General features: G+C 46.5%; 8 protein-coding genes, 1 long non-coding RNA gene and 1 pseudogene across 11 annotated transcripts; 3 read left to right on the forward strand and 7 right to left on the reverse strand.

Annotated features, from left to right (window-relative positions):
- The first annotated feature begins 26,336 nt into the window (after positions 1–26,336).
- LOC127292105 (phosphatidylinositol/phosphatidylcholine transfer protein SFH3) lies at positions 26,337–32,064 on the forward strand. Its single transcript, XM_051321462.1, has 7 exons — positions 26,337–26,597; positions 27,330–27,664; positions 28,912–29,057; positions 29,517–29,621; positions 30,061–30,317; positions 30,694–30,914; positions 31,390–32,064. The coding sequence occupies exons 2-7, from the start codon at positions 27,332–27,334 to the stop codon at positions 31,744–31,746; spliced, it is 1,419 nt and encodes a 472-aa protein (XP_051177422.1). The 5' UTR covers positions 26,337–26,597; positions 27,330–27,331; the 3' UTR covers positions 31,747–32,064.
- Positions 32,065–34,414: 2,350 nt separating this feature from the next.
- On the forward strand, positions 34,415–38,294 carry LOC127292106 (uncharacterized). Its single transcript, XM_051321463.2, has 4 exons — positions 34,415–34,741; positions 35,408–35,670; positions 37,262–37,351; positions 37,524–38,294. Exons 1-4 carry the CDS (start codon positions 34,739–34,741, stop codon positions 38,035–38,037), a joined length of 870 nt encoding a protein of 289 aa, XP_051177423.1. The 5' UTR covers positions 34,415–34,738; the 3' UTR covers positions 38,038–38,294.
- Positions 38,295–39,157: 863 nt separating this feature from the next.
- On the reverse strand, positions 39,158–41,506 carry LOC127292107 (actin-depolymerizing factor 3). The gene is made up of 3 exons (XM_051321464.2): positions 41,142–41,506; positions 39,694–39,956; positions 39,158–39,588 (listed from the first exon to the last, which is right to left on the reverse strand). Exons 1-3 carry the CDS (start codon positions 41,142–41,144, stop codon positions 39,426–39,428), a joined length of 429 nt encoding a protein of 142 aa, XP_051177424.1. The 5' UTR covers positions 41,145–41,506; the 3' UTR covers positions 39,158–39,425.
- A 2,819-nt stretch (positions 41,507–44,325) lies between these two features.
- Positions 44,326–45,533, reverse strand: LOC127292108 (actin-depolymerizing factor 3). The gene is made up of 3 exons (XM_051321465.2): positions 45,242–45,533; positions 44,834–45,120; positions 44,326–44,740 (listed from the first exon to the last, which is right to left on the reverse strand). The coding sequence occupies exons 1-3, from the start codon at positions 45,242–45,244 to the stop codon at positions 44,590–44,592; spliced, it is 441 nt and encodes a 146-aa protein (XP_051177425.1). The 5' UTR covers positions 45,245–45,533; the 3' UTR covers positions 44,326–44,589.
- A 4,661-nt stretch (positions 45,534–50,194) lies between these two features.
- LOC127292109 (actin-depolymerizing factor 3-like) lies at positions 50,195–51,024 on the reverse strand. The gene is made up of 2 exons (XM_051321466.2): positions 50,869–51,024; positions 50,195–50,740 (listed from the first exon to the last, which is right to left on the reverse strand). The coding sequence occupies exons 1-2, from the start codon at positions 50,869–50,871 to the stop codon at positions 50,315–50,317; spliced, it is 429 nt and encodes a 142-aa protein (XP_051177426.1). The 5' UTR covers positions 50,872–51,024; the 3' UTR covers positions 50,195–50,314.
- Positions 51,025–56,010: 4,986 nt separating this feature from the next.
- LOC127292112 (zinc finger protein ZAT7-like) lies at positions 56,011–56,721 on the reverse strand (annotated as a pseudogene).
- Positions 56,722–62,418: 5,697 nt separating this feature from the next.
- Positions 62,419–65,736, reverse strand: LOC127346675 (uncharacterized). The gene is made up of 6 exons (XM_071828909.1): positions 65,731–65,736; positions 65,578–65,647; positions 64,873–64,992; positions 64,087–64,520; positions 62,804–63,800; positions 62,419–62,522 (listed from the first exon to the last, which is right to left on the reverse strand). The coding sequence occupies exons 1-6, from the start codon at positions 65,734–65,736 to the stop codon at positions 62,476–62,478; spliced, it is 1,674 nt and encodes a 557-aa protein (XP_071685010.1). The 3' UTR covers positions 62,419–62,475.
- Positions 65,125–66,784, reverse strand: LOC127292111 (uncharacterized). The gene has a single exon (XM_051321467.2). It carries the CDS (start codon positions 66,697–66,699, stop codon positions 66,271–66,273), a length of 429 nt encoding a protein of 142 aa, XP_051177427.1. The 5' UTR covers positions 66,700–66,784; the 3' UTR covers positions 65,125–66,270.
- A 31,500-nt stretch (positions 66,785–98,284) lies between these two features.
- Positions 98,285–98,863, reverse strand: LOC127292113 (uncharacterized; the record flags this gene model as incomplete). The annotated part of the gene is made up of 2 exons (XM_071828910.1): positions 98,285–98,518; positions 98,564–98,863. Coding segments are annotated over 2 exons (417 nt in total), but the record flags the coding sequence as incomplete, so codon positions are not given.
- A 3,635-nt stretch (positions 98,864–102,498) lies between these two features.
- On the forward strand, positions 102,499–107,150 carry LOC127292114 (uncharacterized). Of its 3 annotated transcripts, XR_011742430.1 has the most exons (7): positions 102,499–103,046; positions 103,952–104,725; positions 105,513–105,608; positions 105,709–105,812; positions 106,196–106,239; positions 106,612–106,815; positions 106,949–107,150. It is a non-coding gene; the product is annotated as an uncharacterized lncRNA (long non-coding RNA). The 3 variants fall into 3 exon arrangements; XR_007844944.2 differs by having other exon boundaries at positions 106,612–107,150; XR_007844945.2 differs by having other exon boundaries at positions 106,199–106,239; positions 106,612–107,150.
- Positions 107,151–144,179: the final 37,029 nt, after the last annotated feature.

The following is a 144,179-nucleotide window of genomic DNA, read 5'->3' on the forward strand; positions in this document are numbered from 1 at the left end:
ATCATCATGTATGTTTTCACTAAGTTAGTTGCCCGTTCAACTCTTGGCCTATGAACGGTATTTTAATCATTCTCTTTTAGAAAAGATTTGCAAGCGCCAAATGATTCAAAAATCAAATGACTCCAAAAATCCATTTGCATGGAGTTCCTTCATGCGTTCCTTTCTAACATGACCTAAATGGTGATTCCACAAATAAGTGGAATTCAAATCATTTGCCTTATGGCATTTTAGCGTCAGTGTTATGTATGTGCGTTTCACCATTAATATTTATAATAACTCATCCATCGTACATGGAGTAATGTCATAATTTGAACAACTCATTGTTTTCATTTGACCAGAGCAAAATAACAATTATTAAGTTCTTTATTATAAATTCTAAGGGCTAGATAAAATGCTAACGACGAACATAATAACACTTTATTTTGTTCCAGACGTGCATCCTTATCATATTCCTTGTCAGTCACTTAGGCCATTGTATTCTTGTATTGCGTTGTTTTGTATGACACTTCATACCAACCAATATAGTACTAATACCCAAGAATTTCATAGTGTGACTTAACTAGGAATACAACCATAACATGTATATCATTTATATACACCTGAGCTAGACTTTCTAGTCTTTTCTTTTCTTTTTGCCAAAATATCTTTTGCAGTTTCTCATTTAGCTTTCCTCATTATTCAGAAAAACACTTCAACATCAATAACTTCTAGGTTTGTTGGTCAAATACCAATAACCTTGAGGTTCTTACTTTAAGTCGATCATCATATGACAAGTGTTTCAGATTTCACTATTAGTAACTTTGTAATATGATGAACAATTTCACTCATAATTTTATCCATCATATCATGACGACTTTCCGAGACCATGTCTGTACATGCTAGGCTCGTAAAGTTTTAACCTCAGTATTCGCATGTGCAAATCTGGCTTGTACCCGTTGTAAGCACACGTAGAATCTATAACACCCGATCATCACGTGATGCTTCGAAACGACGAGTCTTAGCAACGGTGCATACTAAGGACAATCACTTCATGGATATGCGAATATCGTTAGTGCCCCAATAGTTGGAGGATTGGGATGCCTTGCGTCTTCAACCTTCGTACATTCCCATAAAACTTATGAGTTTATGTAGTCTCACCAAAATATATTCTATCATCTTGCAATAAGGTCTTAGATATCACATATATCTCATATCTTGATTATTTCTGAAAACTAAATTTTCAGCTCCTTATTTTTCAAACAGATTTGAACTTCAAGTTTTACGGAGACAAGATAACTTTAGGTACTAATTGAAACCACAATTCTTTGAATCAACAATGTGAGGTTTACTAAAAGTTTGCAATAGGACTTAATCAATTCTTGATTCTTTAACAATACGGTACCAATCCGTAAAGTTTCTTATCAGACTTAACAGTATTTCTATCTCAATTACAAGACTAGCGCATGGTAGAAAACGGATGCCAATACTACAAAATTAATTCAAAATACTACTCAGACTATGTTTATGATAATTAGTTCATGTTTTAATCTAATTACTAATGAACTCCCACTTAATACAACATCCCTCATAGTTGTTAAGTGGTACACGATCCAAATCCACTACACCAAAACCGATCATCACGTGAGATGATGTAGCTTCAATGGTGAACATCAACATGTTGATCATATCATCCATATGACTCGTGTTCAACCTTTCGGTTTTCGTTGTCCCGAGGCCATGTCTGTACATGCTAGGCTCGTCAAGCAAACCCAAGTATTCCGCGTGTGCAACATGGCTTACACCCGTTGTATGTTGAGTTTATCACACCCGATCATCACGAGATGCTTCAAAACTACGAACAATGCAACGGTGCATACGAGGGAAGAACACTTTATTATCTTGATATTAATGTGAGGGATCATCTTATAATGCTACCGTCGCGATCTAAGCAAAATAAGATGCATAAAAGGATTAACATCACATGCAGTTCATATGTGATATGATATGGCCCTTTTGTCTTTGCGCCTTCGATCTTCATCTCCAAAGCACGGACATGATCTCCATCATCAACGGGCATGATCTCCATCATCGTCGGCGCAGCGTCAAGGTTCATGGCGCCGTCTTCATGGTTGTTCACCTCATGTAGCAACTATTACAACTACTTTGAAAAACTACTCAACATGAAAATTAAAGACAACCATAAGGCTCCTGCCGGTTGCCACAATACAATAATGATCATCTCATACATATTCATCATCATATCATGGCCATATCACATCACCAAACCCTGCAAAAACAAGTTAGACGTCTCTAATTTGGTTTGCATATTTTACGTGGTTTAGGGTTTTCGAGTAAGATCTAATCTACCTACGAACATGAACCACAACGGTGATACTAGTGTTGTCAATAGAAGAGTAAGTTGAATCTTCACTATAGTAGGAGAGACAGACACCCGCAAAGCCTCTTATGCAATACAAGTTGCATGTCGAACGAGGAACAAGTCTCATGAACGCGGTCATGTAAAGTTAGTCCGGGCCGCTTCATCCCACTATGCCACAAAGATGCAAAGTACTCAAACTAAAGATAACAAGAGCATCAACGCCCACAAAACCATTGTGTTCTACTCGTGCAACCATCTATGCATAGACACGACTCTGATACCACTGTAGGGATTCGTTGCATAGAAAACAAAAAATTTCCTACCACGAGAACGCAATCCAAGCCAAGATGCAATCTAGAAGATGGGAGCAACGAGGGGATGAACGAGACTAACCCTTGAAGATTTCCAAAGCCTATAAGAGTAGGCTCTTATTGCTGCGGTAGACGATCACTTACCGCTTGCAAAAGCGCGTAGAAGATCTTGATCACGGTGCCACGATCAGGCAGCACCTCCGTACTCGGTCACACGTTCGGTGTTGATGACGACGTCCTTCTCCCCGTTCCAGCGGGCAGCGAAAGTAGTAGATCCTCCTCGGAATCCCGGCAGCACGACGGCGTGGTGGCGGTGTCGATGTAGATCTCCGGCGGAGCTTCGCTAAGCATATGCGGGAGAAGTAGTGGAGGAGGGGTGCTAGGGTTTGGGGAGAGGGGGTGCCATGGGCGCCGGCCTCAAGGGGGCAGGGGTGGTGCGGCCAAGCCATGGGCTTGTGGTGGTCAGCCCCCTCTCCTATGCCCCTCATTATATAGGTGGAAGCCCCAAGTGTTGGACTACAAGCTTCGAATAAGACCCGAGTCAAAAACCTTCCATGTGTAGGGAAACCTACCCAAGGTGGGAATCCCACTTGGGGTGGGATTCCCCCCTTCCATGAGGGGGTTTGGCCGGCCACCCTTGGGGAGTCCACCTTGGACTCCTCCCCTTTAGGGTTGGCTGGCCATGCAAGGTGGAGTCCCTCCGGGACTCTACTTTCCATGGTGATTTCTTCCGGACTTTTCTAGAACCTTCTAGAACCTGCCATAAATACACCGGATCATTTCCATACTTGGAATATGACTTCCTATATATGAATCTTATTCTCCGGACCATTCCGGAACTCCTCGTGATGTCCGGGATCTCATCCGGGACTCCGAACAAATATTCGAACTCCATTCCATATTCAAGTTCTACCATTTCAACATCAAACCTTAAGTGTGTCACCCTACGGTTCGCGAACTATGCGGACATGGTTGAGTACTCACTCCGACCAATAACCAATAGCGGGATCTGGAGATCCATAATGGCTCCCACATATTCAACGATGACTTTAGTGATCGAATGAACCATTCACATACGATACCAATTCCCTTTGTCACGCGATATTTTACTTGTCCGAGGTTTGATCTTCGGTATCATTCTATACCTTTGTTCAACCTTGTCTCTTGACAAGTACTCTTTACTCGTACCGTGGTATGTGGTCTCTTATGAACTTATTCATATGCTTGCAAGACATTAGACGACATTCCACCGAGAGGGCCCAGAGTATATCTATCCGTCATCGGGATGGACAAATCCCACTGTTGATCCATATGCTTCAACTCATACTTTCCGGATACTTAATCCCATCTTTATAACCACCCATTTACGCAGTGGCGTTTGATGTAATCAAATTACCTTTCCGGTATAAGTGATTTACATGATCTCATGGTCATAAGGACTAGGTAACTATGTATCGAAAGCTTATAGCAAATAACTTAATGACGTGATCTTATGCTATGCTTAATTGGGTGTGTCCATTACATCATTCATACAATGATATAACCTTGTTATTAATAACATCCAATGTTCATGATTATGAAACTAATCATCCATTAATCAACAAGCTAGTTAAGAGGCATACTAGGGACTCTTTGTTGTTTATATATCACACATGTATCAATGTTTCGGTTAATACAATTATGGCATGATATATAAACATTTATCATAAACATAAAGATATATAATAACCACTTTTATTATTGCCTCTTGGGCATATCTCCTTCAGTTCCGGCCAATCACCGAGTCGTGCCTCCGATTCAGCAGCTGCGCGCGGTCCTCGAGCTCCTTGACGGCGAGAAGGAGGATGGTGGCCTCCACCTCGTCATCCTGGAGCAGCTCGTCGAGGTCGGAATCGTCCGAGCTCGATGAATTGGACATATTGATGTCGACGGACTCGTCGCCCGAGCTCATCCTCGATTTGGCCGGCGCGGCGACACCCGGAGCTAGGCGAGGAACCATGTGCGGGATGCGGGCCGAAGTGCTCTAGCTCCGGGATGTCGAGCTCGGCCGAATCGGGCGGTGCGGCCGTGGCGGCAACGGAGTGTGGTGGCGGTGCATGTGCTTTTCGTTGTACCGGTGACAATGATATTGATCAGTGAGATTTTTGAGATGTTTAAGATGTTCAACTAAACTATGATGGCGCAACCTCATACTGCTCAACGTTGTTTCTAAATCATGCATAAAGTAGGCAATGGAATATGAAATAAAAATTATTTGAGAAAATCTGATGGCACATTGCACGTGAAAAGAAAATATTTGTGTCGCATAATTGTGCACATCAAAATAATTTTTTAAAACTATTTAGCATTTGTACTACAACCAGGTAAAGAAGATCACAAAGATGTTAGAAGAGGTAATGAAAACCAAGATCATGAATACACATGTATGCCCATCTTCGAGAGTGCAGAAGAAAGCAACTTGTCAATTTTCCACATCAAGTTCTATCATGCAAACAAGAAGTAGTTGAATCGTTGATCTCCGTTCCACCAACGTTTTAATATAATATTTCATCTTTTTGCTAGAAAAAGTGACGAAATTGAAATATATCTGATATAGCATATTATGGGATCAACACCGGATGGTACATAAGATCAAATTTATGACCTCGCAAACAAGAAAAAAAGGGAAAACATTAACATTTTGTCTAGGATAATGGCAAGCAGCTTAAGTTTTTTTTTTGCGTCTAAAGTAATAGCACAAGCAAGTAAATTAGCCTATGAAAATCTTTTTTTTCATTGTACCATAATCTCCAAAAGGAGGGAAACCATAAAATGTTTATTCAAAGTTATAGAGGTTAACCTAGGTTACGAGCAACTATAAAGGAGAGCTTGCATGCGCATCGACAGCTGAATGAAAAACTTGGATTACCTCTCTTTTTACCAATAGCAATTCCACCTACTTATAGACAACCAAGAGATCAATCTCTAGAAATAGCAAACCGAACAATACAATGCTTCGAAAAGTACATACGGTGTAGCAATAACTTGCACCTCTCACAACTTATACTCACACAACAACTGAGTGCAAGGCACACCTAAATCCCTTCGCGAAAAGTGCTTTAACTATATGACTCGTCTAGCGGACGCATAGGCGCCCGCTCGTACGTTCTGGCGCACCCCCGTAAAAGGAAGGACACTGACCCGATTTCCCTCATGGACCCTAGCGAGTAGAGACCACCCCGATTTCCTTGTCTCCCTCCTGCCCCAACCTCCTCCGACTTACCAGCCCAACCATGCTCGCCGCCAGCCTCCCCCACTCTAGCATGCACGCTCTCCGCCGTCGATTTCCCATCCAGAGCACGTGATGGCCGCCTACGAGGTTTGTCGTTTCCCGACGCACAAGCTCGGCGCCGCCTCCTTCTTCCCGCCCCCCCGTCGGCTTTCTCTCGCCTTGCCGCCAGCTTACCCACGCGACCTTGCCTAGCCGAGATCAGCTGTCCCGGGGGCAGTGATGACCCACAAGTATAGGGGATCGCAGCAGTCTTCGCGGGTAGTATAACCCAATTTATTGATTCGACACAAGGGGAGACAAAGAACACTTGGAAGCCTTAACAGCGGAGTTGTCAATTCAGCTGCACCTGGAAACAGACTTGCTCGCAAGAGTTTATCAGTAGTAACAGTTTTATAGCAGTACCAGTAGTGAAATAACAGCAGCAGAGTAACAGAGACAGCAGTAGTGATTATAGTAAACAGCAGGATTAAAATACTGTAGGCCCGGGGACGGATAACGGGCGTTGCATGGATGAGAGAAACTCATGTAACAATCATAGCAGGGCATTTGCAGATAATAATAAAACGGTGTCCAAGTACAAAGCAATCAATAGGCATGTGTTCCATTTATAGTCGTACGTGCTCGCAATGAGAAACTTGCACAACATCTTTTGTCCTACCAGCCGGTGGCAGCCGGGCCTCAAGGGAATCTACTGGATATTAAGGTACTCCTTTTAATAGAGTACCGGAGCAAAGCATTAACACTCCGTGAACACATGTGATCCTCACATCACTACCATCCCCTCCGGTTGTCCCGATTTCTGTCACTTCGGAGCCATCGGTTCCGGACAGCGACATGTGTATACAACTTGCAGGTAAGACCATAAACAATGAATATCATGATGAAACAATAACATGTTCAGATCTGAGATCATGGCACTCGGGCCGTAGTGTCAAGCATTAAGCATAACAAGTTGCATAAATATCATCAAAGTACCAATTACGGACACTAGGCACTATGCCCTAACAATCTTATGCTATTACATGACCAATCTCATCCAATCCCTACCATCCCCTTTGGCCTACAGCGGGGGAATTACTCACACATGGATGGGGGAAACATGGCTGGTTGATGGAGAGGCATCGGTGGTGATGATGGCGATGATCTCCTCCAATTCCCCGTCCCGGCGGAGTGCCAGAACGGAGACTTCTGGCTCCCGAGACGGAGTTTCGCGATGTGGCGGCATTCTGGAGGCTTTCTGGCGACTTCGACTTCTCTCCGTGCGTTTTTAGGTCGAAGGCAATAAGTAGTCCGAAGGAGGGCGTCGGAGGCCAACCGAGGCCGCCACACCATAGGGCCGCGTGGGCCCCTCCTGGGCCGCGCCGGCCTATGGTTTGGGGCCCTCGGGCCTCCACCTGGCTTGCTCTTCTGGCTCCGCCAATATTCTGTGAAAATAGGGCCTTCTGCATAAATTCCGAGGATTTTCCTGAAAGTTGGATTTCTGCACAAAAACGAGACACCAGAGCAGTTCTGCTGAAAACAACGTTAGTCCGTGTTAGTTGCATCCAAAATACACAAATTAGAGGCAAAACAATAGCAAAAGTGTTCGGGAAAGTAGATACGTTTTGGACGTATCAACTCCCCCCAAGCTTAGCTTATTGCTTGTCCTCAAGCAATTCAGTTAACAACTGAGCGATAAAAGAACTTTCACGAACACATTTGCTCATATGATGTAAATATTCTCATGCTATGGCTAACACTTAGGCAGTTCATAATGAGATGCATGCAAATAAGATCATCTAATAGCTATGTCAATCATGGAGAGGTACCAACAATTAATAATAAGCATCATGAATCATGTATATAAGCAGGATTGCAATGTTCGTAAGAGAGTATGATAAAGTGGTATCTCGCTTGCCCGTATTTGATCGGCAAAACATAAATGCCCAGGCACCTCTGAAGTTCATATAAAGACTAGAAGTAGTGATTGTCAAAGATAAAAGCATCAAAGTTATACCACAATCAATCATATTTTGAGACAAGCATATTATACTAAGAATGACAGTTGTGCTCTCAAGATAGTGCTCAAAGAAAGAATGGAGACACAACACAAAAAGTAAAAGATTGACCCTTCGCAGAGGGAAGCAGGGATTAACATGCGCTAGAGCTTTTCATTTTTAAAACAGGAGTAAAATTATTTTGAGAGGTGTTTGTCGTTGTCAACGAATGGTAATCGGTACACCAACTACCTCGCCAACCGGACTTCCAAGAGCGGCTCCCATGAATTATTTTTATGTTTATGTGGCACTCCTTCCAACCTTTCTTTCACAAGCCATGGCTAACCGAATCCTCGGGTGCCTGCCAACAATCTCATACCATGAAGGAGTGCCTTTTTATTTTAGTTTTATTATGATGACACTCCCCCAACCTTTGCTTACACAAGCCATGGCTAACCGAATCCTTCGGGTGCCGTCCAACAATCACATACCATGGAGGAGTGTCTATTTAGGTTAATTAATTTGGGACTGGGAATCCCATTGCCAGCTCTTTTTGCAAAATTATCGGATAAGCGGATGTGCCACTAGTCCATAATGAAAGTCCGTCAAGAGTAAATGACAAGGTTGAAAGTTAAACACCACATACTTCCTCATGAGCTATGAAACATTAACACAAATTGAGAAGCATTTTGAAGGTTTTAAAGGTAGCGCATGAGAATTTACTTGGAATGGTTTGAAATGCCATGCATAGGTATTTATGGTGGACACTTTGGAATAACTTGGTTTTCAGGGGTTTGGAAGCACGAGCAGCGTTCCCGCTCAGTACAAGTGAAGGCTAGCAATAGACTGGGGAGCGACAAATCAAGAGAGCAGTAACTGTCATAATCATGCTCGCGGCAAAATAAATTAACGGAGGCATAAAAGTGATACAAGAACTCTGAAGCAATATAAATCAAGAGAGCAGTTTAGTCATATGCATGCGTGAGCATGTGCCAAGTCGATATAAATGAATTATTCAGAGGAGGATACCACAATGCCATACCTACTTATGAATAAAACAATGCAAGCAAACATCCATGACATGCTACTCATATTAATAAATTGGAGCTAAACATGAGAGATCATGAACTACTAGACTTTCTCAAATGACATATACCTCACATGAACCAACTAAGCATGCTCACATGGATGAGTATATGTACAAAAATGAAAACAAATAGAGTTCATACCAGCCTCTCACCACAATCCAATTGTCGTAGATCGTCATTATTGCCTTTCACTTGTGTAGCTTGGATAATATGAAATGAAAACCATGCTCCAGCCACCGAAGACCATTGAACTCATGATGAACTTTACAAACCAAAGAAGAACAACAAATATTTTTGGTGTTTTCGAATTGGAAACAAGAACAAAAGGAAACAAGCAAACAAAGCAAAATCTTTTTGGGTTTTCTTGTAGCAAACCAACGATAGCAAATAAAACGAAACAAATGCAAGAAACCATAACAAACAAATGATGAAGAGAAACAACAGAAATATTTTTGGTCTTTTTGTGTTTTGGGAAAGAAACAAAGCAAAAACTAGAAATAGCAAACTAGAAGACTCACATAAACACAAAGCAGCAGAAATTCGTCAAACTTGACAGCAGTACAGTACTCGATTTTTAAGAAATTCTTCCACTGCTCAAATCGAAAAGTGTTCAACTAATGAAAGTTAGATAACAACCTGGGGAACATGCACAAAAATTGGCTTCGCAAAATATCTTTTTCTGGCTATTTTTGAGAATTTTTTCGGTAACAGTCCAGAATCTGTTTTCAGGCAGCACTTCCCCAAATATCATCTTCCTCTTATTAGAAAATCACTCAAACAAACTAAACAAGTATATACAAGTATCCAGCAACCATAATATGCAAAGAATGAGTGATGCCGGTATACCTCCCCCAAGCTTAGGCTTTTGGCCTAAGTGGAGTTCAATCCCATCGAGGCCATGAGGTAGCATCTCCGTAGTACGACGAAGATGGATCATATTCCAGGTATGTGCTAGAGGAAGCACCCGGATACGTGACGGTGTAGTCGTAGGAGGGCTCGGCGTCCTCGGAGTCATGCTGCTGGTGGAAGTCTTGTATCTTCATCTTTTCCTCCACCTCCTCCTTAGTGCGCGACCATGGTTGCCTGTCAATACTGAACAAACCTGGCTGGGGAAGAGGAATTTCCTTCTCATCCCCGTCAGCAAACAATATTCTATAGACCATATTATCTAAAGTGGAATCAGCAGTAACAAAATGATGGCTTTTCATAGCAGCAATATCAAGTCTCCTAGGGGTTAATGGCACATCATTAGAATCAAGAGGAAGTCTTAAATGTGTTAAAATGCGCAATGCAATAGTTCCTCCAAAAATAGGCCCCCTGTTAGACAGGCGGCGAGCAATAAGAGAACCAAGATGATATGATGTCTGTCCCGTAAGTGCAGCGTTCAAGAAAGCAAGATGGTAGCTAGAAATATTGGTAGTATTCTCCCTACCAAGAATGCTAGTAGCAATGTAATAGGCAAAATACTTAATGGCGGGGAGTTGGATGTTTCTTATCTTGCCACGCTGAATGGTGCGACAATCATCATCGGTGATCCCTCGATAGAGCTCCAACAGATCCCGGGGGTTGTCATCAATCCTCCTTGCTGTACCTACAGGGGCAATATCCAATGCACGACAAAATTCTTCCAATTCCATAGTAATAGGATTACCATAGATCTTGAATGCAACCGTCGGCCCATATTGCTTGTTGTGGAACTTGAAGCTCTCGACGAAGATTTTGGTGAGCATGTAGTATTGCTCCCTTTCATCTCCCACGTAGGCGGCTAAGCCCGCCCTATTGACGAGGGTGAAGAAATCATCCAATATCCCTGCATTTCTCAGAAAATCATAGCATGGAAAAGACGAAGCATTAGGAGCCCCATTGTCCTCTTCGGGCGTGAAGCTAGGCGCGATGATATCCTCATTGTACGATCGCCTAAGTCGGCTGGCGGTCCTAGAAGGCCTCCCGGTGCTGGTTGTTCCCCTCTTGAACAATTCTCCAAAGTTGAACTTCTTCATCTTCCTTTTCTGAAAATTTTCAACAAGTGATATAAAACTTGATTTGGTGACATATAATCAAGGGGAACTACTATAGGAACTTGCTAGAGTACTAATCATGCATCGAAACTAGTTTATACAACTTAGAACAAGCATGCAAGCTCACCAAACATGTTACCTACAGCAGCAAATATTCAAGATATACTCAACCAAACAAAATTCTACTTGGATAGGCGGAGGAGTCACATACCGGAGAGCAAATGTGCCAAATTTCAGACAGAAATCTGGGCTGAGCAAAGAGATCAAAAAATCCTGAGCTCTTGAGCAAAAACGCGAGTGAGAGAAAGCTGGTGTCGATTTTTTTGGGAGAGAGAAGAGTCTGGGAGGAAGAGATGCTGAAGTGGGGCAAAGGGGGGCCCACACGCCAGGGTGGCGCGCCCCCCTTGCTGGCCGCGCCAGCCTGTGGGGTGCCACCCTGGGGTGCCCCACAGGTCATCCTCTGGTGCTCCCAGGTGCATTTTCGAAAAATAGGACCAACGGTATAGTTTTTGTGAATTTTTGAAAACTTTGAAAAATGCACATTTCTGGGCATTAAGTTTATTATTACTGGCCAGGAAATTTTTTGAAATCTCTAATTAACTAAGGAACTTTGCAAATCAAAAGTGCTACAGCAAATAAGACAAGTGGAGGGAGAAAGAGATGTTGTTTACCTCCTCTATGCATATAAAAGGTATTTGTTAACAAGGTTGATCAAGTCTTGCCACCAAATAAATTTTACATAGCATATGAAGAAATAAACCTCAAATCAATCATGTTACCTTGAATTGTATTGATATGGATCCAATCATAAGATTTTGATAACCTTCTTTAGGCTCATATATAGGACAATCAATAGTTCCAATTTTGATAGTTCTCACATTAGAAATAGTATTGACTCCACATACTTTATCAATCCTCTTGGGGAAATAGACGGTATGCTCCTTATCATCAACATTGAAAGTAACCTTTCCTTTATTGCAATCAATAACAGCCCCTGTGGTGTTAAGAAAAGGTCTCCCAAGAATAATAGACATATGATCATCTTCAGGCATTTCCAACACAACAAAATCAGTTAATATCAAGCAGTTATTAGTAACTTGAACAGGAACATCCTCACATATCCCAACAGGAATAGCAGTAGATTTATCAGCCATTTGCAAAGATATATCAGTAGGTATCAACTTATCTAAATAAAGTCTCTTATAAAGAGAAAAAGGCATAACACTAACACCGGCTCCCAAGTCACATAGAGCAGTTTTAACATAATTATTCTTAATAGAGCAAGGAATAGTAGGTATACCTGGGTCGCCCAACTTCTTTGGCACTTTGCCATTGAAAGAGTAATTAGCAAGCATAGTGGAAATTTCCTCATTGGGGATTTTCCTTTTGTTAGTAACAATATCTTTCATATACTTTGAATAAGGAGGCAATTTAATAGCATCAGTCAAAGGGATTTGCAAGAATAAAGGTTTTATCCAATCACAAAATTTATTATAGTGTTTTTCTTCCTTTGATTTTAGTTTCTTAGCAGGAAAAGGCATTTGCTTTTGCACTCAAGGTTCTCTTTCATTACCATGTTTCTTAGCAATAAAATCTTCTTTAGTATACTTTTTATTTTTATCATGCTTTTCAGATTCATCTTCAACTTCTTCTTTATCAGAAGCTTCATTCTTATCATTATCATTATCATTATCATTATCATGTTCATTTCCACTTTCAGTTTCAGCATCGGAAATAGAAATACTATTAGGATCATTAACAGGTTCAGAGGATTCTACAACATTTTTATGTTTCTTCTTCTTTTTCTTCTTAGAAGGAGCACTAGGTTCAATGCGTTGAGAATCTTGTTCAATTCTTTTGGGATGCCCTTCAGGATAGATAGGATCCTGGGTAGAGACACCACCTCTAGTTGTTACTTCATAAGCATGTTTCTCTTTAGAATTATTTTTTAGCAAGTCACTTTGCACTTTAGTGAGTTGATCAATTTGAGTTTGAACCATTTGAAAATGTTTAACAAGCATCTTAACATCATTGGAGGTTCTCTCCACAATATCATGCAAATTTCTAATAGCTTGAGAATTTTCCATTAGATGATTCTCTACTCTCATATTAAAATTTTCTTGCTTAACAATATAATTATCAAACTCATCTAAGCATTGCGCAGGAGGTTTTGAATACGGAATATCTTCCCTAGTAAAGCGTTGAAGGGAGTTTACCTCAACCATGGGTGAAGGGGGAATTATCTCACATATATCTTCTATGGGAGGTAGATTCTTCACATCTTCGGATTTAATAACTTTTTCCTTGAGAGACTTCTTAGCTTCCCTCATATCTTCATCATTCAATTCAATTAAACCCCTCTTCTTCAATATTGGCGTTGGAGTTGGTTCAGGTGTATTCCAATCATCATGATTCCGGCTTATTCTAGCCAATAATTCTTCAGCTTCATCTGGAGTTCTTTTCCTGAAAACACAACCAGCACAACTATCCAAATATGCTCTAGATTCAATGGTTAGTCCACTATAAAATATATCAAGTAGATCATTCTTTTCTAAATCATGTCCAGGTCGAGCTCTAATAAGAGAACAAAATCTTGCCCATGCCGCAGGCAATTTCTCTTCATCTCCCTGGTCAAACCTATAAATTCTCTGTAAAGCAATATGTTGAGCACTAGCAGGAAAATATTTTCGAAAGAAAACATCACGCAAATCAGTTGGACTTTTAATAGAACCAGGAGGCAAATTATTATACCAAGTTTTAGCATCATCCTTTAATGAGAAAGGAAAATTTTTAATGACAAAGTAAGTACGCATCTTGTCATCATCAGAAAACAAGCTACTCATAGAAGAAAGTTCATTCATGTGTTCTACAGCACTTTCTTTTTCAGTACCACAAAAGGGTGCTTTCTCTACAATAGCTATATGAGATAGATCAAGAGAAAAATCATAATCTTTATCCTTAATGCATATAGGAGATGTGGCAAATTTAGGATCAGGAGATAGCTTATGTCTAACAGTATATTGTGTAAGAAACTTTTTAATTTTACTTGCATCAGCAGTAGCATTGCATCTATTAATAAAATCATCATTAAGCTCCACATAATCTTCATCAGGATCATCACTAGAATAATCAAGTTCAGGTGAACTAACAGGTGTAGTGACATTTTCATTAGGAGTTTCAGCATTTTCAATTTGTCTAGACCCAGCAATTGTAGCATCTAGAAAGGATCCCAATGAACCACTATCATCAAGCACAGCAGAAACATTATCAATATTATGAGAGTTTTCAGATTCAGCAGTAGTACCAGCAAGTGAAGCTTGTGGCGGTGAAACAAGTTGACTTATCACAGATGGTGAATCAAGAGTAGCAGAGGTACTCAGAGTTGTACCTTTTCTTGTAGTGGATGGTAATATGGCGACTTTGGAATCGCGAGGTTTACCCATGATGGAGAATTTGCAGCGAACAATATCAATCCAAGTGAACTTCCAAATAAAGCTATGCTCCCCGGCAATGGCGCCAGAAAACAGTCTTGATGACCCACAAGTATAGGGGATCGCAGCAGTCTTCGCGGGTAGTATAACCCAATTTATTGATTCGACACAAGGGGAGACAAAGAACACTTGGAAGCCTTAACAATGAGTTGTCAATTCAGCTGCACTGAAACAGACTTGCTCGCAAGAGTTTATCGATAGTAACAGCTTTATAGCAAAAGTGAGAGTGAAATAACAGCAGAGTAACAGAGACAGCAGTAGTGATTATAGTAAACAGCAGGATTAAAATACTGTAGGCACGGGGACGGATAACGGGCGTTGCATGGATGAGAGAAACTCATGTAACAATCATAGCAGGGCATTTGCAGATAATAATAAAACGGTGTCCAAGTAGAAAGCAATCAATAGGCATGTGTTCCAATTATGGTCGTACGTGCTCGCAATGAGAAACTTGCACAACATCTTTTGTCCTACCAGCCGGTGGCAGCCGGGCCTCAAGGGAATCTACTGGATATTAAGGTACTCCTTTTAATAGAGTACCGGAGCAAAGCATTAACACTCCGTGAACACATGTGATCCTCACATCACTACCATCCCCTCCGGTTGTCCCGATTTACACACTTCGGGGCCATCGGTTCCGGACAGCGACATGTGTATACAACTTGCAGGTAAGACCATAAACAATGAATATCATGATGAAACAATAACATGTTCAGATCTGAGATCATGGTACTCGGGCCCTAGTGTCAAGCATTAAGCATAACAAGTTGCAACAATATCATCAAAGTACCAATTACGGACACTAGGCACTATGCCCTAACAATCTTATGCTATTACATGACCAATCTCATCCAATCCCTACCATCCCCTTCGGCCTACAGCAGGGGAATTACTCACACATGGATGGGGGAAACATGGCTGGTTGATGGAGAGGCGTCGGTGGTGATGATGGCGATGATCTCCTCCAATTCCCCGTCCCGACGGAGTGCCAGAACGGAGACTTCTGGCTCCCGAGACGGAGTTTCGCGATGTGGCGGCGTTCCAGAGGCTTTCTGGCGACTTCGACTTCTCTCCGTGCGTTTTTAGGTCGAAGGCAATAAGTAGTCCGAAGGAGGGCGTCGGAGGCCAACCGAGGCCGCCACACCATAGGGCCGCGCGGGCTCCTCCTGGGCCGCGCCGGCCTATGGTTTGGGGCCCTCGGGCCTCCACCTGGCTTGCCCTTCTGGCTCCGCCAATATTCTGTGAAAATAGGGCCTTCTGCATAAATTCCGAGGATTTTCCTGAAAGTTGGATTTCTGCACAAAAACGAGACACCAGAGCAGTTCTGCTGAAAATAGCGTTAGTCCGTGTTAGTTGCATCCAAAATACACAAATTAGAGGTAAAACAATAGCAAAAGTGTTCGGGAAAGTAGATACGTTTTGGACGTATCAGGCAGCAATATCACAGGCACGTGGACGGCAAAAGGTTCCTCAGGAACCGCACCGGAGGAAGACTGGAAAACTTACCCATTCGGATGTTGTGCATTTAATCCTTCCACTTCTGTTTATGTACACAATATCTTGTTATACACACAAGAGCCATCTCTTCTTTATTCTCTGCCAATTTGTTGCCTAACACCCTAACCTCATAATGGTTTCATTTCGTAAGAGGCAATGGAAAAAATATTTAGAAATTTAAAAAAAAAATCATAAAAAAACATGTACATCTCCATAATATATGTGTGTTCATCAAATTTCGCGAGGAACCAATATGTTTTCTAGTCTATGTAAAAAAAAGAAAATTTATCTTCTGAAAAGCCTTATTTTTAGCATTGAATTTTGTCTTTCTACACACGCCACACCACAAGTCGTTTTTTCATGAAATGACTTTGTGAATGCGTAGCACGTGAAGATACACGTGCGAATCTTTTGTTTCAATCTTTAAAAAGAATTCAAAATATGCGTAACATGCATTTTAAAATAAAGGAAGCATATGCTCGCATGTGCCAAAACACCACTCTCATTACAAACTACTTCCTTCTGCGGGAGCTAATATGAAAAGGAGGGAGTAACTAATCCAAACAGTCTCTGAAATGTTATTAAAAAAACTCATTGAATGGTTACTCCATGCTGCCATACCCTTCAGTTCCGAACATGGTTCGTGGTGAAATTCCGATTGACACTCAATATTAGGACATGTAACCTGATAAATAGAAAAGGTTATCAGGACGCGAATGAAATAATCATAGGTAATCATGGAAATGATAGGGTACACCATGAAGAGTTATACCGTCCATCTAGGAAGCAAATACTATCTCCATCCCAAGGCAAGCTTATTTTTTTTTTGAAAAGTCAAATTGAGTAAAGTTTGACTAAACTTTTAGAAGAATCTATCAACAAATATGATATTTTGTATTTTACATGTTAACTATTTTTGATAAAAACTTGATCAAGCTTGATATAGTATGACTTTTTGAAAAGTTATAAGCCTTAAATCTTAGGATGGAGGTAGTATCTTCATAGCATCCATTGTAGTAGCCACCACATGAAGACCATTCGCATCTGGTTCCTAATTATCATTAGAAAATAGAAGACTTACTTACACTCTCATAATACCAGAAGTACAATAACTACAAAATAAATTCCAGATCACTCTCACATGGTAAATCAAGTGCCAATACTCATTTATCAAGTATTCAAGTTGGGGATGCCCCATTTCTAAAATAAAAACAAGTATTCAAGTGGCAGAAGTTTTAAAAAAAATCCAAGAGTGAGTGTGATGTCCATCTAGAAAATAAATTAACAATACAGTTCCATCGAACCATATAGCACCAAGTTGCATCTGTTTTTAAATATCTAGCTGATCTAAGAGTTGCAAGAACAACCTATGGAACAACAAAGTAGAAAGATCACAACTGGTTGATTCATACATGACATGATTGGAGCAGGTGCATGTCTCAGCGAGCATAACAAACAGATATACCTGTACACAGCGACTATGTCACATAACATTTGGTTTTCTGCCATCTTCTCCAAACGATCATTGTTTCCGGTATTTGCAAAGATTAAAAAATACATATATTACATTGCTCATCATATTGGAGCATGAATAGTAAAATTAGAGTTGCGAACAAATTCGCCAAAAAAGGGAGTTTTGAAGAAACATGAATAATGAATTACCACAGGCAACCAAACAACTCACACGTCCTTAATTCAGTGCAGCAATAATGTACACGTAGCTAGCAAAATCTTTGCTCTGTATTTTTGTTCATGCTCTAGTTTGCTATGCATTCAATGAAAGGTGGGCCCAATTTTCTTCCTCAGCTCGTCCCTACTGTTGCTGCTAGCTTTGCGATGCTAATGCTCTATTCCTGCACAGTTTTCAGAACAAACCAGCAGGGACCAACTAAAGCAAACGGCCGCAGGGAGGTCACCTCTCACCTGAAGTGACTTTGGAGAGTGGAGACGAAGATGGAGAGGAATTGGCTGGCGGAGATGCCGAGCTGTAGACCCAACCACGGAACGAGGACTCAAATTCTTGTGTTTCTTCTTAGACACCGCTGCACATCCGCAGGTTGCACGGAGCTGACAACCGGTGGCGATGCGATGAAATGGAGGCGCCAAGAGGCAAGCGATGTTGCTCCTAGTGGGTTGCGACTTCGAGTCTTCGACCTGCTCGTTGGTTTCTCCGGCTGCATGCGGATGGATGAGGAATGTGCGGCGCGCCTTGGCACTGACCCGACGTCGCATGGACAGAAGGCGGGCGCGGGCGAGGCCGCAGGTCAGTGGCGCGATTCGGGCGGCCAGGTCGATCTGTGACGGTGGAAGTCAGGCGAGTAGGTGGCGCGGACGATGTCCCGGGCAGGACTGGCGGTGGCAGCCAATGGATGGAAGAGGCGGCCTCCAATGGGAAGGAAATCCTAGCTCAGTCGCGCGATGCGGAAGCGGGAAGGTAGTGCCGCTTATTTTTCTCCCCTTGGCAAACGTAAAGCGGGTTGTTACCGATATTGTTGGATCAGACATCTTCTTCTCTTCCGTACTTATCTAGATTGGACGTGGGGGGTATTATTGTCCATCCTGAAAATGTGACACCAGGCATTCACCAGTTTGCTCTTAATAGTAGAGAAGGATTTTTTTGCTGTGGGGCTTTTTTTGCCTCACAGTTCCCGGTCAAAAAATATATATAATTGCAAAGGTTACATACCACTGTCAGGGCTAGCTGTTGTCGCTACACGTGATAGAAATAATCCTATGTTATCCCAATAATTCGTTTGGAGATGCACAACTCTGAACCACAACTACCAGCATCAATACCTCACTACCACACTAAGGGTGAGCTCCGTTTCGCACTTGTAAAAGAAACATCTGAAGCTCGAAGTAATAACATTCATGAATCTCAACGCATTTAGTTGTTACACTAACTTTAGATAAGATATTTCCATGAGAAACTTACCCATTTGCACAGAAATAAAGCGAATTATACCAACTTCTTGTTTTGTTAGTGTGTTTGCTCGATAAGCAATGATGCTATCACTCCAGAAACAAGTACTATTACACTTCATTATGAAAGTGGTAGAAATTATTACGACAACAGTTTACTTTGATACATCAGACGCAACAACTTTTGAAACTTGAAACTTACACGCCCTTATCTTAAAGTGGGTAAGGCAAATCTCATCTGGTAACGACATATTTACATATCTTGGAGGCGTTAAAACCATGTCAGAATACTACAATCTATTGGAACTCATGGATGCAGTAGCCCCACAAGTTTGTCTCTTTGCTTCTTTATTATGACAATCCTATGATCTTTAACAGCCGTTTGAGAAACCACAAAAGCAGATTATGGACAATATGTGAATGCACATACCTAATATTCTAACTAAGTCGATAAGCCCTAGAATTTTCCTAATTTGTGTTATGGCTAATATCTTGCAAGAAAAGATTGTGTAGTTATCTGACTGGACAAATATTTCCGTGCAACTACTTGTCACGAATTAACCAACAAAGTCTAATCACAAAGCATTCCATTAGCTTGGGGAAAAATGACCACTACCTAACTTAATATGCATTCACGAATCAGCCAACATGTTAACACCCAACAGAAATAGACCTTTCGAGTTCACTGAATATAACTTAGTATTGCAGCAACACAGTCATCCAACATGTTAATACCCACACGACATAGACCTTTAGAGTTCACTAAACATTTTCTTATCGGTACATGTTCTCTCTGATAATATCCTTCCGTGAACAATAGAAGTACCATAGTGACATTGGCGGGCCACCTTGGGGACCATCCTGTGACCTGGCCCGGTCTTTCGAAATTCCAAAAAAGTACTACCCAGTTATATAGGTTGTGAGATTGACTGGTAGAAGTCCGCTTATTTGCTCGGCCCAGTACAAGCTCGATAACTCTAGCCTAGCCTAGAGAGACGACGCTCTTCCCGTCATGTACGCTGATAGACTAAAGTGGTAAATCTCCCAAATTATTTCTCTCTTCGTGCTTCTCTCCCATTACTCAAAATCCCCAATGTTTTGGTTTTCTTTCTCTCTTCCCAGTCCCAGTCCATGAGCTGGCTAGCTTCTCCCAAATCAGCAGCTCCTTCAATCATCAACGTCTAGCAAACAAATGAAGCTGCTGCTCGAAGCTGTCCATGAGTGTTGTGCGGTGGCGGTGGCAAGTTGCAGGCTGGGATAGTCTCGGATTCCAGTAGGCTGGGAGAAGATTTGTTGATTTTATTTCTTCAATCCTACTCATTAGTCTGTTACCATGTGTTGATGTGAATCCCAAAACACACCTTACTTTCAGGATGATTCCAACTACTGAAGGAACATCATAACATTTTATATATGCTACACGCTAATTCATGTGTTTATTTTACAGAATCAACTATTATTTGTAGGGAGTTCAATTTAGGTGACCTTGGTTCAAGACAAAACCATACAGCCATTCTACAAAAGAATAAGAAATGCAACAGTAGCCGAAGCCATTGGTATAATTAGGGAAACAAATTTCAGAAGGAGAAGCGATTAATTACCTTGCGTGGCGCTGGTACAGCTCTGAGGACATGCTTGGTGACATTTGTCAGAGGTGGTTGTATTAGAGCATGACCCAGATCTGCATCTTGAGTCAAATCGTCTGGATTCCCTACCCGCGTCGCTTGTAGCAAAGCAAGATTTTGAAAGGCGGAAACACATTAGGAGGGATCAACGGGGAAGGGCAGATGAGTTAGGGTATGAGAGGCACTTGGGCGAGCCTGGGCGAGACGGGCTGTGCATGAGAGGTGTCGGGGAGGGTTGTGGTGTCGGATGCCGTCCTCGATTATGGCAGGGCGAGTGGCACTGGTCTTGGCCATCGGAGTTGGGCATGGCATCTCGCTTTCTCGAGGCATGGCGGAGGCGCTGGCGTGCAGGGCGGAGTGTGCTGGTGCGGCGTGAAAGGCGGCGGTGTAATCCTGTCGGGTAGGCACCAGCGTAATCGTGTGAAGGATTAGTTGGGCTTTGGCCCATTTGGTGCTTGGGACGGAGGACGGAGGAGGATGTGCGACGAAACTGAGGACGTACCACGGGATGGTTGACGATGGAACGTGTTCCCCTTTTTTAGGTAGTAGAGATATAATTAGGGAAACAAATTTCAGAAGGAGAAGCGATTAATTACCTTGCATGGCGCTGGTACAGCTCTGAGGACATGCTTGGTGACATTTGCCAGAGGTGGTTGTATTAGAGCATGACCCAGATCTGCATCTTGAGTCAAATCGTCTGGATTCCCTACACGCGTCACTTGTAGCAAAGCAAGATTTTGAAAGGCGGAAACACATCAGGAGGGATCAACAGGGAAGGGCAGATGAGTTAGGGTATGAGAGGCACCTGGGCGAGACGGGCTGTGCAGGAGAGGTGTCGGGGAGGGTTGTGGTGTCGGATGCCGTCCTCGATTATGGCAGGGCGAGTGGCACTGGTCTTGGCCATCGGAGTTGGGCATGGCGTCTCGCTTTCTCGAGGCATGGCGGAGGCGCTGGCGTGCAGGGCGGAGTGTGCTGGTGCGGCGTGAAAGGCGGTGGCGTAATCCTGTCGGGTAGGCACCAGCGTAATCGTGTGAATGATTAGTTGGGCTTTGGCCCATTTGGTGCTTGGGACGGAGGACGGAGGAGGACGTGCGACGAAACTGAGGACGTACCACTTGATGGTTGACGACGGAACGTGTTCCCCTTTTTTAGGTAGTAGAGATTGGTCGTCCCATGCGTGCTAACGATCGACCGATCATTCAATGTAACGTAAGCAGGGATGTTACAATGCATGCACAGCGAAAACCTTCGGTTCACAAATTACAAGCGTTTATGCGGGTAGTGTGTTAGTGTTGAACTCTCCGTTTTAGACTCGTGCCTAATAATCGATCCTCAACCGTGGTAAAACTTTATTTTTCTTTCCACCCCCTGTTGCATGATGCAACGTACCATGTTTAACTTCCATGGCCTAGTGCTTAGCTGTAGTGATTACTAGTGAACATTGCACACGGCTCAAACCAGTCCAGATTTCACACAATTTAGGGCGTATTTGAATGCTCACGAGGTGATTCGCATTACTAGGTCAAGTTTGGCATGTTTGGATAACTATGATGGAAAAATTCTCTGCATAGCACATTTCTCAAAATAGCTTATATCCATGTAACAGTTAACCCGCCAGGCAAGTATATTGGTAACTCCGGAGAGTGTCCTATTTGCCAACAAGGAGCAGATGTTATCCTCCATTTGCTCTTTCGCTGCCCTATTGCACAAGATATGTGGAAGTTTTAGGATTACATGCGGTTATCGACGATGCAATTCAAGTTGACATAGCTAGTTTGGCTGTTTTAGAACATCTATCGAGGCATGGAGACAACTCGCTTGTAGGGTTTGATCACATTGGTCTGAAGGAAACTATTTCTGTCACTTGTTGGTACCTATGGTGGATGAGATGACACCGTACACATGATGAAGAGGTGCCACCTCTTAACCACTGCAAGGTGTCCATCCTTTCAATCAGTGCAAATGCTATGAGAGCTGCTGAGAAAATATCGACTAATTCTCCCGCTAGATGGATTAGACCGGAACCTCCCAAGGTAAAAATTAATGTTGATGCTTCTTATCATTCAGATTTACATGCATGTGTTGTGGGGGTGGTTATTCGTGATTACCAAGGGCAATTTATTGCTGCAAGATGTTGTTTCTTACCCCATGCGATATCGGCGACCTTAGCGGAGGCAATGGCAATGAAGGAAGGGTTATCTCTAGCTATCAACCCGTGGATGCAATTCCATCATAGTTGTATCTGATTCCATGGAGACTATAGAAGCCTGTACAGGAGAACAAATATGGTGGAGTGAATCGTCGGCGATATATGCAGACTGTGTGGATATGACGTCCATGTTTGAGAGCCTTTCCTTTAAATATATTCCGAGAGAAGCAAATAAGGTGGCGGATGACTTGGCTAAGTATAGTTTTTTGAATAGTCTTTCTTGTAATTGGGTCGATGAACCCTCTAGTTTTATTTTGAACAATCTTATAGGGGATGCAACTATTGTCTGAACTCGGAGCAACAAGTTTTAGACGCACTCTTTTCCTTACCAGAGTACCTGAGGGGACTGAAAGATTTTTAATGAGACGGCTTGCTTGCTTAATATATTGTGGCTTCAAAAAAAAAAGATTTTGCGGTTTCCACGGCACCTTACTCTAATCTAATTCATCTTAATCTTCCTCTGATCTATATAATGGTGTTTCGATTCGAGATAAGATCTACATGAAAAAGATGTGTTTCGAAGTTGCGAATCCATTCCTGCAATCAGTTCCTAGTTTCGTTTATATTTTGAATGCCTATTTCATGTTCATATTTGGAACATTTTGGTTAAATTTTGTCAAATTTGTTTCACACGGTCGACCGTTTTAAATTACCTTTTACCGGTAGCTTTATCTCACAGTTTCACATAACTTTTATATTTGTAGTTTTCCGTTTGACATTTATAGATGAGTAGATCTACATCTCCCTAATACACCGTACGAAGATGTAGATCTGCACCTCTATGATTGTCGAACCCGTAAACTTTAAACACGAAAGTTGTATGAAACTATGAGGCGAAGCTAGTCTTTGAAGGAAATTTTAAATAATCAACTATGTGCGATGGATTTAACAAAATCTATTAAAAAAAACTCCAAAAAGAACACGAAATAGAGCTTTGATCATTTGACGAAACTAGGGACCAGTCACAGGAATGGAATCGCAATGTCGAGGTGCACTTTTTTCATGTAGACCTTATCTCAAATTAAAATATGGTTGGCAGATTAGAGGGAATTAATATTAAACTAGTTTACTTAAACACAACACATCTCTACGTGCACATGACCAAACAACGGGAAGAATATTCACAAGCGGTGTTGTATGTGACTTTGTTGGTGACCGATCAAAATGCATAAACATGCCCAAATCGCTTCCTGCCTAATCATATGTCCAAGTCTGCTCCAAATCTCCGCTATCAGCTTTATTAATTTAACAACAATAATTACACACGAAGTGTTCAACAAAACTTGGTGCTCATCGTCCCAATTACACGGAACCTTATAAAACACAAGATTTAGCTAGCTCGCGAGAATTAGAAAGCCGTCTAGCACACCTTTCGAAAAATAGAACAGTCTGCAAAGAAGGATACCTTCACACATGACCGCGCCAAGGAAATATCGTGCGTCTAGAAAGATAGGAAACGGTTACCAATGTTAGTTTTTTTCAAACATATATTAGATGTAGATGCTCACAAATAGGCACCCACTTTCGAGATACCGACTCCAAGAAACTGATCCAACGTGTCATGAAATTGACGAAGTCACCACAACCATATCGCTATCGACAAGAGCAATATTGCCCCCCACTGAAAGAATATTCCATGTTTATGAACACAAAAGGGTAGGTTCAAACATTGTGTTTGATCTCCGGTGGGTTGAGGTGGAACTATCCTCCTTAACATCCCACCATAAATTGGTTCTCTTTTACATACAATTAGTTTAACCCATTTGCCAGTTTTATTCAAAACATCGCGCATAGTTCTTCCATTGTGAATTATAAGTTGGGACTGCCTACTAGAAGGAAATTGCAGATTCCATAAACTATTATTGTCGTAGATGCCTAAAGTACACACTTTAAAGTTTTTTACACAAATCATCAACTTTTCACGTAATAGGTCCCATATATGTCCAAATCCTAGATTAATCAAGCTAATTAACAAATAGATATGAGGGTCGGGACCAACAACTCAGTGATGAAGTGATGATGTGTCATTGGCCATCAACGTGTCATCAACTACTAACAATGTACACTAAGTAATTTGGGAACATCTGAACAATTTGGTTCAACAGTTTGAAAATTTGGTTTCTTTTATGAGATTTGTCCAAAAGTTGGTGATATTTTCAAAGATTGAAAACTCTAAAAATCTAGTAATTGGAGCAATATAAACTAACTTGCATGTGGAATTTGAAGCAATTTTGACTTGCCGTTTGAAAGTTTCGTCACTTTTTGTGCGATTTAGCCAAATTTTTGTGATAATTTTGAAAATTTAAAAAATTACGAGACAACTTTAACTGATGTCGCGTGAATACGCAAAGCCACATCATCACTATCTCGTGGGCCCATCTGTCAAATCAGTTGTTAATCAATTTAATCTGAAATTTGAAACTATGCAGTAGTACAACTTATCGCGTGGATTCGACGAGTACGCAAATAGTTGGTGGTAAGTAGTTCATGCAACGAGAACAATAATATTTGATGGTTCTACAATTTCCTCGAATCCGGAATAATCCCACCACGAATTCGTCGACCAAAGTGGGCCACCAGCTACGTCAGAAACGAATTCGATCCAGAGTTCGACACGAGGAAGCTGTAGGACAGAAGAAGAACATGGGAGCTAGTCCAACGTTCGTCGCCCGTTGTGGAATCAATGGGCTAGTCTCCACCGTCCATCCGACTCACCGTTAATGAGTTGTCCTTGGCACCGGATATGCAGGGGACAGTTCGATCTTTTGTTTGGGATGCACTAGCTGTAGCTGGACCAAATTTCCAAGAAGGCAAGGTCACTTGCACCGCACTGAACGGGTCGTTTGGTGATGGCAATGCCCATTCACATCATCACATGGTGCCTCGCTCGTATTCAATGCCTATCTTAACCAATGTCCATATTCTTTCACTATCATAACATGTATTTTTTCAGTACCACTATATATCTTCGACCATGTCAATGTCTTTGTCTACTCTAGTTCACTTTTGAGTAAATTGCATCATGTGTCCCTAAACTATTTTGGTGCTTACGCGTTGTAAAAAGAAGGGTGTGTCTATGTCTTAGTTGACTGAGATTTTCTTAAATCTAAATCAACTCAAAAAAGTGCAACTATAGTTCAAAGAAAAGTACAACTCGATCGAGTTGCATATTTATGGCAGAAAAATGCAATTGCATTTTTAACAGAAAAGTGCAACTCAATCACTTTTTTGCAAGTGACTTAGACTTAAGAAAATATCAGTTGACTAAGACATAACAAAACCGTAAAAAAAACTATTTTCGTGCTTACACGCTAAAAAAGAAACTATGTTGGTGCTCTCATGTAGGCCGTGGAAGTCCAATAAGTGAGCAATTCAGTTGCTCACTGTTTTCGAGTATTTTGGAGTATATTAAATGCCTGTTTAGTTTCGAAAAATAAGCTAAATGCCTGTTTTTATTAAGATAATTTTTTTACAGTTTTTTAGCTGGCTTTTTTACAGTTTAAAGTACTTGTAAATTAAGGACACGGACGATTAAAAAATGTTAAGGGCACGGGGAAACGGGGAAATGTCCTTTCTCCCGGCACCACCGTTCGTTCCTCTAGAAGGACCTGCCTGTCCTGAGCAGGAGATCCCGGCGCACGACACGAGTCCGGCGGCCCCGCCCGCCCGCCGACCAGCCGCTGTCTCCTCACCAGCGCCGGAGAAGGACCGCGTCCAGGTCTCTTCTCTGTCCCCGTAAAATCCGCCGCCTCAAAGGCTTCGGGACTCTCCCCTCCCGTCCTCCCCTCTACTGCGCAGGCGATCCACCCTGGCTGGCGATCTCCTTGCTGGTAAGCTCGCTCGGATCGCTGAGTGCCCTGTGTTTGATCTAATTCCCAGATACCGCATTTCGTCTCGTTGATTTGCGGGGTCTGATTTGGTTGCTGCAATTGCAGCTTGGTTTTCCCCCCAAAAACGGGGGACTGAACTGAACCTGCGCCCCCCTCTCTAGGTCTGCGACTGGGTTTCTAACGATTAGTGGCAGATTTCCGCGGTTATGTTGAATTAGGTAGCGACGTGAATTTGGCTGCATAATAGTAGTATAGCCTGGAAACTTTCGTAATAAGTTGCGCGGAAAATTATAATTGGAGTGTGTACCTACAGCTCTGGGGTGTTTTTCAAGTATAAGTTTTCCAGTCCTTATTTTCTTCAGTCATATTATTGGGATAATTAGCGCAGAAAGGCTTTCTGTTTGTAGTACAAAGATAAATTTAATCAGTCACAAAACGACAGGAGTTACATCCACATCAAATAGTACAAAGTACACTATTTCTCTGCCATCGTAGCTAGGAATATTCAGTGAGGGCTGTCATGTTTTCCGGTTTAGTTCTTCTCTGATTGTTTACATTTCTAATGTCGCGCACTGACACAGTTTCTTGGTCACAACCTTATGCATATTATTTACCCGTCAGGCCCATTTCCTGCTTGTTACCGACACATGGTTTGCAATTCTTGATTGAGCTGGTGGTAGCACTACCCACAAATAGCTGGGCTTGTGATCTGATTCTGCTCATGCATTGCAGGAATGGCTAATTTCGCCAAGAACTTCCAGTCTCCGAGCAAGCAAGACAGTGAAAAGAAATACCAGGGTACATTGATTGCTTCTCCAGCAAAGGCCATTTCACCCAAGACGATAAAACATATCTTGCCAAGACAATTGGTCTTGAGCAGGGAGTCAACAGGCCAGGTGGCAGCCTTTTTGGCAAAGGTCATTGCTCTCGAGGTAGTGAGGAGGATTTCTAAAGCAAGATGTCCCTTTATATGGAATTCTATTCAAGCGTTGCAAGTTCTTGGATACCCTCCATTTAGATGGATTCAACGATGGGCGCCGCTCAAATTTGTTGTGCAAGGCATTCAGGTAATTTTGGTAGTTCTTAGCTCTTCAAAACCTTGGATATCTTGAACTGTACAAGCTGCAATTTTTTTCTGTTACAAAATTATATGTGCTTTTGCAAATTGCGAGCTACCTGAATATTGTGTTAGTTCCTCTGTGTCAATGAAGATAAATAAAAGAATAGTTCTATTGTTATTATTCGTTAGTCTAGAAGACCTCAGTTAAGTCGATTATAGAACTATTATACTCTAGCACTGGAACTATACTTGCAAGCTGCAACAGTGACCTGCTTGATATTTTGTGACAAATTTAACTATGTTTGCCTTCATACTCAGCTTGTTCTCTGGCTTAGTCCACTTAATGGATTTGACACATCTTTTTTTTTTATCTGTATTTTTTTTTTGCGAAACTTTTTTATCTGTAACTAGCTGAATACTCATGTGTAGCTACGGAAAGAAAAAGTCCAATGTGTTGGAAACACCACCAAAGGCCAATGATATCAAAACTGACCTAGGCCAGGCAGCTTGCAAATTGAATAACTTCATAAAAAATCATATGTATTAGTACATATTAAAACTCCCAAAACAAGATGGTAGATATCTTGGAGAGGTGATCGTACTTAAAAGAAAGTTACTCTTGGTGGAGGGGAGGTGAAATAGCACATGTACCATCCAGCTCCCATATTTGTAGGAGTAAAGAGAATATGCCGATTTCTTAGTCCAACATAGAGCTATAACAATGCTAGGTTCAGGCTCATTCAACCTTCAGTGGAGAGTACTGACTACTTGATTTTGAGTTGGTATAGAACTTGTTTAGGCATAGTTATGTCTGGCCCCGTATGCTGCAGACTGAGCTTCTTGAGCTTTCTGCTGGGTTCAGAAAGAGGTGAAACTACAAATAAGCATGTTTGTAGTTCTCCTTTCCTACGTACTTTAGTACTAACCCTTACAATATATATGCTTAAGTATAACTGTAGAGCATCCTGATCAATTCATGTGATGCTGTGCTCATGTATGCTCAGTTGAACCTATTTAAATTCTCTTGAGTTTTTTTTTGGGTGGTTTTAAGCTTTATTGAACTGCCTAATATAATAAATTTGCTCTATCACGTTTCAAATCCTGTTGTATATTTTTTGTGGTTCTTTAGTGCTTTGTTGAGTTGGTTATTATGACACATATGCTTTATGCTGTTTCTAGAATGGTGTTTGTTTTAGTGATAATATATTTTTGTCTGTATTGCTTTTGAGCACTGATGATTTTTCTACAATGCAGAAATTATCCACGCCACTGCTGTTTCTATCTGTGACATCAACACTAGGTGATTTATCGTCTAAGCAAGATGATGAACCTAGCAGCACTACAGGAGCTCCTGACCTGCCTTCTGAATCACATGAAACAGCGTCAACTTCTGATACAAGGTTGGCTAAGACTTCCCAAAGAAACACAAAGTATCTCCTAGTTGCATAATGCTTTGTAGCGTCTTTTCATCAAATCGTACCATTTTAGTTTTGATCATATCTAGCTATGGTATTGAGAAAAAGTTACGGAAAAGAAGTTTTAAATTTTATCTTTATTTTTACTCCCTTATACATTGGAGTTGGTGGTGATGGGCCACCTGCCATGCCAAAATAACATGCTGAGGATTGTGCCCATCTCCCCATGATCTCTGTCATCTTGTTGTGGGCTAAAAGATTGTAATATGAATCTCTTCCCTCTGTATTTGCAAGTTATATATTTTATGTGTAAGTCAACTTCTGTGACTTGGACTCGTATGGAGATTGGTTGCCACAAGATTAGATTTGTTTTTGCTACTTCTGTAGAAATGCACATGCATACAGCTAATGTTTGATGATGTTGTTGGTTTCTGCTTGTTTTAGGGAGGCCGCTGATGGTGATGGCACACAGGATATTGTTGTTTCTGAGAATTGGCTGGTGCTACTTTTCAAGGAACTTGAAAACCAAGGCATCACTTTGCCTGAGAGGTGAACTTCCACTAGCCTATTTGATATTCATAATAAACAGTAATATTTCCCTACACTTTTGAATACGATAACATAGTTAATTGTTAAAGATTGCAACTTGCAAAATATCATTTTTTTTGTTATGTAATATTGGTATTCTCTACATTATCTGTGGTCCAGTCTTAAGGAGTGTGTAAGTTATACAAACCTCTTTTACTGTATGAGCTAATCCTTAGTAGCTTCTTGGTGGGTATTTGGAGGCAAAAGAAACAAAATAGTACTATGTTTTTAACACGGTGTTCAAATCTTTTCTTTCCATTCCATTCTGTTATATTTGGAGCTCTATGAATTTATATCAGAAGACTAGTTACAGGTTCTGGAGCTGGCAAGCATATAAAGGATCTTACTGACATGCAGCGAGATGCCATATAGCTGATTGTTTATATGGTGTGTGTTTCAGGTTCAGTGAGGATGAACTACGCAGATTTCACATGGCAGCAAATGGTGACTTTTCAAGCTTGCTCTCTTCAGTTAAGAAGACAATCCGTTGGAGGGAAACTTTTCACATACTTACATTGCAAGAGCTTGAGAAATGGTCCCATTTGGTCTTTTGGCATGGATTTGACACTACGCTTCGGCCTTGTTTAGTAATCCGCCTTGGACTCGCGTGCTCAAGTATAGCCCCTCGTGATAGGCCCCGTTTTGGGCAAGCAGTAGGTAATTTTTTGAACCTATTTTGTCTGCCCATTTATTCCACAAGTAATTTCCTTATAATAGTCCATCAGTTGGAGCATGAGCAATGGATTTCTTGCTTACACCTTTTCTGCTGGCATGCTGTCTGTTAGTAGCACTGTTTCTTAATCTGAATAAAACATAGTATCTTAGCAATTATTTGTCCAGACCTTCTTACCATTGAGAGGTTAGTTAGTTTTATGGTTTACTTACTACTCCCTCCATTCCATATTAGATGTGTATAGGTACATCCAAATCAGCGACAACTAATATGAAACGGAGGGAGTACTTCAAAAACTTTTTACTTCCTCTTTTGAGCTTGCAGTAGCAGCCACTAATCACTAGCATCTTTTTTTTTCAGTTTCTCAAATTGACCATGGGATTATACATTTGACCAATGAAGAAGATCCGAGAATTACTGTTTTGCTGGATTGCCATGGGATTTCTCCATTCAGATTTCCAATGCAAATGATGAGGTCATTTGTCACGATAGTTCAGGAGAACTATCCAAATCGTCTGGGAGTATTATTTGTTGTTCGTCTTCCTCCAGTTGTCAGAATTATTGCACAGACTTTTATTCAAGTAAGGTTACTATCTTTGCCCTAATTATGCAAATGCACACGATTCATATTTGAAAGTATGTGCAATTAGGATCAGTTAGATATTTGAATCACTGGCACCCTTCATTACTCTCTTGTCTATCAATCATGTAAGGCACTAACATCCGTTATCAGCTATGTCTGGTATATGCACATAATCTTCTTAGTGACTTGTTTTGTTTGTCTAGTTGGACATGATTTGTTGTCATACAAGCTGCCTCGGTATATAGTTTGGTGCTAAAATTTGCCTGTCAAACACTTTTATTGAATTTGTGAACCCTCCCAAATTAGTATTTTATCAAATTTGGGCATCCATTTTTGGATACAAAACAGGCAAGACTGGTTGAAAGCCTGAATTGGCAGTATTACTTATTTTGAGCTGATCTGATAAGCAACGTTTCCTTGCTGGATAGCCGCATCTTCTGGCACTTACTATTTCCTTTTAAAATTTCGTGCAGCTCCTGAACCAATCCACAAAGCAGAAGCTGCGTTTTGAGGGAGAATCATACAAGAAGACATTAGCCGAGTTCTTGCAGATCGTGCCAGCTTTCCTTGGTGGTAAATGCAACTGCTCACGATGCAAGAAGCCCCGTGAAGGTTCACTAATCCAGGCAGGGGAGGGGAGCCAGAGCAAGAGCCACCTCAGCACCGGCTCCGGATCACCAATCACAGACATGGACTTCGATGAGGAACTAGAACTTCCATCCCCTTACACCTGCGAGAACGCGATAAGGGCTGCAATAATCGGCCTGCTGATGGTGTGGATCTTCATCGCGTTCCTCGCCGGGATGAACGACCCTACACCTGTGTCTTAGCCTCCTGAAGCATGTGACGGTTCAAAGAACTGCCTGTAGCGTATGTTTGTTGCTAGATGTTGTTTTTCGCGTCAGTTATTCTTCAGCCGCTCAGCGTTTCTTCTGCAAACCGACGTATAGTGGTGCAGCTTCAGTTTATATAGTGAAGATGAATAAAGCAGTATTATGGTTCACTCCAATGTAATTTTTAGGTTCTCTTTGTACCAGACTGCTACTACTACTACTTACTGTTGTTGTTAGGTGTTGTTTGGACTTCCTCCATTACAAAATGTAATGTGCCCTTTAATTTCGTTGGTCAACAGCATACAACTTTGACTATGATTTAGAGTTACAATATATTTACAAAATTAGCATAATTATATATGAAATAAAATAATTTTGTAAGATGATTGCAATGATATCATTTATAAATCCCAATCTATATAATTTGACATGTATATGTGGTTAAAGTCTTGAAAAAAGGGCCTTTTATTTTTAGATGGAGCCCAGAGGAGATATATTCTTGTACTCTCTTTGTCCAAAAATAAATGACTTAGATTTGTCTAGATTTAAACGTATCTAAACGTAAATGTTGGACAGAGGAAACAGTCCAATAAAATATTTCCGTCTGAAAATAAGTAACTTGGATATGCCTATATTCGTATGTATCTAAACGTCCTTGCACGGAGGAAATAGTCCCGTCCCAGATTCTTGTTGCTGTTCCTTTTTGAAGTTCGTTGATGAGCCAACAAGCACCAAGCCGAGTTCTTGCAGATCTGTAACCAAGCGTCACCTTTTCGTCCTCGTTTACTGCAGCCAACTTGGTGTCGAGACGACGAACGGGAGCTGAAGCGCCAACACGCGCTGCTTGAACCCAAAACGAAGCAATGCATGGTCTCTCCTAGTAGGATTGGGGTTGGTTCAGGACTTCAGGGCTTTATTTTGCTTCAAAAGAATTCAATGAGGATTTTGAAGGATTTTTTCTGTCTAGCTCGTTTGGTCTGTAGGATTACAAATCATAGGATTTTTTTTCCCTTATATGATATGGTTAGATGTATGTATTCAATCTTGGAACTGAATTGGAGTGGGAATACTAAAACCAAGATGGAAAGGAAATGACGTTTAATTCCAGTTCTGTTGTTTGGATATGCATGATATTTGATGTTGAAACCAAAGGATGACACCCAATTTTTCAATTCTCAATTCTTGTTTAGATTTACAAACTGCGAAATTGAATGTTTTGTTGAGTTTGGAAAACATAAAGTTGTTTAAATATGAAAAATAGTATGTGTACATTAGAATGTTTTTTTCACACACAATTATATTTAAAATAATCCAAATAAAGTCACAACAACATGAATAATCATGGATAACACGGATGCAAAGCATGATAGAAAATAGTTTTGCAGAAATCGCCTAATGATTGGCGTGTAAAATTTATTTGCAATTGTAAATAGAAATTTCCTATCGGGTCAACCTAAGATGTTTTGTCTGTTCCATTAAGCAATATCTGTTACATATTTTGGTGTTTTAGGTTTTATGAGATATGTCATGATATTCCGCGAACCAAGGAGAACCGCACATTGCCCCGTGCAAGTAACATCCCCTAGACAATGTCTTAACTAATGAATTGTAAACTCAAAAGTTATTGCAAATTTTGCCACACTCGTGACATGTCTTTTGTTAAGTAGGCATGTTTTTTGCAAGCCAAAATTATATAAATATGGTTATATCAAGATTGGGCATGCATCAAATATGTGGGTAGTCATATTTATATGATTTTTTTAGCCTAGTGTTTACCCCTTTGTTTCAGTTTGAAAGAAGCCTGTCCATATACCATCCAATGTTTAATTAATCATTTCAAATAGAAAATGCAACATAATTCGATTTTTTTAGTTGTGTCATCATACCTCTTCTATACTAAATTAGGGTTTGTGCCATGTCGTGGTGCGCCACTAAGACTAATCCGCGTCCATGCCGGATTGCCAGGATTCACCCTCTGCTATTTTGGATGATTTTGCACTTGACCTTTATGTAGTTTTCTCCTTATAGTTCAATTGATTTAATGTTTACCTACCCACATATTGAAAGGTAATGTTTGGCAAGACCGAGGAAAAGGTATGGAAGTTATTGTTATTGCTCCTAAAACAACTTGGCTCGTTTAGATGCATGTTTAAGGTCTGTCAAAATCTTTATGAGATAACATATCACCCCTCATCTCTATTCTCTCTCACTCGATGCCCTATTACATATCTACCGTGCTACATCTAAGCGGCTATGGAAATATGCATATGGCGGGTAGCATTAAACCATGAATTCCCGTCTTTGGTAAAGGAGGAGTCCAATATAGGAGTAGATGAGAGACTGGCCTTCTGCATCTTCTATAGTTGACCGATGGTGTCACGACGAGAGAGCGGAAGATCTTGGAATGTCGCACTACAACGATCAAGTACCGGAAAGAAAGAAAGTGTGTTGGGTAGGGAAAAGTACTCCCCGTATATAGCACTACAACGAGGATGCCAAAAAGTACATAAGTTAGTCTTTTCTCCTTGCAAAAAAGTTTAGTTTTACTACTACAAGCTTTATGCAACTTGATGTTGGTTGCTTCAGTGTTTTCTTAAATTTGCTATTCTTGGTGATTGGTGATGGGTGGCTGGTTGTTTACTCACTGACCGACGACGAGGGAGGCAGGACACAGTTTCTGCGAGACAGTATCGCCTTCTCCTAACCCTAGTACAGCAGCACAGTACAGTAGTACCGGTCCTCCTCTCCACCTACACAAACCCCTCGATCTCCTCTCCGTCCGACCGCCTCCCCGGACTCCGACGCCGACGCCGACGCCTCGCTCCTCCCCCGCTCGCGTTCCTCTCCCGACCACCCGGGCAACGGCGACCTCCCTTCCCCGACCGCCCCGCTGCCCCTCGCTGCCAGATCGGCCCGTCCTCATCCCGGGCCTCGGCAGATCTGCACGGCCGGCAGCCGACCTCGCCCCGACGGTCCTCCCTAGCCACCCATGGTGAGCCCGCTATCCTCTGGACCATCTCATTCATTTCCTTGTACGCAATCGCCGCCCGATTCAGGCGGCCACCGAGTCAGGCCAATGGACTACCCTTCGGACCTCGCTAGGTTTGTTCGCTTGTACTATACTGGACAAACCGGTTGGTTTTACACCGCGAATCGCCCTTTGGACGCTAGTTTTTTCTCGATCATAGCACTGCTTGCTGCCGACAATCACATTCAATGTACATTTCCCACGTTTCCAGACTATGCTGGTTCGGGGTTGCGAAATCATCTGGGCACTAGGCTGTATGTTATTTTGGAATTTAGGTAGCCGTTTCCCAGGAGGGTGCTCTGTACTTTTCGGGAAAATGGCGAATCCATATACCCGGGCACATACCATGTGGACGCACGCACATATCATGTTATGTTTGGAATTTAGGTAGCCGTTTCCCGGGAGGGCTGTACTTTTTTGGGAAAATGGCGAATCCATGTACCGAACATATTGTGTCGACACGACACGTGTCTTGTGTCCGTGCCCGTGCAGCGTAGGCGTTGTTTGTTTCTGTTGCTAGAGCTTACTGGGAAGGAAGATCTAGTGTACCATTGCAAGATGTACCTTCCTTTTTTCCCTGGATGTTTCGAGTCTGACAGTTTGGTGTTTATTTTGGAACGCATGTGCTAGGATCAAGTTATGGTGAGTCCGTCAACGAGCGGGAACAGCGGCAAGAGTGCAAGGAGTAAGAGCAGGAGCAGGAGCAGGAGCAGAAGCAAGAGTAGCAGTAAGAGCAAAAGCAGGAGCAGGAGCAGGAGTAGAAGTCGCAGCCGGAGCAGAAGCCGAAGCCCTCGGAGAGACCGGCTGCGCAGTGAGCGTGCACCTCGCCGCAGCCGTAGCCCACTTCGTCGTGGCCGCAGCCCTCCTCGTCGCAGTGATCGTCGTGGTCACAGGTGAGCACCTGCTAATCTATTATTTCTCTACAAGGTTGTTTGCAAATGATGTTATAGTGATTTATATTTTTTATTGGCTTCCTCCTACGTTAACCTGAAATGATCCACTGGAATACCGTCAACACAATCGCTTGTGAAAGTGTCCTTATATGTGTGAAAAATAGCTGTTGTGCTTGTACAATTATTTAAGCGGCTTTGTTTGGTCGTCAAGTATTGTTGGAGATATACGTTGGCGTTTTTGTTAATAGGTTTGGGTCTGAGTAAGGTACTACCCCGTCATCACAATCACTTGTGGAAGTGTCCTTATATGTGTGAGAAATAGCAGTTATGCTTGTACAATTATTCAAGCGGCTTTATTTGGTCAACTAGTGTTGGAGATATATGTTGGCGTTCTTGTTAATAGGTTTGGGTCTGAGTAAAGTACTACTACCCCAATTGCTTTGCATTAAATAAACCATGCAGGGAAATGCATATCGTCTGCATGATTTATTATGGCAAAGCCAACACTATTGGGACATGGCATGGATACCCCTAAAGTTATACTTGCCTACCATTGCTACCTTCGTGGGCGCTACTTGGGCTAGCTGGACTAGAAAGACCAGCCAAACAGCAGAAGTTGCCTCAGGGATAAAGCTATCTGGTCAGTAAAATGTTAGGGCAGAATATCATCTGACCTTTACTTGCTGTCGCTGCCACCACTTGTCTCTGCCTCCGTCGCCGCTACCGCTTTACCTTGATAGTATTGCTCCCTCATCTTGGTGTGGCAAGTCGTCTGAACAGCCCATGCTAGTTGATTACTAGTCTCCACTATCAACGTATACTCGGCAAGTCTGCTGACCTGCCAATCTAGTCGAGTCATAGGCTTCTGGTCACCACAATAATTGATTGCTTGGCAACAAGGGGCCTCTCAAATTGGGATGCTTCTTAAAAAGGATGCCTAGATCAATTCAAGTTTCTATCATTAATGCTAGAATTATGGATTAGCTGGAGTCTGGGGAAGTATTAACTGCGTATCATAGTCTCCATCGATGGAGTTAGGAACAAATTTGACATATGTTAGGTTGTGAATAGGCGGAACTACAGGAAGTTGGGTAACTCGTAAGTAAGATATTTTTATTAATGGAAACCTGTAATTTCTACATTATTGCTCTGGTATCAATCTGAGAAACAAGTGGAACTTGGCATCAGGAAGTATGAATTGAATATGATATTGCCATGTTCCTGCATTAGTTTATATTTGTGATAGCTGTCATATGGGCAAAAGTACTTGACTAAACCAGTAAACCTTACTTTTTCTGAAGCATGCATAATGGTGCAGATTCCCCACCAGCTGTAACTCGTAGAGCACTGCATTATAGATTGACCAAAGTGTATGCTACTGTCTCTATGAAAGCACATCGTAGAGCAGAACCCTAAGTATGATCATATACAAACCATGAGGTTCCACTGGAAATGGAAAATTGCTCTTATCATTTATCTTGATATGCCCTTTCTTAGCAAGTTATGGAAATATTTTACTTTTCTGTCATCATTATATATCTTTCAGCCTTTGATGAAAAAGAGCTCATGTTTAACTTAAATGGTTTTCCAGGGATCTTACATGCAACAACTGCAGGAGACCTGGCCACTTTGCTAGGGATTGTCCATCTGCTTCTACCTGCAATAACTGCAATCTTCCAGGGTAAGTGTTTACTTCAGCACTCTCTTAATGTACTTGTACACTTGTCTCTCTTTTTTGTGAGGATCAGCATGCTTGTCCCTTTTGGCTATTTTTTTTGTTCTATATGTGAACTCTGTTGGGAAATAATAGCAACGTTGGACCATAACTCTCCTTTGAATGTAACTTTTGACAGGCACTTCGCAGCAGAATGCACTTCTAAAACTGTTTGCTGGAACTGCAAGAAGTCTGGACACATTGCTACTGAATGCAAGAACGAGGCCTTGTGTCACACTTGCAGCAAGACAGGGCATCTGGCACGCGACTGCCCTGCCTCAGGGTCTAACGCCAAGCTATGCAACAACTGTTTCAAGCCAGGCCACATTGCTGTCGACTGCACCAATGACCGCGCCTGCAACAACTGCCGCCAGCCAGGCCACATAGCCCGGGAGTGCAATAATGACCCCGTCTGCAACCTCTGCAATGTTTCCGGGCATCTCGCCCGCAGCTGTCCAAAGACGTCGACCCTGGCTTCAGAGATCCACGGCGGCCCTTTCCGTGACATCTCGTGTCGCATGTGTGGCCAGCCAGGGCACATCAGCCGCAACTGCATGGCGACTGTCATCTGTGACACCTGTGGCGGGAGGGGCCACATGGCGTACGAGTGCCCATCGGCCAGGGTGTTTGACCGTGGTGTCCGCCGGTATTGATAAGCTGCTGTCCGGGATACATGTCACCATGGATTCAGAAGGTTATGGTGTCTGAATTTTCACTTGTTTGGTTCGTTCATGTTTAGATAGCTTGGTCGACAATGCCGGAAACCTTTTTCGTGTGGTACATACTCTTGTTCCTACATACTCTTGTTCCCTGGATGTTTGTTGTCGAATGGTTCTTGTAGCTATGTACTCTGCTGAACTGGGCCGAGAAAAAGTCGTTTATATCAAACCGCTGTGGTTAGACCAGACTATATGCCAGTGTCACTGTCTTGGGTTTATCTGTGCTCATTCTGCCTGCCTTGTGCTCTGCTGAATTGTTGCGTAGGGTTGTTAGATGCACGTGGTGGGTGAAGGTTTGTTTTGGGGGTGTTGCAGGTATTTGACATTCCTGGCGTTGATTGTTTCCACTGCTGTTTTTTCGTATCATATCATTATATCAACAGCATGAAAGGTTGGCTGCTGCTCCAGTACGATGTCTCCAGACGGGGTAGAGAAGAGAAGTCAGATTAGATGAGTATCGTATAGCTTTGGAAGGGGAAATGAAAATGAAATCTACGTGGTATACACGCTTTTGATTGGACCATTTGGACCTGAAGGGTTGCATTCGCAGGCCCCAAGCACAACACTAAAGTAATCTTTGCGTCGAAATGCTGAATTCTTTGCTTCCCGTACATGTCGGGCATCACTGTAACCATCAGCATAGCTTATTTATATACTTGGTCGTTTCTCGTTTGGCGGTCAGAAAGGGCGCTGTGGTGTTAAGGTTGGTTTGTGGCCACAATGTACCTCCCCAACTTTTTGGTTTATGTGAAAAAAAAATGCACATTACCAAAACTTTGTTCATATCCAAAGAAGTTGGGCACACTAACACCCTTTTGTCTATTCTAAAACAATTTTCTTGCCTATGTTAACCTACTCAGAAGCAAGCAATGCTTGGGCAAACCAAAACCTTGGCCAAAATTTAGGTTTGCCAAAAACACACTCTAAATTATCACATCAGTTTACAGCTTATCAAACAAAACCTCAAAGAGATAGGAGATCCTATATGCTAATGATGTCATCCAACAAATGCAGACATGCTTTCATGCTGAATTGCACACAAAAGCTGTTCACCTTAAGAGGAAACCAAACAGAACATTAATTATTTATAATGGTAACTTGGAACAGTGCAGCAGCATACGGCCCAAACATATAACAGGGCAGAACAGATTACATGATAGAACCAAATCTTCGTGGTCAGATGGTAGGACAGCCACGGAGACATTTCAACCACGGTAACAAACCGACAAATGATCAAGAAAGTTTCGAGAGTCACACCGCCAAATCTATAATGACATAAATCCATATTGCGAGGGTGTCGAGGGGGCGCAGCAGCATGATGCCTAGCACGCGCGGTCCTTGATGCGGTCTTGGATGGCGTCGCGGCTGATCTCGCTAGCATCAGTGGCCTGCATCTCGATCTGGATGCCGTTGAGGCCCGTCTTGAACTTGGAGTTGGAGCTCGCGTAGAGCATCTTGCTCCTCACCTTGGCGCAGTCTGGGGACCTTTTCAACGCAGGCACAAACAACACATCGCGTAAGCAAGCGATCAGCAGCCTTGCTGGAACCCGAAGTAACTAGTAGGGGATGAAAGGAAGAGAGAAGGAATACCAGAAGATGTAGTATATCTTGCTCTTGGGAACCTCCTCAGGGGTCATGTAGTCAAAGTCAAAGACTGCATAGCGGCAGTCGTTCTCAGGTAGAGCGCTGACGAAATCCTCGTACGTCGCTCCGCGCTCCCCGACCTGATCGATGACCACCTCCTTGGAGTCGTGCAGCTTGTAGGTCACGTAGCGGTGCAGCCTCTTGGCCTGGAGCTCGTTGAACTTGGTGATGCACTCGCTATTCACTCCAGCACCCGATGCCGCGTTTGCCTGCATGCATGGAGAAATTCGTCACAGATATCATGGTTAGGCAGGTGGTAATGCAACCTTAATGTTTCGATTCAAAAAATAAAGAACTCAGATGGAATGTACACTTGCTTCAGGCATGCAATTGCCATTGCTCTTGTGTATTTGATTTTAGATAATGGGATACATTATGCACACATCCTACAATTTATCACGATCCCATGTACTCCTAGTAGAAAAGCAAAGATGTGTAATGGAAGAAGACACTAGGCACACATCCAACAATTTACTACAACCCCATGAGCTAAGAAATGCAAAGATGTGTAACGGAAGACATTATGGACACATCCAACAATCTATTCCAATCCCATGAACCGAGAAATGCAAAAGGCCACGAAATCAGGACCTACATATCCTACATGTATGTATGGCAGCCAATTTTCACATGCGTACTGAATCATAGTGTCCATCAACTTATCCACCAGACGCAGAGATCCTACTGGATCTCTATCCCTCTCAACCAAATAATAGTCTCGAACATGTACTATCAGTTCTCGCGGCCCAACGTGGATCTCCTGACATGCACTAGGCTGCGAACTGCACCCCGTGGCTGTGTGGCAGACGCACGCGAGGATGAGCAAGCCAACCGGCAGGTGCAAGCGAGTATCAGCAAGCTAATCAATCGCCATGCTGCACGCGAGGATCTCGTGTAGCCTGCCTGGATCTACCAACTAGAAGCTCATACAGCCACGGATCCAGGGAGGCCCGCCCTTTCGGCCGCGACCATTCAAATCTACACCGTCCGGAATCTCATCTCGCGGGCCTGCTCTGCGGAAGTTGAACCCCGAGAGATTCGCGCAAAAAAAAAAAAAAAAAAAAACCAGACCCGATCTCCCTCTCCCGCGATCTGGCCGCTGGCGGCGCGAGAAAACGAGCAAATCTCCGAACACGGCCGGAAAATCCCCAAGTAGCTCGAAGCTTCGGCCCCGGACCGGAAATCCCGCCGGGGGGAAGCAAGTAGCGGTCACCGACGGCCTCGATTTCCGCCGATCCGAGCGTCCAGCCCTGCGCAGCTTCCTTGCCGCGGCTAGACCGAGGCGCCGACCCTAGAGCAGCGGAAAATTCGACTAGGGAGATGGAGAGCAGGCGCCGATCTGCTGCGAGATCGGGGCGCGGAGGGGGGAGGAGGAAGAAGGCGGGCGTACGTACCATCGCGGAGCTCGGCGGTGAGGGGAGGGAATCCGGCGGGGAGGGAGGGGAAAGGTGGGGAGGGAGGGGAGGGGTGGGGGAAGGTGGATTGCTGGCTGGGGCTGGGGTTGTGTGCTGAGCTAGAGTTGCTGCTGCCTCGCTCGCCTTTTGATGGGGAGTCGTCGGGCGGGGCGTCTGTCCGTCCACTGCTCCTCCCCTCCGATTCTCTCGGTTTGTGGTGCGCTCGTGGTCGGCCAACACCAGCCGAGCCGAGCAGCGACGGGGTCGGGCCTCGCGGTCGCTGCCCACGCACACCTCGCTGGCCGTCCGATTCTGCCACGGACGGACAGGATTGCGCCGCTGCGTTTTCCTTTCTAGGATTTGGCACCGTTGCTTCGGCCGGCGTGGTAGGTTATCGCTTCTTTTGCGTGCGGCGACAAGTCGGCTGACCGTGTGCGTGTGGGTAAAATCTTACTTTGGCAACCAACCAACACGCTAATCTATAACGACAAACAAATGGAGAAGCCAATTTCCTACTACTTCCGCTCAGAAGAAACGTAACAAGTCGTTTGGTATCCATCAATTGTGCCTGAAATCCAAGAATTTATTTTAGAATTCTATAGGTGAGATGTTTGGTTGCCACAGGATTGGACCGAGGAAATTTAGCAAAACGATGCCATGGCTAAACATGATTCCGAGCTGAAATGAAAGGAAAGTCTGGCTTCCTAGCGACTTCTAATAGTTTTTAGCTTTTATTTGGTAATAATGCATGTATTATTTTTTATCGCATAGATTCACCTATTTTCATCTGCATGCAGTCCACTCTAAAATATCTAAAACGTCTTACATTGGTGAACATGAGAGTATTTCTAAGTCGCCCGTACCCTTGAATCTTCTAGATACACAAAGCAATGTTTTCCTTCACAATTTTAGGCCTTGGAGCACGGACTTATCACCCACAAAAAAACCACATTAGTTTCAAAATAATGCCAGATCTAGAAGTGCACATGCTAGTTTTCTCGTGAAAAAACACGACTTACAGCTGTCAAGTGTACGCATAGATGGAAAAAAGGGCAACAAGGCAAGTCGACGAGATTCGGGTGACATATGATCGAGGCAACACGACATTGTCAACAACCATATGGTGTGCACGATGCCAAGGATAACAAATACAGCTCCTCGGAAGGGGTCACCGAATGGGGAAGGTGGTGTTGAGGGTTGCGGGAAAGATAGCACCGTCTTCTATGTGGTGGTCGGAATGTAGTTAACTAGATTGTGACCGTGTGGTGGAACCCTTCTTGTAATCTTCGAACTAACACAGACACAACGTCTACAATGGATCGTGTTCGTGGGATCGTGTAGTTGATGGAGTGCGTCATTCTAACGGTTTCAACAAACTCAGGCACCACGGTAATTAGATTTGGCTTTGTAATTTGCGCGTGAGCTTCTCTTTTACACCCCACCCGCTCTCCAAACCCTTGAAGTTGCATCCTTTGCATATTCCACTTGCTTCGTAACATTAGCATACGATAATTTCTACATTGTACATAGAAACTTACGTATACCCCACTATGGGGCAAATGTGAGTAAAACGTTTCCGAAGCACGAAAGGATCAAGACCGTGCCTCCCAAGCACCGATGGTGATGTTTTTTCTTGAAAAAAGAAAAAAAAAGCTGCCAGGATCCCACATGATTTTGAACATGGCAACTTCTTTAGCCCAGATATTTTTCAGTTATTTTTTTCAAAACTTTTTTTAACAACTAAAAACATATTTTTTACGTACTACTTGTTACAATTATGAAAAACAAGATCAACTTAATACTATTTGCAGTGTAATTTTTTATAACATTTATATCCGAAAATGTATATTTGATCCCATGTGCATATGCTTCTTCCACCGTGAAAAAACATTTTAAAATATCAAAAATAATTTTGAACGAAAATTTGGCTCATACATACCGACATTCTATGTACACATGCCAAGTTTTGTGGATAATCGACTTATTTTATGTCTTGTGTAATTTTTTTTGTCTCACTAAGAACTTTTTCTTAGCACTAAATTTTGTTTTTTTTACATATGACACCAAAGTTTTCAGGTTTCCGTGAAATGACTTTACGATGACATAGAACATCAATATGTACACGAGACATTTTTTACCGTATTTTGTTGACACTTTAAATAGGTTTGAAATGCATTTAAAAAATCAGGAGCATATGCACCTGGGTGCAAAAACGCCATGTCTACTATACCAATGTACCAAAACTATGTTGTTGTCCACACATTGTGCATCAAACTGTAGCAATCCGCCACCGATGGAGACCCTAGGAATGATGAGGACCAGGTTGTGTGGACGTGCACGCTGCGTCTGGTACAAGCTTCCTCTGGTCGTGTTGAAGAATAGATTCGAGGTTAAATATGTCCGTGATATGGCGTCCTAGGGGTAGTGCGCGGCGTAGACCGAATCTTGCCCGGAACGGCGCGAAAACAGAAGCTGTGGCCCCTGCTGAAAAATCTCAGGCCAACCATATTATGATGGAAAGAAAAAAAAGAAGCCGCGACACCGACCGCCAGCTACTGCCCTTATCCCTTTTTTTTAATCAGATTTTTTTTATTCACTCAACGCTGTCGTGTCACGTTCAGGCGAGACATTCAGGCCCCGAAGAGAGATATTTTCTTTCTTTTTTTCTCTCTCTAAAGCAATTCTGATTTCCTTTTGCTACTAATTATTACGATGATCTGTGAGCATTAGTGGTAGCAGTACTGCGGTGGTGGTGATAGAAGAGAAACCCGCCTCCGCGCTCATGGCTAGGCTGTATTTCCACGTCGACGCACGACACTTGCATAATGAAGTCACGTCATGTCACGGCCGCTCAACAGAAAGTCTTAAACCGGACAGATCGATCACCGAAAGATCATTGTTTAATTTCTTTTTGAAGAAAAAGTTTATCAATCATTCAATTATTTGTACTGCCCCCATTCTAATATATATTACTCCTGTGAGAATCAAATTCTGTACAAAATTAATTAATTATATAATAAATATATTAACTTTTACGATAAAAATCAATGATACTTCCTCAGATGTATCTAGATACATCCAAATAATATGAATAGGAGGCATATATTTTCATACTACATGCATTTTATATTATGATATTGATAATTTCTGCCAAACAGTTGGTCAAACTTTATAAAATTTAACCTTAACTAAAAAAAATTATATTCAACATGTTTTTTTAATGGAGGTTATACACGCAACGCATTACAAGGGAAATGATTCTTCAGATCGACACACGATCCAAGCACAAAGAGGGTCAAGATACAGTTTTCTGCATGTACATCGATCGAGCACACGCCGTACATCACAAAACCCAGTACATACCACACACGCATGTCTACAAACAATGTCGTGCCGGTACGTGGTACGCACGTACGTACACGCGCCGTCGTGGGTACGCGCGCGAGGATTAGGTGGCGAGGTCCTTGAGGATGTCGAGGGTGAGCTCGCTGGGCTCCGTGGCCTGCACGTCGATCTGCACGCCGTCCAGCTCCTTCTTGAACCCCTCGTTGGAGCTCGCGTAGATCATCTTGCTCTTCACCTCCGCCGTCGCCGGCGACCTGAATTGTTTACCACACAACCACACACTCAGAAAACCGGCCTTAACGTAGCAGTTCAGAACAGAATCCATGCAACACAGTTAGGCACCGTACCAGGAGATGAAGAAGATCTTGCTGCGCGGCGCCTCGCCGGCCCCGGCGGCCGTGGCGTCGGCGACGGCGAAGTCGAGGTCGTAGACGGCGTAGCGGCAGTCGTCGGCGGGCAGCGCCGCGGCCAGGTCGTCGAAGCCGGCGTCGCGGCCGCCCACCTTCTCCACCACCACCTGCTGCACGGCGTCGTCCATCTTGTACACCACGAACCGGTGCGCGCGGCCCGCGCGTAGCTCCTGGAACACCTTCACGCACTCCTCGCTCACCGCCACGCCCGACACCGCGTTCGCCTGCATGCACACCCAGATTAAAGCTTATCAGCCTCTGTTCACAAATTCAGAACCAACAGCCCAACACAATCTGAACTGATCAAGAAGAAGCAGAGGAAGCATGTGTAAATAATAGCTGTACCATTCTTGATCTGGAAATTCGGAAATCTGTGTGATGATGCTGCAACTACGGATAATGGCACGCAAGAACTGCTTGCTAGCTGGGGTTTTGCAGTGTTCAGTTTGTTAATTTTACCACGGTCTCGCCTGCTGCTTAAATAGGATGGCCGCACCAGTGTCGCGAGATGAACCAGGGAGAGCTAGGAGGTGTACGCGTGTGATCAGTAGGGTGTCGCCGTCGATCGTCCGACTGTTCTGGATGTGCGGATGTGGCAGAAGGAAGCCGAATTGGAGTGACTCACGTCGTGGAATCGAAGCGAGAAAAGTCAGATGAATGAACTGATGGCCAGTTCCGCTCCCGTGGCAGATTGAGGCCGGGTTTATATATTCCTGAAGAAAGAGCCGGCGTGCCTTTTCCAGCAGCGTCATCTTGATTGGTGAAGATCAGCGGTAATAATATTCGATTTTAATCCGCAGTGACGTGCACTGTGCACGAAGGAACGAAGGTTCGAATCGCGTACGCAGGTAAGCGAAATATATAATATCTGATTACATTCGTGGAACATAATTCAGTTAAAGCTCTGAAGACGGAACTTATTTTATGTATTTCAAACACCAATCTAGGCTAAAGATAAACTTCGATAAAGAGTGAATTATTCTGCACAATACACTCTCGGAGAACCGCTTACCCCTGTGGAGAATAGACCCGTGTGGTCCTTCCTTTCTTGAGCCTTCCTCTCCAGATCTCCCCTGCCGACCTCTCTCTCTCCCGTCGCCGGCGGCCATGGTGGCCGGCGCCGTGTGGGAGGGGGGTCTGGCTTCTTGTAGATGTAGGTTTGCTCTTTTCTCTCTTCTTCCTGGCAAATAAATTGGAGGCGGCCGGATCCAGATTTATCTCTGTTTTGTCTTCAATCTTTCTCCATGGTTTGATTGATTGGAGTTTTTTCAGAGTTGAATCCCATGCCGGCACCCCTTGGCCGAGCCCATGGCGAGGTGTTGCTTCGGCTCCCTACGCTCTCACTCCCTTTCTCCCCTTTCTTTTCTCCAATAAATCCTTCATGGCAACCATGGTTATTCCTCCGTTTGGATCTGATTTGGGAGGTGGGTTGCTGTCTACTACTGCTCGTTTTCCCGGAGTTCTTCAGCAGGGGACTTGCGACGGTGGTCGCCGTCTTGCCTCTGCTTCTAATGGCCGTAGGGCGGCTCTCCTCAAGCACGGCCGGATGGGCGGCCGTTCTTCAACCTCCATGGTGGAGGCCCTCTCTGGAACCAAGCGCCGGAGCTCGACATCGCTTCGCCCTCAAGTGGTTCGTCCCCGGGGACGTCGTGGTGGCCGGCGGTTGCGGTTCTGCGTCGGCAACGAGATATTTTCGAGCTTCTTCTTGGACCTCGGCGTGGCCTGCGCCTCGAGGTCGCCGGCGAATGGCGGAGAAGGATTCCAGGCACCCGATTGCTTTTACATTTCTTGTGATAGGGTCCTTTTTGTAAACTTGGAGGCCTTATCTTCAAATTGTAGGTTTTCTACTTCAATAGTAGATGCCAGAGGGCCTCCATGTAATTATGTACCTGCCAGTTTTAATATCAGCTTCTAGGCCTCTCGAGGCCACTACTTGTTCAAAAAAAAAAAAAAAAAGAGTGAATTATTCTGCATGGGTCAATCAAAAGAAGTAGAAGAAGAATATCAAGATTTCTTTGGTTGCGAATTTGGGTATATTTCCTATCCATTTACACAAATTGACAAATGGTGAATGAAAATCGGCTTTGGATCCATTTAAGAGAAAATGAAGTGATCGCCTCATCCTTATTAACATGGTGCCTCTTACAAGCGTGCCTATATTTATGTTATGCTTACTCCAAATACCTAAAAGGATACGAAAGAAGCTATATTTTTCCATAGGTCTAGGTTCTTTTGGCAGATTGACGGCCACAAAAGGTAAGTATGGACTAACCAAGTGAAGTGTCATCATAATTGAACGAGCAAAAGAAGATGGTCAAGTTTGGGGGTTTATTCCTCATCTTGTTGAAGGCGACATCTCTATACTACAGTATACCGATGATACGATCTTTTTTTTTTGGAACATCACCTCCTAAAAGCTGTTAACATTAAGCTAATCATATGTATTTTTGAAGAACTCTCGGGAGTTAAAATTAATTTCCATAAAAGTGAGTTCTTTTTGGTAAGGCAAAGGATGAGGTGGATCAGTATAAGCAGATTTTTGGATGTGATGCTGGATCCCTTCCCTTTAGATACTTAGCTATTCATATCCATTACAGAAAACTCACGAACTCGGATTGGTATCAGGTGGAGACCCGGTTTGAAAGTAAATTGGGTTGCTGGAAAGGAAAATGATGAGAATGATTGTTGTGTTTGGGTCCTGACAACCAATGGCTTGTTTACGGTAAAGTCTATGTATGAGGATCTTATGAGTGACCATACCCCTTTTCTGAGAAAATATCTATGGAAAGTTAAAATTCCACTAAAGAGATAAAAATCTTCATGTGGTTTCTAAGTAACAAGGTTTTGTTAACCAAAGACATTTTAGCTAAACGAAATTGGAATGGGCGTATGAAATGTGTTTTCTGTGGAGAATAGGAGGCCATTGAACATCTTTTTATTGATTGTCCTTTAGCTAAACTTCTTTGGTGCACGATTAATTTCACTTTTGATCTTTCACCTCCAACCAATATTACGAATATGTTTGGTAATTGGTTAAATGGAGTAGATAGACATTCTAAGACATTCATCCGAATTGGAGTTTCTGCTTTATGTTGGTCTATTTGGAGTAAGAAATGATATCATCTTTAACAAAAAAACAATGTTTTCATTTCTTGCAGTTTATCCATATGATGTCACGGTTCAGCTATGGACCCTCTTTTCGCCGGAGGGACATCGGGATGCCATGTCTTCTGAATGTACACAGCTCCATACGGTTGCTCAGGATATCTTGTGCTAGGCTGGTGGCGACATACTAGAAGGCTACACTGATGTTGATGTATAGTGATACTATGGTTTATCTGTTTCGCTGGTTGATTCTTGTATCATTCGTAGGCGATGATTGAGTTGTAAGAATAAATGTTTGAGACTTTTAATAAAAGGTTGTGTGCATCTTCATGATGCAGAAGCCGGAGTTATATCCCTATTTCGAAAAAAAAACCAATTGGAGTGTCTATTGAATTGATGCACTAGCCAAGTTTTTTAAAAGGTTTAAACTGTTAGAAAGGGCCAATACTTTTGGAGTAAATTAAATAGTGCGTTGGGTAGGATTTGATCCCGAAACCTTGTGGCCCTAATACCTTATTGAATTGATGCATTAACCAAGTTTTCCAAAAGTTAAAACTATTGGAAATGGCTAGCCTATATATTTTAACAATGCCGTTCAAAGGACCAATGGTGCATTGGTGTAAAAGTTATAGGTATACAAGCAAATATTTACTCAATAAGTGGTTATTTAAAATTTTAAATGAGAATAGAGTGTGGAAGTAGTTGCTACATAATAAATATCTATAATCTAAATCTTATAATCTAAATCTTATCTCAAGCCACCGTGATAAACCAGCAGACGGTTTTGGAAAGGCCTAATGAAAGTTAAAGATAATTTCTTTAATAGATGTTCCTTTTATGTTGGGAATGAGCGATTTTGATAGAAATTACCCTTTGGACGAAAGAATCCAGGAAATGAGCTCTCGATGAAACTATTTAACTCCACTAACTCTTTTATGTGATGCCTATGCGAGCGGCGTCACACTTCGCAGTGCGACGCCCATTCGAGCGGCGTCACATATCTTGCCTTCGCGACGTTCACGTGTGTGTGACCTGCAACCACTAACATGGAAGCCATATATAGCGCCTAAGACAAATACGCCACACTACTCTTTGTATATAGTGTTTGTCTGGAGTTGGCTGAACACTATGTTAACTCAGCTGAATGAAGCCTGTGCTGCTGAATTCTAGTTGAGTTACAATAGTGTCCTGTCAACTCTAGAGAGACACTATGTATAAAGTTTAGTGTGGTGCCTTTGTCTTAGACGCTAAACCACGCAGTGTCACGTTCAAATTCGTTTTGTAGGCGCACTCGAGGGAAAAAGTATGATAAAAACTCTACAAAACAATACAAGGATAGGTTTCATGTTTTAGAACATACTACAACATGTAGCACACTTTTTTAAAATAAAAAAAAATTAGGTGGTGTGAGGGTTTAAACTTAAGACCTAGGATTCGTCGAACTTCGACTCTAAATCTCCATTACCGATGTCTGTCGAAGCTTCCAGATATCTGTTCTGGCGTTCTCTGCCAAGTTGATTTCCATGGCCATTGTTCTTGATCAGGCAGGTGGATCTTGGATTTCTTCCCCTGCGATTCCGGTATCAGATTCCTTTTCCTTTTGAAACCAAACAAATTAAATCGCTGATACCTCTGTAAACCCATTCCCTTAACAGTTCCGTTTACAGCCTCTGATCCAAATACGTCGCTAATATCATGCTCAAAAGTTTTTGATGATAAGCAAATTCATTTGAATGAGCAACAAATGAGACATCAGTATGGGATTTTCATGACCTTCAGTAGAAGTTATAGCTTGTTCAATTTTTTTTTAGAAGTTATAGCATGTACTCAAATAGAAAATGTGGAAGCTTGAATCGAAAATGTGGAATCTTCTTACATAACTTCATTGGATAATTTAAAAACACCGGTTCATCCGTTCATGACAGACTCCTGGACAAGGCAGCAAACATCCCTCAGACTCCTGCAAATCACCTCGATACTCCCTTTCTTTTTTGCGGGGAAATTACCTCAATACTCTCCCTAAGCCACTGCTCAGACTGCTAATGATGGGACCTGAATCAGGAGAGACATGAAAACGACATCGACACCTGCATAATGAATTCACGTCACGTCGACTAAACAAAAACTCATAAAACCTGACAGGTCGACCACCGAACGATTATCATTACTACTCATTTTCTTTTCGTGAAGGGATTAATCAATCAATCAGTCAATTATTTCACACACCACGCGTTACAGGGAAGGGAAAAATCATTCTGCAGACGGACACCCGATCAAAGCAAGATACAATTCTTTTGGGGAGCTTCGGAGCGATCAGGTGGCATGGTCCTTGAGGATTTCGAGGGTGAGCTCGCTGGGGTCGGTGGCCTGCACGTCGTACTGCACCCCCTCCAGCTCCTGCTTGAACCCCTCGTTGGAGCTGGCGTACACCATCTTGCTCTTAATGTCTGCCGTCTCAGGGGACCAGGAGATGAAGAAGATCTTGCTGCGGGGCGTGTCGCCGACGGAGTCGTCGGCGATGAACTCGAGGTCGTAGACGGCGTAGCGGCAGTCGTCGGCGGGGAGCGCCGCGGTGAGGTCGTCGAACTTGGATTCGACGCCGCCCACCTTGTCCACCACCACCTGCTGCAGGTCGTCGTCCAGCTTGTACACCACGAACCGGTGCGCGCGCTCGGCGCGCAGCTCCTGGAACGCCTTCACGCACTCCTCGTTCACCGCCACTCCAGACACAGCGTTCGCCTGCAGACACAGATTCAGTCCATCAATTTCCGTTCACAAATTTAGTCCATCAATTTCCGTTTACAAATTCGCAACCGACAGTCGGACACAACTTGAACTAATCAAGAGAAAGCAGAGGAAGAACCTACCATTCTTGGTCTGAAGAAATCTGTGTGATGATGCTTCAACGATGTCACTCAGGAAAGCTGGGGATTTGCAGTGATCTCAGTGTTGCTGTTAATTTATCTCGGTCTCCTCTGCCTCTTTTATAGAATGGCCATGCCCATGTCGGCGAGGCAAGCTGTGGAGAAGGAGGCGTGTACACGTGGGGGCGGGCGCTAGCTGGGGTGTCGCTCTCGGCCGACTGTTCTGGATGCGTGGACGTGGCCTCGAATCCGGTGTTGCCTGGTCGGCAGCGGGGACGATGTGTATACTGAATAAGCTTTATCCTTGCTTGATTATTTTAGCTCTAGTGGAGAGTATCATTCGGCTCTGAATTTTCCCGGCATCTATTCGACTTTGATACTGCGGTGGGCGGTGTACACTTCAGCATCTACGCTACACCTGCCAATCGGAGTGGAAGCTTCGTTTGCAGGTTACTGAAGCTGAACTGATTAGTACGACAAGCTCGTGCTGGCAGGCAACCTCTGTCAGGCATATGTGGTGCTTCGATCTACCGCACCTAATTGAGCTCCGTTGCAGGTGTGGCAACATCAAGGAGTAATCGCGTTAACCGTCTCATCTCACACGGCGACGAGTCGCCGACGTCGACCCCGACGTGCGGGTGGCCAGCTCCATCTGCCCGGTCGTGCTGCTAAACTCTGCTCATCCGTCGCACAGGCCAACTGAAACTGACGATTTCTAACGCGACAAATTGGGATTAGACTGAATCAGTTCCCTGTTATTCACTTTGGAGCGCTGATCATTTCGCGCAAACCCTGAGCAGAGAGCTCATCTGACTACTTGTTCCGTTGTTTGTACTACTATGTTTCTCAAAAAAAAAAAAGTACACTATGCGGCCCACGGATTTACCGCTCAGTCCCAGCGAGTAGCTCCCGCGTGATGCTCCTATTTTTTTGGGCGCCTCCAAATGCGGCCCAATAACTTGCACTGTTTTTTAAACTTTTTTTAATATTTTTGAAAATCTTACTTATAAATTTTGAAATTCTTTCCGTCAATCTTTTTTTCGTTATTTATGAAAATATTATTAGAAAAAATGTGTTGTAAAAAATTATATTTTCACATATGTCAATAACAAATCACTGATAATGAATGGACTTTTAAATAAGTACATTTACCTTATTTGGAAACATTTAAATAAAAATACTATCTCATTTGAACCTTTTTTCAATACAAACATTTATTTTGTTTGAACGATTTTTCAATATAGACGTTTATGTTATTTGAAGAACTTTTCAATAAGAGCATTTATCTTATTTGAAGAAAAAAATTCTCTCCACTTTTTTCGATAAAGAGCATATATTAATATCGCGGAGATACCAATTACACCCAGCCTCTGCAACAACATCATACCCTAATGGCATAAAGGATGCACACAGCCAAAAAAGAGAAAAGAATTACAAAAAGAAAGGCCCCGCTACAGAGATCCATAACTTGAAACAACAACACTAACACCACCAAGACAACACCAGAAGATCAGCTTCACCATAAGAGACGCCTCCAATAAGGAAACAGTGCACAAACGCTATCGTCGCCCGATCATAGATCTTAGGTTTTCACCCTGAAGAAAGTCATCTCTTTCAAAACAATGCCTTCAACAAGAACATTGCCAGGCACAACCAATTAAGGCCAGACCTTGGGCTTTCACCCTTAAAGATAAGACTCTGAACTTCTCCTGTGCAGTCGCCCCCACAAACCAGCTGTTGTTTCAAGTCACGAAGCACCAAGCCAATTCCACCTCACCACCAAGATCCAACCATCATAGCTATTCCATCGATCTTGGCCTGATGACCTTCTCCACTAGCACCATGGAAAGAAGACGAACTCCATGATATTAACAGCCAGCAGAGCTTCGAATCGCTCCCTCTGAAACCAAACGGTCAGATAAAAAAACATGGGTGCGAACGACCGAAACCACCCAATCCAGCAATCTTTAGGCATTTATCGCTCAATGAATTTCGCCGGCAGGGCCTTCCGGAACCCGACAATCCACCCAGACTGGTTGGAACAAGCATCCAACAGATCTTCAAACTTGGTGCGAGAAGAATCGTAGAACCACCACCTTTATTCTTCGACGCGGACGAAACAGCCCCCACGCCGCCATCCGCCGCCCAACGACGACGAAGGAGGTTCAGAAATCGATCATCGCCTCGCTAAGTCGTCACCGCCAAGCCCATAGCTGCCGCAGAGAAGAAGACTCGGCAGCAGTTGCGTACCCCGGCCAGGAATCCGGCGGCGCTACCCATGGTCGCCCGAACCCACAGCCAAGGCTGTGCTCGCAGCAGGCCATAGAAGGCAAAGCAGCGGCCAGGTCCTGTACGCCCAGATTGGACCCAGATTGGACCCATGCCGCCGCCAGTTCGCCGTGCCACCGTCGTCCAAACCGCCGGCATCCAGCACCAAGGCCAGCCCCGTGTGCCCCTGCGCCAAGACGACGCAGGGCAGGACCCGCCCCGGCGCCGACAACTGCCGTGCCCCACAGTCTCCACCGCCGCGGCCACCCGAGGCATCTTCGCCGGGTCAAGCCAGCAAGGCAGCCGCGCGCCCGCCTGTGGCCGCTGCGCGCCCGCCCGTGGCCGCCGCTGCCGCCTGCAGCGCCCCTGCGCCAGGAAACGCGAGGGGAAGATTGGAGGCGGAGAAGAACCGCCCCGCCGCCACCATCCTTGAGGCGCGCCCGGCTTCGCCGGCGCCCCCTCCGGCGGCGGCGTTGCGGGGGAGGGGGAGGGGGTTCCTTGGGGGCGCTAGGTTAGGGGAGCGGTTCCGGAGCTTTTTTGCTTCTTTCAGATTTCAAAATTACTCTCTACTTAATACACTCACTTAGTAGATACATTTAGTATCCGGATACATGCACATACTTATCTGGAAAAAACGGAGTTAATTAATTTGAGATAGAGGGAATAGTAATATTGTTTTCACAACATAAATATCTATTATCTATTATGAAGTAAAAGTAATATATAGATGTCTAATAGATAAACGCTTAAGCACACTTAGGCACTAGGTGGTAGATAAACGTCTCGGTTAGAGCATAAATGGAAGTCTAAGTAGGCCAACCAACAAATTACTATCTCCAATAAAAAAATCATATCATATTTCACTGAATAGTTTAGTCATTTACATGCCCGAATTAATGTGTTTTCAGATATAATAATCTATATACACACTTGGGTGTATTTGCGCTTGCAACCTTATGTGTAGGGAGAACTCAGTGGCGAATTTGTGCCAATGCCAAGCTTGCCTTCCACCTGTTTGGGCCATTTCAAGTTCCTTAGAAAGTTGGGGAGCAGTCATATCATCTTTAACTACCGGAGTACTCGAAACTACATTCGATCCTCCACTTTCGCTGCTGCATCGTGGATCTCCAGGCGAGGAAGTGCATCAAGAACTACCGCTGCTGGAGGATGTTGGACCACATCATTATGTTGCCGAACAAGTTCTTCAAACCAGGAAAGTACAACGTCGTCATGTTCTTACGGAGCAAGCGTTGTTCAAGTGGTCAGGGCTCTCGGCATCGTTGGTGACATGGGAGAACGTCCTCAAGCTGAAGATTAGCTTCCTTCGCGCTCCGGCTTGGGGTCAAGCCGTTGGTAAAGGGGTGAATGTCATGAGCCCACCCCTCCTCATGAGCTCAAGGGAGGATTGGGCCTGCAGCCCAAGCCGGTACTAAAACCCACTAGTCTTTACCGCGAGACAAGCTGGATACGGTGAGCTACAAAGAATGGGAAATGAGGCACATCATTGGCATCGAAGAAGAGATTTTTTTGATAAATACAATACAAACGTAGAATCTCACATACACACGCTCATACACTCACCCCTATGAACGCACACACGTACACCCTACCCCTATGAGCACCTCCGAAAGACTGAGTCGGCGGATTGGACCTTGAAATTGATGAAGTCACCACATGCGTCTCGCTGTCGACGGGAACGTCGCCTCCCACTCAATGAATATTCCGTCATTATGAGACACACATATATCAAACCTGGGGTTTGAACTCTGGTGTGTTGGGGGTACAACCACCCTCCTAACCACCCAACATCAGATTGGTTCTCGAAGAAGAGAATATTTGAAACGGCTCTCCTCATATCCCCTTACTGAACTTCTCCTCCCACCTTGGCTCTAATTCCCTCCCCAATTTCTTGTGAACCTTGTAACCATACTATAATCCAATGTAGTGAGTGGTGAATCATACAAGGTGTGACACGATGTTTGGCTGTGGTGAAGGGCCAGTATTTGCCACGGAAGAGGTTGATGATTTTAAGAGGAAGAGGGTGGAGACGCAGGGGATCCCGTCGATGTGGCCATCCCTACACCGGTGGAGAAGAAGTCGTGGAGGAGTGACTCGAGGTGGAGGACAACCTCGTCCTCCCATCTCCTTGGGGACGGGCGCCCTGCAATTTGGCGCTTTTCCAATGGATGGCCTCCAGCCGTGACCATGATGCCTGCCGCTATCACTTGGCACATCGCAGCGGATGCAGCAACCCAGCCGCAACATCAACGAAGTGGGAGGCGAGCGGCAGCCGCACCACACACGGGCTCAGCAGCACCGGAGCTTGCTTCCCCATGTCCTGGACATTCAGAAAATAGAGCAAGATAGGGAATTCAGAAAACAGAGGAAAACAAGACAATCAACAGAGGAAAGGAGAACAATTGCAAACACATTGCTCTATACATTTGTGTAGTAGATGTAATTGCTGCCTATCATATTGGTTAAATGATAATGGAAATCAAATATTACTCTGATTGTCATACCATCTTTGTACAATTTTTATTTATTTAAATGAGTAATGTGAATGGAGAAATGCGAACATTTCGATTCCTTTTCTAGAATATGCAATAATGTTAACATAGGTGCGGCCACAAAGTTGTTCATTAATACAAGGGTCAATGGTTGAGCTGAGAATGCACTGGTTAAAACTTTCTGGAAGATGAAAAGCAAAACAAGATGGAAGTGATAGCTTAAATCCAATGGCGCAATGGGTCATCTAGCGTAGAGAAGGAACATAAAGACATCAACACCCTCGTGGATGTTTAGTGTTGCATTCTGATCGAGTCAATTTTAGGTGCGGAAACGGGCCGGGGCCAATTCAGTTGGAACAACAGAGACGAACGAACGAATCAATGTCATATAATCTGTGCAATGAACGAATGAACAAGTCAACCTAAAATATGTACACAAACAAATGAAACGACGATCGACACCTAGGAGAAGCTAGTGTGCATGCAGCAACGTACAAAACCGTTGGCGCGCACGGCGCACGGGTGTAAGCTAGCTAGACGAAGAGCTGGAGCAGGACTGGCGGCGCCTGCGCCACCGCGCCGGCCTCCTCGCGGTGCCTGCGCATGTGTCCCCCGAGCGCCTGCCCCGTCTCGAACTGAAACCCGCAGACATGGCACTGGTGTACTGCCGCCGGCTTCTGATCGTCTGTGGAAGTGGTCTTCTTGTGCTTGACGTTGTAGTGGTCTCCGGCGAGGACTAGCGCGAGCGGCGAGCCCATGGCGGCCGCGGAGGTGGCTGGTCCGGTGCCCGCCGAGCGCCTGGAACGTCGGGAAGGAGCGGCTGCACGTCTTGCAGACGAACTCGCCTGATCCGACCGCGGCGGCACCGGCGCGGCGCAGCTTCTTGTGGCGGTCGGCCACGGCGCCGAGGGAGAGGGCGAGGGACACGGCTTGCTCTGATGCCGCTCTCTGGTGCTTCATGAACGTGCTGCTTACGATCGAGTCGAAGAAGGAACCGAGTGATTCGACGAGGTCAAGAATCTGTGAGAAGTGATCGGTGTGTGGCGAGAACTGAAGGAGCTTGCTAGACACTGGATGGATTGGGAAGAAAAAATGGGACGTCGTTGGACTTTATATAGAGCAGGGGAAGATGGGAAAAGCTCGCTAGCTACCAGCCAGTACGTACGTCGGGCTTGACGTCTGCAGAGCGCGTCGCGATCCGCGGCGACTCGGCCATCTCTATCGCGCACATCGCTTTCCTAATCGGTATACTGGGACCTTGATACGCGCTTCGATTGGCGTACGTACGTAGATGTACGTGTGCGCTGGCTTCATATCGCTGGTGGACGGAAGGGCTCGCGAAATGGGACGGAAGTATCGCTCACGGTGTTGTGCGGTGACTTCCTGAGTTCCTGTTTCTGACGGGTAGATGAAAGACCAGATCGACTCAGAGTCTGAAACAAGTCTTGCGCCCGAAAAATTACAAGGGTGCTTCGCGAAACCACGCGACCGTAGACGGACGGTCCAACCTTGCCAAACCGGGCTTTCGTCGATAGTACGTCTTCTCGACGGAGGGGAAGTCTCTTCCTACTACCTAGGTTCATCCGATTAATTTCCCCGTGAATTGATCGCGTAATCGCGTGCACCACGCGCTCGCTCAAAACGATCAAGTGTGAATCGTGGGTGTTCTCACGCTAAGAATTGAGTACTATCTGGATGGTACATTTTTGTTTTTGGAAAACAGGATGACACAATAGCTTTTACAACGAAAAAAATGCATACGACATCTCTATTATCTTATTTAACAATGGTTTGGCAAGAAGAAACACCAAACAACCTCAAGCATCCACACCACACACTTACAAACTTGATAATAGGGGAGATAATGACATCATGGCCTTGTGTCCTATACTCAAAACAATGTTCCGCCAGTTAGATCCGCGGCATCACCAAGTCGCCCTATGGCAGCCCGGGAGCGCATATCCAGTCCAACTGACTCTCGGCGCACATCACATATACACGCACAAGAACCTTAACTTTCGTCGTACCCCCATCTAATCTTCAGGGAAGAGATCAGCATAATTCTCGCCAGATCGTCGCTGCCTTCACGGCGCCAGACAACAACTTCGCCCTACGTGCGTCCATCAGCATGCGTCCGACGACGAGACTCCGTTGTTTCACGGCAACAAAACTCCACTGTACCACGTCGCCAAAGACCCACCGTCTTAGACGTGGAAGAATCCACGCCACTCATCTGATGGTATATATTCCGGAAAAGGATCATCAAATCCTTATTGACTTGCTCATCGGTCGCTTTTTAGAACAAGAAAATTCCTTCCTCTCCACACCGGCCAAAACATATACTCATACTCTATTTAAGAATGCTTGGCAACCAATTAATTCCCGCCAAATGATATACAGTACATCGTATCGAATTTATTAGTTCTCAGTCAACTAAAAATTAGACACATCTATGTTGTATTCCCTTCGTTTTAAATTAGTTGCCGTAGATTTGGTCAGATTTAGTTTGGATACATACACAATTTTAATGTATAGGTTTTAAGAAAGACAACTGCATCTACTAATTTAGAACGAGGGGAGTAGCAATTACATACCGCCTGCCCTGGCCGCATAAAAACAATCGAGGTATGATGGTTTGAAATTTCAGTTTTGTAAATATTTCGGCCACTACTGAAATCACTGAAATTCGGTTTTCATTTTGGCCAAAGTGCTGAAATTTTGTCTCAAAATTCATTTAAAGATTTGTTTCATATTCCTTTTGAATTAGTATGTAGTACTGAAATATCTGAAATATTTTAACCGAAAGGTAATATTTCGGGGTCTACTGAAATTTGATGAAATCTCACTGAAAATGATTTCCATGGGTATGATGAGGCTATGAGCTGTAGGAAGTGCCTACCACTAATTTAGCCCGACGATGCAGATACAGCGTACGTGGGCTGTTTTCCGCGTAATATAAATGGACGTGTTAGCACGCCTCTTTTATAACTGATCTAACACAAGTCACTTCTGTCAATTGTGTACTGAATACAGATACGTTTTCCTCGCACAGGTGTCCGGGTGTGAACTTGTGACAGCTAGCTGTTTGGGATAGATCATGGAGGAAAGTCGGAAAGTCCTGTTTTGCGAACAATACTGCCAAGGTATCTTATTGCAGAAGCCAGGAGGAGATGTACATCATCTTAGCATCGACCATATTGATAGAATGATAGAATAAGAATCTGAGGGGAGATTTTCGGCTGCATCAATCAATACATCATTTAGAAGTTAGAACAGGGTATGTTAGTCATTGAACGTACAAAGGGATTTGTCCTAATTATTTACAAGTGCAACTGAATACGTGATCCGGATGGTCCAACAAAGATCAATCTACAGCAAAATTCGACTAGCCAATTTGGTAATCAGCAAAAGCCTCCTAAGCTACTGCATTCTAAAGACAGATCCAGCTAGACGAAGAGCTCGAGCAAGACGGGCGTCCTGTCGGCAGCGTGCCCCGCCACCTGCTGATCCTGCAGCGCGATGACCCAGTGATCAACGCCGCCGCTGAGCTCCGTCTCGTCGCGGTGCCGCCTCATGTTTTTTTTTCCAACCGGGCTTCTCACCCCTTTCCATTTCATCATAAAACGGAAATACATTGTTCGACACACACACACCACACATCAGGAAAGGGGGAATGAGAAAGAGAAGCGAGCTGGAGCACTAACAGAAAACCCACTGTGATATCCTTGCAAAGCAAAGATAACACCATGGGACAAAAACCTGTTACCACTTTAGCCTACATCCTAACCAAGTTTGATCAAAGAACCCTTACAACTGATAGGAGAATAATCTGTGTTGTATTACTGGGGGCCAAAAGGCCACAATATATAGTACAATGTACAGGTGCAATATGCAAAAGGGCCCCTAACATATGGGCAAAATATAATACACACATATCTACTCTAACACCCCCCCTCAAACTCAGGGTGGATCCACAACACTGAGTTTGGAGAGTAAGAAGTCATGTTGCGCGCGAGTCTGTGCCTTTGTAAAGAAATTCGCCAACTGTAAATCTGAAGGCACATAATGAAGCGCAACAACCTGATCATGCACCTGAGCACGTGTATAAAAGGCATCAACACCAATATGCTTGGTCAGCTCATGCTTGACCGGATCACGTGCAATACTGATAGCACCTGTACTGTCACATAAAAGTGGAGTGGGTGTCGTAACAGAGACCCCAAAATCTGCAAGCAACCACCGTAACCAGGTCACCTCAGCAATCAACGAAGCCATAGCCCGCAGCTCAGCCTCAACACTCGAACGGGAAACCGCTACCTGTTTCTTCGTCTTCCAAGCAACAAGCGAACCACCAAGAAACACACAGTAAGCAGAAAGTGAACGACGATCCGTAGGATCACTCGCCCAAGTAGCATCCGAGTAGCACTGGAGCTGGAGAGAACTGGAACGAGGAAAGAAAAGGCGACGAGTAATCGTGCCACGGAGATAACGGAGGACACGAAGGAGATGACTGTAGTGAACGGTGGTAGGAGCTGAGACAAACTGACTCAGAATATGAACAGGATAAGAGATATCAGGACGAGTGACAGCAAGATAAACAAGACTCCCAACAAGATGGCGATAGCGTGTGGGATCGAGAAGAGGATCACCATCAGTAGGACGAAGCTTAACATTAAGCTCCATAGGAGTCTCAATAGTGCGCTCATCCACAAGAGCAGCACGAGTAAGGAGATCCTGAATATACTTTTCCTGGGAGATATAAAAACCATCAGAAGTGGAGGAAATCTCAATCCCAAGAAAATAGCGAAGAGGACCAAGATCGGTCATAAGAAACTGATCGCGAAGACGAGCCTTGACAAAGGCAATATACTCAGGATCATCACCAGTAATGATCATATCATCAACATAGAGAAGGAGAAGAGTGCGTCCACGAGGAGAAGTGTGAACAAATAGCGCTGGATCATGAAAACTAGGAGAGAAACCAGCAGCAGTCACCACAGAGGCAAAGCGCTCAAACCAGGCACGAGGGGCCTGTTTCAGGCCATAAAGAGAACGTCGAAGACGACAAACCATCCCATCGGGAACAGAATACCCAGGAGGAGGTTGCATGTAAACCTCCTCACTCAACTCGCCATTAAGAAAAGCGTTCTGAACATCAAGCTGAGAGACAGACCAGCGTCGAACAGAAGCAACAGCAAGAAGAGTACGCACGGTGGTCATATGAGCCACAGGAGCAAAAGTCTCATCATAATCACGGCCGTGCTCCTGCTGAAAGCCACGTGCCACAAGACGCGCTTTATAGCGCTCAAGAGATCCATCGGAGCGGGTCTTAATTTTATAGACCCACTTACACGTGATAGGACGAACACCAGGAGGAGGAGAAACAAGATCCCAGGTGCCAGTGCGCTCAAGCGCAGCGATCTCCTCAGCCATGGCAAGCTGCCATTCAGGATGGCACTCAGCATCCCGATAAGAAGTCGGCTCGGAGGCAGCGAGAGAGACCATCTTGGCCCGGGAGAGAAACGGTTAGGAGCACGACGCTGACGAACAGGCGGAAGAGGTGGAGAACTAGGAGAATCATCAGAAGAAGACAACTCATCGGAAGAGGAGGGAGAAGGATCATCAGGCGAAGAGTCCGGAACTGTAGAACGCCGAGAATAGTGGAAGGGAAAAGGAGACAAGGGAGAAGGAGGACCAGTGGAATCAGAAGAAGAAGAGGAAGGAGAACTAGGAGGCGACGATGGCACCGGAGTCGGAGGGGGCGCATCAGGAGGAGAAACAGGAGGGACAGAGGGTGGTGCATCAGGAAGGAGAAGAAAAGAGAGATCATCCACCGGGTATGTACCAGAGGTGGGACGAGGATAGAAAGGACGCGTCTCATCAAACGTGACGTCACGAGAGATGCGCATCCGACGACCAACGGGGTCCCAACAGCGATAGCCCTTATGCTCATCACTGTATCCGAGAAAAACACACTCAACAGACTGAGCAGTCAGTTTGGTGCGTTCGCGAGGAGGGAGAAGAACATAGCAAACGCAACCAAAGGAACGGAGAGTCGAGTTGTCTGGCAAGCTGCCCGAGAGACGCTCGAGTGGTATGCCACCGGGCAGAGCCGCAGAAGGCGGAATGGTAATAAGAGACGTGGCCGTAGAGACGGCGTCCGCCCCGTAAATGCGGCGGAAGAGAGGAAGCAATCATCATAGCACGGGTAGTCTCAAGAATATGACGATGCTTACGCTCGGCGACACCATTTTGAGCATGAGCGCCGGGACACGAGAATCGGGCAAGCGTGCCCTGCTCGGCAAGGACACCACGCAGTCTTTGGGAGATATACTCCTGCAGAGTCAGCACGAAACACACGAATGGGAGTGGAATACTGAGTACGAACCATGGCCACAAAACGCTGATAAATAGAAAGCACCTCACTGCGAGAGCGCATAAAAAACAACCAGGTGTACCGGGAAAAGTCATCAATAAACAAAATATAGTATCGATGGCCCCCTTTGGAAGCAAAGGGAGCCGGACCCCAAACATCAGAATGAACTAAATCAAAAGGTCGCCGAGATACGTACGCCTTGGTAGGATAGGGAAGCTGAATCTGTTTGCCTAACCTACAACCCACGACACGAATGTAAAGACACATCTCCTGAGACGGACCCCGAGAAGACCACGACGAACTAATGACGATAAACGGGAGCCACAAAGGTGACCCGGCCGATGATGCCACTGCTGAAAAGAACCGATGTGAAGCGGCAAGCTGCAGGAGAGCTGGCGAGATGAAGTGTCGGCGGAAGGAACGCGAAGCCAGTCTAACTCCCAGAGGCCCGGGGACTCAAGGCTGCGAGGGCCAGCTCCAACCAGGGCCTGTGTACGGCGGTCCTGAACAGCACAAGAATCAGCGTCAAGAATGACGCGACAACCAGAATCAGTAAGCTGACTAGCAGAAAACAGGTTCATCTTAAGGCTAGGAACATGAGAAACATCAGGAACAGAGAAAGATGAAGTAGAAAGGGTGCCTCGACTGGAAACGGGAAGAGAGGAACCATCAGCCGTGATAACACGGACAGGAGAAATAAGAGAGCGAAGAGCGGAAAGGATAGAAGACGCAGAAGTCATATGAAAAGAAGCTCCAGAATCCAGATACCACGGGGATGACGTACCTGACTGTGTAGAAGGTGGTGGTCGCGCGGTGCCAGAAGAGCCAGACACAGAACCAGCAGTACCCGTCGAAGAAGAGCCTGTAGCAGCGAGCAGACCACGAAGACCACGGATAATGTCCTGATCAGACAGCGCAACAGCAGACGAGCCTGAAGAACCAGCCTGCCGACGAGCAAGCTTATCAAGGTACTGCTGACGTAAGCTGGGGTCCCTCCTCCAGCAACCAGAGACGTCGTGGCCAGCCTTGCCACAGAAGGCGCAGGGAGGACGAGGACCACGAGGCTGCTGAGACTGACTCTGGCCCTGGACCGGCGGAGTAGAGAGTAACGGCGGTGCTGGAGACCGCAACGAAGCGGACGGCACAGGAGAACCACGAGCAGACGGCACAGGAGGACCACGAGCAGCAAGTGCAGAGGGAACCGCAAGAAGACCAGCACCACGAAGACGAGTCTCCTCTGCGCGCAGCTCAGCGAGTACCTCAGAGAGCGGAACACGACCACGGGCAAGCAGCTGGGCACGACGCGGCTCAAACTCCGTGCGGAGCCGCGACAAGAACTCAAAAACGCGCTGAAACTCCAGATCCGCGCGCACAGTCAGACAGCAGGGACAGGTGCCACACACAGCTGTACGAAGAGAATCAAGCTGACGCCAAATAGCAGCACTCTGAGTATAGAACTCGTCAATAGTAGAATCACCCTGCTGAAGATCATGCTCCTGACGAACCACAGACAGATAAAGAGCATCCCCAGACGGCTGATAGCGCTGACGAAGAAAAGCCCAGCGAGCAGCGGCGGTGGGAAGACTCATGAACTCGGCAGCATACTGAGGCAGAACACTGGAAGTGAGAACAGCAGCAGCACGAGCATCATCATCGATCCACTGAGTGTAGTCAGTCAGATCCAGCCGGTAGGTCGCAACAGCAGTAGAATACTCCTCAACCTTCCGGTCATAATCAGCCAGAGCAGTATCAGTGGCACTCTTGGCTGCATCCTTGTCCTCCTGAGAAGCATCGGGGGCAAGGGAAACGGGCGTCGGTGCAGTAGGCGCCGTAGGAGCAACGGGGCGCGACGGACAAGGGACCTCGCCAGAAAGCACACCCCAAAGACGAAGACCGCGCATGTGGACGCGCATAAAGGCAGCGAAATCAGGATAATTCGCGCCATCAAAAGTCACCGGGCAGCGAGGAATCGCAACATAACCCGACGAGGAAGACATAGGGCTTTGGTTTTTTTTTTTTCTCTTTTTTTTTTTTGCTTTTTTTTTTTTTTTTTTTTTACTAACTGACGGAGCCGAGCCGAGCCGAGCCGAAGCTCAGATCGAGCCGATCAGGAGCCGAGCCGATCAGGAGCCGAGCCGAATTCCGAGCCGAACAGGAGATCAGATCGATCTCCAAATCGATCGGGACAGGCGGCCTGGAGGCGGACGGGCGGCCGGGCGGCCTGGAGGCGGACGGGCGGCCTGGAGGGCGGGCGGCCGGAGCAGCGGCCGGCGAGCAGGCGACGGAGGCGGCCGACGGGAGGCGGCCGGGAGGCGGACGGCGGCCCGGGAGGCGGGCGGCCCGGAGGCGGACGGGCGGCTGGGAGCGGCGGCCGGCGAGCAGCGACGGGAGGCGGCCGACGGGAGGCGGCCCGGGAGGCGGACGGCCGGGAGCTGGTGAAGGAGAGGCGGCGGCGGCGACCGGGCGCGGCGGCGAGATGCCAAGGCGGGCGGCGGCGGCGGCTGCGATGCGAAAAAGAAGCCTTACGGCTCTGATACCATGATAGGAGAATAATCTGTGTTGTATTACTGGGGGCCAAAAGGCCACAATATATAGTACAATGTACAGGTGCAATATGCAAAAGGGCCCCTAACATATGGGCAAAATATAATACACACATATCTACTCTAACAACAACCATATGACAACTAGTTCCAGGAGGCAAAACCAACAACAAAAGCTGCCAGGAAGAACACAGAATAGCTTCCAGGGGTCTTTTTTGTGCATCATATCTGACATCAAATCACTTCATGAGGACCCAAAACATCCATCAGGTAGCACAGCGCAGCATCCAGACTCACCCAGGTCACTGACCATTACCCGCCGTCAGCCGAGCAGGTCCAGTCTTGATCTTCTTGGTGAATTCTGCCGCCATCCTCATCAGTTTCTCCGAACCCTGGACCATCTGTTCCTTGATCTCTTCAGGTTGTAAACCTGCCCAATATATCAAAAACGAACAAACAATGAAAATAGCTTCCATAGGTGATTTCATCACATGCCCATCAAAAGTAACTCTGTTTCGAACATTCCAAATGGACCAGCACACCGCAGCAATGCCCACCATATATATTTGATCACCACCGGGGAGAAATGCATAGAACCAATTAATAGCTTGCCATAAGGAACTCGGGCATTGTCTCGCACCAATAATCTTACCCAAAGTTGCCCAGGTAACTCGGGCCACCGAGCATGTAAAGAAAAGGTGCTCAATTGTTTCCAACTGGTTACAAAAAGAGCAAACAGGATTCCCAGGCCACTTTCGTCTTCGCATATTGTCACGCGTAGGAATAGCATTTCGAAAAACTTGCCACATGAAAATCTGAATTTTCAAAGGAATTTTTGCATTCCAAATCAGCCTATTATCAGAGCCAAACAGATTTCTCTCAAGGTAATCATAAACCGATTTAGTTGAAAATCTCTTATTACTAGTAAATCCCCAAGTGATCACATCATCCGTCTCCTCTAGGTTAATGCAATTAACTTTTGCACTAATGATTCCCCATTGAGTAGCTAGGTCACCATGCAAACGCCTACGAAACCTCATATCACCATTTTTTTCAACAAATTCTTTAATAGTGCAACCTTTCATCTGACAAATGTCATAAAGATCAGGATATGTTTCACATAAAGGAAATTCACTATCCCAAGGATCCTCCCAAAGTCTTACCACACCTCCATTTTTTAAGGAAAGTTTCCTCCTAGCCATATATGTTTCTTTCACTTGCATTAAGGATTTCCAACAAGGAGAATCTGAAAACCTAGGAAGCACATTAGCAATAGTTTTATTTCTCAAATATCTCGCTTTAACAATTCTCTGCCACAAACCATCATGTGTATCCAATTTCCACCACCACTTAGTTAACAAGCTGATATTTTGTCTTCTTAAATTTTTAATGCCTAGGCCCCCTTTTTTCTTCGATCTACACACCTTGTCCCAACTAACCATGTAATAACTTTTTTTATCTTTCTTTTTTTGCCAAAAGAAACGTTTCCTATGTTTGTCAGCCTTTTCCAAAAAGGTCTTGTTCAACAAAAACATGGACATGGGATAGTACAGAGTGGAAGATAAGCAAGCATCAATAAGCACTTTCTTAGCGCCTGAGGAAGCATTATTACCAATCCAAGCATCAAGTTTCCTAACAAGCTTATCATCGACATAGTCCCAGTCTGAAGTTTTCAAGGCTACCGAAGATATGGGCACCCCCAGATATTTCATAGGAAGAGTACCCACTTGACATCCAAACATATCAGAATATAAGCCAGCAATCTCATGTGGCCGAGCGCCTGGCCCGTCTCGAAGCCGAGCCCGCAGAGGTGGCACTCGTGCGACTGCTTGGCCTCTCGCCGCTTGATTGCTTTCGCGACGCCGACGCCGAGCTCTAGACCGTGGCGGCCGCGGAGGTGGCTTGTCCGGTGACCGCCCAGCGCCTGGAATGACGCGAATGCCCGGCCGCACGTCTTGCACACGAACTCTCCTTCTCCCGACGTGGCCACCATCCTCCGGCGGCGCGCCCTGCTCTTCTGCGTCACCGCCCCGGCCGAGTCCGCCGATGTCGTGGTCGACGCCGTCGATTCCGTGCTTAGCGACAGCGCCAGCGACACGGGCTCCTCCTCCCTCGCGCGCTTCATCCCCGCTCCCATTGATGATTTGCTTGTCTTAGTTGTGTGCTTGATTGAACGGCGTCTGTTTCTTTGTGTGTTCCTGCTTGTGTTGGAGAAGCGAGAATGAATGATTCGATGGGTTGGCAAGGAGGCCGGCGGCGCACTTATATGGTGGGTGGTACGGAGGCGCTGCGAGGGAGCTAACGTGGGTGCAAAGTCGGCGGGGGGCGGGCCGACTGCTTGTCGCGTGTGTGGACCAATCAGAGGAGGGCAACGCGACGTACTAACTGATGGGATCGTCGACAGGATATGCACGGCCGACGCGAGCCGAACGTGTGGTGCGGAGCAGTAATGCTACACTTACGGGCTACAGGCTACGGAATTTGGTTACGGGATGACGTGGTGGAGAATCAGAGGAGGTTAGGGCCTGTGGCGTCACCTGCACACAAGACGCGTGGCGTTAATTTACTAACCAGTTGGAGTTTGGACTTTGAACTGGGAGTATACGGCTACGCGGCGCCGTTGCATAAGCGTGATCGGTTCGTGTTTCAAGCTCAGAAGTGTCGCGAGTATCGGAAATGATCATTCATCCTGCGGGATCTTTCAGACAGGCTGTGGTAGAGCATGCGGTGACCGTCGAGTCCGGGAACACCGATGTGCGGGAACTTTCTGGTGTTCGGTGAAAGGATATTTTTGGTAAGCTAGGATATTTCAACTTTATGCGTGATTTGCCAGGTAGGAGTATAAAGGTTAGCTTAGGCGAAGCCTGATGCAATATGGAGTGATGCCGAGGCGATACTATCACCTATATGCTAGATACGTTTTTAGGAGTGTTATAAGCGAGAGAGAAAATTGGAAAAGAAAATGATTACATTTCCTTTTGAGATTACCAAGATGAACACTCACAAACCTCACTGCACCATCTGCCTTACGCGCACAAACCTCATATGGGTCCAAAAAAAATGCGAATAGATGTCACTCGGAAAAATCTAAGATTTAATCTATGTATATTTCGAATTTACCTCTGGACTTGCACATATCTAACGGTGATTGACACTAATGCTCGATGCAAGATGAGTTCCTACGCCGGGCATGGCATGCCATATGAACGAGTTCCAGCACGGATTACAAAAGAAAAAAAAATAGAGTTTAAATTGCAATGTTGTTTTTACGATACTTTGCTCATTATGATAGACTATGGTTTGAGACTTAGATTTATGAAAACTTCCGATGATAGAGAATGTAGTGTTTAAAAAGAAAACTAGTAATCTGTGAGAATGAAGCACGACGCACACGTGAGACCGCAATGGTGCTTGTAGGATACTAGAAAAACATTTGCTAGCACTATCAATGGCGAATTCACTTATAAAGAAGTTGTAAGTTAAGTATTAATACATATTTGAACTCAATTGCATATTTTGTAGGATTATCATATATAAGAAGTGCATCATAAATCATCGACATTGACGATGTTACCAAACCATCTATCAAGTGTTACATGAGGTGGCCTTAAAACAGCGAATTCGAGTTAGGTGGCCGTGACTAAAGCTTAAAAATGTCAAGACAAAATGTCACGGATTCATCAATGATGGGAGGTGCATGATATTTTTTATCGGTTTTGCTAAGTCTCAGGCGACTAAGATTTCCTTATGTCTCAGTCGACTTTGAGAACCGTTGGATCCTTTTGCGAGATTCGTGCAGACTTCGTGGACGGACAGAAAAATGATGAGTCGGGAGAGCGTGCACTCGAACTCACGCCCTTTGGTGTTGCAGTGCGACAACACAACCACTGGGTTAGCATGACCATGTCGCACAAGAACTATGGTAGTCTTATATAGTTTATTAGGATCTGTTTCCATTATTAAGTACGAAGAGCAAATGAGAGGGTATTTGTTCTGATTTTTTTTCTTCTCCCTTCATTCTCATTATTTTTATTCTTTTTGTTTTTCATTTCTGTGGTTGCAACTTTAAGGAAATGTGCAACTACCTCATTATTTGTATTTCTATATTTTTGCCATTTAAATGTATTGCACTTTCATAGACAAAAGTGCAACTAATTTTTTCCTTATATTTATCGTGTCACACTACTAGCCGCACTTTTATTTTTTCGAAATTATTAATCAACAACCGGGTTTTCCAATAGAGAAGAAATGTGCAACTAGGAAGCTATAACCAATATCAATTGCACTTTTTTAAAAGAAATGTGAAATTCTATTCGGTTTTAATGCAAGCAGTACTTTTTCTCGAGAAATGCGCAACTAGAAACTAGTTTTTGATACAAGTTACACTTTTCTAAATAAATGTGTAACTAAAAGTTTTTTTTATACGAGTTACACTTTTCTCCAACGGTGTGTAACTTTTCCATATGAGCTGCGTTTTTTTTCAAGAAATATGCAACTAGCAACCTATACTTGATGTGAGTTGCACTTTTTAGTAAGAAATGTGCAACGCCATCTGGTTTTTCATTTAGAGTTGCACTTTTTCTCAAATAACATGCAATTACCAACGGTTTTGAAACGAGTTGCACTTTTCTTAAATAGTGTGCAATTAGAAACCCGTTTTGAAACGAGTTGCACTTTTCTAAAGACAATGTGATACTCAAACTGGTATTTAGTTACGCTTAAACGTGGTTGCACTTTTTTTTGCAAGAAATGTGCAACTCTAACCGGCTTTTCAAGAAGAGTTGCACTTTTTCGCCGAAAAGGTGCAACTAGCACCGATGTTCGATATGCGTTGCATGTTTCACAAGAAATATGCAACTACAAACCGATATTCAATATGAGTTACACTTTTCACAAGAAATGTGCAACTCCAACCGATATTTCATAGTAGTTGCACTTTTCACAAAAAAACGTGCAACTTCAAACGGCAAGTTACACTTTTTTAAGAAATGTGCAACCCCAACATTTTCTGAAGAAATGTGCAACATATTGGATCAAATTTATGTTTATTTTATCAAGAAATGTGCAACTCTAAACATGTTTTTGTCCGAGTTGCACTTTTCTTCGAGAAATGTGCAACTAGAATATTTTTTTCATTTTTTCTTTGATATTTTTGGCAGTTCTTTCTATCCCAGTTAACTAGCACCTTGTTGTTAGACTGGTTTCTATTTTGTGATTGAAACTTGAATGTGTTTTTTTTTCTCGACCAATGTAGATTTTTGTCTAGAGCAGACTACCAGGCCAGCTGCGCAACTAACAACTATAAGAAACAGGCTCATCACGTAAGAACAAAAGGAAATCCTAGACAGTATGCACAGCTGTGGTGTGTGTTGGCTAAAAGAAATACGAGTAGTTGATATGGTTCGGTGCAGCTAAGCTACGTGTGCAATTGATCGGCCGATTCACGTGGAGCTGCCGTCGACTGAGACTTAAAAGATTTCTCAGCGGCCGATTCCAGCCAAACCCATTTTTTATTGACGTACACAACACATCAATGATCTGTGATATTTAGTAAGCTGTGATAAAATAGAACGTCATAGAACTCTATATTTCGTGCAGTGTGCTTGTAGTGACAACAATAATGACATCATAGAGAAGGCGATGGGGTGAAGGGAGGGGGATGCACATGAGTTGGCAGATGGTCTACGTTCTAAACTCTATGCTAGGGTTTTCCCTTTTCTTGTAAGGAGAAAATCGTCACACCCTTAAGGTAACTCCAAGGGCCCACCCCCATTTTAGAGCCAAGTTGTGTCCATTTGGGGCTCTGTGGATAAGTTTTCAGCCCATGTCCACCATGTGCATCCAACAACAACTCCATTTGGACACGCGAAAATGCTAGACCTACGGGCAATCTGTTACGGAAATAATGTTACGGGATTAGGTGTATGCTGTTGGTTGGTTATCTGGTTTCAGCACTCCGTGATTTCAGCAGCCTTTCTCCTCTAATTTTCCACCATGTCATCCCGTAAGCAAATTCCGTAGCTTGTAGCCCGTAAGTGTAGCATTACTGTTGGACACGACCATGTCCGCATTTTTGGAATCTTTTCACCATTTCAATCATTTCTTCATATGAAGTACTTTTTAAATATAATAACTTCGCAAAATAAATGGAAAATATATACAAAAAGTTGGCAATTCAAATAAGTTGCGCTGACATCCATCGAAGTATCAAAATAATCGCAATTGTGATCATTTTCTGACAAGTATCTCACATGCGGACAGAGTGTTCATGGTTGGGGGTTTGGGGAGGGGGGGCATGATTTCTGTCTAGGCAAACCTAAAGTACAAATGAGTCAGAAATGGACCGCCAACTTGGAGCGGACCTTATCGGAAATAGAAATGGTGCTCAATCAACCCAAATAGAATTCATTTGCTGACTACCACATAGTTTGAACTTATATGTTTGACTTTGACAAAGCTAACAGCAGGTAATTTGAGATAGAGGGAGTAAGATCTAGGGGGATGTGGCATCCAAAGTACTCCATATGTAAATTATTTAAATTTATCATCCTCGCTGATAAATCAACTAGCCCTATCAAAATTGCCCCATTTCATCCGTTTTGTGACCTCTGATTTTCGACACAAGCATGATGTCTGTATAAACTAAATAAGTTACAACTACAGAAAAATATTGTATCTCTAAGTTTCAGAAAATTGTGAAAACATTCAGGCGTTTAAAAGACAAACATACACATGTTTATACACATGCGTTTACAAGACAAACATTCAGGCGTTTACAAGACTTGCATTTTCGATGAACCGATGAGGTCGGAGGCAATTCAATTGGAACTGAAAGATACAAACGAATCAACGTCATGTAATGTTTGAAACAAATGAGTTAATGAATAAGTCAGCCTAAAAGAGTATGTTCGTGGTGAGCGGCAGCGATCTGAGATGACGGCAACTGGGGAGATCACACATCGGTGATTTTCGTGGTGGTCGTTGGCCCCGAGCCCTTTGGTCCTAGGCGGGCGGCGGCGCTGCCGACCTTTGGAGGTTGCAGGGTTTCCTCTTGGCTATCTCTGAGTCAAATAGGGCGCCTGATGACCCACAAGTATAGGGGGTGTATCGTAGTATCTTCGATAAGTAAGAATGTCGATCCCAACGAGGAGCAGAAGGTGTTGACAAGCAGTTTCGATGAAGGATTCACTGTAAATGCTCACAGACAAGTATTCAGGGGGTTTTGATGTAACAGTTGAATAAAGTACGAGTAAGTAAAGTGCGAGAGTAATAATTGCAGCGAGTGGCCCAATCCTTTTTAGCACAAAGGACAAGCCGGTTTGTTTACTTATAATTACCAAACGTTCTCGAGGACACACGGGATTTTAGTCTAGTGCTTTCGCTACATACGGCTAAATAATCTTCATTGTTATGATAAGTGTTGTGTGGGTGAACCTATGCTAATGCACCGCCCTTCCTAGGACTAATACATACTTGTGATTATACCCCTTGCAAGCATCCGCAACTACAAGAAAGTAATTAAGAATAAATCTAACCACAGCCTTAAACTCTGAGATCCTGCGATCCCTCCTGCATCGATATACCAACGGGGGTTTAGGTTTCTGTCACTCCGGCAACCCCGCAATTAGCAAACGAATACAAGATGCATTCCCCTAGGCCCATAAATGGTGAAGTGTCATGTAGTCGACGTTCACATGACACCACTAGAAGAATAACACCACAACTTAAATATCACACCATTGAATATTACTCAACCATAGTTCACTACTAACATTTAGACTTCACCCATGTCCTCAAGAACTAAACGAACTACTCACGAGACATCATATGGAACATGATCAGAGGTGATATGATGATGAATAACAATCTGAACATAAACTTGGTTCAATGGTTTCACTCAATAGCATCAACAACAAGTAGAGATCGATACCGGGAGAGTTTCCCCTATCAAACAATCAAGATCAAACCCAAATTGCTACGGCGGTGACGATGTCCAGCGGTGATGACGGCGGTGATGATGGTGGAGATGATGATGATGGTGATGGCGATGATGTCCAGCTCGATGACGGTGACGATGGCGTCGATTTCCCCCTCCCGGAGGGAATTTCCCCGGCGGATTCCTGCCCGCCGGAGAGCTCTTTTCTCTCTGGTGTTCTCCGTCCCGCAGAGGTGGCTGTAACTCTTCGTGAGGTACCCTCTGTGGCTTAGGTCTTCGGGACGAAGGGTTTCGCGAAGAAAAGGAGGCGAAAGGGGTCGTGGGCCCCCCAAACCACATGGCGGCGCGGCCAGGGCATGGGCCGCGCCGCCCTAGGGTGTGGGCCCACCCTGGGTCCTCCTGGCCCCTCCTTCTGGCTTCCTTCATCATCTTGAAAAATAGGATTTTTGGTATAATTTTCTTCCACAGTTGATCTTCCAAAATATTGCGTTCTGACGGTGCTTTTTCCAGCAGAATCCTGGCTCCGGTGCTTGATCCTCCAATAATGATGAAACATGCAAAATAGATGAAATAACATAAGTATTGTGTCCCAATATGAAATATATCAATGAATAACAGCAAATTATGATATAAAATAGTGATGCAAATTGGACGTATCAACTCCCCCCAAGCTTAGACTTCGCTTGTCCCCAAGCGAAACTGAGCTCGATAGACAGGACCACATGTTTATGGAGTGAAGAGTCGATAAATAAAATACGGACAAGAAGCATCATATTCATTCACACAAGACATTATAATAGACAACTTCCTCATATAACTCAACTTGAAACAAGTATAAGGTAATCACAAATAAAGGTGCATAAGAAATCATAATTGGTGATGGCAAACTTCGTTCTTGGTCAGAGAACAATTAACAAATTATATTTATCTCATTGAGCAGCGCTCTCATGTTTAAAGTTTATATGGCACAACTTGCATACTCAATCATAATGGTCTTTTCATAATCATTGATAACTTGCAAAGCTATATTCATTCAGATAAAACTTGTACTAAACAAGGAAGAATAAAAGACATGATGAAGCAAATCACAATATAATGGTTTGATCACAACTACTCAAATGCTTGCTTGAGATGGAGGGAAATAGGTTTACTGACTCAACATGAAGTAAAAGACAGGCCCTTCGCAGAGGGAAGCAGGGATTAAATCATGTGCTAGAGCTTTTTCAGTTTTGCAATCATATAAAGAGAATAAAAGTAACATTTTGAGGAGTGTTTGTTGTTGTCAACGACTGGTAGCGGGTACTCTAACCCCCTTGCCAGACAACCTCCAAAGAGCGGCTCCCATATTATTTTCATTTTACTTGGCACTCCTTCCAACCTTTTCTTTCACAAACCATGGCTAACCGAATCCGCGGGTGCCTGCCAACAATCTCATACCATGAAGGAGTGCCTTTTTATTTAGCTTTATTATGATGATGACACTCCCCCCAACCTTTGCTTACACAAGCCATGGCTAACCGAATCCTTCGGGTGCCGTCCATCAATCACATACCATGGAGGAGTGTCTATTTAGTTTAATTAATTTGGGACTGGGAATCCCATTGCCAGCTCTTTTTGCAAAATTATTGGATAAGCGGATGAAGCCACTAGTCCATTGGTGGAAGTTGCCCAACAAGATTGAAAGATAAAACACCACATACTTCCTCATGAGCTATGAAACATTGACACAAATAAGAGATACTAAGTTTTGAATTGTTTAAAGGTAGCACATGAAGTATTTACTTGGAATGGCGGAAAATACCATGTAGTAGGTAGGTATGGTGGACACAAATGACATAGGTTTGGGTTAAGGTTTGGATGCACGAGAAGTATTCCCTCTCAGTACAGGCTTTTGGCTAGCAAGGTTAATTAGCAAGCATGAGAGTCGAGGGAAACAAACAAATATACATATGGTAGAAACAATCATGCATCTTCCTTGTAAGCACAAACAATCTTAACTTCAGAATAATAAGCTATGAGCTAACAAGAAGGACAATGAAACATCTACATGTATTTCTCTTTTCTACTTAAACCTCAAAGTGTTGTTGCTATTGACCAATGCTAAGTTTGCCAAAACCAAATAGATTTATTCAATGCTCCCAAAGTGATACCAATACTAACAACAAGGTAAATCATATAGTAGAGATTGCAAACTAAAATAAGATGTGCAATATGTAAATGATAAGACTCCTCATTAATATTCCATAACGATAACTCACACCAAGGGATACATAGATAACCAACTAAAGGAGAGATACTTCCAAACGCAACCCATCTTATATGATAACTTCCCTACTCATGATATGACTCTACTTGGCAATAAAAGTAAAAGGTAGTGATAATGTGATACCGCTGCACTCCCCCAAGCTTGGAACAAACCAAGGGGATGCCAATACCGATGATGAATTACTCCTGCGGAGATGGTGGTGATGAACTCCTCCCGCGCTTCTTAATAAGCTCCTTCAACTTCAGTTTCTCAGCTTGACAATTCTGCACTAAGATTCGAAGAGATTCATTGTTATCTGAAGTTGGCGATGACGACCTTGTGATGTGAATCGAGTGGTATTCAATCATTCTTCGGAGACGGCAATTCTCCTCCTGGAGTATCTCCACTTCTCTTCTTAGAGCCCGATATTGATCACAAAACTCATCGGTAATCCGTAGAACTTCTTCCATCATGGGGAAGGAGTCGAGGCTAAGAGCGGGTGGTAAAGGTCCCTGCAAGTTATGAGAAAAAGAACGTCGAGTGTCAACAGATCCCACCAAGATTTGCTTGCTCCCTCCGGCTTGCTGCTCTTGTCTTGATGGCACCTCCTTCACTTCTTCCTCCGAAAGCCCCTTGCCCTTGTTGTTGGAGGCCATGGTGCTTCTAGACCGAAAACAGATCCTGGCAGAAACAGCTCGAAACAAAACACGTCGAAAACACGATATACGAACCTCCAGGGGTCCGGGGGATTTTCGTGGTGGTCGTTGGCCCCGAGCCCTTTGGTCCTAGGCGGGCGGCGGCGCTGCCGACCTTTGGAGGTTGCAGGGTTTCCTCTTGGCTATCTCTGAGTCAAATAGGGCGCCTGATGACCCACAAGTATAGGGGGTGTATCGTAGTATCTTCGATAAGTAAGAATGTCGATCCCAACGAGGAGCAGAAGGTGTTGACAAGCAGTTTCGATGAAGGATTCACTGTAAATGCTCACAGACAAGTATTCAGGGGGTTTTGATGTAACAGTTGAATAAAGTACGAGTAAGTAAAGTGCGAGAGTAATAATTGCAGCGAGTGGCCCAATCCTTTTTAGCACAAAGGACAAGCCGGTTTGTTTACTTATAATTACCAAACGTTCTCGAGGACACACGGGATTTTAGTCTAGTGCTTTCGCTACATACGGCTAAATAATCTTCATTGTTATGATAAGTGTTGTGTGGGTGAACCTATGCTAATGCACCGCCCTTCCTAGGACTAATACATACTTGTGATTATACCCCTTGCAAGCATCCGCAACTACAAGAAAGTAATTAAGAATAAATCTAACCACAGCCTTAAACTCTGAGATCCTGCGATCCCTCCTGCATCGATATACCAACGGGGGTTTAGGTTTCTGTCACTCCGGCAACCCCGCAATTAGCAAACGAATACAAGATGCATTCCCCTAGGCCCATAAATGGTGAAGTGTCATGTAGTCGACGTTTGATGTCTACGTTCCCCCTCCTTTCCTGTAGACAGTGTTGGGCCTCCAAGAGCAGAGGTTTGTAGAACAGCAGCAAGTTTTCCCTTAAGTGGATCACCCAAGGTTTATCGAACTCAGGGAGGAAGAGGTCAAAGATATCCCTCTCATGCAACCCTGCAACCACAAAGCAAGAAGTCTCTTGTGTCCCCAACACACCTAATAGGTGCACTAGTTCGGCGAAGAGATAGTGAAATACAGGTGGTATGAATATATATGAGCAGTAGCAACGGTGCCAGAAAATAGCTTGCTGGCGTGTAGTTGATGGTGGTAGTATTGCAGCAGTAGTAACGCAAAGAAACGAGTAAACAAGCAGCGATAGCAGTATTTAGGAACAAGGCCTAGGGATTACACTTTCACTAGTGGACACTCTCAACATTGATCACATAACAGAATAGATAAATGCATACTCTACACTTTTGTTGGATGATGAACACATTGCGTAGGATTACACGAACCCTCAATGCCGGAGTTAACAAGCTCCACAATTAATGTTCATATTTTAGTAACCTTATAGTGTAAGATAGATCAAAAGACTAAACCAAGTACTAACATAGCATGCACACTGTCACCTTCATGCATATGTAGGAGGAATAGATCACATCAATATTATCATAGCAATAGTTAACTTCGCAATCTACAAGAGATCATGATCATAGCATAAACCAAGTACTAACACGGTGCACACACTGTCACCTTTACACACGTGCAGGAGGAATAGAACTACTTTAATAACTTTGCTAGAGTAGCACATAGATAAATTGTGATACAAACTCATATGAATCTCACTCATGTAAAGCAGCTCATGAGATCATTGTATTGAAGTACATGGAGAGAGATTAACCACATAGCTACCGGTACAGCCCCGAGCCTCGATGGAGAACTACTCCCTCCTCATGGGAGCAGCAGCGGTGATGAAGATGGCGGTGGAGATGGCAGCGGTGTCGATGGAGGAGCCTTCCGGGGGCACTTCCCCGCTCCGACAGCGTGCCGGAACAGAGACTCCTGTCCCCCAGATCTTGGCGTCGCGATGGCGACGGCTCTGGAAGGTTTCTGTGGTTTTCGTCGAACGTATCAGGGTTTTCGATCCAGGGGCTTTATATAGGCGAAGAGGCGGCGCAGGAAGGCTGAAGGGCTGGCCAAACCATAGGGGGGCGCGGGCCCCCCTAGGCCGCGCCAGGGTATGGCGTTACTAGGATTTCTGAAACCAAAAACAGCAGAAAACAGGAACTGGCACTTCGGCATCTTGTTAATAGGTTAGTTCCAGAAAATGCACGAATATGACATAAAGTGTGCATAAAACATGTAGATAACATCAATAATGTGGCATGGAACATAAGAAATTATCGATACGTCGGAGACGTATCAGCATCCCCAAGCTTAGTTCTGCTCGTCCCGAGCAGGTAAAACGATAACACAGATAATTTCTGGAGTGACATGCCATCATAACCTTGATCAAACTATTTGTAAAGCATATGTAATGAATGCAGCAATCCAAGACAATGGTAATGACATGAGCAAACAAGTGAATCATATAGCAAAGACTTTTCATGAATAGTACTTCAAGACAAGCATCAATAAGTCTTGCATAAGAGTTAACTCATAAAGCAATAATTCAAAGTAAAGGTATTGAAGCAACACAAAGGAAGATTAAGTTTCAGCGGTTACTTTCAACTTGTAACATGTATATCTCATGGATATTGTCAACATAGAGTAATATAATAAGTGCAATATGCAAATATGTAGGAATCAATGCACAGTTCACACAAGTGTTTGCTTCTTAAGGTGGAGAGAGATAGGTGAACTGACTCAACAATAAAAGTAAAAGAATGGTCCTTCAAAGAGGAAAGCATCGATTGCTATATTTGTGCTAGAGCTTTGATTTTGAAAACATGAAACAATTTTGTCAACGGTAGTAATAAAGCATATGCATCATGTAAATTATATCTTATAAGTTGCAAGCCTCATGCATAGTGCACTAATAGTGCCCGCACCTTGTCCTAATTAGCTTGGACTACCGGATCATCACAATGCACATGTTTTAACCAAGTGTCACAAAGGGGTACCTCTATGCCGCCTGTACAAAGGTCTAAGGAGAAAGCTCGCATTGGATTTCTCGCTATTGATTATTCTCAACTTAGACATCCATACCGGGACAACATAGACAACAGATAATGGACTCCTCTTTTATGCATAAGCATGTAACAACAATTAATAATTTTCTCATATGAGATTGAGGATATATGTCCAAAACTGAAACTTCCACCATGGATCATGGCTTTAGTTAGCGGCCCAATGTTCTTCTCTAACAATATGCATGCTTAACCATAGGGTGGTAGATCTCTCTTACTTCAGACAAGACGGACATGCATAGCAACTCACATGAAATTCAACAATGAATAGTTGATGGCGTCCCCAGTGAACATGGTTATCGCACAACAAGCAACTTAATAAGAGATAAAGTGCATAATTACATATTCAATACCACAATAGTTTTTAAACTACTTGTCCCATGAGCTATATATTGCAAAGGTGAATGATGGAATTTTAAAGGTAGCACTCAAGCAATTTACTTTGGAATGGCGGAGAAATACCATGTAGTAGGTAGGTATGGTGGACACAAATGGCATAGTGGTTGGCTCAAGTATTTGGATGCATGAGAAGTATTCCCTCTCGATACAAGGTTTAGGCTAGCAAGGTTATTTGAAACAAACACAAGTATGAACTAGTACAACAAAACTCACATAAAAGACATATTACAAGCATTATAAGACTATACATCGTCTTCCTTGTTGTTCAAACACCTTACTAGAAATTATCTAGACCTTAGTGACATAGGCATCCCAAATGGGCCTGCCGAAGATGGTACCCGGGGTTTACTGGAGGCCCAATACCCGAAGAATAAGAAGATTCGGGAGCCCAAGATTTACTAAGGAAAGATAGAGTTGTAATAGGAAGTGTTGTTTGTAATCTGGCGGGACGAGTTAGAAACCGTCCCGGACTCTGTAAACTTGTATAGCACGAATCCCTCGGCTTCACCTCATATATAAGGGGGAGTCGAGGGACAAAAGAAAGGACCGAATCATTGTCTGCAAATCCTAGTTTTCACAATCGTCGAGTACTTTTCGGCTGAAACCTTCGAGATCTACTTACCCTCTACTTCTAACTAAACCCTAGCCTACAATCCATAGGCATTGACAAGTTAATCCCTTGTCAATTGGCGCCGTCTGTGGGAATTAGAGGCGTAAGGAGCTGATCTCGATGGCACGCTCAAGATCTTCGACATCGTCAACCGCAAGCAACACAATGGATCGAGGTAAACAGATCGCTACTGGTCTTGTCGATTTTGTTCCTCACCCACCCTCCCGTTTGGATGCATATGCGTATCTGGCGGAGCCCATGGAGATGACGTTCGGAAGGTTCCACTTTCGCGTCGAGAAGGAAGGATCGTATCGTGTCGAAATTCCGATTTCGTCGGGATCATCAGTGGCCGATTCCGATTTTTCAAGCTATGCATCGTCAAACGAGTCAGGAGAAGAAGAAACCTCGGCGACACGCTACGTCAGCATCAGAGCAAGAGAGAAACTCGCCAAGATCTTCAACGACATATCGTTTGAGTCATCTGCGGACTCGTATATAAGCGATGGCTCAAGCGATGTCGACAGTCATGACTTCATCGACAAATCTCTCACAGTGGGCAAGGTCTTCATCAATCTCAACGATGATGTCACCAAACCCAACATAGATCTGAGTACAAGGTATCATCAGATTTACGCCATTGAAGGTCAAGAGGAGACATCTGAGGCTTTCGACAGTTTGGGAAATCCATACGTCGATCCCTCCAATCTGCGACAAGGCTTGGGCAACAAATACGTCGGGCCAGAGCCGCGAGATAGAGTTCAACTTTCACAAGCAGCGTGGGACAGAGCTGCGAGAGCTATGAACGGCACAGAACCAATGGCTACCACAGCCACACCAGAAGAATTGCAAGCATATCAATATAGGCTCGCACGAGCTGCCAGGGAATTGGAAAAACAGACAGCTGAGTTGAACAGAAGAAAGGAGGCAGCTTACGCATCCGGCAGGAGAAGGGCAGATCTAAGTCGACAATCTAGAACTACGGGTGATAGCCATCGGGAGGCGCGGAACAGAGCAAGATCAAGGCTGCAACACATACCCGAGGCAGAAAGAGAACACTTGGTTCAAAACCTCGACATGTCCTTTATGTCGATAGATACAAGAGGAAACATCATCCCTAAGACACCAGAGGCTGGGTATATGGCGACACATGCTTTTATCCTTGCATCTAAACCACCTCCGGGTGACCCAAGGGAAACATTGTACAATATGGCGGTAGCAGGAGTTGGAGCTATGGGGACAGCGTTTATATCAACGCCTCCCGAAGGAGTGGCAAGGCAAAATAGTCCGCGACCCGCAAGCAGCAACAGCGGCAGCACTCGAAGGGCCAAGTGGAGCAAGAGACACGGAGCACAAGCAAGAGTCGACGGAGCGCGGCAAAACGAAGGGATCATCGGCAATCCCCAGAACTCAACGACGAAGATATGTGCGGCTTACCATGCTTCACGAGGAGAGTCCGAAAAACGCGAGTCCCCTCAGGATTCAAGTTACCCGATAATTTCAAGAAATTCGACGGCCTTCAAGATCCAGAGGATTGGCTAGTCGACTATCTGGAGACGGTGAAGCTGACAGGAGGAACTAGGGCAACAGCCATGCAAAGCATCCAGGTGCACCTGAGTGGTGCCGCACGATCATGGATAAAGAAACTCGCTCCAGGATCCATCGACAGCTGGGAAAGTTTCGAGGACGTGTTCGTCAAGAACTTCAGATCCACGTGCAAAAAACCCGCATCGTTAGAGGAGTTGAGAGCGTGTCGACAAAAGCCAGATGAGCCAATGAGAAAGTACATCCAGAGGTGGAATATCATCAAAAACTCGGCAGAAAACATATCTGACGAAAGAGCAATAGATGCGTTTGTCGCAGGAGTCAGGCGTGGAGACTTTGTCGAGGGTTTGGGAAGGACCAATCCAAGGACAGTATCCGCGTTGATGGAGATAGCAAATAAATGGGCAGATGGAGAAGACGCTGTCCACAACAAACGACACAGTCGCCGCAGGAGGACCGTGGTCGAAACTATCAACCGAGGCGAAGATTTCCTCGGACGTACAGAACTACGACGCCCCAGGACAAATTTCGGCAGGTTTTCGGACAAATACAGAGGCAACAGAGATGATTACCGGAGAAGCGGTGAACAGCGAGGTGATAATAGGGATGATTCACGCAACGAGGCAAAATAGTGGGCCGAGGTTTCCAAGACCTTTCGTGTCCCCCGAGGAAATGCTGAACGGACCGTGCCGGATGCACTTCTTCCTCGACAAAGAACGGGAAAAGACAGTCGGGGCACCTGCAGAAAGACTGTCGAAATTTTCGTGCAATGTTCAGATACGCGAGAAAATGCTCACGCTCGAGCAGCACAGAGAAACCCTCGGGAGCCTAGGAGCGAGGTTCATCTCCCGCCACCTCCCGCGATTACGAGAGGACAATCGACACCGGCTAAGAATAGCGGCAGCACCTGCACCACCACCCTATGTTGATCCTAATTCCAACGGAGCAGTGTTGATGATTCAGAAGGGAAGGCCGTCCAATAGAGCTCAAAAAGTAATCTCACGACAGGTGTTTATGGCAGAGAAAATGCCTCCACCAACAGTTGAGTACCTTAATTGGTCAGGACAAGATATCGGCTTCACAATAGCAGATCATCCGCAGCAAGTTCCTCGACCAGGGCAGTCAGCACTTATTCTCGCTGCGATTATCGCAGGATTTGTGGTCTCTCGTGTGTTCCTAGACGGCGGCAGCAGCTTGAACGTCATGTCTGCAGATACATTGAAGAAGATGAACATATCCTTAGCAAACTTGAAACCAACAGACACAAGGTTCCACGGCATTACACCAGAGAAACCAAGTTATCCATTGGGAAAAATCAATCTCGATGTTCAATTTGGGACCCGAGAAAATTATAGAATCGAGAAGCTCGAATTTGAAGTCGTGGATTTTCCATCACAATACCACGCTCTGTTGGGACGACCAGCATATGCTAGATTTATGGCAGTACCACACTATACATACCTGTTGTGGAGGTTGCCCGGACCAAGAGGACCAATCACGGTGAAGGGAAGCTTTGCCTTAGCCGATAAGTGCGACAAGGATTTTCACAAAGTTGGCGAAACTTTCGGGATGCAAGCCGAGTACTTGGCGTCAAAAAGCATGACTGATTACGACGTACTGCCAGACGTTGGAAGGCCAAATAAAGAATCAACTTTCAACACGAGAGAAAAATTCTAAGGAGGTGCAGATTCACCCGACAGATCCAAAAAGACGACATCTATCGCAAACGATATGGATATCGCATAGGAAAGCGCGCTCGTCAAGTTCCTCCGTGAGAACTGGAAAATCTTTGCATGGTGTCCAGCTGACATGCCAGGAGTACCAGTGGAACTTGCCGAGCACCACCTAAATTTGGATCCAACAGCAAACCAATCGAGACAACCTTTGCGGCGTTTTCGGAACCAAACCGCAAAGCCATGCTTTCAGAAATAAATCGACTCGAAGAAGCTGGTTTTATCAGAGAAATATCTACAGAAGCCACATGGGTAGCTAACCCAGTGATGGTGCCGAAGAAAAACACGACAGTCCTTCGCATGTGCGTCGACTTTACGTGTCTCAATAAACATTGTCCTAAGGATCACTTTCCCCTCCCAAGGATCGATCAAATTATCGACTCCACGGCAGGTTGCGAACGTCTTTCCTTCTTGGATGCATACTCTGGTTATAACCAGATCAGATTAAAAGAAGATGATGAAGCCAAGACAGCGTTTATTACACCTTACGGCGTGTTTTGCTACAAAACAATGCCCTTTGGTCTAAAAAATGCGGGAGCAACATATCAGAGGATGATGCAGAAGTGTTTAGCAACACAGATCGGGAAAAACGTGCAAGTATACATCGATGATGTCGTCATAACATCAAAAAAGGGGACAACATTGATCGAGGATCTCAAAGAAACTTTTGACAACCTCGACAAATTCTGCCTCAAACTGAACCCGACGAAGTGTTCTTTTGGCGTCCCAGCAGGAGAACTTCTGGGGTTTCTAGTTTCGGCAAGAGGGATTGAAGCAAATCCCGACAAAATACAAGCCATAGTAACAATGAGAAAGCCAACAAAGTTGAAAGAAATACAGCAGCTAACTGGGCGAGTCGCAGCTTTGAGCAGGTTCGTCGCCAGGTTAGGAGAAAAAGCGTTACCATTTTATGCGCTGATAAAACAAGGAGATAAATTCCAGTGGAACGAAGAGGCCAACAGAGCTTTCGAGGATCTGAAGCGAAAAATCTCGACACCACCAATCCTGGTGGCTCCAAAGGAAAAGGAACCTCTCCTGCTGTATATTGCAGCCACGCCCCAAGTGGTTAGCACAGTATTAGTTGTCGAAAGAGAGGAAGAAGGGAAAATCCATGGAGTGCAGCGGCCAGTATACTTCGTGAGCGAAGTCTTGTCACCTTCAAAACAAAGGTACCCTCAGTACCAAAAGCTAGCATATGGAGTGTTCACGACAGCACGAAAATTGCGCCACTATTTTTCGGCACACCCGATCATAGTGGTCAATGAAGCTCCCTTGTCAAATATACTGAATAACCCAGAAGCTACGGGTCGTGTCTCCCTTTGGGGAATAGAACTTTCCCTCGGGACATCACGTATGAAAAAGAAAAGCAATAAAGTCGCAACATACTGCGTACTTCATCGCAGAATGGATGGAGTTGCAAAATACAGGACCACCAGATTTATCGAGAACTTGGACCATGAACTTTGATGGGTCCAAGAGACTAGAAGGAGCTGGCGCAGGAGTAGTACTCATATCACCTGAAGGCGACAAATTGAAGTACATCCTCCGGATGACGTTCCTTAACGCATCTAACAATGAAGCAGAATATGAGGCTCTCATACACGGGATGAAGATGGCGAAAGATCATGAGCAACTCGATTAAAAATCTTTGGCGACTCACAGTTGGTGGCTCAGCAAGTTATGAACCAATGTGATGCAATCAATGATAGCATGATGGCATACAAGGAGGTGTACAACGAGCTTGAAAAGTTATTCGATGGATGCGAAGTAAATCATATTAGCAGGTTGAGCAACGACGAAGCCGACGTTCTTGCAAACATCGGGTCACAAGCCTTCCAATCCCGCCAGGTGTATTCTGGGAAGAGATAACGAGAGAGATCCACTAAGCCAACAAAGTCAAAAAGAAGGAGAAGAAACCCTCGGGGCTGCCAAGGAAAAGCAAGAGGACGAAGAAGAGGATCAGGACTTGGTCATGGTGATACAGATACCGTGGATGCAGCCGTACATATCATACATCATGAGGAAAGAAATACCCGATGATCCAGTTGAAGCAAGGCGAGTAATTCGACGCTCCAAAGCTTTTACGGTGGTCAAGGGAGAATTGTATAAGCGAAGTATTTCAGGCGTTTTGCAAAGGTGCGTTACACCCGAAGAAGGAAGAATAATCCTGAAGGATGTACACGAAGGAATATGTGGCCACCACGCAAGTAGTCGAGCTATCGCAGCCAAGGTTTTTCGGGCAGGATTCTACTGGTTGACAGCAATCGAGGACGCCAAGGACATAGTAAGAACTTGCGACGCATGTCAAAGGTTCGCCGCAAAACCTCACTCTCCAAGAAGCGAGTTAGCACCAATACCATTGTCTTGGCCCTTTGCTCAATGGGGACTTGATATGGTGGGTAAGTTACACAAATCCTGGCCAGGAGGAAAGGAGTACATGCTAGTAGCCGTCGATAAGTTTACAAAGTGGATAGAAGCGAAGCCGATAAATTCACCAGATGGAGCATCCGCAGTAAAATTCGTAAAAGGCCTCGTCTTCAGATTTGGAGTGCCCCACAGCATCGTCACAGACAACGGCAGCAACTTCACATCCCATGAATTCAAAGATTATTGCGAAGAGGTGGGTATTAAGCTGAACTTTGCGTCAGTTGCACATCCTCAAACCAATGGGCAAGTCGAGAAAGCCAATGGCATCATCTGCAATGGTATCAAGAAGCGCTTATTAGGACCACTGGAAAAAGCTCGACATACATGGCCAGAAGAACTACCAAGCGTGTTGTGGAGCATCCGAACAACACCAAACACAAAGAACGCAGAAACTCCGTTTTTCTGGTTCATGGAGCGAAGCGATACTACCAATCGAGATAGAGCACAACTCTCCACGTGTCGCTGAATATGATGAAGAAACGTCGAGAAGAGTGCTAGAAGACGACGTCGACGCACTTGATGAAGCTCGAGATGAAGTATTATCTCGGGTAACCAAATATCAACAGGATTTGAAGAATTACCACAGTCGACGTTTGCGGCCAAGATCTTTTCAGGTGGGAGACCTAGTTCTTCGGCTCACGCAAAAAGTCATGAAAAACTCGAGTCACCATGGCTTGGCCCTTACATTGTCACGGAAGTAATTGGAGGAGGAGCATACAGAATAAAGGACAAGAAGACAGGGGTGGAGGAGCCAAACCCCTGGAACGTGGCGCAACTTAGGCGTTTTTACGCCTAGAGTCAAAATATAGTCTTTGTAAAGCTTCAATGTACTGAAACGCCCGCGAGTTTTCAGACGCACTCTTTTCCTTTTTCGGGGCACCGAGTGGGGCCGGAGAAGGTTTTTAATGAGGCGGGCTCGCGGTGCTGCAATATAATAAAGATAGTGACAATATAACTTTTCTTCTTTATCGACATGACCAAAGTCTTCGCTCCGACGAATTTCAATATAGTTCATCAACAAAAGGAAAAACTTGCCTTGGTATTCAAATACCTCGTGAGTCAACAAAAATACAAAATAGTACTCAATAAAAAGCTTGGGGGCTCATATTCGCCTTAAATATATAAATGCCTTGGTTCAAAACCTCGCAAGTATACAAATATAGTAAAGAGTCACCGAAACACTCGGGGGCTAAACAAACAGAGAAATATAATGATTGCTTTACAATATAGTCGTGGATTACAAAGAAAAATATCTACAAGAAGAAACTAACTAGTCTTGATTCAATATGTCATCAAGAGTAACCCTGTTTTCCTCAGGAGCAGCACCAAGAAAATCGGCATAATGGCCATCGGCAAAAAAGTCGGCATCCATCCGAAGTAGGTCCTCAATCATTTCTTCGGCTATAGGCGTAACCTTCGTGTTAATCCTGTCAACACCAACTCTCCGACGTTTTACTTTTTGGTGAACCTTCTCGACAACCTGGGTAAGGTCAAGCTTCGAGTGGCAGATTTGGAGCATGATAAGAGCAAATCTGGCGCCAGCTACTAGTTGAGCTTTGACAAAATCATGGATACTGCGAGCATCCTTGAACCTTTCCATCAATTCAGGAAGAGTTTTTGGTTGGACGTTCCGAGGAAACATGGAGTTGTAAACCATGGACAAGGTCTTGGTACAGAAGTCGAGGAAATCACGAGTTTGAGAGGCGCGATCTTGAAATCTGACAATTTGGCGGGTCCTTTCCGGGGTAGCCCAAAACAAAGAACCATGGTCCAAGGAGAGATTAACAAGGAGGGTTGTCCTAGCATTCACCCTCTCTTCCTCGGCAGCAGCATCAGTAAAGGCACCTATCAAAACAAAAAAAAAAAACGGAAACCTTCAAAGAAACAATAGTATGCAGATAAAGGATATCAGCAGATGAAACAGGCATACCCGACATATCTGCACTGGCTTCATTCATTAATTCGAGCATGAAATTTTCTCGAATAGTCGCCTTTTCAGCCTCGGAAGCAGCAATTTCCTTAGCAGCTACAGCCTCGCGAGCTTGTTGAAGAGCAATTTTTTCGGCTTCAGATGACTTACGAGATTGCTCCATCATCACAAGTGTTTGCTTCTTCGCATACTGAAGTTGTTGCCGAAGTTCATCCAGTTCTTGCGACAAGGTATCGTCGACAGGAGCGGTATCACCAAAAGCTTTCCTCGCGCGGGAAGAAGAAGGCGAAACATTGGAAGGAGCAGAAGATGGAGTATAGTTATCAAATATCAACTGAAAAATAAACAAGACAACATCAAATAACAAGCAAAGATAGAAGTCTTCATTAATCTCTTGGAATAATTACAAGGGCATTACAGTGGAGTTAAGAAAGTACGTGTCGCCAAATGACTACTTTGGCGACAGAAGCAAAAGAAACAGAAAGAAAAACAGAGGCATGCAACTAGACCTCCGGCCTCGAGGAGCTAGGAGTTGAAGCTGGCTTGATCCCCAGATACGCCAAGATCTTCTTCGTGTTGGGCTTGGCCGCCTTGATCAGCGACCTCCATCTTGACTGCTCTATCTGACTGGTGTCGCCAACCTTCATCCAATCAAGCGTCTGTTGGCTGTCAGCAACCAGGGCAACAAGATTTCTCGACAGAACCTTCATATTCTCCCCGACGCATCTTCAATCCCAGGTCTTCCGAAGCATTAAACATCTTGGCGAGGTTAAGGAAAGTTGCGGGTTCTTCTTTCTTCGGGAAGAAATAAGGGAACAACGCTGACAATCCTGCATTAGCATTTGCCACGCCTTCACGAATTTCGCGCCCGTGAAACTCCAGAAGAGAAAGTGCGTCAAGGAGAGGATCGTTGACAGGATTATCCAGATCAAAATCCTGGTTTGTTTGGGCTGCCACACGAGACAAGACATCAGTCAACAACCAAGAAACAGGAAGTGCAGTAAAATAAAAGGGATTGATAATATTACTCAGAGTACGTCGACTTTGCGACTTCAAACGCTTGAGGATTCCTTCGTCACGAGAAGCTTGTGCAGCTTTGTGCTCATCCAAGGCAGCTGTCGCATCCTCAAGTTTCTTCTGCAGTTCCTCGACACCAGCAGCTTTCGCCTTAGCTTCATCACTTCGACCTTGGCTTTGCTAGCAGCGAGTTCAGCTTTCTTGCGAGCCGCCTCACTTTGCTCAAGTTTTTGAGCCGGTGCGTCGGCGCGTTCGTTAGCCTCTGCAAGTTTCTCTGTCGAGATATGGAAAAAAGAGAGAAGAAAGATCAAAAATCGCGGCAAGTAACAGGAGTGACAAATTAAGGAAAAACGACAAGTATGAAAGTCGTTACCTTCGGCTCTATTAGCATATTCACGGTACCCAATAAATTGGGAACCGATGCGGAGAAGATCCTTGATCATAGGCTGTTCAACGTGAACACAGTAAGAGAAACATCGGCATAAAAAAAAAAAAAAAAAAAAAAAAAAAGATGTGAAGAAACAAAATAAAGAAAATATAGATGTCGACAAACTTACATCATCTAGGAGAGGGGGCGACGAACTGCCCAACTGAGGGGCAGGATCAACAATATTTTCAATCCGTGCCCTTTTTGGTGAAGGGGCACGGGGGCTCGAAGGAGTAGATGTATCAACATTTTGCTGAGGAGGCGACGATTCCTCCCCTTCAACTGGTTTTTCTGAAATAACTAAAGTATGTGACGTGCTCGTTCGAGCAGCCACATCTAAAGTTGGTGTTTCTTCATCATCACTGTGACAAAATAGTGGCAGCATAAAAGCAAGGCAAAATAAAATTCTTCAAATAAAAAAGGAAAAGAGCAAGGAACCTACGAGCTGATGATACTCTCGATGTATGGATCATAAGCTGCTTTTCGAGGTGCAGGAGCAGTTTCTTCGGGTTTCGAGGTCCCGGAATCTTCGGCATTGCTCCTTTTCCTTTTGCTCTTCGGAGAAACAGCAGGAGGAGGAGATTGTGCTGATGTTGTATCTTCAGAGGCAGCATCCTTCTCAGTAGATCCCGCAGATTTTCGAGAATCTGCGGGTTCATTCACAAAAGAGGGGGTCTCCTGGTTGACATCATCGACAACGGCTCTTTCTTCGACCTCTCCATCCTCGTGAAGAGGAGGAAGGGAAGCCATAGTAGGATGATTCTACAAAGAAATAGTGACAAAAGAGAATAAGTGAGATACCACTGCAAATAAGATACGAGGAACAGTTCAAAACAAGATAAAACTTCGAGAAGAGAAAATACCTCGGGAAGAGGATTGGAAGCACTGTATGGTTCCACTCGACAGGAGGAGGGAATAGGATCCTTCTTGCCTAATCGAGAAATTCTTCGAACCAATTTTTCCAAGTCCTTTACAGAAAGATCACTGGAGATTCTGTTGGCGTCATTTTCACCAGAATACGTCCAAAGGGGATTTTTGCGAGCCTGAAGAGGCTGCACTCTAATCCTAAGGAAGTAGGCAGTAATTTGAACACCAGATAGCTCTTTGCCTCGAGTGTTTTGAAGATGACGGATACGAGCCATGAGCGCCTCTGTCGCTTTTTTCTCTTCTTCAGAAGCTTCGGCATCCCAGGAACGGCGACGCTGAATCCTGGCACTTCCGTCGAAAGGAACTATGTTGTGCTCCACAGAATTGGCGCTTTCTTCGTGGATGTAGAGCCACTTTTTGCGCCATCCTTGGACAGAATCAGGAAACTTGACGTCGAAATAATCGACATCAGTTCGAACACAGATAACAACGCCACCTATGTTATAAGTGACGTTGTGGGAGCCATTACGGCGGAGGCAGAAAATGCGCTTCCACAGAGCCCAATTGGGAGTGATTCCGAGGAAGCATTCGCAAAGTGTGATAAAAATAGAAATGTGAAGGATGGAATTGGGAGTCAACTGGTGCAGTTGAATCCCATAAACAAAAAGAAGGCCGCGGAGGAAATCGTGGATTGGGGTTGAAAGGCCGCGGATCAGGTGATCAACAAAACTAACCCGATACTCCATTGGAGGCTTGGGGTAGCTTTCTTCGCTAGGAAAGCGGATGGCGTCCTCCTTCGTCATGAGGCCGAGCCTCTTCAGCGTGTTGATGTCTTGATTGGAGATTTTGGATCTCTCCCACTCAAGATCCTCGGCGGCCATCTTGGATTCCGGCGTGCTGTGGCGAGTCAGACGCGTGCGCGGTGGCATCAACGGCAGTGGGCAGAGCAATGTATGTGCGTACGGAAGATTGGAGAGAGTTGGGCGCAGGGGAAGTTTTGCGAAGAGGAACAGGTGAGCGGCGCAAGCGAGGGGATGAACGAAGGTTGAAGAAGGGTTTATATAAGATTCGGGTGAAGCAGTGTGCCGTTGGATGAAGAAATCGTGTGGTGAGGATGGATCTTCTAGACACAAGGGCAAAAGAGTATTTTAACTGAAATAGGCGTTACCGTACGTGCGCCAGGAAAAGCGGAGGACGTGTGTCCACTACTTGCACGACGTGTCAACGTAGTCGAAGCAATGGACCCACAGGGCAGAAAAATCACGACTATTCGAGGAGGATGAAGTAAATTTGATTAAGGGAAGTATGTCGACAAGAAAAACGGCGACAGAAAGAATTATTCAATACCTCGGGAACCTTTGGTCAAATACAAGTTTTTGCCCAAATGCTCGGGGGCTACTTCAGAAAAAAAGTAAATTTTCGAGTATGATAAATATAGAAATTGCGGGAGCCTACAACCAAGCACAAGTCCTTGGCTGTAGCCTCGGGGGCTACTCCCATCAAGAACGCTGTTCGCGCACCCGAGAGATAAAAAAAAGAGAGAAGAAGAAAGAGATCATATTGGGAAGTAATGAAAATATAGCGACAAGGTGGACTAAAATGTTGAGCCTACAACCAAGCACAAGTTCTTGGTTGTAGCCTCGGGGGCTACTCCCATCGGGAACGCTGTTCGCGTGCCCGATGAAATTAACAAAAATAGAAAAACAAGAGAGTATATTTCGAGTTATAATTAACTCTACATATACTCCCATCGGGAGAACAATATAAGTCATATATGACTCGATAAAATGTGCCATTCCAACAGCCGGAAAAGCACTCGACAATATATTCTCAGAACGCCGAAGTTGCGATCAATTTCTGAATGCCGCAAATTTGCGAAGGTAAGACCCCAGATCCGTTCTGCTAGGCGTGGCATCGCCAAAGACTGCGCTCTGCTACTTTTATCCGTATCAACAGATACGAAGAAAAATCCTAACGGACGCGTTAGGTACCCGATAAATTTGACTGGGACTCGACAGAATGGTAAGACCTTAAGCGGCACCTGTCGACGTTTACACCAGTATCCCGAGATCATGTCCGGGGACGTGATTTTGAAGTAGGTTTTTGCGGATTGCCACTAGAGCAGTTAACTAGTACCTGATCCGTCAGATGAACTAGCCCCAATTACCAGTATCCCTGTACAATATAGAATTTTATGTGAAGAAATATAAAAGGTTAAAGCTTTTGAGTAAAAATAAACAATGGAGATTTTCCCTGACTCTACGATTCAAGCAAAATCTCGGGGGCTACTGACATAGGCATCCCAAATGGGCCTGCCGAAGATGGTACCCGGGGTTTACTGGAGGCCCAATACCCGAAGAATAAGAAGATTCGGGAGCCCAAGATTTACTAAGGAAAGATAGAGTTGTAATAGGAAGTGTTGTTTGTAATCTGGCGGGACGAGTTAGAAACCGTCCCGGACTCTGTAAACTTGTATAGCACGAATCCCTCGGCTTCACCTCATATATAAGGGGGAGTCGAGGGACAAAAGAAAGGACCGAATCATTGTCTGCAAATCCTAGTTTTCACAATCGTCGAGTACTTTTCGGCTGAAACCTTCGAGATCTACTTACCCTCTACTTCTAACTAAACCCTAGCCTACAATCCATAGGCATTGACAAGTTAATCCCTTGTCACTTAGAGAGACCAAATATGCAAACCAAATTTTAGCATGCTCTATGTATTTCTTCATTAATGGGTGCAAAGCATATGATGCAAGAGCTTAAACATGAGCACAACAATTGCCAAGTATCACATTACCCAAGACATTTATAGCAATTACTACATGTATCACTTTCCAATTCCAACCATATAACAATTTAACGAAGAAGAAACTTCGCCATGAATACTATGAGTAGAAACCAAGGACATACTTGTCCATATGCTACAGCGGAGCGTGTCTCTCTCCCATAAAGTGAATGCTAGGATCCATTTTATTCAAACAAAATAAAAACAAAAACAAACCGACGCTCCAAGAAAAAGCACATAAGATGTGATGGAATAAAAATATAGTTTCAGGGGAGGAACCTGATAATTTGTCGATGAAGAAGGGGATGCCCAAGGGATGCCTTGGGCATCCCCAAGCTTAGATGCTTGAGTCTTCTTGAAATATGCAGGGATGAACCACCGGGGCATCCCCAAGCTTAGAGCTTTCACTCTTCTTGATCATAGTATATCATCCTCCTCTCTTGACCCTTGAAAACTTCCTCCACACCAAACTCGAAACAACTCATTAGAGGGTTAGTGCACAATAAAAATTCACATATTCAGAGGTGACACAATCATTCTTAACACTTCTGGACATTGCATAATGCTACTGGACATTAGTGGATCAAAGAAATTCATCCAACATAGCAAAAGAGGCAATGCGAAATAAAAGGCAGAATCTGTCAAAACAGAACAGTTCGTATTGACGAATTTTAAAATGGCACCAGACTTGCTCAAATGAAAATGCTCAAATTGAATGAAAGTTGCGTACATATCTGAGGATCATGCACGTAAATTGGCTTAATTTTCTGAGCTACCTACAGGGAGGTGGACCCAGATTCGTGACAGCAAAGAAATCTGGAACTGTGCAGTAATCTAAATCTAGTACTTACTTTTCTATCAACGGCTTTACTTGGCACAACAAAACACAGAACTAAGATAAGGAGAGGTTGCTACAGTAGTAAACAACTTCCAAGACACAAAATAAAAACAAAGTACTGTAGCAAAATAACACATGGGTTATCTCCCAAGAAGTTCTTTTCTTTATAGCCATTAAGATGGGCTCAGCAGTTTTAATGATGCACTCGCAAGAAATAGTATTTGAAGCAAAAAGAGAGCATCAAAAGGCAAGTATGAAACAAATTTAAGCCTAACATGCTTCCTATGCATAGGAATCTTGTAAATAAACAAGTTCAAGAAGCATAATGCAACAAGCATAGAAAGATAAAACAAGTATAGCTTCAAAAATTTCAGCACATAGAGAGGTGTTTTAGTAACATGAAAATTTCTACAACCATATTTTCCTCTCTCATAATAACTTTCAGTAGCAACATGAGCAAACTCAACAATATAACTATCACATAAAGCATTCTTATCATGAGTCTCATGCATAAAATTATTACTCTCCACATAAGCATAATCAATTTTATTAGTAATAGTGGGAGCAAATTCAACAAAGTAGCTATCATTATTATTCTCATCAAGTGTTGGAGGCATAGTATAATCACAACAAAATTTACTCTCCATAGTAGGTGGTACCAAAAGACTACTATCATTATAATCATCATAAATAGGAGGCAAAGTATCATCAAAGAAAATTTTCTCCTCAATGCTTGGTGGACTAAAAAGATCATGCTCATCAAAACCAGCTTCCCCAAGCTTAGAATTTTCCATATCATTAGCAACAATGGTATTCAAAGTGTTCATACTAACATGTTCCATGGGTTTTTAATTTTCGCATTAAACCATTCATGTCTTGACTCAGGAAATAGTACAAAGAGCTCACAGATGTTTTCCATTATGCCTAACTAGTGTAAACAAGAAACAAAAAGTTGCAATTGCAGGATCTAAAGGAAATAGCTTCGAGTACTTACGACGCCGGGAAATAGCTTGGTAGCCGAGGTCCGGAGTGTGAGTACCTTTTACCTTTCCTCCCCGGCAACGGCGCCAGAAAAGTGCTTGATGTCTACGTTCCCCCTCCTTTCCTGTAGACAGTGTTGGGCCTCCAAGAGCAGAGGTTTGTAGAATAGCAGCAAGTTTTCCCTTAAGTGGATCACCCAAGGTTTATCGAACTCAGGGAGGAAGAGGTCAAAGATATCCCTCTCATGCAACCCTGCAACCACAAAGCAAGAAGTCTCTTGTGTCCCCAACACACCTAATAGGTGCACTAGTTCGGCGAAGAGATAGTGAAATACAGGTGGTATGAATATATATGAGCAGTAGCAACGGTGCCAGAAAATAGCTTGCTGGCGTGTAGTTGATGGTGGTAGTATTGCAGCAGTAGTAACGCAGTAAAACAGTAAACAAGCAGCGATAGCAGTATTTAGGAACAAGGCCTAGGGATTACACTTTCACTAGTGGACACTCTCAACATTGATCACATAACAGAATAGATAAATGCATACTCTACACTTTTGTTGGATGATGAACACATTGCGTAGGATTACACGAACCCTCAATGCCGGAGTTAACAAGCTCCACAATTAATGTTCATATTTTAGTAACCTTATAGTGTAAGATAGATCAAAAGACTAAACCAAGTACTAACATAGCATGCACACTGTCACCTTCATGCATATGTAGGAGGAATAGATCACATCAATATTATCATAGCAATAGTTAACTTCGCAATCTACAAGAGATCATGATCATAGCATAAACCAAGTACTAACACGGTGCACACACTGTCACCTTTACACACGTGCAGGAGGAATAGAACTACTTTAATAACTTTGTTAGAGTAGCACATAGATAAATTGTGATACAAACTCATATGAATCTCAATCATGTAAAGCAGCTCATGAGATCATTGTATTGAAGTACATGGAGAGAGATTAACCACATAGCTACCGGTACAGCCCCGAGCCTCGATGGAGAACTACTCCCTCCTCATGGGAGCAGCAGCGGTGATGAAGATGGCGGTGGAGATGGCAGCGGTGTCGATGGAGGAGCCTTCCGGGGGCACTTCCCCGCTCCGGCAGCGTGCCGGAACAGAGACTCCTGTCCCCCAGATCTTGGCGTCGCGATGGCGGCGGCTCTGGAAGGTTTCTGTGGTTTTCGTCGAACGTATCAGGGTTTTCGATCCAGGGGCTTTATAAAGGCGAAGAGGCGGCGCAGGAAGGCTGAAGGGCTGGCCAAACCATAGGGGGGCGCGGGCCCCCCCTAGGCCGCGCCAGGGTATGGTGTGGTGGGCCTGTGCCCCCCCTCTGGTCCCTCTCGTGTGTTCTGGATGCTTCCGGGGATTCTAAGATCTTTGGCGTTGATTTCGTCCGATTCCGAGAATATTTCGTTACTAGGATTTCTGAAACCAAAAACAGCAGAAAACAGGAACTGGCACTTCGGCATCTTGTTAATAGGTTAGTTCCAGAAAATGCACGAATATGACATAAAGTGTGCATAAAACATGTAGATAACATCAATAATGTGGCATGAAATATAAGAAATTATCGATACGTCGGAGACGTATCAACGTTCACATGACACCACTAGAAGAATAACACCATAACTTAAATATCACACCATTGAATATTACTCAACCATAGTTCACTACTAACATTTAGACTTCACCCATGTCCTCAAGAACTAAACGAACTACTCACGAGACATCATATGGAACATGATCAGAGGTGATATGATGATGAATAACAATCTGAACATAAACTTGGTTCAATGGTTTCACTCAATAGCATCAACAACAAGTAGAGATCGATACCGGGAGAGTTTCCCCTATCAAACAATCAAGATCAAACCCAAATTGCTACGGCGGTGACGATGTCCAGCGGTGATGACGGCGGTGATGATGGTGGAGATGATGATGATGGTGATGGCGATGATGTCCAGCTCGATGACGGTGACGATGGCGTCGATTTCCCCCTCCCGGAGGGAATTTCCCCGGCGGATTCCTGCCCGCCGGAGAGCTCTTTTCTCTCTGGTGTTCTCCGCCCCGCAGAGGCGGCTGTAACTCTTCGTGAGGTACCCTCTGTGGCTTAGGTCTTCGGGACGAAGGGTTTCACGAAGAAAAGGAGGCGAAAGGGGTCGTGGGCCCCCCAAACCACATGGCGGCGCGGCCAGGGCATGGGCCGCGCCACCCTAGGGTGTGGGCCCACCCTGGGTCCTCCTGGCCCCTCCTTCTGGCTTCCTTCGTCATCTTGAAAAATAGGATTTTTGGTATAATTTCCTTCCACAGTTGATCTTCCAAAATATTGCGTTCTGACGGTGCTTTTTCCAGCAGAATCCTGGCTCCGGTGCTTGATCCTCCAATAATGATGAAACATGCAAAATAGATGAAATAACATAAGTATTGTGTCCCAATATGAAATATATCAATGAATAACAGCAAATTATGATATAAAATAGTGATGCAAATTGGACGTATCAGCGCCCAGGATCTGATCCGGGTTTGGTGGTGGTGGCTTCCTTCTTCGCCGGAGGAGGTCGGCTGGTTGCTAGGGTGGCGGATCACGAGATCCGTCTACTCCGGCGATGAAGATCTAGTCGACAACGAGCTAGCGGTGAAGGGGCCATCGATGAAAACCGCGCCTTGACATCGTTCTTGGCGGATGACGGTGGCGGCTATTGGCGTAGTTCCCTTGCGAACGCATCATCTTTGCTGGCCTCTTCGCTTGCTCTTGCTGAGTTGGGGACTCGCGGCTGTCGGTGAAAACCGTGCCACGATTAGCGGGCGATTGCGGCATTAAGCATCGCTTCCTTCTTGAAGTCATCGTCGTTGCAGCCTGCATCTACCCACTCATGCTGCTTCGGGGGAAACCCTATATCCGGGTATCCCGGATCGAACGATGACGGCGCTTCCTGCGTCATTCTACCTCTTGGGGCGTCGTTTTTGGAGCAGCGGCTGGATGGAGGTGGATCTTGGTGGAGTGATATTCATCTACCACATCGATGGCGCTGAATATAGGTGGCATGGTGCTGCGGGGTATCAACGACGGATGCAGGATGATGTATGCGTGCATGATGGTGGAGCCGTCTGGCGTCATGGTGGCATCGACGGCAGGCCTTGCAAGGTTAATGCGATGATCCCTCTTGAAGATGGGGTCGAGGAAGACGGCGGTAGCAACTTCTGTGGCGTGTGCGTTGGCGTGCGCTGAGAGTCTGCTTGACTGGATGTGATTCTCACCTGCTATTGGACATTTTGGGAAGGCATTTGGTTTTTTGGAGAGTTGGTGTATTGTCACCTCCTTCATCCCTCTATAGGTTTAGCAAGACGGCTTTGAGTTTGATCTTTTGTATTGCTCTTGTAAGGTGTTGTGAATAATCTAATTAAAAAGCCGTGTGCATCCCTTGAATGCGAAAGCTGGGGTGATTATTCCCCATTCCAAAAAAAAACCCTAAAAGAGTAAGTACACATAGACAAATGAACGAATGAACCAGCTAGTGATCAACATCGTACCATGGAGCTATCGTGAAATATGCCTCTTTCTGAACAATATTCGCGCTATATAGTATTGTTTGTCGCAAAAGTGATACCATTGCTTTAGTAATGGCGACCTCAGCTCCATCAGTGACATTTAGACGCGATTTGTATGGCCCGAGGCTAGCTGCGCACAACGAAGATTTTTGGTTGGTATTTACGTCGAGGGGTAATCCTAACCAAAGATAATCATGTTAAGCGCAATTGGCTTGGAAACAGTCAGTGTGTTCTATCATCACAATGAGACGATTAAACACTTGTTCTTCCAGTGCCGCTTTGTTATATGGTCATGCATCCAAATAACTTTTGATCTGTATCATCCGACTAGTGTAGCAAATATCTTTGATAATTGGCTTTATGGTATTGATCGCAAGTTTAGAATGCTTATTATGGTGGGAGCGCTTGCCGTTGTATGATCGCTATGACTATGTAGAAATGACAAAAAAATTAATGATAAGAATTGCTCTTTTTTGCATGTTATATACAAATGTACTGCTATTCTCTGTTCGTGGTCCACGCTGCAAAGAGTGGAGAACTGCAATCTCTTTACGAAGATCTCACGGTTGGAGGCTACGGTGAGGGATACTTTTCCATTGCATGGGTAGCAACATAATCTACGGAGTGGGCCACCACTTTCTTCATAGGCGATCCAAAATTACTCATGTTTGATATGTAATTTGTCTTTATTGTTTTTTTTACTTTTGTTATACCCGAGACTCGGGAATAGCTATGTGTATCTTGGTTAGGCAAAGGCCAGATATAATTGCTTGAATTTAAGTAATAAAATGCTTATTATAAAAAAAGGAGCTACTGTGGAGCAACGTAGAAAACCATAGCCGCACACGCGCCTACAGGTCAACACGCCATGAAGGAATTAAACGAGCTAGCTATCTAGACGAACAGCCGGAGCAGAACGGGCGGCGCCACGGCGGCGGCCTCGTCGCGGTGCCGGCGCATGTGGCCGCCGAGCGCCTGGCCCATCTCGAACTCAAGCCCGCATACGTTGCACTGGTGTACCACTGCCGGCTTCTGATCATCCGTAGAAGTAGTCTAATTGGGCTTGTCGGAGTAGTGATCTCCGGCGAGCGCGAGCGCGAGCCCATGCCGGGCGCGGAGGTGGCTGGTCCTGTGCCCCCCGAGAGCCTGGAAAGTTGGGAAGGATCGGCTGCACGTCTTGCACACGAACTCCCGTGATCCGGCCGCAGCTGCGCGGCGCAGCTTCTTATTGCCCTGGGCCACGGCGCAGAGGGAGAGCGAGAGAGGGACACGGCTTGCTCTGATGCCGCTCTCTGGTGCTTCATGAACGTGCTGCTTAGGATCTATTCGAAGAAGGAACCGAGTAGTATAATTGATTCGGCGAGGTCAAGAATCTGTGCGAGGTGATCGCTGGCGGGAAGTGAAGGAGCTTGGTATAGACACTGGACTGGATGGATTCAGAAGAAGCCGGAAGGTTTGTTGGAGTTTATATAGCCCAGTAGGGGAAGATAGGATCATAGGAAAAGCTCGCTAGCAGTCAGTTGGCCATCTCTATCGCTTCCCTTCCTTTCTCAATATCGAGCAGCTGGGACGCGCGCGCACGCGTTTTGATTGGCGTACGTACGTAGATGATGTACCTGTAGGCCGCGGAACCTCGAGAGTCTGCAGGTGGACGGAAGGCAACGCGAAATGGGACGGAAGTAGCTCTCATCTCTCACGGTGTTAGAGAAAAAGACGAAGATGCGGAGAAGGCGTTTGTGCATTTCGCGTTGACGTAGACCGTTGCGTCGTCTCTCCCCGCCGCTACCGGTCGCGCCTGGCGAACTACTTTCTGTTTCTGACGACGGGTAAAGACTAGATCGTCTCAGTCAAGTATTGCACCCGAACAATTACAAGGTGCTTCGCGAATTAAAGTGTCCGAACTTTCTGGTATTTGGTGGAAGGATATTTGATCGGCCAGGGTATTTCAACCTTTCGTGTGCTTTTGTACAAGGTATAAATGTAAGGCGAAGCGTGACAAAAATCTAAAGGTATAAACGATGCCCCCCACAGGGGGCTTCACAGCGTTCTGAGCTTCTCCATCGTCCGATCTTCACATCTTTGCATCCCATCCGTTCATTCTGGGCAGAAACCGACTGTTCCGATTGGCCCTCCGGCTAGCTAACCCCATGTAACAGCCATGTGTTACCCACCAGCGGCTGCACGTGGGTCCCGCTTCTGTCCGGGCCCGCACGTCGGTCACTGTGGGTCGACTTCGTTCGGTCGGGTTTGCTGTCGGGGCCTGGAAAAGATCTACACCCGCAGGGCTAAAATGGGTATTTCCTTGCACGATGATCGGATGAGACAAAACCGCAGCCCGTGCTCGAGAACCCTAGCCATTGGTGCGCTCTCTCCCCAATCCCCTCTCATTTGGCCGCCTCCTCCGCTCCCAGCCGCCGCCTCCCCCGCTCCCAGCCGCCGCCTCCCCATCTCCCGCTCCACGCCGTCGTCGGCGTCCTCTCCGGCGAGCCGTCGTCGTCCGCGTCCTCTCGCTCTGGGTCATGAAGACCAAGGACGAGCGGTGATCTAGGCAAGAAAAGGCGACTCTGCCTTGCATGGCCGAGCTCGCCTGGTGGAGGATCTTAGGGGAGCAGGATGAGGGAGGTCGCGGCTGTGGCGGGAGGAGGACTAGGTGGCCGAGCTCGGCAGGGGATAGGCTTCCACGGCCACCGTCGCCACCAGCGCCGCCATATCCTTCTCCTCCACTCATGTGCTCCCTCGCCATTTTCCTGCGTGCTCCTCTTCCTCCTCGTTCCCCTTCCCCTGCTCTCTCCTCCAGCAATTCCCTTGCCTTTGCCGTCTCTCCTTCCTCTGGTCCATCTCCTATCGTTGCCATATCCGGCTGGGAGAGCAGCTCTGGCCTTGAGGTGGCACAGAAGATTCGTGGAGGGGCCGTCCATTCTCACTGCCCCTAGCCAAATAAGGTGTTCATTTCTTCTCCTCTTCCTCCTCCCCCTTCTGCTCATAATTTCCTCTCCCCATCCAATCCTTAATGCTTGATATGATTTGCTGCTGCATACGTAATGCTGATTTGGTTTGTATGCTGAATCGAATCCCCGCGATTCCCATCGCCTCCGCTTGAGCTGCACGTGCTCGTCGCTCTTCGCCGAGTCCGTCAGGAACTCCGGCGCGTGCACGCTGGGGGATGGCTCCGGGCTCGCGTCTCCATACTCACGCTGGGGAAAGGATTTTCTGTGGATGGATACCATGGAGATGGGACTCCCAGCGGGGGCTCTGAGGTCTCCCCTTTCTTGCTGTTCTCGATTTGATATATTTCCCCACTTTTTCTTTCAATCCATGTGTTTCAATCGTAGCATAGGCAGCTACAATTGCAGCTCTGAATTTCACCCATACGTTATTGTCTGTACGTGCTAGGCAGCTTGTATGTGCATTGGGTTCAATCAAATTTTTCGTTTGAAAATTCAGTGTGTACGTCCAGATCTGGTGCATACCAAGATGATCTAATGACCAAAAACAATTAATATACAACAAACAAAACTATGCTTGTCTAAAAATATTTGTTTGCAAAGTATTTTGTGTCTGTTGAATTCAACAAATGAATACAGTAACAACTAATAGGCCTACTCACTGGTAGTAACTTATTTGAGAAAATGCTCCAGCTAAAGAGTAATGGAAAAAGAGCCTCCCAATCTGGTTTAATAGCTCACCAGATCTTGATTGCATCTGCAAAATTATGAATATGAAGATTTCTGGATTACACTTGCAACTTGGTACATCATATTCGGAGGAAGATTTATGAATCCCCTTCATAAATTCCTAATGTTAATGGCAATCTGCAACTGTGATGGTTTATGCATGCCAACTTTGTCAGCGAAGTGACTAACGTTGCAAGGATTAAACCATACTAACACCATCCTACTATGCTACTGCAATACTTTTGAGTGTGTGCTTTTCTTACTGTGTTGATCCGGTACTTCAGATATGACTTTGCATATGATTGTAACATGGCACACTGGGAATTATGCTTTATCTATTTCTTGCATGTTCTTCTTTGTAATTGCTCATATTTCAGGCAATAGGCTTTGCATGTTAACAGTATGTGCTCTCTATTCTACTGAAATCTGGAAATGTGCTTGAGATTAATTATGGAGTCACTAATTTTCAGTTTTGTGATATGCAGGCTGAGACTTTGCTTGGTTACCTGCTCGTAGCAGCAGCAAGTGGTGAATTTTACTCTTATTCAGGATAATGACAGGCTTATGGATAAAATACTCCATGGCAGGAGTAGAAGAATTTTGAAACAGGACAGGTTTGTTTTATACAACGATCCCTTTATATGCACAACTTGCATCGGCATCAAATTCTCCTTTGTTATCACACTGTTGTGAACTGTCTTTACACAATTATCACACTGCTGTGACTAGTGTGCATCATAATAAAATGGTCTCTCTTTATCTCTGACATAATAAAATGTATGTCTCTGCTTAATTTGAAACTTGCAGTCTGAATTTCTGAAGGAATTTTACAGTATGAATATTAAGATTCTCAAGCAGATTTATAGTCAAAGACCATTCCTGCAGTGCAGTCTGACATGATTGTTCTGCTAAAAGCGATGTTTCTCGTGCTAAAATCATATGCATATGGTTGACATTCAGCAAGAACTGGCCAAGACGGAGGCCTGGGCGGAGGAAAGAGTTGGAGCTCACCATGGAAGAGATTGAGTTGTGATCTGTTGATTTGCATATAGTGATTTTGGTAGCTTTGCCGGTCTCTTGTGTTTCTACTTAAACTTGGATTTTCATGCATATATGAGATTGTTTTGGTTGTGGCTTTCACCAAATTGACCTCAACATTGGATTGGACCAGAACTGCTCATTTGATTGCGTCAGAGCATTTTGCTTCACAATTCTAACATATATTATCTTAAATTGGTTTTATGTAGTGGGAAACTGTCTACATGGTTGAATGGCATCACCAGTCACTCCATGACTTTTGTGTTGCGCTTTGATATTTCAGTATTTTCAATAGTGGCAACAAACAGTGTTAAGTTTCAACGGCAAGTTCGATTCACTTGGCAAATAAGCATCGAGTCAAAATCTTTCATGTAAGTCATGCTGGGGATGATCGTCGGGACGTATTTTTGTAAATGGTCAGGCCAATCCATCGAAGATGTGGTTCAAGACTTCAAGAACTTGGGACCATATCTGCTGACATGGCTCCTATTATTGATGCGTTTTCAGTTGACGATGATGAGCTTGACCTACACTTACATAGGGTTTCTTTTCTATACCTGAAGCTATTGAGGATATTCGCCAAGGAAAAGTATGTCCTTGTTCCATGTTTACTAGAATATTTTGTGGTCATTTGCTTTGTAATCCTACCCGATTTCGGTATGTGATAGTTGTGGATGATGATGACAAGGAAAAAGAAGGAGATCTTATAATGGCAGCATCCGTCGAGCACGAAGGACGGAAGGAGAGGCGGAGCGTGGGGGCGGCGAGAGCTCAGCAAAGGCTCACACTCTAATCTGAAATTGATGGCTTCAGCACCGAATCAATTTGTATTTTCTCTTATCTCAGTCTTTGCCTTTCTTACGTTCCTCTGGAAGTTTTTATTCTTAATTGTACTATTTGAAATAGATGCATGTGTACTCTATTTGAAATAGATGCATGTGTACTCAGTTTGTGTGCAATGTTGATTATGCGCTGATCTTTCCACAATTTAGCCCTCCAAGTTTCCTAATTAAGCATTCCATGTGCATTTCTGGATGTCCCCTGCAAATAGAATAATTGCATCAGTGTAATGAAATGCTTTTATCAGAAAACCAAATAGGTGCGTTGGCTTTGCAAACGTAGGGATATGTATTTTTTTATTTAACTAAGCAAGATATAATTCATGATAGTCAATTGGCTCACATCTTTGTGCTACTAGGGATTAGAGTATTTTCTTATTTAAGTTATTTTCTTTCTCGAAGTTTCTCTATGGTATACTTAGCTTAAAAAATGTCCAGTGCCTATTTCCCTAATTTTGTAGGTAGCTGAGGGAATCAATATCGGGTCATCTGTATCGTACGAGTTGTGGACAAAGAACAACTACATAGCAGCAGATGAATATAGAAATACGATAGAGTTTGAGTATTTTCTCCAACTTGCTTATTCACCTCAGATCCTAATTTATTCCACATTGAAGAAGATAGGAGATAAGTCGTCCATCTAGATTTTGTTCTTATAGGTTGTGTGGAAACCCTTCCGTTATAATGTCTATGCGAAACAAGATACCTTTGGTTATGTCTTAACGGAGTTAGGTGAAAAGGCACTGGCATGTCAATGCGTTTATGCATCTTTCCCTTCCTTCATTCTGCCTCCCCTGGTCTACTCTTCTTCTTCTTCTTCGTGCACTCAAAGTTATACATTCTTTGTTCACCTTTCGATTCTCATTGCAATCTATGCCTTTTGTGTACTACAGATCATACTTGCGTACATGGCAAAAAAGCAATTATGCAGATTTCGTCATGATTATCTGCAGATGTAACCTCTGATTGCAAATAATACGACATGATGTCTGCAGTTGCTCAACGGTGAACGGTATGCATATAACTACTGAGATTTTCCCCAAGCATATGTGGTTTATTAGTATAATTAAATTCCAGGTGACCCTCATGCTTATCTATTAATATTCTGAGAAACTTTGGATGACATTGTGTTTTGCTGTTGCTCACAGTGTGTAGTTTCAGTTTCTGAAAAGGGCATGAATGAGGTAGTCTATGCTTTGGCATGCTAATTTGTCGGTGCACAAATCTAGGCGTCGGTGAGTGTGTGTTTTGTAAGACTTGATCCAGTTTCATAATGAAATTGTGAGTCCTGGGGCTCCCTTCTCTTGGAAAAAAAAAATCAAATGCTTGCTGCCATTTTTCCTCAACTATTTTTGCTCACGATTACTTCTTGGTAGCCTTTTCCATTCTTTTCACCTGTTTCTCTTCTTTCAGATTTATAGGCCTTTTTATATGTGAATTGAGCTGATGCTATGGCCTGTTCTTGAAATTTGGATGTTGATACCTGGGACATTTTTCTGTGTATAATTTTAATAATTTCAAACATGATTAATTTTGCTTAGCTTCGTGAGTATTTGCAGCTATATACATCTCATGGTTTCTCTTTCTCATTTCATCTTAGTTGTTCCAGTCTGGGTTATAATGGCATAAGGTACTGGGCACTCATTTTCCAGTGAAGTACATTTCAGGTGAGGGCATGCAATCTATGCATTCTGTCATATTAGATGGTTTTTAGCTTACTTGAATGTACAATAATTGCAGTCACATTAAAAGGTTTTCCAGCTTAACAGTGAGTTACATATAATCTGGTTTTGATTGCTTGCCTCCATAGTTTCAGCTGATGATTAGTTGCCTCTGCATGTGTCTATTTTGTTAGTTCATGCTGATACAAAGAGTCCATTTACCATATATTGATTTACAGCCTACGATTCGATGCATTCTCAAGCAAGTGTTCATGTTATATAATTCAAGGTTCTAGCTGTTTTTATTTTTTCTCAAATGAAATAATGGTTGTATAGGGCATTCCATTTATTTTCTTTTCATAATCCATGGATAGGCTAATGACCTTGGTTTTATGGTTGATTCAACCATATTGAGATAAAAGATTACATCGTTCTTTTTGATATTATTGTTTTTTTAGAATGTACCATCTCCAAAGAAATAAGACAAACTTACATTTAGTTTGATGGTGGGTTCTTTTCTTTAGTGAAAAGGACCCGATCATCTTATCTTTGCGTCTTTGTAAGGATTTATGACGGTTGATGAAGTTATCACACATAAATGGTTTTGTACCTTTGGCATCGTCTATAGTTGTCTATATATGATCTATCCCCTTTGTATTTTATATGTGTAGTAGGGAATCACCGGAGCTAAATGCAAAGCAGGATCGTCTTCATTATTCATATGCAATATTTTCTTTATTCAACAAGCTTCTTGATCTTAGGTATTTACGACCTAGCTGATAGCTATTTGCAGATATTCAGGCCTTATGCTTTCCTGCGCTATTTTGTGCCTCTGCATTGTCGCGGCATGAGGGACAACAGTGACAACAATCAGTGCGTGTTGGGTCAGGTATTGCTTCAGTTCTGCTTCCTCTCTCTCTCGCTTCATTTTCACCTGCTGTAGGTAGACTACCAGTGTCTGATGTATGCATGTATGTGTTGTGGTTCAGGGTTGGAGCGCGATGAAGGGATGTGGCGGGTGCCGGAGACAGGAGGTGGCCTACATTGTTGTGCACGAGGGGCGCCAGTGACAACAATCAGCTTCAGAATTGAGGTCAATTAATATTTTGAGTTTCTCTTGTATCCTGAACTGGTTACGGAGTCATCATAGAACATGTTCATGGTCTGCTTGGCTGTGGCCAGCGTCACGCGTCGAGCACCACAATTGCCCGTTACACAGTCATCATAGAATAGCTATCGTATTTGTGTGCTTGCTTTCAAGGCATCTATAACCAATAGCTATGTTTATTCATTGCCAGGTTAGAAATTCCTTCTCACGTTTTTCTCTTTTCAGCTCTATGTATTTCAGAGTACAAAGTATATTATTCCAAAGTATATTATCCTGCTATTCCTTGCCTACGAGCATGTGCTTGGTTTGCTTGGTGAACTAGGGTGTTAGCTTGCTCCGTGTACTCATTTTTCTACCTTGCTTTGTAGTAGTCCGCAAGAAGGAACAACAGTGCTGACGAGCAATCCAGGAGGTGAGTCCAAATATTCATCCACTCTGCCTTGCTTGCTCTCTGGTTTGTGAGGAAAACATAGAAGTATTCAGACTTTGTCATGTAGAAAAAGTATTTCCAATAGTAATTAACACTACATCCATACCCAAATATAAACAAGTGCAAACCTTTTCAGTACGAGTAGAACAAGTCCACAAGCTCTTGCAGCTAGGTCTGCTAGATGCGTCCATACATTGAGCACGGTTTGTGTGCTGCGAGTGCATGTTCGCGCCTTTGCTATAAACATTTTTTTCTATTAACATTCATGTTTAGTGCAATACAACAGTGGCCTATCGGTATATCTACTCACTACTTATAAGCTGGAATTTTGACTCTTCCGCTGTGAACTTTCAGGTACTGTAAACTTTTGTTGTTTTGGATCTTTTGAAAACGAAATGAGATGGAGGTGGAGCTGGCCAAGGTCGCAAAGAAGACCACCAATGACCTGACGGACGTGCAGCTGTTCTTTATGACCGTCGGCTTGAGGGTGACCAGCGACCTCACTAAACTATTGCGCAGTTGGTCTTCCTCGCTCTGCCTCAAGTCCCTCGCCAGTAGGTAACACTGAGCCATCACTTGCAGCAGACGCGGAAGCTGCACCACCCCTAAAGAAAAAAAAAGTGGGGATTGGGCACATGTATGTGTTTACAGAAGAAAAGCAACTGATTGTGTGCTACTCATAACATATCAGATAGGATAGATGATGGCATGAAGATCAACGAGCAGCCAATCGTGACGAACCTGTTGTTCAATATTGACGAGAAGCCGCACCCGGTGTTCACCTAGGATGGCAATGAACGATGGTGAGGTAGAAGGTACCCCTCTAAGATGCCCTAATGGGGCACATGATGTTATGACACTGCATACCGGTTCCCAATTCTAATCTTTGTTTACTGACTTGTCTGTCACATACATAACACAAGTGAAAGATTTCAGATATGCTTATGTTCTGTCTCTTTTCATCACTAACAAGAAAACTGCCCGACTGTGACTATGTAACCGAGAAACTACAATCCAGGAGATTCAAAAATATCCCAGCTTACATGATAAGAATAAAATTTATTGCTTCCAAATTAAGAGTATGAGATTTAGAAGTTATGGAGATTTTTATCTTAATTGCTTCCAGTAAAACCAAAGAAAGGTATTATAATATTGCAGCTATTTTTATCACCGTTATAAAGAGATGAATATTGGCATGAGCTCCACGGGATCGTGCGCCAAGGCGCACATCTAAATCTAGTACGGAGTAATAGCAAGTTTCCTTAGGGCATCTCCAGCGGCGCGATGCATTTTAGCGTCCGCGCGCGTCCGTTTGCGTCGGCCCTTTTGGTCGAAAACGACCGCGCGTCCGTTTGCGTCGGGGGTGGCTCCAGCGGCACGACGCATTTTTTTTAGGACGAATCATTTTTTGAACTGAAACATAATTTACAAAAATTGAAACATAACTTACATACTTGAAAACATAAAAAAAAAACCTAAAACGCCTACTGCTGCGCATCGTCGCCGTGCTGCTCCTCGTCGCTGTCGAGCAAGATGATCTCCGGTACGTCCCACGGCCAGTAGCCATCCGGGGGAGCGTACGCCGGGCGCGATGGCGGTGCTCGAGGTTGAGGAGGCTGCGGCTGAGGCGGCGGTGGAGGCGCCCAGGGCTGCGGCTGTGGCGGCGGATGAGGAGCCCAGCCATAAGGCTGTGGCGGCGGTGGGGGAGGCGCCCAGACATAAGGCTGTGGCGGCGGTGGGGGAGGCGCCCAAGGCTGTGGCGGCGGTGGAGGAGGCGCCGCCGAGTCCAGAAGCGCCTGTCGAAGGGCTTCATCGGCGGACAGGCCAGGCGGCATGACAGCGGTGGCGTAGCGGGGCAACGGCGGCTGCACCGGCGCGTCGTACTCGGAGACGAGGAGGCCGAGCTTGGCCATCTCGTCGTCCGTCATGTTGTCCGGGAACTCGAAGTTCCGGCCCTCCGCCATGGCCTGCTGCCATTCGTGGAAGACGAGGCCGACGTAGTCGTCGCTGTCGTCCTTCACCTCCTCGCTATGGTACGCGAGCGCCTCGATGTAGTCGTCGTCGTCGTCGTAGACGGCGTAGGCTTCGTCGTCGTCGTCCTCGTCCTCGCGGTCGTTGTGCTGCGGCTGCTCACGTCGCGTCGGCGCCTGCTGACGACGAGCCGGCGGTGCAGGGCCGAAGGGATAATCCCTGTCGCCCATGAAGCCAGCCCGTCGTCTGCTGTCCGTCTCCGTGGACAGGTACGTACGCCAACTCTCCGAGTCGATGGCGTACGCCGGATCGGCGCGGAGGTCCTCCGGCAGATATCGCCTCCTGCGCCGGATCTCCTTGGTCCGCTCAGGCTCGCGCGCAGGTACTGGAGGGATGGGCACCCGGCGGCAGCTGAGCCGCCAGCCGCCAGGCAGCTGCACGCCGGACCAGGCGTCGCACGGCACCCATCTGCCGTGCATGAGCCTCCCCACCGTGACGGGGAGCGGCACCTTCTTGCTGCCGCTGCCGGAGGCCTCGAAGTCGTTCTTCTTCCCCATGGCGCAGCGGCGGTTGTGGTGCGAGTGGAGCTGTGGGCGAAGGAGCAACGCGGCCGCTGGACTTTTAAGGGCGGCCGCGCACGGGATACGATGCCATTGAAGGCGGCGCAGAAGCCCAGCCGCCGCCCGCCAGTGCACGCGCAGAACAGGAAGCTGCGGCATTCATGGCGGCGCAGACGCGGAAGCGCTGACCGCGGAAGCGATGGCCGCGGAAGCGATGCCCTCCATGCAGGCTCGCTGCCAGGCGGGCCCGGTGGAGACCGCAGCGGACACTTTGCGCGTCCGCGCAGCGTCCGCTGAGACTGTTATCACCAGATTTTGGCCAAATCAGGAGGTGGGCCGTAAGAGAGATGGGCTTGGAAGATTACACGTGGAAGATCTCTGAAGCGGCCTTGCACGAAGAATTTGGGCTAGATTGCCCGTGTATCTTTAGTTATAATAGATCGCATCTTAGATTAGAAGTTAGAGTTCGTCTCGTGCACGGTGGGGATTATTCCCACGTTAGAAAGTCCGCTGGACTATAAATATGTATCTAGGGTTTATGGAATAAACAACAACCAACGTTCAACCAACCAATCAATCTCGGCGCATCGCCAACTCCTTCGTCTCGAGGGTTTCTACCGGTAAGCATCATGCTGCCTAGATCGCATCTTGCGATCTAGGCAGCAGAAGCTCCACGTTGTTCATGCGTTGCTCGTACTGAAGCCTTTTTGATGGCGAGCAACGTAGTTATCATAGATGTGTTAGGGTTAGCATAGTTCTTCGTATAACATGCTATCGTAGTGCAACCCTTGCATATCTAGCCGCCCTTACACCTATCTTAGGTGTAGGGGCGGCACCCCGCTTGATCATTATTTAGTAGATCCGATCCGTTACGGTTGCTCCTTGTTCATCAAGGATTAGTTTAATATCTGCAATAGTTAGGCCTTACAAAGGGTTGGAGGATCCAGCGGCACGTAGGGTGTCGTTTGCTAGTCCTAGACAGGATGTTCCGGGGATCAACCTCGTGTTGGTTTTTAGGCCCTATCTAGGATTGGCTTACGATCACCGTGCGTGGCCGCGAGGCCCAATCGTGAGTAGGATGATCCGATTATGCGGTGAAAACCCTAAATCGTCGTAGATTGAATTAGCTTTATCTTGATCAAGCAGGACCACCATATATTCGTGCACCTCGTACGAATCATGGGTGGATCGGCTCCTTGAGCCGATTCACAGGATAACCTGAGAGCCGATCGAGGCTCGTATTTAATGTTTACGTGTATGCCATGCAGGAAACTAAGCGAGGCATCTCCATCACCTTCCTGACCAGGTATAGGTCAGGTGGCACGCCCTTGCAATCAGCATCGGACGTGTGACCAGAAGGCTTTGCGGGCCGTCGCTCGGAGGGACCTCGGCCAGCCGCAGCCCTAGGTTGTTCCCGGCTCTACTGTGTTGCCCGTCGCTGCCCGCCGGTGGGTTTTGACCGCAACACATTCTGGCACGCCCGGTGGGACAAGCTTCGACATCAACCACCTCGCCATCTACATCTGAGATGGCGGACGGCACTCCAGTCACGTACGAGGATCTGACCGACGAGCTCAAGAAGAAGTATGACGAGATCAAAGTCATCCTCGAAGCCGACCTCATCGGCTCTTTCCACAGAACCCGTTCACATGGCATCAGGTGGAAGGGGTTCTCACCTAATGGTGCACTCGATGGGATAGACCTCTCTGCCCCGTCGGAAGAACGCACCAGGTCCCTGCGGCAGGAGATCAACTACTTGGTGGCTCACTCGCTACACCGCCACTCTGAGAACCTGGTAAACACGTTGGAGCGTGTCGCTCTTCGCGTGATCCAGGAGATCATGAGGCACCAGTACTCGCCGTCAGGACCAGCTCTCGGGACGCATCAAGGAGAGTTGCCACTCCAGTCCCGTCCACCGCTGCCATTTGCGTTGGCAGCACCAGAAGTGCCGAATTCACCGGCATTCGTCGTCTACAAGATTGGTGGTGACCCTAGTGACTACCAGTTCTTGCATGAGGCGCCTAAGGAGATCCCTCACGGGTACACGTGCACGTATGTGCCAGATTGCGGTAACTGGGCGCTCACAAACCAGGCCACAACATCAGGGACTTCTGGGAAAACAGGAGGGACGTCAGCGACAGATCTTGAGAAGCAGACGTGGCTAACTAAGTACGCCACCCCGACGAACCTCCAGAGCTCAGCTCCTGCAGTTGGCTCAGAGCTGGAAAAGCAGACATGGCTGGCTAAGTACGCCACCCCGGCGAATCTTCAGAGTTCAACTCCTGCAGCCAAGACACGGATCGGATCGATCGGTACCATGCGAGAGACCAGTTCGGCATGGTGCCGAAAAGGAGGGCAATCGGCTATTCCAAGCCGTACCCCGACGACTACGAAATGATCCCGCTACCACCTAAATATCGGCTCCCTGATTTCTCCAAATTCAGTGGATCAGATGGTTCCAGCTCCATCGAGCACGTGGGCCGATATTTGGCACAGCTAGGAACGGCCTCAGTGTCGGATTCGCTACGCGTGAGGTTCTTCTCACAGTCCCTCACGGGATCGGCTTTCGGGTGGTACACCTCGTTGCCACCAGACTCGATCCGGACTTGGAAGCAGTTGGAAGAACAGTTCCATATGCAGTACCACTCAGAGGTTTCCGAGTCTGGCCTTGCCGATCTAGCACAAATACGTCAGAAGCGTGGAGAAACTGTGACAGAATACATCCAGCGCTTCAGGACTCTTAGGAACCGATGTTATTCGGTTCGTGTGGTGAAAAGGAAGCGATCGAGTTGGCGATGGCGGGCCTTGCAACACCGCTCAAGGACATGGCCTCCCAAGCAGACTATCCCTCACTGGCGCACATGGTTCAGAAACTGTCGGCATATGAACAGCGCCACCCGGACCTGTACCAGGATAAATTCAAGCGTGCAGTAGTCCTGGTCGAGGCAGAGGAAGACGAAGTTTCTGCGGGAGATCAAGAGATAGCAGTGGCTGAATGGACTCGGGGGGCAAACCCCGTGTCCTGCAAATGGGTAAAGCCACCAGGCCCGCCCAGGGGGTTTGATTTTGACGTGACCAAAACTGAGCAAATCTTCGACCTCCTGCTCAAGGAGAAGCAGTTGACGATTCCCGAAGGTCTCAAATTCCCCACGGTACAAGAGCTGAACGGAAAGCCATACTGCAAATGGCATAACTCGCTCTCCCATGCCACCAACGACTGCAGGGTATGGCGTCAGCAGATCCAAATGGCGATAGAAAAAGGACGTCTGATTTTCAACCAGTACGCCATGAAGGTTGACACCCAACCTTTCCCCGCCGTTAACATGGTGGAATGCACTTACCCTGAAGGTTGCCAGCCAGGATCCTCGTTCAGCATCAACATGGTAGGACCTGGGCACCACTCAGCAAAGATGGAGACGAGGGCAGCTGCTCTCGTAGCAAGGACACAGAGGAGGCCGCTCCACGCGATCGGCTCCGTCATGATGGCAAGCGCTACGTCACAGAGGGAGAAGTGAAGAACATAAGATATCAGCGACCCCTCTCTGATCACCTCCTCAACAAGTATGTGAGTCAGTATGACCAACGCCGACGATCCAGCGATGATTATGAAAGAGATCGTCTGGCTAGAGAAGCCAGAAGATATCGTCGGCATGATCGCGATGAGGAGGAGCACGAGCGCCGTGCCAAAGGAAAATCAAGGGAGCAAGACGACAACGACTGGCACTGGGACTGCCCCTTCTTCAGACACTGCTGGGATTCAGGAATGAGCCGATTGCCCACAATTGGCAATTGCCCAGAATGCAACCAGAAGAAGAAGGAGGCAGCCAACGTGTCCGTGTTCAAGCGATTAGGGCCTCTCCCGCCACAAAGCAAACGCGCTGAGTCCCCTCGATGGGAAGATCTCGAAGATTCGGAAGACGAGGGAGAAGAAGAAGAAGACAGGTACCACCGTCCAAGTGTAGGATAACGTTGCATAGAAAACAAAAAATTTCTTACGGCGAACACGCAATCCAAGCCAAGATGCAATCTAGAAGACGGTAGCAACGAGGGGGTATCGAGTCTCACCCTTGAAGAGATTCCAAAGCCTACAAGATGAGGCTCTTGTTGCTGCGGTAGACGATCACTTGCCGCTTGCAAAAGCGCGTAGAAGATCTTGATCACGATCGGTTCCGGCGCCACGAACGGGCAGCACCTCCGTACTCGGTCACACGTTCGGTTGTTGATGAAGACGACGTCCACCTCCCCGTTCCAGCGGGCAGCGGAAGTAGTAGCTCCTCTTGAATCCGACAGCACGACGGCGTGGTGTCGGTGGCGGTGGAGAAATCCGGCGGAGCTTCGCTTAAGCGTGCGGGATATGGTGGAGGAGAGAGAGACCGCTAGGGTTTGGGGAGAGGGGCGCCGGCTAGGGCACCCTTGAGGGGTGCGGCCATGGTGGTGGCTTGAGTGGCCGGCCAGCCCCTCTCTCCCCCTCTTTATATAGGTGGAAGCCCCAAGGCTTAGGTCAAAGAGTCCGAATAAGACCCCAACCAAAACCTTCCAAGTGTCCAAACCTAGGGGGAGTGGGACTCCCCCCTTTCCTTGGTGGGGTGGCCGGCCACCATGGTGGGGAGTCCACTTGGGACTCCTCCTCCCTTAGGTTGGCCGGCCAAGGTGGGTGGAGTCCCCACCTTCCATCCTTATTTCTTCCGGACTTTTCTAGAACCTTCTAGAACCTTCCGTAGAACCTTCCGGATCATTTTAATTCACATAAAATGACTTCCCATATATGAATCTTATTCTCCGGACCATTCCGGAACTCCTCGTGATGTCCGGGATCTCATCCGGGACTCCGAACAAATATTCGAACTCCATTCCATATTCAAGTACTACCATTTCAACATCCAACTTTAAGTGTGTCACCCTACGGTTCGTGAACTATGCGGACATGGTTGAGTACTCACTCCGACCAATAACCAATAGCGGGATCTGGAGATCCATAATGGCTCCCACATATTCAACGATGACTTTAGTGATCGAATGAACCATTCACATACATTACCAATTCCCTTTGTCTCGCGATATTTTACTTGTCCGAGGTTTGATCTTCGGTATCACTCTATACCTTGTTCAACCTCGTCTCCTGATAAGTACTCTTTACTCGTACCGTGGTATGTGGTCTCTTATGAACTCATTCATATGCTTGCAAGACATTAGACGACATTCCACCGAGAGGGCCCAGAGTATATCTATCCGTCATCGGGATGGACAAATCCCACTGTTGATCCATATGCCTCAACTCATACTTTCCGGATACTTAATCCCACCTTTATAGCCACCCATTTACGCAGTGGTGTTTGGTGTAATCAAAGTACCTTTCCGGTATAAGTGATTTACATGATCTCATGGTCATAAGGACTAGGTAACTATGTATCGAAAGCTTATAGCAAATAACTTAATGACGAGATCTTATGCTACGCTTAATTGGGTGTGTCCATTACATCATTCACACAATGACATAACCTTGTTATTAATAACATCCAATGATCATGATTATGAAACTAATCATCCATTAATCAACAAGCTAGTTTAAGAGGCATACTAGGGACTTCTTGTTTGTCTACATATCACACATGTACTAATGTTTCGGTTAATACAATTCTAGCATGATATATAAACATTTATCATAAACATAAAGATATAAATAATAACCACTTTATTATTGCCTCTAGGGCATATCTCCTTCAGTCTCCCACTTGCACTAGAGTCAATAATCTAGTTTACATTTGTAAAGATATAACACCTTGGCCTTCCGGTGCTTTATCATGTTTTGCTCACGGGAGAGGTTTTAGTCAACGGATCTGACATGCTCAGAACCGTATGTATTTTGTAATTCATTTGCGTCTCAAAGCGTCACTCATTTCTAAATGAGTCGGCATTTAATATGTTTGGTCTTCTGGTGGAACCTTAATTCCGCGGTCTGAAATATGTCACTAACATTGTCACACACAATATAGCTTCAAAGTTCGACTCGTCGAACTACACCAAGTTCTCAAAGAACCTCTTGACTTAACATCCTTTGTCATTGTCAAAACAATGACATACTCTGCCTTCTTTTGTAGAATCCGTCACAATATTTAGAACTCTTCTAAATCTAGCATAGACAACTTCTAGCTCATTGTGCTACCTTTTAAACAATACTTAGTCTAATTTGAGATTGAAATTATAGTTTATATGTGACAAAACCAATATCGGTGTAACACCTTACAGCGATTTGTTTTGTCATTTCTTCATAAAAAAAATATATATATCCTTAGTTCTTCTAAAGTACTCAAGGATATTCTTACTGTTGTCCAATGATCATCATATGAATCATTCTGGTATATGCTCATAACACTTTATAGCACATGATATCTGATTGTGTACATATTATTCGTGATCTAAAATCACTCATGTGTTTTTACTCATCGAGTGTCAGACACACTCAAGTCTTGTTAATCCTTCACATGACAAGAACATTTTCTTAATATTTCTATATTGAACTACTTCAATATCCATTCTATGTACTTTGACTTAAACTTATTATGTGTTTCAATCTATCTTCATAGATCTTGACACTAGATATGTTTCAGTCCATATCCTTTCATTGAAATTAATTTCTCAATGAAACCTTTTAATCAAGTATATAATTACATCATTTATAACCAACTATATGTCACCTACATAAAGTATTATAAATATGTCTTAGCGCTCCCACTTAATTTCTTGCAAATGCAAGCCTCTTCATCGTTTCTGATGAAATCAAAAACTCTTTGACTATTTCATCTGGTGAAGATTCCAACTCCGTGATACTTACTTCATCCAATTGAAGTTCGTATACTTATCTAGTATTCCACGGACCAGCAAAACTCTTGGTTGTATCTTGTATACACCTTTAATACACACTTCTGATAAGTAATGTATTTTGCCATCCTACTAACATATCTCATAAAAGAAATATGTAGTGATTACTAGAATAATCCACATAGACTATAAGCATTGCTACGGAAGATCTAATCTTGTTGTAGTCAACTATTTGAACTTTGTCGTAAACAACTTTTCGACAAGTCAAGCTTCTTCAAGGATATTTCATCCAAGTCCATCAATTTTATAGATCCATTTACTTTCAAAAAGTATTCATCTATCTTGGATTTCATGGCGTATAGCCATTTTAACGGAGTCAGGGCCCATCATAGCTTCTTTGTTTGTAGTTGGTTTATCATTGTTCATAATCAATCCTTTGTCCACAAATCATTTATTTGATCACAAAGTAAACCATACCTACAAGGTTCAATATGTACTTTGATTTCCATGGCTAAAACACTTTGTAGTCATGGGAGCCATGATCGTCGTGGTCGCTTCCGGAACCAATTTCCGATGCTGCGCTACACTGATCATTATGCTCAGGTTCATAAACTTTATCAAATTATATTGTCCTCCCACTCAAATACTTCACTAGAAACAATTTCTTGGAAATAAGAAACATTGACAAACACTTTTGTCTTTGTCTACATAGTGGGAAGAATTCCCAATCAATTCTCTGGGATAACCAACAAAGACATTCATCCGATTTTGGTTGACTATTAGGGTTTATACCCATGCCATAACTTGTATGGTGTCATTTCAACGGATCATGATGATGCTCTATTCAGTGTAAAAGCGGTAGTCTCTAAAGCATAATCCACAAAAATATAATGGCATCAATATTTTATCTCATCATTGATCCAACAAAGTTTGGATATATCTCTTGGATACTTCATCATCACTATGATACTCCAAGAAACGTAAGTTGTAGAACAATTTCATAACTCTCTTAGATGTTCGCTAAAACTCGTAATTCAAATATTTCCACCATGATCCAATCATAGATATTTGATTTCTATTACGATGATTTCCACTTCATGCTGAAATTTATTTGAATCCTATTCAAATATTTCAAACTTTTCCTTATTGAATATATCCACATATATACTCAAGTCATTGTTTGAAAGTTTTCATGAAGTAGAAGAATCTTCCGCACACAACTATGCCCAGTGAACCACATATATCATTATGTATGTTTTCACTAAGTTAGTTGCCCGTTCAACTCTTCGGCCTATGAACGGTATTTCAGTCATTACCTTTTAGAAAAGATTTTGCAAGTGCCAAACGATTCAACAAATCGAATGACTCCAAAAATCCATTTGCATGGAGTTCCTTCATGCGATCCTTTCTAACATGACCTAAATTGCGGTTCCACAAATAAGTGGAATTCAAATCATTTGCCTTATGGCATTTTTAGCGTCAGTGTTATGTATGTGTGTTTCACCATTAAGATTTATAATAACTTATCCATCGTACATGGAGTAATGTCATAATTTAAACAACTCATTGTTTTTATTTGACCAGAGCAAAATAACAATTATTAAGTTCTTTATTATAAATTCTAAGGGCTAGATAGAATGCCAACGATGAACACAATAACACTTTATTTTTGTTCCAGACGTGCATTCCTATCATATTCCTTGTCAGTCACTTAGGCCATTGTATTCTTGTATTGCGTTGTTTTGTATGACACTTCATACCAACCAATATAGTACTAATACCCAAGAATTTCAAAGTGTGACTTAACTAGGAATACAACCATAACATGTATATCATTTATATACACCTGAGCTAGACTTTCTAGTCTTTTCTTTTTGCCAAAATATCTTTTGCAGTTTCTCTTTTAGCTTTCCTCATTATTCAGAAAAACACTTCAACATCGTTAACTTCTAGGTTTGTTGGTCAAATACCAATAACCTTGAGGTTCTTACATTGAAGTTGATCATCATATGACAAGTGTTCCAGATTTCACTATTAGTAACTTTGTAATATGATGAACAATTTCACTCATAATTTTATCCATCATATCATGACGACTTTCCGAGACCATGTCTGTACATGCTAGGCTCGTAAAGTTTTAACCTTGGTATTTGCATGTGCAAATCTAGCTTGCACCCGTTGTATGCACACGTAGAATCTATCACACCCGATCATCACGTGATGCTTCGAAACGACGAGTCTTAGCAACGGTGCATATTAAGGATGGTCACTTCATGGATATGCGAATATTGTTAGTGCCCCAATAGTTGGAGGATTGTGACGCCTTGCGTCTTCAACCTTCGTACATTCCCATAAAACTTATGAGTTTATGTAGTCTCACCAAATTATATTCTATCATCTTGCAATAAGGTCTTAGATATCACTTATATCTCATACCTTGATTATTTCTGAAAACTAAATTTTCAGCTCCTTACTTTTCAAACAAATTTGAACTTCAAGTTTCACGGAGACAAGATAACTTTAGGTACTAATTGAAACCATAGCTCTTTGAATCAACAATGTGAGGTTTACTAAAAGTTTGCAATAGGACTTAATCAATTCTTGATTCTTTAACAATACGGTACCAATCCGTAAAGTTTCTTGTCAGATTTTAACAGTATTTCTATCTCAATAACAAGACTAGCGCATGGTAGAAAACGGATGCCAATACTACAAAATTAATACAAAATACTACTCAGACTATGTTTATGATAATTAGTTCATGTTTTAATCTAATTACTAATGAACTCCCACTTAATACAATATCCCTCATAGTTGTTAAGTGGTACACGATCCAAATCCACTACACCAAAACCGATCATCACGTGAGATGATGTAGCTTCAATGGTGAACATCAACATGTTGATCATATCATCCATATGACTCGTGTTCAACCTTTCGGTTTCCGTTGTCCCGAGGCCATGTCTGTACATGCTAGGCTCGTCAAGCAAACCCAAGTATTCCGCGTGTGCAACATGGCTTACACCCGTTGTATGTGAATCGTTGAATCTATCACATCCGATCATCACGAGATGCTTCGAAACGATGAACTGTTACAACGGTGCATACGAGGGAAGAACACTTTATTATCTTGATATTAATGTGAGGGATCATCTTATAATGCTACCGTCGCGATCTAAGCAAAATAAGATGCATAAAAGGATTAACATCACATGCAGTTCATATGTGATATGATATGGCCCTTTTGTCTTTGTGCCTTCGATCTTCATCTCCAAAACACGGACATGATCTCCATCATCAACGAGCATGATCTCCATCATCGTCGGCGTAGCGTCAAGGTTCATGGCGCCGTCTTCATGGTTGTTCACCTCATGTAGCAACTATTACAACTACTTTGAAATACTACTCAACATGAAAATTAAAGACAACCATAAGGCTCCTGCCGGTTGCCACAATACAATAATGATCATCTCATACATATTCATCATCATATTATGGCCATATCACATCACCAAACCCTGCAAAAACAAGTTAGATGTCTCTAATTTGGTTTGCATATTTTACGTGGTTTAGGGTTTTCGAGAGAGATCTAATCTACCTACGAACATGAACCACAACGTTGATACTAATGTTTTCAATAGAAGAGTAAATTGAATCTTTACTATAGTAGGAGAGACAGACACCCGCAAAGCCTCTTATGCAATACAAGTTGCATGTCGAACGAGGAACAAGTCTCATGAACGCGGTCATGTAAAGTTAGTCCGAGCCGCTTCATCCCACTATGCCATAAAGATGCAAAGTACTCAAACTAAAGATAACAAGAGCATCAACGCCCACAAACCATTGTGTTCTACTCGTGCAACCATCTATGCATAGACACGGCTCTGATACCACTGTAGGATAACGTTGCATAGAAAACAAAAATTTTCTTACGGCGAACACGCAATCCAAGCCAAGATGCAATCTAGAAGACGGTAGCAACGAGGGGGTATCGAGTCTCACCCTTGAAGAGATTCCAAAGCCTACAAGATGAGGCTCTTGTTGCTGCGGTAGACGATCACTTGCCGCTTGCAAAAGCGCGTAGAAGATCTTGATCACGATCGGTTCCGGCGCCACGAACGGGCAGCACCTCCGTACTCGGTCACACGTTCGGTTGTTGATGAAGACGACGTCCACCTCCCCGTTCCAGCGGGTAGCGGAAGTAGTAGCTCCTCTTGAATCCGACAGCACGACGGCGTGGTGTCGGTGGCGGTGGAGAAATCCGGCGGAGCTTCGCTTAAGCGTGCGGGATATGGTGGAGGAGAGAGAGACCGCTAGGGTTTGGGGAGAGGGGCGCCGGCTAGGGCACCCTTGAGGGGTGCGGCCATGGTGGTGGCTTGAGTGGCCGGCCAGCCCCTCTCTCCCCCTCTTTATATAGGTGGAAGCCCCAAGGCTTAGGTCAAAGAGTCCGAATAAGACCCCAACCAAAACCTTCCAAGTGTCCAAACCTAGGGGGAGTGGGACTCCCCCCTTTCCTTGGTGGGGTGGCCGGCCACCATGGTGGGGAGTCCACTTGGGACTCCTCCTCCCTTAGGTTGGCCGGCCAAGGTGGGTGGAGTCCCTTTGGGACTCCACCTTCCATCCTTATTTCTTCCGGACTTTTCTAGAACCTTCTAGAACCTTCCGTAGAACCTTCCGGATCATTTTAATTCACATAAAATGACTTCCCATATATGAATCTTATTCTCCGGACCATTCCGGAACTCCTCGTGATGTCCGGGATCTCATCCGAGACTCCGAACAAATATTCGAACTCCATTCCATATTCAAGTACTACCATTTCAACATCCAACTTTAAGTGTGTCACCCTACGGTTCGTGAACTATGCGGACATGGTTGAGTACTCACTCCGACCAATAACCAATAGCGGGATCTGGAGATCCATAATGGCTCCCACATATTCAACGATGACTTTAGTGATCGAATGAACCATTCACATACATTACCAATTCCCTTTGTCTCGCGATATTTTACTTGTCCGAGGTTTGATCTTCGGTATCACTCTATACCTTGTTCAACCTCGTCTCCTGACAAGTACTCTTTACTCGTACCGTGGTATGTGGTCTCTTATGAACTCATCCATATGCTTGCAAGACATTAGATGACATTCCACCGAGAGGGCCCAGAGTATATCTATCCGTCATCGGGATGGACAAATCCCACTGTTGATCCATATGCCTCAACTCATACTTTCCGGATACTTAATCCCACCTTTATAGCCACCCATTTACGCAGTGGTGTTTGGTGTAATCAAAGTACCTTTCCGGTATAAGTGATTTACATGATCTCATGGTCATAAGGACTAGGTAACTATGTATCGAAAGCTTATAGCAAATAACTTAATGACGAGATCTTATGCTACGCTTAATTGGGTGTGTCCATTACATCATTCACACAATGACATAACCTTGTTATTAATAACATCCAATGATCATGATTATGAAACTAATCATCCATTAATCAACAAGCTAGTTTAAGAGGCATACTAGGGACTTCTTGTTTGTCTACATATCACACATGTACTAATGTTTCGGTTAATACAATTCTAGCATGATATATAAACATTTATCATAAACATAAAGATATAAATAATAACCACTTTATTATTGCCTCTAGGGCATATCTCCTTCACCAAGGTGGTGCCCTGATGGACTCAGCCGTTCACAAAAGCGCAGGGTTCAGCGATTGCGCGGCCTGGAGGAAGCCGAAAGGTTATACTTGCATACGCTAAGGAAGGCACGACCTGATCTGGCTGTGAAAGTTCAGCGAACCCTGGACGAAGAGGGTCGTCCGCGGAAAATGGAGTGGCGTCCCAAGCAAAGGAAAGCTGATGATGAAACATCGGCTGGCACAAACATGGTGTTCGTCCTTCCGACGGAGCTTAGTGCTCCACGATTACACGATGCACTCGAGGTGGACGACAGCAAGCGCATAAAGTCAGAGGTTGGGCTGGTTTTATCCACCAGCCTGACCGAGTAGCAAGGACAAAGCGATGAGCAAACGTGGCAAGGCTGATCCTTGTGATCGGCCCCAAAAATCTATGAAGGGACATTACAGAACCTTCAGTTAGCGCTTTAATCGATATGGAGGCCGATTCCAGCAATCGGCCAAAATTATCTTCACTACATGTTCTGCTTGTGTTCAACATCGATCTACTGGGCAGCGGTCACGTCGGCGGATGAAAGTCAACACGAATCCTCGCGGAGCCGACGTGCAAGTACAGTGCCCTGGTTAACCACAAAGCCGATATCTGCAGTCACCTGGCAGATTCGGCTCGGGGGGCATATAATCAGATGAACATGTGCAACATGTGCAGATAAACATGTGCAGATAAACATGTATACAGTGAAACATTGGGGGCCGATAGGAAAATCGGCCAGTAAAATTTTTTTTTACAGCCGATGCGAGGGCATCGACTTTAGAACAAGAAGCGAAGCCGATGCACAGCCAGAAAATCGGCCAGTAAAAATTTTTTTTACAGCCGATGCGAGGGCATCGACTTTAGAACAAGAAGCGAAGCCGATGCACAACCATCGACTCTAGAACAATTACACGGGACCCACCAGATATGCGCTCAAGGCTCAGATTTGCGCCAAGATGGTTTAGCTTCAAGAGCTTTTGTTTCCTTGGAAGGAATGTGCAATGAGAGCAACCTCGGTGGCAACGAGCCGACGACCCTGTGCGACAGTTCAGCGGTAGCATCGATTGGCATGCAAGACAGCGGCGTTCAATGGGAGAAAGCTGATCAATGGGGGCAAGTTTGGCTAACTGTTCCTGGTGGCTGTCTCAGATTACCAGATTACCTGAGATCAAACCCTTTTCTGTTGTGTCGGTGCATCCTCGCTGATGTTCTCGCCTTGATTAAGGCTCGGGGGGCAGCTAATTTGGTAGATGCTCTATTTTCGGGAGCCGATTGGAGTTGCATCGGCTGACCCTGCATCGTGGCCTTCTCCGAAAGTGCTGAGCTGCTTGCAAAAGAAAATTGCTAAAGCTACGGAGAGGAGCCGGAAAAGGAGGCCGTCGGCTTTTCAGGTTTTGGACCGTCCTGTTGCTGCAAGAAGAAGAAAGGGACTGGATTCTCAAAATAGCCGATGAATAGTCATCGGCTAAGGGATTGCGAAAATTATGATCAAATATCAAATCGCAGTCTGAATTTGAGGAGTGCTTGACTGACGGTCTAATCGACATTTGAGTCCAGCTTCACGGGCGTCCAAAGGAAAAGGAATCCGATACGTTGCTATCGGTCTTGGTATGACAAGCGGAAGAAGTGAAATTGGATTAATTGAAAGAACAATTTTCATTAATTCAAAGGAGCGGCTTTACAAGAAAGAGCCGATGGCTCTCAAAAGAAGGATCTGGTGCCTAGTGCACTGCTACTACTAGTCCTACTCTACTAGTCGTCGCTGTCCTCATCGTCGCCGTCGTCGATGTCGTCGGCGCTGCTCCCAGGAAGCTCCTCGTCGCTGCTGCCCCAGCCCTTGGCCGGAGCTTCATCTTCCTCATCATCATCATCATCCTCGCTGTCCGCCCAGGAGCGGAAGCGCTTGGTCGGCGGGTACCCGATGGAGGAGGAGGATTCATCCTCCTCCTCTTCCTCCTCGTCATCATCATCGTCTTCGCTGTCTGCCCAAGCGCGGAAACGCTTGGCCGGCAGAAGCTTAGCGGGGGAAGAGGGGCCGCCCTCCTCTTTTTCTTCTTCTTCCTTTACTTCTTCCCCCTTCCCGTCGGGGGAGGTAGGTTCCGCCCAGGGATGGAGGTCGTCTTCACTTTCGCTTATCAGCTCCCCATCGATGAGGAACTTGAGGTCCTCTTCCCCATCGGTCAGGGGCAGGTCGCCCTCTGGCGCGTGATCGGAGTTCCACTCCGGCTCGCTCGAAGAGAAGGATTGGAGGAAGAGGCCGGAGGAGACAGAGGAAGAGGAAGACATCGCTACAGGGGGAGAGGGTTTTTTGGTGCCGATAGCTGGAACCAGAGGAAGGGGATGAAGAGGGCTAATCGATCGGCACGGATAAATAATGAGAGGCCTGGTGGAAATTTAATGCCATTGCAGTTTCCGAGGAGGTGATGCTAAAGCTATCGAATTTTGCAGAGAAGCTGGAAAGACAGGGCATCATGATGAAGAATACTGCGACAGGTCTGCTCTGCCACGACATGACCCTTCGAAGGAAAAACAGAGTGGTTTTGAAATTATCATTGCCAAAACCAGGGGGGCATGTGTTATCACCAGATTTTGGCCAAATCAGGAGGTGGGCCGTAAGAGAGATGGGCTTGGAAGATTACACGTGAAAGATCTCTGAAGCGGCCTTGCACGAAGAATTTGGGCTAGATTGCCCGTGTATCTTTAGTTATAATAGATCGCATCTTAGATTAGAAGTTAGAGTTCGTCTCGTGCACGGTGGGGATTATTCCCACGTTAGAAAGTCCGCTGGACTATAAATATGTATCTAGGGTTTATGGAATAAACAACAACCAACGTTCAACCAACCAATCAATCTCGGCGCATCGCCAACTCCTTCGTCTCGAGGGTTTCTACCGGTAAGCATCATGCTGCCTAGATCGCATCTTGCGATCTAGGCAGCAGAAGCTCCACGTTGTTCATGCGTTGCTCGTACTGAAGCCTTTTTGATGGCGAGCAACGTAGTTATCATAGATGTGTTAGGGTTAGCATAGTTCTTCGTATAACATGCTATCGTAGTGCAACCCTTGCATATCTAGCCGCTCTTACACCTATCTTAGGTGTAGGGGCGGCACCCCGCTTGATCATTATTTAGTAGATCCGATCCGTTACGGTTGCTCCTTGTTCATCAAGGATTAGTTTAATATCTGCAATAGTTAGGCCTTACAAAGGGTTGGAGGATCCAGCGGCACGTAGGGTGTCGTTTGCTAGTCCTAGACAGGATGTTCCGGGGATCAACCTCGTGTTGGTTTTTAGGCCCTATCTAGGATCGGCTTACGATCACCGTGCGTGGCCGCGAGGCCCAATCGTGAGTAGGATGATCCGATTATGCGGTGAAAACCTTAAATCGTCGTAGATTGAATTAGCTTTATCTTGATCAAGCAGGACCACCATATATTCGTGCACCTCGTACGAATCATGGGTGGATCGGCTCCTTGAGCCGATTCACAGGATAACCTGAGAGCCGATCGAGGCTCGTATTTAATGTTTACGTGTATGCCATGCAGGAAACTAAGCGAGGCATCTCCATCACCTTCCTGACCAGGTATAGGTCAGGTGACACGCCCTTGCAATCAGCATCGGACGTGTGACCAGAAGGCTTTGCGGGCCGTCGCTCGGAGGGACCTCGGCCAGCCGCAGCCCTAGGTTGTTCCCGGCTCTACTGTGTTGCCCGTCGCTGCCCGCCGGTGGGTTTTGACCGCAACAGAGACGCAAACCTGCCGCATATTTGGGCCAGGTTTGCGTCTCCGCGGACGGCCCGGTCACTTTGCGTCGTGCCGCTGGAGAGGATGCCAGACGCATTTACGACCAAAGAGCGACCGTTTGCGTCGCGCCGCTGGAGATGCCCTTAGGTAGATGTGGCGCGTTGGGTAGACGTCTGCCGGCCGACATTAGATCTAGAGTAGATCTAATAAATTTGAGATCCACGCATGGTAGGTCTGCATATACTTCGTTCTGGCACGCTAAGCATAAACGCATTTGATGGTGTGCGATCACAAATTCACAATGCTCGATCCCGCGCTACATGTGGGCTACACTATACCATACTATTGTGGCCCTCTTTGCAAAGTAAAAAAAAAACATTCAGTGTTTCTGTTATGTTTAAAATTACGATGGGCTATGGTTTGAGACTTAGATTTGCGAAAAGTTAAGATGTTACAATATTATTTTTAAATATAAGTATGGATTGCATGTTCAACTTTAAATGAAAGGGTTGCCTTTAAATTTCATTTAAAATGAAACCACATAATGCGAGTAAAATTATTACCGTGTAAATTGCAATCTAGATCACTAGTATGTTCTGTCAATGCATATGATTTGGGAGTTGAACCGCGCGTGGATCTCGCACGGGTTGCGTGTTAATATAGGTGCCTCAAGGGCTGGCAGAGATACATGGCATTGATTGATTCGTTCGTCTATGTTGTTTCCAACTACATTATCACTATTGACTTCTAAATTCCAAGTTCTATTAACTAAGCATGCAAACTTAGGGATTGCCAACCACCATTTTTCAAGCTTAAAACTTCCCCTCTTTGAGATTCTAGTCTCACCAGAATCCCAAATAAGAGGAGTGTGATCACTACCTGATCTAGACAGAACTCTAGCACTAGCTAATGGAAAATTACTGTCAAAGGAAGCAGTGCAGAAAATTCTGTCCAGCTTACACATGACAGGGTTCTCCTGATTATTTCCCCAAGTATAATTCCTACCAGGGACCCCTATTTCCATAATGGCCCACATTTCTATCCATGCATTGAATTTATCAGCCCACTTGAAATCTATGTTACCATTATTCTTATCCTCAATAAATCTAACCAAATTAAAATCTCCACCTATCAGAGCAGGGCCCACCCAATTAAAAAAAAGTTCATGAAGTTCAGAGATGAACTCCTTCTTTTTATCCTCATATGAAGAACCATATACAGTAGTAATCCTACATATAAAATCATTTCTTCAATTTTTAACTACATCACTCACATAAAAAGATTTGATCTCCCAGGTTAGTTGACGTGGGCATAACCCTTCGGGTACTCGACATTGCCATACCCGGTGCAAACTATGAAGGTGGACCAGCACGAGGACTCGACAAGCTGGACCTGCACGCGCCTCAACTTGGACTACAAGGAAAGAAGACTCCAATATGAATCCTACTAGGACTCTTGTAAACCCTAGCTTGGCTAATATATAAAGCCAGGCAGGGACACCCCTTGGGGACACACAATCAGAAGCATAATCATAGAGGCGACACGCCTAGAAACCGCAACCCGCGGATTAGAACTAGACTAGATTCAACAACTCCGCCTATGGCGGCCCCCTGTATACATATATTCATATAGTGGATTGCTAGCAGGACGTAGCGATCCTCCACCGTGGGGACGTGAACCTGGGTACGTCGTGTACCGCCTCGCTCCCGGAACTTTCGTCGTCGCCTTTCTCTAAAACCTAAGCCCCTCATGGTGGGCATTGCCGAGGAACCGCCTCGTCAATTGGCGCCGTCTGTGGGAATAGCGACGCCGGATTTTGTCATCCGGGCGAGATCTGCCGAGTTCATCTTCAAACATCATCTACGAGAAAGAATCAATATCAATCATTATACAAGCATCTCATGTACAACGGCTTGTTCCGACTCGATCTACGGCGAGCTGATCATGGCCGAAGCATTGCCGACGGGTTGGTTAGTTCTCACGTGTGTGCTAGTTCGCCTCGGATTGGCTGCAGCAGGAGAAGACGCACACGAAGACAACGCACAGATTGGATGGAGTCCACGAAAAATTAACGAAGTGATTAGCCGGTATCCTTCGCAGCGTCACGTGAAGCCAAAAGGGAAAATTTATTTTCCTTAGATAGAATTGAACTCACGGTCTCCAAAAAGGAAAGGCAAGGAGCGAACCATCTTTCAAAGGAAAGGAAAGCAAAAAAGAAGCTTGCGAGCAGCCGCATACACTTTATACGTGAGGAGATCGGGTCAAGCTCCCAAGGAAAAAGGAGCGACAAGTCAAGATAGCAGGCGTCAGGACACGCAAGTTCTAATTCAGCCCAACCACCACGCCAAGCAACACAATGTTTTACGTAGCAAACAGTCCAGTCACCCGATACAAGGACCAGATCGGAACAAGATTCGACTGCACAGTGGACACGTTCGGGCTCGCTTGTTGTATTGAGGACTTGATATATTCGGGAGCTCGCCCGTCAACTGCTCTGCTCGGTCGACCGCGCCCGTCATGGCGCACTCATCTTACTCGGGAGTTCGCCGGCCATGGACCCAACATTACGGACCCGATATATTCGGATGCTCACCCGTCGCGGATTGGCCACATCAACTGCGTCCTCTTCATCGGCCACGTCAGCCAAGGCGCCGCATGGGATATTTTGGATAGCGCAATTACTTCAGCTGCGCCCGCCACACCGACTATCTTGGATGGCGCAATCACTTCAGCTGCGCCCGCCGCACCGACTATCTTGGATGGCGCAATTACTTCAGCTACGCCCGTCGCACGGACTATCTTTGGCCCATCGGGAGCGCCGGTTCGCTGGAATCCGAGAAGACGTGAAGACTATTACTCCCATCAGGAGCGCCGGTTCGTTGGAACCCGAGAAGACATGAAGACTATTACTCCCATCGGGAGCGCCGGATCGCTGGGCGCTGGTTCGCTGGAATCCACGCCGGAATTATAGAAGACGTGAAGACTATTACTCCCATCGGGAGCGCCGGATCGCTGGGCGCTGGTTCGTTGGAATCCACGCCGGAATTATAGAAGATATGAAGACTATTACTCCCATCGGGAGCGCCGGTTCGCTGGAACCCGAGAAGATATGAAGACTCAAGTTTTGAAGAATTGCAGTAATTATCGTCAGGAACCTTGTTCGTATATTACAACGAACCTCGGGGCTCTCAGTCCCTTGAAGATTCGACTGTGCTCACAGTCCCTTGGAGATTCGACTGGGCTCACGGTCCCTTGAAGATTCGACTGGGCTCACGGTCCCTTGAAGATTCGACTGGGCTCACGGTCCCTTGAAGATTCGACTGTGCTCACGGTCCCTTGAAGATTCGACTGTGCTCACGGTCCCTTGAAGATTCGACTGGGCTCACGGTCCCTTGAAGATTTGACTGTGCTCACAGTCCCTTGAAGATTCGACTGGGCTCACGGTCCCCTGAAGATTATTTCAGGGACCTTGCTATTTTCCTTTGCTATAGATGCCTCAAAGAGTGCCGCAAATAGCAAGGATCATGAAGCAATGAAGACCTTGCTATTTTCCTTTGCTATAGATGCCTCAAAGAGTGCCGCAAATAGCAAGGATCATGAAGCAACGAAGACCTTGCTCTTCTTTGCTATAGATGCCTCAAAGAGTGCCGCAGATAGCAAGGATCATGAAACACGTACAAAAACGACCCACGTTCGGTACTTTACTTATGGAAGTATCAAAGAGCAACGGAGTCATCGGCAGAGCTAGTGCTCCCGATACATTCGGGAGCTGCTGTCAGAATATACATCGGTTGAAAGCAAAGTTGCACATACAACGGGTTTAGCAAGACCTGCAACACGAGCTGATCACTCAAACAATTTGCTGACCAACGAATACACATACGATTAAACGGGCAATTAAGATTTACTCCTTCTAAATTTGCCAACGGCATTGACACGGTAAAAGTGCATATACATGTACCTACCAAAAAACTTACAAACAATGGCATCAACGATGCTCAAGGTGCATTTTGCCCCTTGAAATAGACAACAATGTGTCAACGGCACCTGAAGAAAACTGTAAACATCGGGTTGTCGTGGTATGGTCACGGCATATGCCATAGGGTGGCTAATCGAAGTGGTTCCTGAGGGATCTCACGGCGGTATCCGGATGCGGGTATGGGCACGAGCGACACGGCGACGTACCCAGGTTCGAGGCCCTCCGATGGAGGTAAAACCTCTACTCCTGCTATGAGTGTATATGATGATCACACAATACAATGGTGCTCCTAGAGCTATGTCCGGCTGCTCCTGGGAGGCTAAGGGAGACGATGGTCTCTCTCTCAGGGCAGCTCTATGGGTGGAGTGAAGTAAGAATGATCGATCCCCTGCACGAGAGGGGGTAGTGCGGCTTATATAGGCGCCGGCACTTTACACATAAGACCCTATAGTTTACTGGCCGGCTTGGCCGGCTTCGGCTTCCGCTCCTTCCCGAGGCGGTGACGTCAGGAGCAGTTGAGGCATCGTGGCCTGTCCCATCCGGCTGCCACGGTCAGCGGTATGGAGAGGAAGTGTCCCTGTCGCCGTCAGCCACTGTAACCAGTACGGATCGTCGTAGGCCCTGACGGCCTGTCCGGCGCGTGGCACTATTGCTCCACAGTGCCCCGCGCTTTACGGAAGATGGAGTCAGCGTGGACTTTAGGAACCCGGATCACCAACCCGGTTCCTTCCAGTGCAAGACTCGCCAGCCTCGAGTCGGTCTGAGGTACAAACCCCAGTCGGATATGGCTTGTAGAAGCCGGCCCAGCTACAGCATTGGTGGCCGTAGCCAGGCCGACTAGGACCTAGAGCCAGCCGGCTTCCGGACCAGCCGGCCACGGCGCCAGCCGGCTGCTCCTCAGCCGGCCTTTGCCGCGAGCCGGCCAGTGGCCAGCCGGCTGCTCCGCGTCCATTGCCCTATCCGGGGTCTTCCCCCCGACATTAGCCCCCGAAGCTGGCAAGGTCCTGCGTCTAGAAGGACCTAGGCAGGTTTTCCTGGCTTCTCGAATATACTTGACGGCACTTGGAGGGGCCGACTGAGAATTTCCATTCAGCCGGCTGCGCCCTCATCCGGCTCGTTCCTGCCGGCTGCTTCTGGCCGGCCGCTTTTTACACTTATACAGCTTTCGCTTTCTCGCAAGTTTTAGCGGAGTCTCCGCCTTGTTGACGACTTTTAGTCCGGGTTGAACTTATTGTCCGGCTCCGGCTTGCGGCGCACCGGAGCCTCCGCCGCCTCGGGTCCCGCGCCCGACTTGACCGGTCTGACGCCTGGCGCTGCGGTCGGTTCGTCTGGTCACATCAATGTTCCTCCGGATCCGGTGCGGTAGTGGGCGACGTGGTGTGGCCGTTTTCGGTAACCGTCGTGGTCGTGGGAGGAGTTACGGCGCAGTAAATCCCGATCGTGGCCCACGATCGCCACGTGGCCGCGCAACTGGCGCGCCAGGCGGCTATAAATGCCCCCGGTAGCGGTACCGAGGCGCCCTTCTTCTTCCTCGCATTCTTCGCTCAAACTTCTTCTTTTCTTCGCTCGAGCGCTCCGTCGCACGCCAACACTCCTGGCGAACTCCGGCGAGCAGCTGCCCCGACGTTCTCCCGCCGGGCCGCCGCCGCCACTCCACCAAACCGGCGCTACGGGGCCGCGCGTTTCCACGGAGCGTCCTCAGCCGCCATCGTCGCCGCCGCCGTCGCAAGGCTCTTCGTCGCCGTTTCGCCTCTCCTGGACTTCTTCCTCTTCTGCTTCAACAATGGCGTCTCCCAGCGGATCGTGGAGGGGCTCATACATGCGGGAGGATGACATCGAGCGGCTGGTGCGCCTCCGCCGGATCCCGTCGGCGGTGGCCTGGCGGGCGCCCGGCGAGGAGATGGAGCCCGAGCCGCGGCCCGGCGAGCGCGTCGTCTTCGGCGCGCATCTGGATCGCGGGCTAGGCCTGCCGGCCTCAACCTTCTTCCGGCAGTTCCTTGATAACTTCGGCCTGCAGCCGCACCATCTGCCGGCCAACGCGTGCGTCCTCCTCAGCTGCTTCGTGGTGTTCATGGAGGCCTACGCCGGCTTATGGCCAGACATCGACTTCTGGAGCCGGCTGTTCTACTTGAAGGCGCAAACCACCGAGGGCCGCCTGCGGGCCTGCGGCGCCGCCTCGATCTACACCCGGCCTGGTACGCCCTTCCCCAAGATCCCCACCGTTGACTCGGTGAAGAACTGGCAGATGTCGTTCTTCTATGTGCGCAACGAGGGGCAGCTCGTCGACCGGATCAACCTGCCGGAGTACAATCCGGCCCCTCCAGTCGGCCGGATCAACTGGAGCTACAACGCCCGCACGTCGGATCCGGACGCCGAGGTGAACCAGCTCTGGGACTTCTTGGGGGCAGCCGTCGAGAACGGGCTGACTGCGGAGGATCTCCTCTGCACCATCGCTGAGCGCCGGGCGCTGCCGCTCCAGAGGCGCACCCACAAAATCGGGCACATGTCCGGCCGGTTCGACCCGAACCGGACGTCCAGGGCGGTGCTCACCAAGGCCCAGGTGGCCAGCCGGGTGAACAACATCACCAAGGCGAACGTGGCGGACGACTGGAGCTACGGGCTGGCGCCCCACGACAGGGACCACCTACCCGAGCAGGTAAGCTTGTGTTTTTCGCCGGCTTCCGGCTTGCGGCTGCGAGGCCGACTTCCTTTTGCTTCCGCCAATTTTTGGCTTGTTGTTTGCTCATGCTTTTTCTGTCTTTCTAGCTCTTTGAGCGCCAGAGCACCGAGGACGGCGACCTGGCGACGAGGAGGTGGACGCCGGATCACGTCGATCCGGCTGACCAGGCCGGCGACGACGACCTGCTGCAGGCGCCTGATCTAGGCGGCCAGGGGGAGCACAATCCGCCCCCCTCACCAGAGCAGCAGGAGGACGAGGAGCCGGCAACGTCCGGCACGGGGCCGATCCCGGCCGTGCCTCTGCGCGCGAGGCCGCCAAGCACCACGGCGACTTCGGCACGCCAGGGGAAGAAGCGGGCCAGCGAGCCTCGCTCCACTGCCGCCTTGGAGGCGAAGGCGAAGAAGCTCCGCCGGCAGCAGCCGAAGAAGGTTCCGGAGCAGGCCGGGTGAGTCTCTTTCTCTTTCTTGTTTGATTCCTTTTCTTTCCTTACTTTTTATGCTTATCTTCTCTTTGTTTGTCCGGCTAGGGCTCCCATCAAGTTTGCCCAGGGTGGCGGCTCCCGGCAGGCTCCGCGCGTCGTGTCGCCGCCGCTGCGCCAAAGGAGGGAGCCGACGCCGCAGCCTTCATCGCGCGCTCCTACGCCACCGCCGCCTGCGGGTACTGCGCCTTCCGCAGGGGCACCTTCCTTCGCCGTGCCGCTGGCCTCAGCGCCTGATCGCGGCACGCGGGTCGAGCCGACGCTGGACAACATGTTCCCGCGCCGGACTCGCCTTCTGGACCCCGCTGCTGGGGCCGGCCGGGGCATGCCGCCTTCAACCGGAGCCGGAGCCGGCAGGGCTGCTCCTGGAACCGGAGCTGGCAGGGCTGCGCCGCCTGCGGCCGAAACCGGCACCAGGCCCAACGTGGTGGAGCTGGATGAGAGCCCGGAGGGGGCACCTCAGGCGCCGGAGCCAGCTGCGCTGGCTGGGCCATCTGCTGCGCCCGGAGCGTCGCCGCCGCCGGAGGCGACGAGGGATGAGCCAGCCGGGCGGGAGCCGGCAAGGGATGAGCCGGCGCGCACGGCGGGCGCCGACTCGCGCGCACTGGTGAGGACGGAGACCCCATCGGCGTCGCAGCAGGGCCTGCATGTGGCCAAGGGCGCACTTCTTCTTCAGGTGCCGTCCGCCTCCGACTCCAGCCTCGGCTCGGCTGCCACCATGGAGCAGGCGTGGCTCCGCGCCGACTCCTACGAGGTGACCAGCCGGGAGGGGAACCCTGGCCAAGCATCGGTGGAGATGTTCTTCTCCAGCCTGCAGGCCCACCTCAAGGCCAGGGCTGCCGAGACCGCGGCCAGCGTTGCCAAGGTGGAGGAAGCCGGCAAGGTAAGCTTTATCTGTTTTTTGATTTGGTTATCATCCTGGTAGCCCTCCGAGGCATGGGCCGGCTGCTTGGAGCCGGCCCGGGTTTCGCCTAGCTGACTGACTTTCTCTTTTCCTTAGGCCGTGATGGATCGGCGCACCACTCTGTATAATCGCGCCGTCACTCATTACCACAAGGCCAAGCTGGACCGGGCCGACTTGGCCCGCGAGCTGGAAACCGCCAAGGGTGAGCTCTTGCTTCTTTCGACTCGATGTCTTATTTTCTTTTGAATCTTCGCTGGCTGACGTTTCTTTCCGGCTGCCTCGCAGTTGAAGCCGCCAAGGTCCCGCGGCTGGAGTCGGATCTCCGGGCTGCTCGCGCCCAGTGCGCCGAGAGCGAGGAGGCGGGCCGTTCTTCAGCCGCCAAGCTCAAGCTAGCTGAGCAGGAGCTGACACGGCTGCGCCTGCTGGAGCAGAACCACCTCTCTGAGCTCAACTCCCTTAGGACGGCGGAGAAGGAGAAGGTGGACGATCTGAGCCGGCGGCTAACGGAGGTGGAGAAGCAGTGGCTTGCGCTGCAAGAGGAGGTCACCGCCAAGTCCACGGAGCTGACGGCTACCGCCAAACGCTGGACGGATGAGATTGGCGCACTTGATCGCGGCTTGGCGGGTGAGTGCGCCTTAATGTTCCTTTCCCTTTGCCGGCTTTCGGCTGTCGGCTGCCGGCTTTCGTTGGCAGCCGGCAGCAGAAACTTCTGATGTCTTTGCTATCTCCATCTTCGGGCTGGTGGCAGTCGGTTCTTGCCGGCTGCCGCCAGGCTTTTCCTTTTGGCTTAGGACTTCGAAAATTTGCATTTTTCAGCTTATTTCGGCTTCGATGATTTCTGACTTGCTTCTTCTTGCAGCGGCCTTCCCGGAGACGCAGGACGTGGCTTTGGCAGCCGTTGGCGTTGCGCGCGAGTCCAGGAGGCAGGAAACCGGCGAGGGCAGCTCGGAGTATTTCTCCATGGAGGATCACATGGCGTCCATGGCTGCTCGCGTCGAGCCCATCACCAAGCTCGGCTGGGAGCTCCGGAAGGCGGTTGAAGAGCTGGCACCGATGCTGTGGCCTGAGGAGGCGGTGCCGCAAGATATCTCCAGCCTCGCCTCCCTGATGGAGCGGGCGCCGGATCGCTTCCTCGACTGGAAGGAGTCGGCCACGCGCGCTGGCGCCGACATGGCGTTGTCCTTCGTCCTCTCTTGGTACAACGAGGTGGACCTGGGGCAGCTTGAGTTCCGGCGAGCCGGCGTGGAGGACAAGCTCCCAGCCGAACTCAAGGCTGCCCGTCTTGCCCGAGCCAGCGCCATCGCCGACTTCGTCGACAAGGGCGCCTTCGTCGCGGACCCGAACCCTCCTGCATCCGATGAAGATTACATGGAAGATGAGGAGGCGGAAGACGCGCCCGAGGGCGACCCGGCAGCCGGCTCCGCTGATGCCCCTCCGGCTTAGTTTACCTGCTTTTCAGTTGTTCTTTTGCCAAGACAATTTATTAAATCCCCGGGATGCCGGGTGCGCATGTATGAATATTATCGTCCTTTAATTATGTCACACTTTAATGTGTTTGTTAATCATTTGTGTGCCGAGTTGCTTTCTTTCGACTCGTTCGCTTTTTCCCATCCGCCCCACTCTTTGGCTGTGCTCTTGCCGGTCGTACGTCCGACTTGCGATCCGTCGCCGGATCAAGAGCGGGCCGCTGGGTGAGGCTGACAGTATTTCAGTCGAACGAGCTGAATTCGGCGATCCGGCACTTTCATGAAAAGTTGCAAGTCAACTCGCTTTTACTCTTTCCCTTAGTCGTTTTTCACGTGTCGGCTCCCTAGGCCTTGCTCCCGCCAGCCGGACAGCCGGGTTGCGGTCTGTAGCTGGATCGGAAGCCGGCTGTCGGAAACCGGATCACGTTACTGAGCCGACTGCGTGAGAGGGTTCAAGCCAATTGGCGAAACAGAGGTAAAGTATGCGAAAAACTTGTCGGAAACGGCGCTCTTGGCGCGTCGTGCTTTTTCATAGCTTACAAAAGGGATACAAGGGATACATACATTCCTGCTCTCATGTGTAAAATGGGCGGAGTAAGTTGACATTCCAGGGACGTTTAGTCTCCTCGTCAGCCTTGTCCGGCTTGTTTTTCTTAGCCTCTTGGGCATCTATGAGATAGTAGGAATCATTGCCTACTGCCTTGCTCACGATGAAGGGACCCTCCCATGGGGATGACAGTTTATGCTGTCCGGCTATCCGCTGGATCAGCCGGAGCACTAGGTCTCCTTCTCGGAATGCTAAGAGCTGGACCTTCCGGCTGTGATAGCGTCGGAGGCTTTGCTGGTAAATGGTAGATCTAGACGCAGCCAGCAGCCGGGCCTCTTCGACTAGGTCGACTCCATCTTCGCGAGCTTCTTTGGCCTCGGCTTCAGTGTAGAGCTTGATCCTTGGCGCGTCGTGCTCGATATCAGTCGGCAGGATGGCTTCGGCCCCGTATACGAGGAAAAATGGTGTGAAGCCGACTGAGCGGTTGGTCGTCGTGCGCAGGCTCCACAGCACATTGGGCAGCTCTTCAATCCAGCAGCCGGCTGCTCGCTCGAGCGGCTCCATCAGCCGGGGCCGGATGCCGGCTAGGACTAAGCCGTTAGCCTTTTCCACTTGTCCGTTGGACTCTGGGTGCGCCACAGAAGATAGGGCCATCCGGATCCCCATTTCCCCGCAATAGCGAGAGAAGATGCCTTGGGAGAAGTTGCTGCCGTTGTCAGTGATAATGCTGTGGGGGTAGCCGAATCTCACAATGATTTTCTTGAGGAATGTGACGGCTATGGACCCGTCCAGTTTCTTGATCGGCTTGGCTTCAATCCACTTGGTGAATTTGTCAATCATCACCAAGAGATGTGTCATGCCGCCTCGCGCTGTTCTGAATGGGCCTACCATATCCAAGCCCCATACGGCAAATGGCCATGCGATGGGGATGGTTTTTAAGGCGGAAGCCGGCTGGTGTCTCTTCTTTGCGAAGCGCTGACAGCCGTTGCACTTCTTCACCAACTCTTCTGCGTCTTTGAGCGCAGTCGGCCAGTAAAAACCGTGCCGGAAGGCTTTGGCCACTATGGCTCTGGATGAGGCGTGATGTCTGCACTCTCCTTGATGGATTTCCCGTAGGAGTTCAATCCCTTCAGCCGGCTCGACGCACCGCTGGAACACCCCACTTACGCTGCGTTTGTACAGCTGGTGGTTGATGATGGTATAGGCCTTGGCCCTTCTCTCAATCTGCCTGGCCTGGACTCTATCCTCAGGCAGCACACCGTCGGTGAGGTAGGAGAGGAATTCTTGTGCCCATGAAGGTACGCATCTTATCTCGAATACGCTAACCAACAGGGCCTCCTGCGTGGGAGCTTCCGGATCCGACTGCATGGTCGCCGGGTTCGGCTTGCTAGCCGGCGGGTTTGGCTTGCTAGCCCCCGAGTTTGGCGATGAAGCCCCCGGGTTGGACTGAGAAGTCCCCGGGTTCGGCATGGTAGCCGGCGGGTTCGGCTTGTTAGCCCCCGACTTGGGCGATGAAGCCCCCGGGTTTGGCTGAGAAGCCCCCGGGTCAGCCGGTACGAATATTGAATCCGAGTCCGGTGACGGTATGATGGACGGTTTCTTGAGAACCGCCAAGGCGATGCCCGGCGAAATGGCTTGCCGGGTTGAGCCAATCTTGGACAAGGCGTCAGCCGCCTCGTTGTTTGCCCGTGGCACATGGTGGAATTCGCAGCCGTCGAAGAAGCCGGATAGCTACTGGACATGGAAGCGGTATGAGGCCATGTTGGCGTCCTTCGCGTCCCAGTCGCCAGATGCTTGTTGTATGACCAAGTCGGAGTCGCCGAAGCAGAGTATGCGACGCACGCCAATCTCCTTGGCCAGCTTCAGCCCATGAATGAGCGCTTCGTACTCCGCCACATTGTTGGATGCGGCGAAGTGGATCTGCAGGACGTAGTCCAGCCGGTCTCCCTTGGGAGAGGTGAGGATGCCGGCTCCCAAGCCGTTGCGCATCTTCGAACCGTCAAAGTGCATCTTCCAGTGTGTGGAATCCGGCACAGGCGGCAGGTACTGCATCTCAGCCCAGTCGACGAAGAAGTCCGCGAGGATCTGCGACTTGATGGCTGTGCGTGGCTCGTAAAGGATGGTGTGGGCGGCTAGCTCCAGGGCCCACTTGGCAACCCGGCCGTTGGCATCCTTGCTGCCGATGATTTCCGCCAAGGGCGCTGTGGCAACCACCTTGATGAGGTGCTCTTGGAAGTAATGCTTGAGCTTCTTGGCCGCCATGTAGACGCCGTAGGTGACCTTCTGGTAGTGGGGGTAGTTTTGCTTCGACTGGGAGAGCACCTCGCTAAGGTAATAGACTGGACGTTGGACCAGCTGCTCCCTGCCGTCTTCTTTGCGCTCGACCACCAGGACAACGCTAACCACTCGATTGGTGGCTGCGATGTACAACAGCATCGGCTCCATTGAAGCCGGCGTTGCAAGGATTGGCGCGGTTGAGAGCACGCGCTTCAAGTCACGGAAGGCCTCATCCGCCTGCGGTGACCAGACGAATTTGTCCGCCTTCTTCATCAATTGATACAGGGGCAGTGCCTTCTCCCCCAGCCGGCTGACGAAGCGGCTCAAGGAAGCCAGGCAGCCAGCGAACTTCTGGACGTCCTTGAGGCACTGCGGCAGTTCCATCTTCTCCAGGGCACTGATCTTGTCCGGGTTGGCTTCGATCCCTCGCTGAGAGACGAGGTAGCCAAGGAGCTGGCCAGACGGCACGCCGAATGTGCACTTGGCCGGGTTGAGCTTCATCCGAAATCTTCTCAGATTGGTGAAGGTTTCTCTCAGGTCATCAAGGAGGGTAGTCGTCTCCTTGGTCTTTACAACGACATCATCCACATATGCGTGAACGTTTCTGCCGATTTGATCCTGCAAGCATTTTTGCATGCACCTTTGGTAGGTGGCGCCTGCATTTTTCAAGCCGAACGGCATAGTCGTGTAGCAATAAGCCCCGTACGGGGTAATGAACGAAGTCTTTATTTGATCAGCCGGATTCAAAGGAATCTGGTGGTAGCCTGAATAGGCGTCTAGGAAAGACAACAGTTCACAGCCGAGATCGAGTCTATGACTTGATCTATGCGCGGCAGGGGGAAGGGATCCTTCGGGCACGCCTTGTTCAGGCTGGTGTAGTCGATACACATGCGCCAGGAGCCGTTCTTCTTCAAAACCAGGACCGGGTTCGCCAACCAGTCCGGGTGCAGCACTTCCATGATGAAGCCGGCAGCTAGGAGCCGGGCGATTTCTTCACCGATGGCCTTCCTTCGTTCTTCGGCGAAGCGCCTGAGAGGCTGCTTCACCGGCTTGGCTTCAGGCCGGACGTGGAGGTGGTGCTCAGCCAACTCCCTCGGCACACCCGGCATGTCTCTTGGAGTCCATGCGAAGATGTCCTGATTCTCACGGAGGAAGCTGGTGAGCTCGGTTTCCTATTTCTTGCTCAAGCCGGCACCGATGGTGACGTACTTGTCCGGCTGCGCCGGGTCCAGCAGGATCTTCTTGGTGTTGTCGGCCGGCTGGAAGTGAGTCGTCCCAGCCGGGTTGCCTGCAGCCGGCATGTCTGTCTGCGCGGCTTTGGCGAGGGCGACGGCGTCGTGGATGAGCTGCTTCTCGGTGGCGATGACCAGCGTCTGGGCCATCTTGGAGCTCTGCGTGGCGCAGTCCATGGAGCGGCGATAGTCGCCGGCTACGGTGATGACCCCCTTGGGGCCAGGCAGCTTCATCTTCAGGTACCCATAATGGGGCACCGCCATGAACTTGGTCAGGGCCGGCCTGCACAGGAGCGCGTGGTAGGGACTCACGAGGTCCACCACCTCGAACTCGATTCTCTCGGTGCGGAAGTGATCCGGCTTCCCGAACATCACCTCCAGCGTGATCCGGCCGATCGGCTGGCAGCAGTGGCCTGGCACGATGCCATGGAAGACGGTGGGGGTGGGGCGCAATTCGGCCTCTTGGATGCCCAGCTTGCGGGCGGTGTCGCGGTAGAGGATGTTGATGCTGCTGCCGCCGTCGATGAGGACGCGCGAAAAACGCACGCTGCGCCGGGTTGTGCCGATGGTGGGGTCGAGGACCATGGCGTAGCTGCCCGGCTTCGGCAGGACAGCTGGTGTGTCGCGGCGATCAAAAGTGATGGCCTGCTCTGACCAGTTTAGGTACTGGGGGACCGGTGGTATGACCGCATTGACCTCGAGGGAACGGCTCTGCTGGCTCGTCTTGTCCTCGGGCTCGGAGGTGAAGATGATGTAGGTAGCATCTTCGGCCAGATATCGGCCGCCATGGTGCACTTGGTTAGCCTCGTGGTGCTCGAGGTTGGCGTTCTCTGCGCCGGCTTGGCCACCCGGCCCGCCGGCTGGTGGAGGCGGGGGGGAGGCGGGAGGGGTTCACCGCTTGTTAGCCGCTTCATGAAGTGGCAATCGCGGGTGGTGTGGTTGGAGGGGTTCTTGCCGCTGTGGTACTTGCACGGCGAGTCGAGCATCTGCTCGAAGGTGTACTTCGGCTTCCATTGCCGGTCTTGCTTCTGGCGGCGGCTGCCGCCTGCCGCGTTGTCTGCCACGGCGGCTACGTGGGCGGAGCCGTACCGGCGGTCCGGCTGGTCACTGTGACGCTTGCCGCGGTAGTTGTCCCGCCGGCTGCCATGCGAGGCGCCCTCGGCCGGCTTGTTGTTGTCTCTTCTGGCGGGGGCCGGCGAAATTTCAGCCGGCGCCTTGCCGGCTTCCTCAGCCAGCGCGTACTTGTCGGCGATGGCCATCAAGGCGGCCATCGACTTGGGGTCGCTGCGGCGCAGCTTGTGCCACAACATGGTGTTGGGCCGACAGCCTCCCATGAAGAAGCTGATGGCCTGGATCTCGTGCACGCCCTCGCAGGAGTTGCGCATCTCGCACCAGCGCGTTAGGTACGCGCGATCCGTCTCGTCGGGGCCCTGCTTGCACATCTCAAGCTGCTGGGGGCGACCCGGCCGGCGGTAGGTGCCGGTGAAGTTGCTGATGAAGGCCGCTTCGAAGTCCAGCCAGCCGTTTATGCTGCCGGCTGGCAGGTTGTTGAGCCATGTGCGGGCGGAGCCGACCAGCATCAGGGGGGAGTAGCGCACAGCCCAGCGCTTGTTGCCTTTGGCGATGCCGACTGCGGTGGAGTAGTCCTGCAGCCAGTCCTCCGGCTTGGCGGTGCCGTCGTACTTGGGGGTGTCGCGGGGGAGCGTGAAGCCCTCAAGCGTGGGCTCGTTGGCGATGCGGGGCCCGAAGCACTTTGGGCCGGCTGGAGCTTCTTCTTCCGCAATGCGGGATTCGACCAGCCGGTCGAGGCGCTCTCGGGCGTCGGCGGGCTCGATGCGCGGGCCCAGCCGGGAGTGTGCCGGCTGGCGTGTGCCGGCTGCTTCTGGAGCCGGCCGGTGCTGACGGCGGGGCTCGGAGTCTTGCTCCTGGTTCCGGCTCGGGGGAGGCCGGCTGCGGCTGCTGCCGCTCGGCTGGTGGCTCGGCCGGCCCGAACTTGCGTGCGTGGCCTGGGAGTCACGGTGCCGGCTTGGTGCTAGGGAGGCGGACTCGGCCGTGTCCCTGGCGCCTTCCCTGTCGTTGCCTGCAGCGCCACGAGCGTGAGAAGCTCTGGGGGCATTGACATACCTGGGGTCGGCCGCCTGCCTGGTGGCTGCGTTGAGCAGCTCAGTTACCCGCTTGGTCTGGCGGCGTAACTCTTCGCCCTGAAGGCGGTTCAGCTCTTCTGCGGCGGCTTGTGCCGCGCGCATGTTCTTGTCGGGGGTGTTGTAGACGGGGAGCTCCACGGACGGAGCCGGCGAAGGAGCGCCGTCGCGGGCGATCTCGGCGCCGAGGTCACGGCCCCTGCGGCGGATGTGGCCGGCTCGGCTTGGCTCGTCGCCGCCTGGAGTGAGGCCGTGGGCGCGGTTGTACTCGCGCTGGGTGATCTCCATCTGGCGCTTAGCAGCAGCCAGTTCTTCGGTTTGCTTGAGGAGGAGCTGGCGGTGCGCCTCCAGATCCGCCTCGACGGTGGTGGGGTCGCCGCCAGGCATGAGCGGGGTGCTCAGCTTCGCCCGGACTTCGTCCAGCCGGGACGGTGGCGGTGGCGCCTTTGGGCCCGAGCCGGAGGCGTTGGGGTCGATGTTGCGCTCCAGGTTGGGGCCGCGGGTGCGCGGGTTCTTGGTGGGGAGCTCCTCGCCAGCCATCATGACTTGCACGACGACGGGGCTGGCGGGAGCGCTGCTGCCGGCTCGCGGAGGAGGGCTTGCGCAGCGCAGGACCTGCCGCGGGTAGCGCGGCGGTGCGACGGTGGCGACATACACGTCGTGGCCGCCGAAGGAGATGACGCTGCCGCCGGCTGGGAAGGGCCGGTCAGCGAATCAGCCAGCGTTGTCGCTGACGCAGTCGAGGGAGCCGAATCTCCAGATCAAGCCTGAAGCGACTCGCTCGCCGGTGGTGATGGTGAGGCCCGTCCGGATGAAAACACCGGCCGAGGATGCTGAGGGCCCCACGGTGGGCGCCAAATGTCGTGGTATGGTCACGGCATATGCCATAGGGTGGCTAATCGAAGTGGTTCCTGAGGGATCTCACGGCGGTATCCGGATGCGGGTATGGGCACGAGCGACACGGCGACGTACCAGGTTCGAGGCCCTCCGATGGAGGTAAAACCTCTACTCCTGCTATGAGTGTATATGATGATCACACAATACAATGGTGCTCCTAGAGCTATGTCCGGCTGCTCCTGGGAGGCTAAGGGAGACGATGGTCTCTCTCTCAGGGCAGCTCTATGGGTGGAGTGAAGTAAGAATGATCGATCCCCTGCACGAGAGGGGGTAGTGCGGCTTATATAGGCGCCGGCACTTTACACATAAGACCCTATAGTTTACTGGCCGGCTTGGCCGGCTTCGGCTTCCGCTCCTTCCCGAGGCGGTGACGTCAGGAGCAGTTGAGGCATCGTGGCCTGTCCCATCCGGCTGCCACGGTCAGCGGTATGGAGAGGAAGTGTCCCTGTCGCCGTCAGCCACTGTAACCAGTACGGATCGTCGTAGGCCCTGACGGCCTGTCCGGCGCGCGGCACTATTGCTCCACAGTGCCCCGCGCTTTACGGAAGATGGAGTCAGCGTGGACTTTAGGAACCCGGATCACCAACCCGGTTCCTTCCAGTGCAAGACTCGCCAGCCTCGAGTCGGTCTGAGGTACAAACCCCAGTCGGATATGGCTTGTAGAAGCCGGCCCAGCTACAGCATTGGTGGCCGTAGCCAGGCCGACTAGGACCTAGAGCCAGCCGGCTTCCGGACCAGCCGGCCACGGCGCCAGCCGGCTGCTCCTCAGCCGGCCTTTGCCGCGAGCCGGCCAGTGGCCAGCCGGCTGCTCCGCGTCCATTGCCCTATCCGGGGTCTTCCCCCCGACACGGGTTGCTCGACTTGAGTCTACTCACGGTTGCAAGCACCAGTGCCCAAACTCGGGGGCTACTTCCATCGGGAGCACTGCATGCGCACCCGATAAAATCAACGGCTCCTCTGGGCCATCATCTAAATCATCGGCTCCTCAGGGCCATCATCTAAATCGTCGGCTCCTTAGGGCCATCATCTAAATCATCGGCTCCTCAGGGCCATCATCTAAATCATCGGCTCCTTAGGGCCATCATCTAAATCATCGGCTCCTCAGGGCCATCATCATCGGCTCCTCAGGGCCATCATCCGAATCATCGGCTCCTCTGGGCCATCATCCCAATCATCGGCTCCTTTGGGCCATTATCTCAATCATCGTCTCCTCAGGGCCATCATCTCAGTCATCGGCTCCTCTGGGATATCATCTGAATCATCAACTCCTCTATCTATGGCATCACCAGAGTCATCGGCATCAAGTTCTCGGAACTTGAAAAAGTCTACGGTGTTTGACTTAGCATTTTTTACACCCTATACATAACTATTTCATATTTATCTACAGGCTCGGGGGCTACTCCCATCGGGAGCGCTAGTCGCGCACCCGATAAAAAATATGGCAACCTTGCCAACAAAGAAGAATAAAGTTGAAGACATCGGCATTAACAATCAAGATCTTCGAGTAGTACAACTTGAGTCTATGCGTGGCTGCAAGCACCCGCCCATAGACTCGGGGGCTACTCCCATCGGGAGCGCTTCGCGCACCCAACCAAAAGCAACTTCGACTCTACATCAAAGCACAAGATTCAACAGATGATCAAGTCATTCGGCGAAGACAACTTTAGTCCCTGCCCGAAGCTTCACTTCGGCCAGACACTCGGGGGCTACTGACGTGGGCATAACCCTTCGGGTACTCGACATTGCCATACCTGGTGCAAACTATGAAGGTGGACCAGCACGAGGACTCGACAAGCTGGACCTGCACGCGCCTCAACTTGGACTACAAGGAAAGAAGACTCCAATATGAATCCTACTAGGACGCTTGTAAACCCTAGCTTGGCTAATATATAAAGCCAGGCAGGGGCACCCCTTGGGGACACACAATCAGAAGCATAATCATAGAGGCGACACGCCTAGAAACCGCAACCCGCGGATTAGAACTAGACTAGATTCAACAACTCCGCCTATGGCGGCCCCCTGTATACATATATTCATATAGTGGATTGCTAGCAGGACGTAGCGATCCTCCACCGTGGGGACGTGAACCTGGGTACGTAGTGTACCGCCTCGCTCCCGGAACTTCCGTCGCCGCCTTTCTCTAAAACCCAAGCCCCTCATGGTGGGCATTGCCGAGGAACCGCCTCGTCAACTGACGTGGGCATAACCCTTCGGGTACTCGACATTGCCATACCCGGTGCAAACTATGAAGGTGGACCAGCAAGAGGACTCGACAAGCTGGACCTGCACGCGCCTCAACTTGGACTACAAGGAAAGAAGACTCCAATATGAATCCTACTAGGACTCTTGTAAACCCTAGCTTGGCTAATATATAAAGCCAGGCAGGGGAACCCCTTGAGGACACACAATCAGAAGCATAATCATAGAGGCGACACGCCTAGAAACCGCAACCCGCGGATTAGAACTAGACTAGATACAACAACTCCGCCTATGGCGGCCCCCTATATACATATATTCATATAGTGGATTGCTAGCAGGACGTAGCGATCCT

The sequence above is a fragment of the Lolium perenne genome, chromosome 4 (genome assembly GCF_019359855.2).
Source record: "Lolium perenne isolate Kyuss_39 chromosome 4, Kyuss_2.0, whole genome shotgun sequence".
NCBI classification, from domain to species: Eukaryota; Viridiplantae; Streptophyta; class Magnoliopsida; order Poales; family Poaceae; genus Lolium; species Lolium perenne.

Excerpts from the sequence above, each read along its gene's own strand:
- LOC127292105 (XM_051321462.1), top strand. The coding sequence starts at position 27,332 with ATGGCTAATTTCGCCAAGAACTTCCAGTCTCCGAGCAAGCAAGACAGT. Across the intron at positions 29,622-30,060 it reads GGCATCACTTTGCCTGAGAG|GTTCAGTGAGGATGAACTAC; the intron begins GTGAACTTCCAC and ends TGTGTGTTTCAG. Across the intron at positions 30,915-31,389 it reads TTGCACAGACTTTTATTCAA|CTCCTGAACCAATCCACAAA; the intron begins GTAAGGTTACTA and ends AATTTCGTGCAG.
- LOC127292106 (XM_051321463.2), top strand. Across the intron at positions 35,671-37,261 it reads AGTGATCGTCGTGGTCACAG|GGATCTTACATGCAACAACT; the intron begins GTGAGCACCTGC and ends ATGGTTTTCCAG. Across the intron at positions 37,352-37,523 it reads AATAACTGCAATCTTCCAGG|GCACTTCGCAGCAGAATGCA; the intron begins GTAAGTGTTTAC and ends AACTTTTGACAG.
- LOC127292107 (XM_051321464.2), bottom strand. Across the intron at positions 39,589-39,693 it reads AAGATATACTACATCTTCTG|GTCCCCAGACTGCGCCAAGG; the intron begins GTATTCCTTCTC and ends TGCGTTGAAAAG.
- LOC127292108 (XM_051321465.2), bottom strand. Across the intron at positions 44,741-44,833 it reads AAGATCTTCTTCATCTCCTG|GTCGCCGGCGACGGCGGAGG; the intron begins GTACGGTGCCTA and ends TAAACAATTCAG.
- LOC127346675 (XM_071828909.1), bottom strand. Across the intron at positions 64,993-65,577 it reads GTTTCGTAGGCGTTTGCATG|GTTTACAACCTGAAGAGATC; the intron begins GTGACCTAGCTA and ends TATATTGGGCAG. Across the intron at positions 64,521-64,872 it reads TCGGCTGACGGCGGGTAATG|CCGCCGCCGCCGCCCGCCTT; the intron begins GTCAGTGACCTG and ends TTCGCATCGCAG.
- LOC127292111 (XM_051321467.2), bottom strand. The coding sequence starts at position 66,699 with ATGGGAGCGGGGATGAAGCGCGCGAGGGAGGAGGAGCCCGTGTCGCTG.